The following is a 104,590-nucleotide window of genomic DNA, read 5'->3' as shown; positions in this document are numbered from 1 at the left end:
AGTTTCACATATTGCAAGAATTACCAAAATAGGACAGAGACAGAAAGTGAGCAAATGTTTCTGGGGAGAAGGCACCAAGAGACTTGTTTGACACAGAGTTGCCACCAACTTTCAATTTGCTCAAAAAAAAAAAATGCAGTAACTATGTAGCAAAATAGAATGAAGCACGCCTGTGTTACTCCCAGCAGGGGCAGGAGCCAGAGTGCCTGCATTTACACCAGTTCCTAAGCCCCGATTCTCAGAGAATGATGTGATAAGGACAAGTACCACCTGCACACACAATGCATGTGTCACAGGAGAGGATTCCTCAGCTTAAGAAATCAGATCTTGTCACTGGGGATAAGCCTGGCTGAACTTTGCCCGAAAAGAATACATTTATTATACTGCTGCTGCTAAGTCACTTCAGTCGTGTCCAACTCTGTGCGACCCCATAGGTGGCAGCCCACCAGGCTCCCCTGTCCCTGGAACTCTCCAGGCAAGAACACTGGAGTGGGTTGCCATTTCCTTCTCCAATGCAGGAAAGTGAATGAAAGTGAAGTCGCTCAGTCGTGTCCGACCCTCAGCGACCCCATGGACTGCAGCCCACCAGGCTCCTCCATCCATGGGATTCTCCAGGCAGGAGTACTAGAGTGGGGTGCCATTGCCTACACTGGATGGTGAAAAATCTGCCCTTTGCTCTGGAAAGACACACTGTTTCTATCTTCCAGTGCTGTTCATTATAGAAACATCCTTGAAGAAATGGTCTAGAACAAAAGAAGTGAATGTCTCTGGTCACAAAATGTGCAGAAAAGCAATAAACACATGGAGAACTGTGTCTTACAAAGCATGTATTAATTTTATACTTGTGTTTTTTTTAATAAATGTATTTATTTATTTTTGACTGAACTGGGTCTTCGTTGCTGCACGGGGACTTTCTCTGGCTGTGGGGAGCTACTCCCTAGTTGCGAGGGCTTCTCATTGCCATGGCTTCTCTTGTTTCAGAGTCTGGGCTCCAGAGTGCAGGCATCAGTGGTTGTGGCAACAGGCTTAGTTGCCCCGAGGAAGGTGTGGAATCTTCCTGGACCAGGGATGGAACCCATGTTCTCTGCATTGGCAGGTGGATTTTTAACCGCTGGACTACCAGGGAAGTCTGTTTCCTTTATTTGTAGCCGGGAATGGGAGATGGAAACATTCATCAGTGACTATTCTTTCTAAGTATAGAATTATATTCTAATTTTCTCTAGTGTACTAGAAGCTTAAAAACAAAAAGACACTGACACAGGGAAAGAACCCTTCATCAAGTCAACTATTTTAGAAAGTCTGAGAGAATGAATGAACACAAGCTGAAAGGAAGTAGAGATGTGATTTTAATATTAACTAAAGCCTGCTTTAAGATGAAAAAGGATTAAAGAGGATAAAGATCTTTCAGTTCCTAACAGATACAATCTATGATGAATGTATAACATTCGTGAAGCTCCATGCCCTCCATAACCCAGCATCAAATCAAAAGGTAAAATCTATTAATATACAGAGAGAAAATAGTTGAAATGTTTATTACTTTACAGATCAATCAACATCCAAATATTGTAGAGAAAATAGTTAAAATGTTCACTACTTTACAAATCAATCAATATCCAAATATTATCATCTTCATATACACTTATGTGAATCCTGATTCACAGATACAGCTATGATGTAGAAGAAACCTGATTGAAGTCCATTCCACATAAAAAAGACCCCAAGGATCCAGCAGGATTCTCAAAGGTGGAAGGGTAAATCTGAGCTGGGTGTTCACGGGCAGAGCTGGTTTGACACAATGGAGTTGGGAGCCCCCATGCATGGAGCCACCATGGAGCAGAGTCAGAATTTTATGGAGGATAAAGTAAACTTGACCTCCAATAGCTGTGACCCGAGGCCAGAGGTGGACCCCAAAGGGATGTGAGCCACGAGCATCAATGCTGCAGCAAAACAGGCCTCCGGGAGATCAAACAAGATCAAGGTTCAGTAGCTACACTGGGTTCTAGCAACTCACACAATCATGGCCTTGGGTGGGTCCAACTTCTGGTTCTCTCTCTCCACCTGGCAGCAGAAAGCAAGACTGACTGATTCCTTTGAGTGAATTTCTGAGATGCTCTGACACCAAGAGAAAGGTACTGGACTTTCTGACAGTTTTATCAGGTGGGGTGGGACAGAAATAATGAAGAAATAAAGGAATGATGACCTTAATTTTTACTCCAAGTTCGGGCAATAGGTATGTAGGCTAACTGTGACACTAAAGAACACAAAGATCTCTACACCAGGAAGTGTACAGCTGTGTTATTTATAGCACAGAGACAGTTTAAGTTGTCCAGAGTCAAGGAATAAATAAATTGCATCCACGAGTGGATAAAATATTATACGACCATTAAAATCAAATTTCTAAGACTTTTACTGAGATGGGAAGAAGGAGGTGGAAAATGAGAACACAAATGAGAAAACTGCAGCCAACTTCTCTAAAGCTATATTTATGTGTAACACTGAAGTTATCTTGGAGCAGCAAATTTACAAGTTATTTTGATCTTCTTGGTGATTTTTTTAATGTTCCATGTAGGTATTACCAGTAAGTAACAAAAGTGATTTTTAAATGGGGAAAATTTCAAACTCCTTCTCAAGCAAGAATGTTCAAATTAAAAGTTAAGGCAAGGATTTCCCTGGTGATTTAGGGGTAAAGAACTTGCCTTCCAATGTGGGAGATACGGGTTCCATCCCTGGTTGGGGAACTAAGATGGTATATGCCTCTCAATGAAGACACAGCACAGCCAAAATAGATAAAAGTTTAGGCGACATTCATTCATCCTTTTTTTTTTTTTTCCCTTTCAGCTAGATCTTTGCCTTTGGTCTAAGAGCAGTGCCAGACACTAGGGAATAAAGTGAATAGCATGTGAATTTGGGTATGGACTGTCTCATAATATGTGGGAAATCCTTGTGGAGGGGAAGAATAAGCCAAAGAAAAAAACAGAGCTCGAGAATCAGAAGGGCTCGTGGAGGACGAGGTGGCATTTGACTTGGTTTGAAGGTTGTGGCAGAGGGTTGCTAGCCAGGGAGGAAAGCAAGGGACGTGGGTCCCGGCAGAAGGAAGAGCAAACGTTGATTTGGATTCCTAGTATCAAAAATTGCCCGGATGACCCCGCCCCCTGAGATCAGACAGCCAATCAGGATGCTCACAGGGGGTTTCCGTATTCTGCGCCGCTTCGCCTCTCCAAGCTCTGAACCAAAAGTCCACCTGAGCCTCTGAGTCTCACCTGAAATATTACTATCGACTTTAGTCCTCATATTTCTTTCACTCGGTTGTTTCTTTATCTGCGTCTCATAACTACTCTTGTGAGCGTTTTTGTGACCCAGTTTTTATGACTCACCATGACAGAGAGCGCATAAGATGATGGAGACCAGTGATTCGTCATCCTGACTGCACAGTAGAATCGCGAGATTTCTAAAATCTCAGTGTTGGGGCCCCACTTCCAGAGATTCTGATCTATTTGGTCTGTGCTGGGACCTGGACATCAGTGGGTGGGCCGTAACTTCCAGGTGACTTTAATGTTCAAAAATATGTGGAACCTGTATCTTTCTAAACATACCACTTAAAAAGAAAAATTGGATGTGGTTGTAAAATAATTCAAAAGTTAGTCATTAAAAAAAAAAAAAACACGTCTCTTTACTTGGTAGATGCAGCAGGGTTATAGATGAATTAGGTCCACAAATAAATAATGATTGTCTTCTACATGCCCCTCAGTTCAGTTCAGTCGCTCAGTCGTGTCCGACTCTTTGCGACCCCATGAATTGCAGCACGCCAGGCCTCCCTGTCCATCAACGTTTCCTTCCAGACTGCCCTTGGCAAAACGGCTCAACAGCTACTTAGTTACTAAGAAAATAAATCTGCATGGGGAGGAGGCTCAGTTTTGATTGTCTCCTGAGACAGAAAACATTTTCCTGCCAACCACTTTTCCAAGAGCCCTTTTCAAGTCTCTGTTCCTCAGGCTGTAGATGAAAGGATTCAGCATGGGGGTCACCACCGTGTACATCACAGTAGCTACAGTGTCCTTCTCCGACGAGTGGGAGGACAAAGGGTTGAAATACACAGCAATGATGGTGCCATAGAAGAGGGAAACCATAGCCAGGTGGGAGCCACAGGTAGAGAAGGCTTTCCATCTCCCCTTTGTGGATGGGATCCTCAGGACAGCACAGGTGATGCAGACATATGAAGCCAGGATGCAAACGAACGGGGTGATCATGATCAGGGCACCCTCAGTCAGAATCATCACCTCACTGAGGTGTGTGTCAGAGCAGGAGAGTTTGAGGAGGGGGGTCACATCACAGAAGAAGTGGGGGATGGCATTGTCTGCACAGAAGGAGAGTCGTGCCATCAGCAGGGTGTGCAACAGAGCATTCAAGCTGGCAGTGACCCACGATCCAGTGACCAGCAGGGCACAGAGCTGGGGGGTCATCTTCGCTGAATAGTGTAAGGGGTGGCATACAGCCACAAAGCGGTCATAGGCCATCACAGCCAGGAGGAAATTGTCCATGTCAGCAAACTCAAAGAGAAAATACATCTGCATGAGGCAGCCAGAGAAGGAAATGGTCTGTCTCCCGAGTATGTGGTTGGCCAGCACTTTGGGGACAGTGGTGGAGGAGAAGCAGATGTCCACAAAAGACAGGTTGCAGAGGAAGAAGTACATGGGGATGTGCAGGCGGGAGTCCACGCTGATGGCTAGGAGGATGAGCAGGTTTCCCAGAACGGTGGCCAGGTACATGGTGAGGAAGAGCAGGAAGAGGAGCTGCTGCTCCTGGGGCTGCCTGGAGAGCCCCAGGAGGAGGAACTCAGAGACACTCGACTGGTTTGCCCCTCTCCTAAGCTGCATCTAGGTGAATAGACAACAGCGAAATCAGAAACCCAGACAAGGAAGGTCAATAGCTGCGAAATCGGGCTCCAGGCAGGATCACATTTGCAAATCAGTTTATAGATTTGCTGCTCCCATTGTGCACCCCACCTACGCTCCTGATCTCCAACACTCAGTTCTGATGTTTTCCCTATTGGACTTACTGATTCTTATGTTATTAGAATCCCATGGACAGAGGAGCCTGTAGGGCTACAGTCTATGGGGTCGCAAAGTCAGAGACGACTGAGTGCCTAAAACTTTAACCCTTGTGTGGCTGCTTTGGGGAATGACAGTCTTTGCTGACTGGTCTGGAAGAGCCCTGAATAGAACAACCAACTGCTTGTTTAGTCTCGAGGCAGTGTCCAACTCTTTGTGATTCCATGGACTATCGCTCACCAGGCTCCTCCATCCATGGAATTCTCTAGGCAAGAATAATTAAGTGGGTTGCCATTTCTTTCTCCAGGGGATCTTTCCTGAACCAGGGATCCAACCTGCATTGGCAGGCATTGCCAGGCAGATTCTTTACCACTGAGGCACCAGGGAAGCTGATGAACAATCAGCTGATGGTGTATTATTATCTTGAAAATACCATTGCTTTCTCCCCTGTACTTTATTGAGGATTTATTGAGGCATAACTGACGAAATTTTTATTTAAAAAATCTGAAAAACAGGCAAGCTTCTACACAGCATGACTCTTTGACTATATGCTGCTTCTGCTGCTAAGTCACTTCAGTCGGGTCCGACTCTGTGTGACCCCATAGATGGCAGCCCACCAGGCTCCCCCGTCCCTGGGATTCTCCAGGCAAGAATACTGGAGTGGGTTGCCATTTCCTTCTCCAATGCATGAAGGTGAAAAGTGAAAGTGAAGTCGCTCAGTCATGTCTGACTCTTCGTGACCCCATGTACTGCAGCCTATCAGGCTCCTCTGTGCAAGGGGTTTTCCAGGCAAAAGTACTGGAGTGGGGTGCCATTGCATTCTCCCTTTGAGTATATAGTCTCTGCTTAAATACTCCAGTTCTTCCCCTACCCACCTAACTCATACATGGCTCTTAAAGAAACAAGAGGAACGGTTGATCATTACTGGGTTCATCTTGAGTGACACCTGATGGACTCACGACCTCCTGCTACTAACTTCCTGTATCTGGAAGACATGGCAGAGGAGGTTCCTTTAAAGATTTCCTGTCTTAATAGATATCAGTGTCTTCACTGCTGTATTCTTACCTGGGGGAGGTTGGTGCTTATTGCCATCAAGCGTTCTTCATGTCTGGATGAGTGGTCATCAGTGCTTCTATCCATTTCGAGGACCAGAATGTCTTAGAAACACAGACAGGTCCTGTGAGTGGGGAGCAGGGTTCATGGTCCTAGTCCCCTGTACAGGAATAATATTTGGGGCAATCACAGAGCAGGTGTTTGCAAGAACTTCACAACCATTGGGACCAAATTCCCTAAGAGCCTCATTAGAGAGAAGAACAAGGATTTCATAACTGAGTCTCTCCATCTATGGGCACAGGCCCAGATCAGCCAGGTCCCAGTTTGAGGTCTCAGGAAATTTTGTCTGGGATTTATCGCCATAGTGCTGTCTTCATTTCTTTTTTTTTTTTTTCCCCCAGAAAAAATATGGAACGCTTCACGAATTTGCGTGTCATCCTTGTGCAGGGGCCATGCTAATCTGTCTTCTTTCTAGTATCTTCAAGTTTTGACCCAAGAGTGACATCTAAACCTTAGACAATATTTTTTACCATCATCGTGTGGTACAAAGAGGCCAAAAAGTAGGCAGGACAATTATTTATGCAGTGGCATTGTCTTTAAAAAAATGAACATACCTTACTTTATTTTAAAAATAATGTTACATATGTATTAATTGTTGGCCCTGCTTGGTCTTTGTTGCTGTGTGGGCTTTCTTCTAGCCGCAGCAAGTGGGGGCCACTCTCTAGTTGTGGTGTGCAGCTCCTCACTGCGGCGGTTTCTCTCATTGCAGAGCATGAGCTCTAGAGCAGAGGCTCAGTAGTCGCGGTGCACAGGCTTAGTTGCTCCACAGAATGTGGGATCTTCCCAGACCAGGGATCACACTGTGTCTCCTTCATTGGCAGGCAGATTCTTTACCACTGAACCACCAGGGAAGCCCCATACCTTACTTTAAAAATACTTTTTTTTTTTGCCAAAAAAGTGCTAACCGTTATCTGAGTCTTGAGAGAGCCAGAATCTTTTGCAGTAGTAACATCGAAGATTACTGATTATATGTCACTATAAAACTATCATAATAATGAAAAAGTTTCACATATTGCAAGAATTACCAAAATAGGACAGAGACAGAAAGTGAGCAAATGTTTCTGGGGAGAAGGCACCAAGAGACTTGTTTGACACAGAGTTGCCACCAACTTTCAATTTGCTCAAAAAAAAAAAATGCAGTAACTATGTAGCAAAATAGAATGAAGCACGCCTGTGTTACTCCCAGCAGGGGCAGGAGCCAGAGTGCCTGCATTTACACCAGTTCCTAAGCCCCGATTCTCAGAGAATGATGTGATAAGGACAAGTACCACCTGCACACACAATGCATGTGTCACAGGAGAGGATTCCTCAGCTTAAGAAATCAGATCTTGTCACTGGGGATAAGCCTGGCTGAACTTTGCCCGAAAAGAATACATTTATTATACTGCTGCTGCTAAGTCACTTCAGTCGTGTCCAACTCTGTGCGACCCCATAGGTGGCAGCCCACCAGGCTCCCCTGTCCCTGGAACTCTCCAGGCAAGAACACTGGAGTGGGTTGCCATTTCCTTCTCCAATGCAGGAAAGTGAATGAAAGTGAAGTCGCTCAGTCGTGTCCGACCCTCAGCGACCCCATGGACTGCAGCCCAACAGGCTCCTCCATCCATGGGATTCTCCAGGCAGGAGTACTAGAGTGGGGTGCCATTGCCTACACTGGATGGTGAAAAATCTGCCCTTTGCTCTGGAAAGACACACTGTTTCTATCTTCCAGTGCTGTTCATTATAGAAACATCCTTGAAGAAATGGTCTAGAACAAAAGAAGTGAATGTCTCTGGTCACAAAATGTGCAGAAAAGCAATAAACACATGGAGAACTGTGTCTTACAAAGCACGCATTAATTTTATACTCGTGATTTTTTTTTTAATAAATGTATTTATTTATTTTTGACTGAACTGGGTCTTCGTTGCTGCACGGGGATTTTCTCTGGCTGTGGAGAGCAGGAGATACTCCCTAGTTTCGAGGGTTTCTCATTGCCATGGCTTCTCTTGTTTCAGAGTCTGGGCTCCAGAGTGCAGGCATCAGTGGTTGTGGCAACAGGCTTAGTTGCCCCGAGGAAGGTGTGGAATCTTCCTGGACCAGGGATGGAACCCATGTTCTCTGCATTGGCAGGTGGATTTTTAGCCGCTGGACTACCAGGGAAGTCTGTTTCCTTTATTTGTAGCCGGGAATGGGAGATGGAAACATTCATCAGTGACTATTCTTTCTAAGTATAGAATTATATTCTAATTTTCTCTAGTGTACTAGAAGCTTAAAAACAAAAAGACACTGACACAGGGAAAGAACCCTTCATCAAGTCAACTATTTTAGAAAGTCTGAGAGAATGAATGAACACAAGCTGAAAGGAAGTAGAGATGTGATTTTAATATTAACTAAAGCCTGCTTTAAGATGAAAAAGGATTAAAGAGGATAAAGATCTTTCAGTTCCTAACAGATACAATCTATGATGAATGTATAACATTCGTGAAGCTCCATGCCCTCCATAACCCAGCATCAAATCAAAAGGTAAAATCTATTAATATACAGAGAGAAAATAGTTGAAATGTTTATTACTTTACAGATCAATCAACATCCAAATATTGTAGAGAAAATAGTTAAAATGTTCACTACTTTACAAATCAATCAATATCCAAATATTATCATCTTCATATACACTTATGTGAATCCTGATTCACAGATACAGCTATGATGTAGAAGAAACCTGATTGAAGTCCATTACATATAAAAAAAGACCCCAAGGATCCAGCAGGAATCTCAAAGGTGGAAGGGTAAATCTGAGCTGAGTGTTCATGGGCAGAGCTGGTTTGACACAATGGAGTTGGGAGCCCCCATGCATGGAGCCACCATGGAGCAGAGTCAGAATTTTATGGAGGATAAAATAAACTTGACCTCCAATAGCTGTGACCCGAGGCCAGAGGTGGACCCCCAAAGGGATGTGAGCCACGAGCATCAATGCTGCAGCAAAACAGGCCTCCGGGAGATCAAACAAGATCAAGGTTCAGTAGCTACACTGGGTTCTAGCAACTCACACAATCATGGCCTTGGGTGGGTCCAACTTCTGGTTCTCTCTCTCCACCTGGCAGCAGAAAGCAAGACTGACTGACTCCTTTGAGTGAATTTCTGAGATGCTCTGACACCAAGAGAAAGGTACTGGACTTTCTGACAGTTTTATCAGGTGGGGTGGGACAGAAATAATGAAGAAATAAAGGAATGATGACCTTAATTTTTACTCCAAGTTCGGGCAATAGGTATGTAGGCTAACTGTGACACTAAGGAACACAAAGATGTCTACACCAGGAAGTGTACAGCTATGTTATTTATAGCACAGAGACACTTTAAGTTGTCCAGAGTCAAGGAATAAATAAATTGCATCCATGAGTGGATAAAATATTATATGGCCATTAAAATCAAATTTCTAAGACTTTTACTGAGATGGGAAGAAGGAGGTGGAAAATGAGAACACAAATGGGAAAAGTGCAGCCAACTTTTCTAAAGCTATGCTAACTCACTTCAGTCGTGTCTGACTCTGTGTGACCTCATGGACGGCAGCCCACCAGGCTTCTCCGTCCGTGGGATTCTCCAGGCAAGAACACTGGAGTGGGTTGCCATTTCCTTCTCCAATACATGAAAGTGGAAAGTGAAAGTGAACTTGCTCAGTCGTGTCTGACTCTTAGCGACCCCATGGACTGCAGCCTACCAGGCTCCTCCGTCCATGGGATTTTCCAAGCAACAGTACTGGAGTGGGGTGCCATTGCCTTCTCCCATGTGTAATACTGAAGTTATCTTGGAGCAGCAAATTTACAAGTTATTTTGATCTTCTTCTTAATGATTTTTTTAATGTTCCATAGTATGTAGGTATTACCTGTCAAGTAACAAGTGATTTTTAAATGAGGCAAATTTTAAACTCCTTCTCAAGCAAGAATGTTCAAATTAAAAGTTAAGGCGAGGATTTCCCTGGTGATATACTGGTAAAGAACTTGCCTTCCAATGTGGGAGATGCGGGTTCCATCCCTGGTTGGGGAACTAAGATGGTATATACCTCTGGGTAACACAGCCCCTTCACTGCAATGAAGACCCAGCACAGCCAAAATAGATAAAAGTTTAGGCGACATTCATTCATCCTTTTTTTTATTTTTCTTTCAGCTAGATCTGAGTATTGCCTTTGGTCTAAGAGCAGTGCCAGACACTAGGGAATAAAGTGAATAGCATGTGAATTTGGGTATGGACTGTCTCATAATATGTGGGAAATCCTTGTGGAGGGGAAGAATAAACCAAAGGAAAAAACAGAGCTCGAGAATCAGAAGGGCTCGTGGAGGACGAGGTGGCATTTGACTTGGTTTGAAGGTGTGGCGGAGGGTTGCTAGCCAGGGAGGAAAGCAAGGGGCAAATGTTGATTTGGATTCCTAGTACCAAAAATTGCCCGGATGACCCCGCCCCCTAAGATCAGACAGCCAATCAGGATGCTCACAGGGGGTTTCCGCATTCTGCGCCGCTTCGCCTCTCCAAGATCTGAACCGAAAGTCCACCTGAGCCCCTGAGTCTCACCTGAAATATTACTATCGACTTTAGTCCTCATATTTCACTCGGTTGTTTCTTTATCTGCGTCTCATAACCACTCTTGTGAGCGTTTTTGTGACCCAGTCTTTATGACTCACCATGACAGAGAGCACATAAGATGATGGAGACCAGTGATTCGTCATCCTGACTGCACAATAGAATCGCGAGATTCTAAAACCTCAGTGTTAAGGCCCCACATCCAGAGATTCTGATCTATTTGGTCTGTGCTGGGACCTGGACATCAGTGGGTGGGCCGTAACTTCCAGGTGACTTTAATATTCAAAAATACGTGGAACCTGTATCTTTCTAAACATACCACTTAAAAAATTGGATGTGGTTGTAAAATAATTCAAAAGTTAGTCATTAAAAAAAAAAAACACGTCTCTTTACTTGGTAGATGCAGCAGGGTTATAGATGAATTAGGTCCACAAATAAATAATGATTGTCTTCTACATGCCCCTCAGTTCAGTTCAGTCGCTCAGTCGTGTCCGACTCTTTGCAACCCCATGAATTGCAGCACGCCAGGCCTCCCTGTCCATCAACGTTTCCTTCCAGATTGCCCTTGGCAAAACGGCTCAACAGCTACTTAGTTACTAAGAAAATAAATCTGCATGGGGAGGATGCTCAGTTTTGATTCTCTCCTGAGACAGAAAACATTTTCCTGCCAACCACTTTTCCAAGAGCCCTTTTCAAGTTTCTGTTCCTCAGGCTGTAGATGAAAGGATTCAGCGTGGGGGTCACCACCGTGTACATCACAGTAGCTACAGTGTCCTTCTCCGACGAGTGGGAGGACAAAGGGTTGAAATACACAGCAATGATGGTGCCATAGAAGAGGGAAACCACAGCCAGGTGGGAGCCACAGGTGGAGAAGGCTTTCCATCTCCCCTTTGTGGATGGGATCCTCAGGACAGCACAGGTGATGCGGACATATGAAGCCAGGATGCAAACGAACGGGGTGATCATGATCAGGGCACCCTCAGTCAGAATCACCACCTCATTGAGGTGTGTGTCAGAGCAGGAGAGTTTGAGGAGGGGGGTCACATCACAGAAGAAGTGGGGGATGGCATTGTCTGCACAGAAGGAGAGTCGAGCCATCAGCAGGGTGTGCAACAGGACATTCAAGTTGGCAATGATCCACGACCCAGTGACCAGCAGGACACAGAGCTGGGGGGTCATCTTCGCTGAATAGTGTAAGGGGTGGCATACAGCCACAAAGCGGTCATAGGCCATCACAGCCAGGAGGAAATTGTCCATGTCCACGAACATGAAAACAAAGTACATCTGCGTGAGACACCCAGAGAAAGAGATGGTCTGTCTCCCGAGTATGTGGTTGGCCAGCACTTTGGGGACAGTGGTGGAGGAGAAGCAGATGTCCACGAAAGACAGGTTGCAGAGGAAGAAGTACATGGGGATGTGCAGGCGAGAGTCCATGCTGATGGCTAGGAGGATGAGCAGGTTTCCCAGGACTGTGGCCAGGTACATGGTGAGGAAGAGCAGGAAGAGGAGCTGCTGCTGCTGGGGCTGCCTGGAGAGCCCCAGGAGGAGGAACTCAGAGACTCTCGACTGGTTCGCCTCTCCCATGTGGCTGGGAGCCTAGACCCAAAAGCAGACAGCAGCAGGAAAAATTCAAAAGTCTGGAAATGATGGTCAAAATGGGGCAATTAAGAAGAATGCAAGGAAAAAAGCAGTGGTATTAAAACCTTGCTGAGGCATTAGCACTTTTCTCCAGGTATGTTTTGTGCCTCTTCTATTAGCAAAATTAGGGCTGTTTCCCTATGCTCGTGCTGTACCTCTAGAAGGACACCGAGAAAATGTGACAGTGGTTTTGTCCATAATTTTTGTGTATGTTTAAACTTTCTACCATAATCATGTATTTTTTAATGTAAGTATCAGAAACACTACAGATACAGGAATATTAATAGAGACTTTATTATTTATGATGAGTACTGGATAACACAAGTGTAAAAGGTTGACATAGAGACTGACATGTAGTAAGCATATACCCTGAAACAGAGTACTGATGTCATTGATATTAATATCATTAGTGATGTTGCCTTAGAGAATATTTTTTAGTTCCCTTACCTCTAATCTGTAGCTGTTACACATTCCTAGCACACCTGCTCTGAGGATGATATAATGATCAATCAAAAACTGCTACTAATGATAGTATCGCTGCTACTTCTTCCTGGGCTCAAATTTCTGGAGCAATTTACAGAGCTCTGAGTCAGCCTTTTTGGCTATGTGTGCTGAGCTCCCTAACTCAAATTCCTAAAATTAAAATGGAAACAACCCAGAGGATTGGCAGAAACTCAGTCCATTTGTTTTCCTCACAGTTCAGAGTCTCATAAACAGATAAAACATACTGGCTATGCCCGAGCAAGAACTGCAGATGAGCTCAGAACTGTTTCTACAAAGTCACTAAAGGAAGATGTAATGAGGAGTGCCCCCTTAAGGCTTTACACCTTGCTGCTGCTGCTGCTGCTAAGTCGCTTCAGTCTTGTCTGACTCTGTGTGACCCCATAGACAGCAGCCCACCAATAAATAAATTTACATAAATAAATAAATAAATGATTGATGAAGTCCCACCCATCTGACTCTTACCCAGGAAGAATGTAGTCTTCACGGTCCCCAGAATTCCCATGTTTGCTTCTCTTTTCTAGACCTGGCAAGAGATTTTTTTTCTGAAGGAGAGGGACTCATCTTTGGGTTTTTAGGCTGAGTCTGCATGAACAAGGGGATGGGGTGCACAGACACAGCCCTTTGTGCAAGAAGGATGTTTGGGTATCACATGGTCAGCTCTTTACAGGAGACTAGATGGCCACTAGGGCCATATGCCCTGAGGGCCTCATTAGAGACAAGCAGATAGTCACTGTCTCCTCTCCTCTGTGGGCTTTTTTTGGATCCAACACTGGTAATAAAGACCTGTCATCAGAGTTATATAATTGCTGCTTCAGGACTTGGCAACACTGGAAATGATGTAATCTTGGGGATCGTCAGCATCCGCAACCCTTCTGCTAGAGAAAACTCCCAATTCTATATTTTATCCCCCAACTAGCCTTGCTGGGAAATACACATGAAGCTGGATAAGGGTTAAACTTTGGATAACCTAGATCAGTACTGAATTCCAGACCCACATCATCGGTTGTATGACTTTGAGAAAGCTATCGATCTTTAGAGAATTACAAATTTTCACTCTCTGTAGAAAGGAGAAATAATAATCACCTTGTAGAATTGTGAGATTAAATGAGGTAATTTATGTTAAACACCCATGACCTCTAACTTCATCAATGCACTAGGCTAGGACCATGACCACTAGGTGAAGGTTAAAGGTATTTGTGATGTTTATACCCTTTGTTTTCTGCTTAATCACCTGTGTTTTGGATAAATAACATTCGGAAATAGTGTCACATATTTATCTTCATATGTCAATAGTTATTTTTACAATGGGTCAGTGGAAAAATCTTTCATTCTATATTTTAATTTGGGGGTAAATGAGGTAGAAATAGGAAACATTGCTGAGTTCATTTATAAATTGATAGAACATGGATGTTAATGAGGAACAGAGAATTCCTGAGTCCAATACATAGTGTTGTATTTGTGCTGAGGGCAAGATCTGGCTTTAAGATGCCCAATAAAGCCTTTAATCTTATGCATTGCAATTTACTTTCCTGAGTTCATAGTATTAAAGGGTTACTCATAAAAACCATACACCTGGGTCATAAGTGACTGTTGAATTCCTTTAAAAAAAGAAAAAAAAAAAAAAAAAAAGGTCCTTTAGACATCAGAGTGTTTCTGCTTCCCTGGTGGCTCAGAGGTAAAGTATCTGCCCGCAATGCTGGAGACCTGGGTTCAATCCCTGGGTCAGGAAAACCCCCTGGAGAAGGAAATGGCAAGCAACTCCGGTACTCTTGCCTGGAAAATCCCATGGACAGAGAAGCCTGGTAGGCTACAGTCCATGGGGTCGCAAAGAGTCGGACACGACTGAGCGACTTCACTTTCACTTTCTAGCTGGTCATCCACTACTTGGGTTATTGATCATCAATATATTTCCTATGCTAACTAGGGCATTTTAATAAACATCTTTAACCTGCTCCCAGTAACTCAAAGGGTTTCCCAGGTGACGCTAGTGGTAAAGAACGCACCTGCCAATATAGCAGACAAATGTGGGTTCAATCCATGGGTTGGGAGGATGCCCTGGAGGAGGCATGGCAACCCACTCCAGTATTCTTGCCTGGGGACTCCCATGGACAGAGGAGCCTGGCGGGCTGCTAACCATGTGGTTGCAAAGAGTCGGACATGGCTGAAGTGACCCAGCACGCATGCAGTAACTCAAAATAAGAATCTCAGGACTGTAATGAGCCTTCACATCTCCATCAGATACATGCTATGACATCAAGTTCTCTACATTCCATCTCCAAAAGTAGGCCAATGTCCCCACATACGAAATTAATTATCAAAGATCTGGGGAGGGGGAGGAGAATGGTGACTGGATTATCAGCTTAAGGAGAAATAGACTCTATTTGTTGATGTAACTTCAAAGCCCAAAGTTCTTCTTGCAAAGCCTGTGTGTTTCAGACAGGGCTAGATTCAGGGGCCCAAATAATGACATCAGGACCTGTATTTCTCTATCCTCTACTCTGTTTGCTTCTGTTTGTCTTCACTCTGCAGACTCTCTCCATGTGGCAAGAAGGTAGCCACCAGTACGTCCAAACTCACATCTTCCCAGACTAACCATAGAAGGGCGCTTCTATCAGTTTATTGGCACTGTTGTTAGGCAAGATTATGATCAATCCTTCTTGAATCATATGCCCAGATCAGAATTAACCATGCCTGGTGGGAAAGTGGGGTATTCTGGTCAACATGTGTCATAAACCCAGGCCATTCCATACGGGAATTCAGTGATGGAAATTTATCACCAGGACTAAATGGAGGAAAGGAGTAGTCTCACAAATATATCCAGAAGAAAAGAGAAAGGAAAGAAATGGGAAGGAATGCTATGGAACACACACATATATATATATATGTTCCATATATATGTACACAGAATACAAACATATATGTTTTATATATATATATAAACAAAATATATAAATATCAGTTACTATTGTCACACGAGTGTATGTTCCTCAGTTCTTTGTCTCATCACAACAAAGATTTGGAGCGACGGACATTAAAGCCCTTGGCGAGTCACAGCTCTTGGGTCTTGGACAAACCGTGTTATAGCTCTTAAGCAAATCAGTGTTACAGCTCTATTTTATTTAGAAGATAACAGGAGAATCCATCCTCGAAGCGTGAGGGCATGCCAACCCAAAGACTCAAAGAGAAGAGAGTGGAGGAGCGTGCAGGGGAGGGGGAGAGAGAGAAAGAGAGAGAGAGAGAGAGAAAGAGCGCAGCCCACAGGAGAGAAAGAGAGCAAACGCTTTGGCTCCTCCTTTTATCTGCTTTTTCCTCCACCTGGGCCTGCCCTATGTAAATTGGGCTTAGCCAGGAGTGCCGTTTGTTCTACCTGAAGTCTTCACTCTGGTCCTCGGACCTTCCTTTGACCTTCCTTTGTTCTATTTTCTCGGGCTTTTCCCTTCCTTGCCTTTTAGCCACCGCCAATTTGGACTCCTTTTCCCTATTCTACCTACGTAACACTATAATCCACTAGAGTCACTCCATCAACTGACCTGAGTTAAGCAAAGGATTGGAGAAGGAATATTCAAGACACAAGAATAAATTAGTAAGCGATTTTAAAAGTTAGAGTGAACTAAAAAAACCAAAAACCATAATTAATGACAATCCAGTAGCATTCAGCATACCTAGCACCCAGATCTTGGTTTCTAAATACCATTCTCTACTAAAAGGAAACAGGATTCCTTATAGAAAGGGCTGTTTCCAGGTGTGGGCAGAAAAAAAGTAAGGTGAGTGAGTCTAGAACATTATGTGTGTGCCAAAAAATAAGGAAAGGCTCAAAGTCCAATGTGGATGTATATGAACTGCAAATGACTTTCAAATGGATCACCGTATCCATATATGATGCTTAATGTACTATTTTATTTTGTCCTGCCGTGAGGCTTGTGGGGTCTTAATTCCCAGGCCAGAGATTCAACCCACACTCTGGGCAGTGAGAGCATGCAATCCTAAACCACTGGATTGCTGGGGAATTCCCTGTTCTATTCTTTCAACTTTCAATTTTCTTCAGGGTTGAAAATTTTCAAATTGAAGATTTGTGATAAACAGAGATTTTTGAAAATAAACAAAGATGCTAGTTTGAAAGGGCTCTCCCACTGGTTGAATCTGGAATAATTTAAGCATCAAAGAGAATAATAGGGAATTCCCTGGATGGCCAGTGTTTAGGACTCTGGGCTTTCACTGTGGAGGGGGCAGTTTTCCACCCCTGGTGTGAGAACTAAGATCCCACAAGCTGCATAGTGCAGCCAAACAAAACAAAACAAAAACCTATAAGTGATTATAAACTACTTCTTTTATTTATTTATATATCTCTGGCTGTGCTGGGTCTTTATTGCTGTGCAGGCTTTTCTCCAGTGTTGCCTGTGCAAGGGCCTCTCATTGTGATGGATTTAGAGCTCAGTAGCTGTGGTTCCCAGGCGTAGTTGCTCTTCTGCGTTTTGGATCCTCCCAGCCCAGTGATCAAACCCTTGTCTCCTGCATTGGCAGGCGTATTCTTTACCACAGAGTCCTACCAAGTGTTGGGGCCAGCGCAACAACGAACCGACCTGAGGGAGCATTTCCGCAGAAGAATAAGGAAAAATAAGACTCAGAAATAAGGTGGGGATCAGGAGGCTGATGCCGCTCGCAGGCAAAAGCCCAGATCCTAATCCTTGCATGCCTTTTATTGCTAACATCTACTTCCTTGTAGGAAGTCAAGAAACACCTGAAGTAACAGGCAAATTTGGCCTTGGAATACAGAATGAAGCAGGGCAAAGACTAATAGAGTTTTCCCAAGAAAATGCACTGGTCATAACAAACACCCTCTTCCAACAACACAAGAGAAGACTCTATACATGGACATCACCAGATGGTCAACACCGAAATCAGATTGATTATATTCTTTGCAGCCAACGATGGAGAAGCTCTATACAGTCAGCAAAAACAGACCAGGAGCTGACTGTGGCTCAGACCATGAACTCCTTATTGCCAAATTCAGACCTAAATTGAAGAAAGTAGGGGAAACCACTAGACTATTCAGGTATGACCTAAATCAAATCCCTTATGATTATACAGTGGAAGTGAGAAATAGATTTAAGGGCCTAGATCTGATAGATAGAGTGCCGGATGAACTATGGAATGAGGTTCGTGACATTGTACAGGAGATAGGGATCAAGACCATCCCCATGGAAAAGAAATGCAAAAAAGCAAAATGGCTGTCTGGGGAGGCCTTACAAATAGCTGTGAAAAGAAAAGAAGAGAAAAGCAAAGGAGAAAAGGAAAGATATGAACATCTGGATGCAGAGTTCCAAAGAATAGCAAGAAGAGATAAGAAAGCCTTCTTCAGGGATCAATGCAAAGAAATAGAGGAAAACAAGAGAATGGGAAAGACTAGAGATCTCTTCAAGAAAATTAGAGATATCAAGGGAACATTTCATGCAAAGATGGGCTCGATAAAGGACAGAAATGGTATGGACCTAACAGAAGCAGAAGATATTAAGAAGAGATGGCAAGAATACACAGAAGAACTGTACAAAAAAGATCTTCATGACCCAGATAATCACGATGGTGTGATCACTGACCTAGAGCCAGACATCCTGGAATGTGAAGTCAAGTGGGCCTTAGAAAGCATCACTACAAACAAAGCTAGTGGAGGTGATGGAATTCCAGTTGAGCTATTTCAAATCCTGAAAGATGATGCTGTGAAAGTGCTGCACTCAATATGCCAGCAAATGTGGAAAACTCAGCAGTGGCCACAGGACTGGAGAAGGTCAGTTTTCATTCCAATCCCAAAGAAAGGCAATGCCAAAGAATGCTCAAACTACCACACAATTGCGCTCATCTCACACACTAGTAAAGTAATGCTCAAAATTCTCCAAGCCAGGCTTCAGCAGTACTTGAACTGTGAACTTCCTGATGTTCAAGCCGGTTTTAGAAAAGGCAGAGGAACCAGAGATCAAATTGCCAACATCTGCTGGATCATGGAAAAAGCAAGAGAGTTCCAGAAAAACATTTATTTCTGCTTTATTGACTATGCCAAAGCCTTTGACTGTGTGGGTCACAATAAACTGTAGAAAATTCTGAAAGAGATGGGAATACCAGACCACCTGATCTGCCTCTTGAGAAATCTGTATGCAGGTCAGGAAGCAACAGTTAGAACTGGACATGGAACAACAGACTGGTTCCAAATAGGAAAAGGAGTACGTCAAGGCTGTATATTGTCACCTTGTTTATTTAACTTATATGCAGAGTACATCATGAGAAATGCTGGACTGGAAGAAACACAAGCTGGAATCAAGATTTCTGGGAGAAATATCAATAACCTCAGATATGCAGATGACACCACCCTTATGGCAGAAAGTGAAGAGGAACTCAAAAGCCTCTTGATGAAAGTGAAAGTGGAGAGTGAAAAAGTTGGCTTAAAGCTCAATATTCAGAAAACGAAGATCATGGCATCCGGTCCCATCACTTCATGGGAAATAGATGGGGAAACAGTGGAAACAGTGTCAGACTTTATTTTTCTGGGCTCCAAAATCACTGCAGATGGTGACTGCAGCCATGAAATTAAAAGATGCTTACTCCTTGGAAGGAAAGTTATGACCAACCTGGATAGCATATTCAAAAGCAGAGACATTACTTTGCCAACAAAGGTCCATCTAGTCAAGGCTATGGTTTTTCCTGTGGTCATGTATGGATATGAGAGTTGGACTGTGAAGAAGGCTGAGCACCGAAGAATTGATGCTTTTGAACTGTGGTGTTGGAGAAGACTCTTGAGAGTCCCTTGGACTGCAAGGAGATCCAACCAGTCCATTCTAAAGGAGATCAGCCCTGGGATTTCTTTGGAAGGAATGATGCAGCTGAAACTCCAGTACTTTGGCCACCTCATACGAAGAGCTGACTCATTGGAAAAGACTCTGATGCTGGGAGGGATTGGGGGCAGGAGGAGAAGGGGACGACAGAGGATGAGATGGCTGGATGGCATCACTGACTCGATGGACATGAGTCTGAGTGAACTCCGGGAGTTGGTGATGGACAGGGAGGCCTGGAGTGCTGTGATTCATGGGGTCGCAAAGAGTCGGACGTGACTGAGTGACTGATCTGATCTGACTTCCTTGTACGTGCTCTAGATATCTGTTTTTTTACAATCTCAGATCAGGGATAAAGAAATATAATGCACAGTCCTCAATGTCAAACCTTCAGGCCTTTCATGACTCTGTTTAGCCCCACAGCTAGTGACAACCTTTCTCAGCAACTCCTCAAGACTCTGGTTATGAGAACCTTCACTAATGGCATTCCATCAGTCATATCTGTACTTCAACATCTTGTTTTCAAGATGTTTGTCCATGATATACTTTTTACTGCTCCCAGCCCTTTGCCTGGGGGTGATGAGAAAGTCATTCTTATTTTTCAAAGAAGCCCTGTTAATTATAGTACAGGCCTGTGCATAGCATATTCCCTACACCAAGGAAGTCCTATAAGTGATTATAAAATATTAAATATGTCAAAATTTGTGAATCAGTATTAACGCTATTTTTAAAAGAGAAAATTTAAGGTAATGTGCCATAAACAAGTTTAAGTGTTAGTCGTTAAGGTCTGTCCGACTCTGTGCGACCCCAGGGACTGTAGCCCCCCAGACTCCTCTGTCCATAGGATTTTTCAGGCAAGAACACCGGAGTGGGTTGCCATGCCCTCCTTCAGGGGATCTTCCCCACCCAGGGATCAAACCGGATCTCCTGAATAACTGAAGGTGAAAATGAACAATTAAAGGAATGAACTTAGCATTTACTCTTTTTCTTCTTCCTTCTCCCTCTCCCTCTCCCCTCCCTCTTTCTCCGCTTCTTTAGGAGAGTCGGCGACAACGTCGTTGCTTCGGGGAAGGAAGTCGTCCAAGGGCTGTGGGTGAGGCAGGTCCGCTTCTTCTCCACCATCACAGGCTGCGGGCTGCGCAGGACGGCGCGCGCTCTGCGGATGGCGGCCGCGCGCAACTCCGGCGGCTGCGGTGGATGGCCCGGGCGGTCGTGGGGCTGGTGGTCCGCACGTATAAAGGGGCCTGCTTTCGCGGGCCGGAACTCCGCTCCATCACCACCTGACCCCTCTGCAGTCAGCAGCGGCTCCGCACTCGCAGTCTTGGGATGAATGAGCCCGTCTTAACTGAAGGCGTTGCGGGCCTTCGGCCTATTGGGTTCGGTGCTGAGTCTGCTTATTCCTCCTGACCTAGAGGCTGGAGGTTCCACACGCCCATCCCTTGCTTATGAGCCTACAGGGCGGCAGCTCCTCTCCTTGCGACGGACGGACACGGGAAAAAGCGAAAAGTTCGTTATATAGACTATGCCAGTTAAGAAGTACAGAAAACTGATGCTGATGGCAGGCAGGAAAATATACCACTTAAGACCTGCTTTTATGAAGTCTTCTGCTAGTAGTGAGGCTCTGATGTCACCATGAAGGGATTTAGTGCTTTTCTAGATATAAGGAGATGCAAGGATTGAGATCATAACGTGAAAGTGAAAGTCGCTCAGTCATATCCGACTCTTTGCGACCCCATCAACTATACAGTCCATGGAATTCTCTAGGCCAGGATACTGGAGTGGGTAGCCATTCCCTTCGCTTGGGCATCTTCCCAACCCAGGGATCAACCCAGATCTCCCACATTGCAGGCAGACGCTTTACCCTCCGAGCCACCAATGGCAATCCACTCCAGTACTCTTGCCTAGAAAATCCCACGGAGGGAGGAGCCTGGTATCCATGGGGTCGCAAAGAGTCGGACACGACTGAGCAACTTCACTTTCACTTTTACTTCACCTTTATGAAGTTACTACCACCAATCCTCTTTACCAGCAAAACAACAGTTACCAAGTTACCAGAAAACGTTAGTAATAACTCCAACTCCAGTGCAACACCATAGGATTTGTTGAAGCCTTTGCTTTCCAACTCCACCAGCAAGAAATCTGGCTCCTGCTAGTCTCAATATAGTAACGTATTTGTGAAGTCCTCTTGTTGTTGCTGTTGTTGTTCAGTCACTAGCTCTTTTTGGACTCTTTGCGACCCCATGGACTGCAGCACACCAGGCTTCCCTGTCCTTCACTATCTCCCAGAGTTTGCTCAAACTTATGTCCATTGAGTCGGTAATGCCATCTAACCATCTCATCCTCTGTTGTCCCCTTCTCCTGCCATCAATCTTTCTCAGCATCAAGGTCTTTTCCAATGAGTCAGCCACTTCAGGTGGCCAAAGTACTGGAGCTTCAGCTTCAGTATCTGTCCTTCCAATGAATATTCAGAGTTGATTTTCTTTAGGATTGACTGGTTTGATCTCCTTGTAGTAAAAGGGACTCTCCAGCACCACAGTTCAAAAACATCAATTCTTTGGCACTCAGCCTTCTTTATGGTCCAACTGTCACATCCAAACATGAGTACTGGAAGAACCATAGCTTTGACTGTACAGCAAAGTCCAGCAACTTTGCCTTGCCAACAAAGTCCCCTGTACACAGCCTATTTCCTGACCTTACCAGGCTGCCTTCTGAGTTGGCTGTCTCAGGATGAAATGACCCTGCCATCTGGCCCTTGTCAAGTTAGCCCTCCTGTCAGATTCCACATGTGAACTGTTTGTACCAATATGTATGCCCTTGGTTCTCTAGACAAATGACTCCAACCAGAAACAACTTTGCCTCCCAGAGGACTTTGGACAGTGTGTGGAGACATTGTTGGTTGTCACAAGGAGGCTACTGACATCTAGAGGCCAAGGATATTGCTAAACATTCTGCCATGCACAGGCAACCCCCCTTCCCCCCACCCCCAACAGAACCATCTGATTCAAAATTTCGAAAGTACTGAGGTTGAGACTATAATGCATCTCATTGATAATTTGTATATTATTATGTGGGAAATTATAATAACTTAGTTATGGCTCAGCAGGTAAAGAATCTGCCTGCAGTGCCGGAGACAAGCAGACATGGGTTCAGTCCCTCGGTGGGGAAGATCCCCTGGAGGAGGAAAATAGCAGCCCACTCCAGTTATTCTTGCCTGGAAAATCCCATGGACAGAGGAGCCTGGTGGGCTACAGTCCAAGGGGTCGCAAACAGCTGGACATGACTGGGCGACTAAGCACAAATAAGATAAAATATATTATTTTATTGACTTCATTTTTAAGAATTTAATGAGGCTACTAGAAAAAAAATTTTCTAAAATATTTATTTATTTGGCTGCACCAGGTCTAGTAGAGGCATTCGGTGTCTTTAGTTGAGGCATGTGGGATCTAGTGCCCAACTGGGCCCCTTGCATTGTGAGCATAGAGTCTTAGCCCCTGGACCATGAAAAGTGAAAGTGAAGTCGCTCAGTCGTGTCCGACTCCTAGCGACCCCATGGACTGCAGCCTACCAGGCTCCCCTGTCCCTGGGATTTTCCAGGCAAGAGGACTGGAGTGGGTTGCCATTGCCTTCTGCATGAGGGAAGCCCCTACTAGAAAATTGTTCGTTACAAATGTGACATTTGCTGCTTCCAGGATTCCCTCAGGAGGCATTATATCTGGCTGTCTTTTTTTATTCTGTTTTCTTTTTTGTAATTGTTTTCTTGGTTGCCCTTTTTAAAAATTGATATAGTACTATAGATACCATCTTTCTAAGTCTTGCTAAATTTAAGAACTTTCATTCAAAGACACCTTTTGGTATGTATTTAAGAGAATCCTGGCTTTCGTGCCTTCCCCTGCAAAAAGGAAAAAAAAAATCTGTACGCCCAACGTGGGGCTCGAACCCACGACCCTGAGATTAAGAGTCTCATGCTCTACCGACTGAGCTAGCCGGGCTCACGGGGAGTCTACACTCTTCAGGAGAAAGTGTGCACCTACTACCTGACAAGACCCTGAAGATGAGGTGGGACCACCACCAACAGCTGCTGCGGGAGGATAAGAGTCCGGTCGGAGCAGGGACTCCTTGGGCTGGGAGCCAGCGAAACCCACCGAACTGGGCTGCACCGCCTGGCGGGGAGCGTGCATTTTCCCATAAGCTCTGGACCCCAAACGTGTCCCAACATACCAGAGGTCACTCGCCTAATAGAGTCATCCATTCACTCAAGTGTTGATTGAACGCTTAATGTATGCCAAGCACTGAGGATACCGCAGTTGACAAATTAGATTTTTAAGAAAGAGGAAGAAAGGGGGCCAGACTCCAGATCAAAGGAAATTGCTGCTGTTCATTTTTGTTTCCTTCTTCACCAGACTCGACGCCTGCAGTTTTTTAACACAACAGGCAAGCAGGAAGTGCGGTAGGAGTCTTTTAAGGGGCGATTCTCTCTTCCCTGTTAGGAAACTTGCCCTGCCCTCTTCAGTTATTAAAAGAAGAAAGAAAGATAAAAGAAAATAGATGTTTCTGAGGACATGGGGCGCTTTCTCCTGGCCTGTGATTATAAAAAGTCACAAAAGTAGCTATACTGAAATAACAGAAGTCCAGGCAGAAAATCACCCACAGTCCTAACCCAGATCAAGTCAACGTTATCATTGCCCCCCTTACTTTCAATTCTCCCCTAAGTACCCCTTCAGTTCTTACACCCACATTTCAAAGGGGCAAGCTCTGCTGTCCACATTTTCTGTTTAGTTTTTGATCTGTGTATTTCTGCATTTTGCTAGAGCTTCTTTTTTTCTCCCCTTCCTTCCTGGGTCCTTCCACACCTGATTCCTTTCTGTACAGTCATGCAGGGACAGCTGCAGCTTAGGAGTTACTGTTTGTTATGTAAGAAATGCATCAAGCACGCCTTTCAGAGCAAGAACTTCCAAGTCGACTGGGATAGACTGAACATTCTTTTCTGAGGTTGAACAGTATTAATGAAGGAAAGTATATTCCATCTGTCTCCCACAGATGGCCATTCCCATCTCCCTTTTATTTATTATTTACCAAACTCTGCTGCAATAAAAACATCCTTGTACTTACATCAGTCATTTTATCTCTGAGACAGATTCAAAGAATTGGAATTAGAGGATCAAAGAATAGACTGCTTTGCAAAATTCGAACGAAACCACACATATTCCCACATTAAGATGTATGTGTAACCACATATTTTTTTCCCATTTAGATGTACGGGAACGCCGTCTTTGTCCTTCCTTGTTAGAGATTGTGGGGAATCTTTATATCTTAAGATCTATTATGATCTATTTATCTAATGATCCAAAATGCAACTCTCCATTTAAGGAAAGACAGGCCATCTTCCATACTACCCCAGGTGGGACTCGAACCCACAATCCCTGGCTTAGGAGGCCAGTGCCTTATCCATTAGGCCACTGGGGCTGCTGCCAAGACTGTTCCCAAGAACTTGGGAAGAAGGAATAACTAGTGGCCAGTAGTTAGAAAGTGATTCAGGAATTGGTTTGGGTGCTTATTAGAAACCTGGTTGAGTCCTTACAAGGTCCCAGTCTCTGTTCAAATCGCCAAGGAACAGAGTCCTGAGTAAAACAGACAATCGCGACTCGCGACAGAGCTCCTGTGCGCGCCGCGCCCTCGCCGCCCGCCGCGCCCTCCTCTCCCTGCATTCCCGCGGCTCCTCCAGCGCTCCCCGGAGTCCGGTTTGTCGGCTTCCTCCAGCGGGAGTCTCAGGCTCCGGAACGCCCTGGGTTGTCCTGCGGATGACAGATGCAGCGAGCAGTGAGGGTCCCTGGCTGCATCAGTCCGCGGCGCGTTGGGCAGGACCACCCTGCGGCGTGTGTGATAAACGTTCAGTCCTCCGGGGACGCGGCTGGACAGAAGACCCGGGTGAGCGCAGGGCTGGAAGAAGGCGTGCGGGGCCAACACCGCGAGCAGGGGAGGCGACCCCTCCGCGCCCGCAGAGGCTCAGCCGCAGGCGGCAGTCAGAATTTCCCCCAAAGCCTCCTGCGTTGGGCATCGTCACCCAGGGCTTGGCAACGTCCGGGAGACCGCCCGCCCGCAGAATACTCCCCGCCCGACCTCGCTTTTCCAGGCCAAACCACACCCTTGGAGCTGCCCAAAGCCGAAGTCCGCGGGATTGGGACACACCCCCTGCAATTTCCCTCGCCACCCACCTTTCTTTCTTCACTGAAGTTCATAATTAATCCGAAGGGTAAAAAGTCAGCAGAATCCAGAGCCGCTCAAGATCCGACCCCCACCCCCACCCTACCGCATCCCCTCAGGAGAGCTCCCGGGACCTCAGATTCTCCTCTCGTCACCCCCTATCCCGATTTCATCCTTTGTCACTCGAGCAACAAGATTATCCATACGCAGTCCAGATTCCAATCTCCTTCAATCTCCTCCAATAAGTCCTTTATGACTAAAAAAAAAAAAAAAACAAAAATCCAGGACAGAATCAGAGGACAAACTTTGATTCAGTTGCCGCGGCTTCTAATCTCCTTTGTCCTGTTGGTCCTGGCAGTCTGGCCACCCGCCGGGATGAAGCGGCGGGCTAGGAGTGGGGGGCGCTGGAGCCACCGGCCCGGGGACTGGGGAGAAACCAGCATGGGAACAACACGGCGGACGCTGAGAGGAAACAGGATGCTGTAGACGTGGGTCCCTTGTGCCTCGGGTGTACTTCGTCCCACGGGTGCGCGCGGTCTCCGCACAGGCTCGCCTTTTAAAGCGATTGTATTTTATTTAGTAAAAGGGGCCGGGCGGAGGAGACGCCGGGGAACACGCATTGCAGAAGCAGCTGGCGGCGTTGTGGCGGGACGAGTGTGTTCCTGTTCATACTCGTCTTTGGGGGTCACAGATTCCAGGGGGGACCCAGGAGCAGATCCTGGGCTCTGCCTCGGTCTCCCGGAGCCCAAGGCGGTCACGTTTGCCGAGATTGGCAGGTGTCCCTGGTCCCACGGCAACTTCGGGCCGCCATCGTCTCTCTGGTTTGCCACATCCGTTTAAATTGGGCCCGGAATTTCTTGACTTTTCCAAAAGCAAGCTCTTCACTGCTTTGAGGTTTGTTTGTTTTTTATATCCAACATTTTCAGTTGTTTTTAGAAAGAGGGTTGGTCCCCAAAACCCATTTGTGTTACTGGAAACCTCGACTCTGCCAGGGTGTTTTTCTTTATAACTTCTTTAAAACTGTTTATAGTTTTTTAACCAATAAGTTAAAGTGTTTTTGTTTGTTTTTTAACAAATTTGTAGAGAGATGGTTCCCCCACTCCCTCCAGGAAATCAAATCCAATAGTCGAATCAGCCTTGGAGTTCTGCAGCAGACTCTGGAAAAAGAGGAGATTTGGCCTGAGGGATGGCCCTGCTCTCAGTCAGTGGTGACCCAGACCTACAGGGTGACTGACCCTGGCATGTGGTTGCCCCTGGAAGTGGGGAGTCTTTGCGCTTTACTGAAAGCAGCTCTCCAGATTTGGAGCTCCTTAAGGGTCAAATTCAAACTCCACCTGGACCCCCAGCCGCCAAAAATGGGGCCCAACACAGCCTGAGGTTCAGAGCCGGGGACAGGACCCCTATCCTGACAGCATGGGCCCCAGGTCTCGATGCCCAACCCTGGCTCCCGGAACCCTTCCCTGACCTGGGGCTGTGAAGCCAGGGCAGACCTGGGAGTGCCCAGGTGAGGGGCGACAGTAGACAGAGAGAAGGAGGAAGAGAAGTGAATCAAGAAAGAGGAGGAAGGCCTTGGGTGCCGGAATCAGGCCCGATACATTACTGGACACTTAGCAGGAATGTTTGAGTCTCAGTGGAGTAATTAATTGCTGGACTCGAAGCCTGAAAGGTAGGTGATCTGGGGAGACTGTTTCAGGTTTTCTCCCCCGCCGGCCTTAACCTGACCGAAGCCCCGAAGAAATTGCTCCGCACGGTGATGTCCACACCCCTGAATCCCCAAGACTCCTACTAAAAGTTTAAAAGTATCTGGAAACAGCTTGAAGCTTTTAAATGTTTTCTCTAATTCTCTCGAAGTGTGGAGCTTTGAAGTACAAGATCTGGGGACTTGGAATCCCCAAGACTCCTACTAAAAGTTTAAATGTATCTGGAAACAGCTTGAAGCTTTTAAATGTTTTCTCTAATTCTCTCGAAGTGTGGAGCTTTTAAGTACAAGATCTGGGGACTTGGCGTAGTTCTCAAATCTCTAGAGAAGAGCTGTTTTCATGTAAAAACGGAAATAAACGGGCTCGTCCGGGATTTGAACCCGGGACCTCTCGCACCCTAAGCGAGAATCATACCCCTAGACCAACGAGCCACACAAATTGTACCCTCTGGGTCTCTTCTGTGACTCCGTGGCATCCCCGATATGGAATTCGGGAGACCAGTAAGGTGGGGCGGGGAGGAAACTCCAATTTCAGACCCATGGGAAAGTGTTGAGCTCATAGATTAGTGGGCAAGGGGAGGACGCTAGAGCTTCCTGTGCCAGCAAGTTGGGAAGCAGCCCCTGGACCCTACCCGCACCCCCGCCCCCAAGCAAGTCTAGTGGTCCCTGTGCTCAGATTACAATAAGCCCAACGCCGGGAAAGATGGGCTACACTAGCATCCCGGCTTGGCCTTTAGGTGACTTTGCTGACACTTCTTGCAGCCAGGAACATGCTTGAGGAGGAGCTGGGGTAAAAGCCAGCAAGGAGCTGTGGGTCCGGCTGGGCAGTTGAGTGCCCTTTGATGGCAGGTCACAGGATTGCCTTGCTTGGAAAAGGCGCTCCCCAAGGTGTAGTATCCTGGTATTCATCTGATGCTCACTGATGCTCACCTGCTGAGTTTCTCCGGACTCCAAAAGGTGCAAACGAAGAAAAGACAACGCCCAACGTGGGGCTCGAACCCACGACCCTGAGATTAAGAGTCTCATGCTCTACCGACTGAGCTAGCCGGGCAACCATGAGGAAACCCTACCCTTGCATATATTGATGGGGTAATGTGAAGGTGATGGGACCTAGGTGACGGGTACTGACTTAGACGTGGACACCAGGGTCGGGTGGTCAGTAGCCAAAGGTTCCAGGGCCTCACAGGGAGTTCCCGCTTCAAGCTCCACTCTCCATCTACGATCCCTTCTACGATAACAGTTCCTCTAGTCCAGGACTTCCCTCACCACCCCCTGGCTGGGGAACCCAGTCTGGCCCCTGTGCCCACCCAGCTCACCTGACGGTGGGCTTAGGGAGGAGGAGCTGGGGGAAGTCGCACAGAGAGAGCAGCACAAACCTAGGGCGAAATGCACAATTGACCCCTGGGGTGACATCTGGATTATTTCCAGTTTCTTGGCTGTTTTGAATAAAACAACTATAGACTTGTGTACAGATTTTTGTGTGAACAGAAAGAAGTCTTCATTTTTCTGAGATAAATACCCAAATTGCTGGGTTATATGGTGGTTATAAGTTTAGTTTTTAAAAGAAATGCCACAGTGTTTTCCAGCACGAGTGTACGATTTTACATTCCCACCAGCAATGTATGGGGTGACTCACTGTCTCCAATAAAATGTTCAACAGAAGTAGAGAGTGTCAGCATCCTTGTTGCATTTCTAACCTCAGATAGAATATTTTCAAGGTTTCACCACAAACTTGAAATTTGCTGCAGTATTTTGTAGATAATTTGGGCAATTATGGGTAGATAATTATGGGTACTAACAGCTTTCACAAAGTTATTTAGAATATACTTTTATTATCTTAATTTATCCAATAACTGTAAAGTCATTCTCTATATGTGTATCTTCTGTCATTATTTCTTAATCAGTTTTTGCAGAGTTCATCAATAGCATTAACTTTTTGTCATTAATCTCTATTGTATGCTTGTATGCTTGTTTTCAACATCATTATTATCTTTTTTTTTTTTTTTTTAGTTCAACCAGTTTATTGCTACTAACCATCTCCCTCCAGCCTCATGCATGCGTGCTCAGTCATATAACTCCATGGACTGCAGCCCGCCAGGCTCCTCTGTCCATGGACTTTTCCAGGCAAGAGTACTAGAGTGGGTTGCCATTTCCTTCTCCATCAACATCATTATTTTCAGCTCTTCATCGTTTCTCCCCTTGTTCTAATTTATCTGGGTTTATTTTTTGCTGTACTTTTTCTAATTTCTTGTCATTAGCTTTAAGCTTGTCTTCTTTATTATACACATCTAAGGCTATCAATTTTCCTCTAACTACTGCTTTAGCTGTGTCTTAAAGGTTTTGATATATAGTATTTTTCATCATCATTTACTTCAAAGTGTTTTAAATCCTACTGTAATTTCTTCCTTAACTCATATAACTTCTAGAAGTGTATTGCTTAATTTGTAATATTAGGATATTTTAGGTTTTTTGTTTATTGTATATTATTTATTTTGACGTATTTTTAGTTTACCATTTCTTTCATATTTCGAAACCATTGCATACATCTATTGAGATTTGTTTCACTTTTTGCGTATTTTTAAACAAATACAGTCCTGTTTCATTCTTCTAGAGCATTTTACATAGCTTCGGTTCTCAAATATATTTTCATTATTGTCTTTCATATCTTTATACATAGTAAGGATAGTTGTGTTATAATCTGTATCTATTAATCTTAGCATCTTTCCAACTTTATTTTCATGTCTGTTGTTCACTGGTTGTTGCTCATGATGCCTAGTTTCCTTGTTATTTTTCATTGTGGCGTCCCATGGCACTCTTTCCAGCATATGCTGAAGACATCCCGGCAAGCACCTGAGACCCCACAGGGGGGTGGGGGTCCCAGTGTCCACCTCTTGCACCTCAAAGGCGGCCTCCGCAGAACAGGGCAGAGGGGATTTGGCTCCTGTCAGGCGCTGGGGCCCAGGACCTTGGGTACCCAGCGGTGCCGGAAGTCCCTGGACTCCTGCTGACTTCCGGCAAGGAAGGAGGGAAGACGCATGAGTCAACGCCAGGTAAAGTGACTGGATTTAGAGTGATGCGAAGCCTGCAGCCCATCGCCTCTCCCCAAGTGGATGCCCTGCCCTCCTGACCAGGGACGGTGGGCCCAGGCTTGACAGTTCAGAGGCCTCCAACCGAGTAAGAACTGGCTCTTTATGTACGGAGGAAGGAAACACCTCTCCAGTCTTCCGTGCCTGGAGCTTGGACTAACAAAGTAGCTTGTGGCCAGATTCGTGGAGACACTTTCGCTCCTGGGCCTCAAAAAAAGTTTAAAAATGACAAGGGGAAGCACAGAGTGGCTCCTGAGACCCGCCGACTGGGGAGGAAAAACAGTACTCGTCCGGGATTTGAACCCGGGACCTCTCGCACCCTAAGCGAGAATCATACCCCTAGACCAACGAGCCACATGCTTGTGCATTTTGGATCTTTTCTTCCACGGGTGGGATCGCGGCTGGACCGGCCATGCCATGGAACTGACGCGGAATGGAGACTCCAATTTCAAGCCCACTGGGAAGTGTAGAATCCCAGGACTGATGGACCCAGAGAAAACTGAGCGCTCCCCCAATCCGGAGCCCCGCGTCGCCTCCCCTCCGCCCTAGGACGACAGAGAGCCCCGGACCAGGAAGGGCGGCCGGCCTCTGTCCCTGCGCCGCTCATCGGTCATCGGTCACTTCGCAGGCCTCCTCGCAGCCGCGAGCGCAGGGAACCTGCTGGACAAAGCCGGCGATGGACTCCGGGGTGCGCGGGAGAGCTCGAGAGCGGGCGGGGGCGCGGAGGGTCCCGGAGCCTCGATCTCTGGGACGCTCGCTTTGGGGGCGGCCGAACCCCCAAGACGTGGCCCCCGGTGATCGCTCAACAAACGCCGGCGGAGTGCACGGAGGGGACACCGCCTCGGCCTCGGCCTCCCGCGCTGCTCTCGCTTCGGGTCGGCTCCCAGCTCCCGCCCCCGCAGGTCAAAAGCCATAAAGCGCGTTTCGGACGCGGGGCCCCCAACCCACAAGGTTGACTGTGAGAATCGCTTTGTTCTACCGACTGATCCAGCAAAGGTCCCGGCCTCAGATGCCCTAGGATGGCCTGATCTGGGGGTGGTCCCCAGAGGGGGGCGGGTTAGCCCATCAACCGGACCGCGCACCAGGACGGGTCACGATGTCCCTCCCAGCCCAGCTGGGGGAGGAGGTGGGCCCTGCAGTCGGGCTGGGGAGGAGGAGGCCGCCCTCGGAGCAGCGAGAGCCCGCGTCCAGGAGTCGGGGGTCAGGTCGGGGCAGAGTCTGCAGTCGGTATGTTCTCCCTCGACATCCAGCCACTCCCCAGCCCCTCCGGATACTTAGCCCCATTTCTTCACCCTCTCATCAGGGAAAGCCCCGGGGACGAGACCCCGACACAAGAATGAAGTTGTGCCCAGGGAAGCCCGGGAGTCTCTTTCTCTCTTCCCGCCTCCCCGTCTCCCCGCCACTAAAATGCAACTTTAAGTTACAGTAGGGCTGATCGGGGGCTGGAGCAGTGATCCTCCGGAATCATCAGAGACCTGGAGCCCTAAGGCAACCTACGAGGCACTTTCCTTTACTCTGCAGGAGCGTTACCTCATGTCCCTCTCTCTGAGGACGCTGTCTAGTCTGCGTCTCCCCGACGCTTCCACAAGACCAAACCTCAGTCCTCCGCTTAAAGAAAAGGGACGGGCTCGTCCGGGATTTGAACCCGGGACCTCTCGCACCCAAAGCGAGAATCATACCCCTAGACCAACGAGCCACTACATCATCCCCTGTCCCGCCTCCAGTCTTTCTGCAGGTGACTCCAGTGAAGCTTACTGCCATAGCTCAGATGTCAGCGTACGCACCGGAGAATCCGGCTCTCGGGGATCGCCGGGTCGCGGGTTCGCAGCCGCAGTCCGGTTTCGGAGGGACGTTTCGATTATCTGCTCCTCCTGCGGCGGGAACTGGAGGAAGACACCCCACCCCCACCCCCACCCCCCGCTCCAGCTGCAGCTTTGCTCAGTTCTGCCTCAAATAGAGGCAGGAGATTCCCCGTCCAGAACACCTCGCCCGCAAGAGGCCTCTCCTAGGGACCGAAGGGTCCCTGGGCCTGAGGCAAAACAGACTCTGGAACTACTGAACAACCCTATATCCCTCTACTTAACCGACACCGGAACCAAATCTCTCCCCCAACAGAGCAGTCTCGGAGCGAGAGGAGGAGGAGGTTCCGCAGGACTGCTTATTGTCCAGGGGTAGGAGTCTCCATTAGGTGCAAGAGGGTCAAATTCCCAGAGCAGCCTAGGTCTTCACACCTTTTAATTTGGGGGACTTATCAGCCTTTAAGGGCACTGGTTCTTCCCTTGTCCTGAACTTACTCTCCTAGCCTTCCAGAAATGGGAGTCTAGAAGTTCCCATGTGAGGCCCAACCCTTACAAGAAGCAGACAAGGCGAGGGCAGGGCCCAGCGTGGCTTTCTATGGTGAGCAGGAATCTGTTTGTGTCTGCACCCTGTGCCTCCAACAGGGCATTTTTTAGTCGGGAATGGACAGCTGGGAGCAGAAAACCAGCACACGTGGCACTGGAATCCACAACAAGCAGCAAAAACTACGCCCAACGTGGGGCTCGAACCCACGACCCTGAGATTAAGAGTCTCATGCTCTACCGACTGAGCTAGCCGGGCGCCTGAGGGTATCCGACTATGGCCAGGTTTCCGAAGTTGACGGGCTGTGGACCGCCCCAAACGAAAGTATGGAGCAGGTACCAGGGTCAGTGGGTAAGTGGAGTGCCTGGATTCGAGGTGGGGGTGGGCTCCGGCTGCAAACGCCAGCAGCGCATCGCCTCTCCCCACGCCGATGCCTTGGCCTCTTGACCGAGAACCTTCGGGTCCAGGCTTGACGGTTCTGAGACCTGCCACCGCGAAGAACGGGCTCCCGATGCAGAGGAAGGGAACATCTCTGTCTTCCATTCCTCGTTCCTCCAGCACAGGCTGACACTGTAGCTTGTTAGGAGACTCACGGAGACACTTTGGCTACTGGGTCTCAATGAAAAATTTTAAAACGACAATGGAAGGGCTCAGAGTGGGCCCTGAGACCCGCAAGTGGGGAAGAAAAGCAGGGCTCGTCCGGGATTTGAACCCGGGACCTCTCGCACCCAAAGCGAGAATCATACCCCTAGACCAACGAGCCGCACACACCTGGCTCCCTCCCGCGGTCCTTCCGCAGGTGACTCCGGTGAAGCTCGCCGCCATAGTTCAGTGGTCGGTGTCCCCACCTGCGAACCCCAGGTCACAGGTTCGTAGCTGCAGTCCAGTTTCAGAGGGACGGTTGGATTATCTGCTCCTCGTCCGGCGGGAGCTGGAGGAGACCCCGCAGCTGCAGCTCTGCTCAGTTCTGGCCTCAAACGGAGGCAGGAGACTCCGCGCGCCCAGGGCACCTCGTCTGCAAGAGGCCTCACCTAGGGACCGAGTGAGGGAGGCCTGAGTGAGGGAGGCGGGCAAAACAGATTCTGGAAGAATCCTATATTCCTCTAGTTAATCGACACCTGAATCCAATTCTGCCCCAACGGAGCAGCGTGACTGAACTAGAGGAGGAGCGGGGGGCGGTTTCCAGCCATGGCTCCCTGGTCCAGGGGAAGGAGGAGGGGCTCAGGTTTTCACACTTTGTTTTTTTAAATTGGGACCAGTGTTCCCTGAGGAGGAAAACCCCTGTGAGCCTTAAATGGCGTTGATTCTTGCCTTGTCCTGATCGGCTTACTTTCTTGACCTTCCAGGAATAGGAGTCTACAAGCCCCCATGAGAGACCCAACCGGTACAAGGCGCTGACAAGGACGAGGGCAGGACCCAGCATGGCTTCCGCTGTTGTTCAGCCGCTCAGTCGTGTCCGACTCTATGTGACCCCATGGACGTCAGCACGCCAGGCCTCCCCGTCCATCATCAACTCCAGGAGTTTGCTCTAACTCACGATCATTGATTCAATGATGCCATCCAACCATCATCCTCTGCCACCCCCTTCTCCTCCTGCCTTCAGTTTTTCCCAACATCAGGGTCTTTTCCAATGAGTTGGCTCTTGGCATCAGGTGGCCAAAGGATTGGAGCTTCAGCATCAGTCCTTCCAATGAATATTCAGGGTTGATTTCCTTTAGGATGGACTGGTTTGATCTCCTCGTAGTGCAAGGGAGTCTTAAGGGTCTTCTCGAACAACACATTTCAAAAGCATCAATGGAGATCAGAAATTTGTGTGTGTCTGCACCCTGTGCCTCCAACAGGGCACCTTTTAGTCGGAAATGGACACCTGGGAGCAGAAGACCAACCCATGTGGGGCAGGAATCCAAATAGGCGGCAAAAACTACGCCCAACGTGGGGCTCGAACCCACGACCCTGAGATTAAGAGTCTCATGCTCTACCGACTGAGCTAGCCGGGCGGCCGCACAGAGCCACCTGCAGACAGGTGTCGGAATTTGACGGCTGTGCTGCTGCTGCTGCTAAGTCGCTTCAGTCGTGTCTGACTCTGTGCGACCCCAGAGACGGCAGCCCACCAGGCTCCCCCGTCCTTAGGATTCTCCAGGCAAGAACACTGGAATGGCTTTCCATTTCTTTTCCAATGCATGAAAGTGAAAAGTGAAAGTGAAGTCGCTTAGGTTGTCTACTTGAAAGTTATACAGTCGTGTCCGACTCCCAGCGACCTCATGGACCGCAGCCCACCAGGCTCCTCTGTCCATGGGATTTTCCAGGCAAGAGTACTGGAGTGGGCTGCCATTGCCTTCTCCCACGGCTGTGGACCGCCTCAAATGCAGGATGGAGTAAGTCCCGGGGTCAGCGGGGCCATGGGGTGACTGGATTTGAGGCGGGGCTGGGCTCCAGACGCAAATGCCAACAGCGCATCACCTCTGCACGCCGATATCCTGGCCTCCTGACCTGGGACTGTGGGGCCCAGGCTTGACGGTTCAGAGACCTGCAAGCGGCGAACCACCGGCTCTTGATGTAGAGGAAGGGAACCTCTCAATCTTCCGTGCCTGAAACTCGGACTGAAAATGTAGCTTGTAAAAACACTCGTGGAGACACTTTGGCTACTGGGCCTCAGTGAAAATTTTGAAACGACGACAAGGGGAGGCACAGAGTGGGCCCTGAGACCCGCAAGTGGGGAAGAAAAGCAGGGCTCGTCCGGGATTTGAACCCGGGACCTCTCGCACCCTAAGCGAGAATCATACCCCTAGACCAACGAGCCGCACACACTACGGGTTTTGGCTCCCCTCTCTGATGCCGTGGTGTCTGGGAGCTGGACCCGCGACGCCAGTGAAGTGGTGCAGAAGGGAGACCCCAATTTCAGACCCACCGGGAAGTGCGGGGTTCCAAGAATGATGCGCGCGGAGAAAATCCAGCGCTCCCGGGCCGGCAAAACGGACAGAAGCCCCTGCGCGCCGACAGTCCGGGGTCCGCGCCGCCTCTCCTCCGCCGTCGGACGACAGAGAGCCCCGGACGAGGAAGGGGGTTCGGCCTCTGTCCCCGCGCCGCTCATCGGTCACTTCGCAAGCCTCCTCGCAGCCGCGAGCGCAGGGGACCCGCTGGACAAAGCCGGCGAGGGACTCCGGGTCGCGCGTGCAGGTGGGGAGCGCTCGAGAGCGGGCGGGGGCGCGGAGGGTCCCGGAGCCTCGATCTCTGGGACGCTCGCTTTGCGGGCGGCAGAACCCCCAAGACGTGGCTCCCTGTGATCGCTCAACAAACGCTGGCAGAGTGCATCGAGGGGACACCGCTTCCGCCTCGGCCTCCCGTGCTGCTCGCGCTTCTCCCGGCTCAGCTCCCCGCTCCCGCCCCCGCAGGTCAAAACCAAGACAGCCCTCTTCGGACGTGGGGCCCCCAACCCCTGAGGCTGAATGTGAGAGTCGCTTTGTTCTACCGACTGATTCTGCCGGACAGCAGCGGTCCTGGCCTCAGATGCCCTAGGCGCGCCTTGCGTCTCCCCGAAGCTTCCACCAGGTCTGCCTTCAGTCCTCCTCTTAAAGAAAAAGGACGGGCTCGTCCGGGATTTGAACCCGGGACCTCTCGCACCCAAAGCGAGAATCATACCCCTAGACCAACGAGCCAACACACACCTCCCACCCCCTCCCCCCCGTCCCTCTGCAGGTGACTCCCGGGAAGCTCGCCGCTGTAGCTCAGTTGTCAGTGAGTGCACCTGTGAAACCCGCTCTGTGGGTTCTTGAGGTCGCGGGTTCGCAGCCGAACTCCGGTTGCAGACAGACGGTTAGATTATCTGCTCCTCTTGCGGCGGGAGCTGGAGAGAGACCCCGCAGCTGCAGCTCTGATCAGTTTTGGCCTCAAATGGAGGCAGGAGACTGGCCGCCCAGAACACCTCGCCTGCAGTCGTCCTCACACGGGGACCGATGGGGGGCGGGGGGAGGCGGTGCATGGGCCTCCTGAGGAAGTGAGGAAAACAGATTTTGGAAGAACCCTAGATTTCTGAATCCAATTCTGCCCCAACGGTGCAACGTGTCTGAGCGAGAGGAGGAGGGGGAGGCGGTTTCCGGCCATGGATCCCAGGTCCAGGGGAAGGAGGAGGGGCTCAGGTTTTTACACTTTTTTGTGTTTTGATTGGGACCAGTCCTGGTGGGCTGCTGTCTATGCGGTCGCACAGAGTCGGATACGACTGAAGTGACTTAGCAGCAGCAGCAGCAGTGTTCCCTGAGGAGGAAAACCCTTGTGACCCTTAAAGGGCGTTGGTTCTTGCTATGTCCTGACCTGCTTACTCCCTTGACCTTCCAGAAATGGGAGTCTAGTTATCCCGAATAGAGGCCCATCTGCTACAAAGAGCAGACAATTCCCAGGGCAAGATCGAGGCTGGCTTCCTAAGGTGAGCAGGAATCTGTATGTCTGCACCCTGTGCCTCCAACAGGGCAGTTTTAAATCGGAAATCTACAGCTGGGAGCAGAAGACCAACCCACGTGAGCCAAGAATCCAAATAGGTGGCAAAAACTACGCCCAACGTGGGGCTCGAACCCACGACCCTGAGATTAAGAGTCTCATGCTCTACCGACTGAGCTAGCCGGGCGGCTGCACAGAGCCGTCTGCAGACAAGTGTCGGAACTTGACGGCTGTGGACCGCCCCAAATGACAGGATGGAGTAAGTCCCGGGGTCAGCGGGGCCATGGGGTGACTGGATTTGAGGCGGGGCTGGGCTCCAGACGCAAACGCCAACAGCGCATCACCTCTCTGCACGCCGATATCCTGGCCTCCTGACCTGGGACTGTGGGGCCCAGGCTTGACGGTTCAGAGACCTGCAAGCGAAGAACCACCGGCTCTTGATGTAGAGGAAAGGAACCTCTCAATCTTCCGTGCCTGGAACTCGGACTGAAAAAGTAGCTTGTTAAGACACTCGTGGAGACACTTTGGCTACTGGGCCTCAATGAAAATTTTGAAACGACAACAAGGGGAGGCACAGAGTGGACCCTGAGACCCGCAAGTGGGGAAGAAAAGCAGGGCTCGTCCGGGATTTGAACCCGGGACCTCTCGCACCCTAAGCGAGAATCATACCCCTAGACCAACGAGCCGCACACACCAAGGTTTTTAGCTCCCCTCTCTGATGCCGTGGTGTCTGGGAGCTGGACCCGCGACGCCAGTGAAGTGGTGCGAAAGGGAGACCCCAATTTCAGACCCACTGGGAAGTGCGGGGTTCCAGGAATGACGCGCGCGGAGAAAACCCAGAGCTCCTGGGCAGGCAAAACGGACAGAAGCCCCTGCGCTCCGACAGTCCGGGGTCCGCGCCGCCTCCCCTCCGCCGTCGGGCGACAGAGAGCCCCGGACGAGGAAGGGGGTTCGGCCTCTGTCCCCGCGCCGCTCATCGGTCACTTCGCAAGCCTCCTCGCAGCCGCGAGCGCAGGGAACCCGCTGGACAAAGCCGGCGAGGGACTCCGGGTCGCGCGTGCAGGTGGGGAGCGCTCGAGAGCGGGCGGGGGCGCGGAGGGTCCCGGAGCCTCGATCTCTGGGACGCTCGCTTTGCGGGCGGCCGAACCCCCAAGACGTGGCCCCGGGTGATCGCTCAACAAATGCCGGCGGAGTGCATCGAGAGGACACCGCCTCCGCCTCGGCCTCCCGTGCTGCTCGCGCTTCTCCCGGCTCAGCTCCCCGCTCCCGCCCCCGCAGGTCAAAACCAAGACAGCCCTCTTCAGACGTGGGGCCCCCAACCCCCGAGGCTGAATGTGAGAGTCGCTTTGTTCTACCGACTGATCCGGCCGGACAGCAGCGGTCCTGGCCTCAGATGCCCTAGGCGCGCCTTGCGTCTCCCCGAAGCTTCCACCAGGTCTGCCTTCAGTCCTCTTAAAGAAAAAGAACGGGCTCGTCCGGGATTTGAACCCGGGACCTCTCGCACCCAAAGCGAGAATCATACCCCTAGACCAACGAGCCAACACACACCTCCCACCCCCTCCCCCCCGTCCCTCTGCAGGTGACTCCCGGGAAGCTCGCCGCTGTAGCTCAGTTGTCAGTGTGTGCACCTGCGAAACCCGCTCTGTGGGTTCTTGAGGTCGCGGGTTCGCAGCCGAACTCCGGTTGCAGACAGACGGTTAGATTATCTGCTCCTCTTGCGGCGGGAGCTGGAGGGAGACCCCGCAGCTGCAGCTCTGATCAGTTTTGGCCTCAAATGGAGGCAGGAGACTGGCCGCCCAGAACACCTCGCCTGCAGTCGTCCTCACACGGGGACCGATGGGGGGTGGGGGGTGGGGCGGTGCCTGGGCCTCCTGAGGAAGTGAGGAAAACAGATTCTGGAAGAACCCTAGATTTCTGAATCCAATTCTGCCCCAACGGTGCAACGTTTTTGAGCGAGAGGAGGAGGGGGAGGCGGTTTCCGGCCATGGATCCCAGGTCCAGGGGAAGGAGGAGGGGCTCAGGTTTTTACACTCTTTTGTATTTTGATTAGAACCAGTCCTGGTGGTGGAGAAGGCAATGGCACCCCACTTCAGTACTCTTGCCTGGAGAATCCCATGGACAGAGGAGCCTGGTAGGCTGCAGTCCATGGGGTCGCTGAGTCGGACACGACTGAGCGACTTCACTTTGACTTTTCACTTTCATGCATTGGAGGAGGAAATGGCAACCCACTCCTGTGTTCTTCCCTGGAGAATCCCTTGGACAGAGGAGCCTGGTGGGCTGCCGTCTATGCTGTCGCACAGAGTCGGACACAACTGAAGCGACTTAGCAGCAGCAGCAGCAGCAGTGTTCCCTGAGGAGGAAAACCCTTGTGACTCTTAAAGGGCGTTGGTTCTTGCTTTGTCCTGACCTGCTTACTCCCTTGCTGCTAAGTCACTTCAGTCGTGTCCGACTCTGTGCGACCCCATAGACGGCTTACTCCCTTGACCTTCCATAAATGGGAGTCTAGCTATCCCGAATAGAGGCCCATCTGCTACAAAGAGCAGACAACTCTGAGGGCAGGACCCAGGCTGGCTTCCTAAGGTGAGCAGGAATCTGTATGTCTGCACCCTGTGCCTCCAACAGGGCAGTTTTAAATCGGAAATCTACAGCTGGGAGCAGAAGACCAACCCACGTGAGCCAAGAATCCAAATAGGTGGCAAAAACTACGCCCAACGTGGGGCTCGAACCCACGACCCTGAGATTAAGAGTCTCATGCTCTACCGACTGAGCTAGCCGGGCGGCTGCACAGAGCCGTCTGCAGACAAGTGTCGGAACTTGACGGCTGTGGACCGCCCCAAATGACAGGATGGAGTAAGTCCCGGGGTCAGCGAGGACGTGGAGGGCCTGGATTTGAGGCGGGGCTGGGCTCCAGACGCAAACGCCAACAGCGCATCACCTCTCTGCACGCCGATATCCTGGCCTCCTGACCTGGGACTGTGGGGCCCAGGCTTGACGGTTCAGAGACCTGCAAGCGAAGAACCACCGGCTCTTGATGTAGAGGAAAGGAACCTCTCAATCTTCCGTGCCTGGAACTCGGACTGAAAAAGTAGCTTGTTAAGACACTCGTGGAGACACTTTGGCTACTGGGCCTCAATGAAAATTTTGAAACGACAACAAGGGGAGGCACAGAGTGGACCCTGAGACCCGCAAGTGGGGAAGAAAAGCAGGGCTCGTCCGGGATTTGAACCCGGGACCTCTCGCACCCTAAGCGAGAATCATACCCCTAGACCAACGAGCCGCACACACTACGGGTTTCGGCTCCCCTCTCTGATGCCGTGGTGTCTGGGAGCTGGACCCGCGACGCCAGTGAAGTGGTGCCGAAGGGAGACCCCAATTTCAGACCCACCGGGAAGTGCGGGGTTCCAGGAATGACGCGCGCGGAGAAAACCCAGCGCTCCCGGGCCGGCAAAACGGACAGAAGCCCCTGCGCTCCGACAGTCCGGGGTCCGCGCCGCCTCCCTTCCGCTGTCGGGCGACAGAGAGCCCCGGACCAGGAAGGGCGGTCGGCCTCTGTCCCCGCGCCGCTCATCGGTCATTTCGCAAGCCTCCTCGCAGCCGCGAGCGCAGGGGACCCGCTGGACAAAGCCGGCGAGGGACTCCGGGTCGCGCGTGCAGGTGGGGAGCGCTCGAGAGCGGGCGGGGGCGCGGAGGGTCCCGGAGCCTCGATCTCTGGGACGCTCGCTTTGCGGGCGGCCGAACCCCCAAGACGTGGCCCCGGGTGATCGCTCAATAAATGCCGGCGGAGTGCATCGAGAGGACACCGCCTCCGCCTCGGCCTCCCGTGCTGCTAGCGCTTCTCCCGGCTCAGCTCCCCGCTCCCGCCCCCGCAGGTCAAAACCAAGACAGCCCTCTTCGGACGTGGGGCCCCCAACCCCCGAGGCTGAATGTGAGAGTCGCTTTGTTCTACCGACTGATCCGGCCGGACAGCAGCGGTCCTGGCCTCAGATGCCCTAGGCGCGCCTTGCGTCTCCCCGACGCTCCATCAGGTCGACCTGCAGTTCTCCTTTTAAAGAAAAGGAACGGGCTCGTCCGGGATTTGAACCCGGGACCTCTCGCACCCAAAGCGAGAATCATACCCCTAGACCAACGAGCCGACACACACAACAACCCCTCCCCCCTTCCCTCTGCAGGTGACTCCGGGGAAGCTCGCCGTTGTAGCTCAGTTGTCAGTGTGTGCACCTGCAAAACCCGCTCTGTGGGTTCTTGAGGTCGCGGGTTCGCAGCCGAACTCCGGCCTCAGACAGATGGTTAGCTCATTGGCTCCTCCTGCTGTGGGAGATGGAGGGAGACTGGGAAGCTGCAGCTCTCCGTTCTTGGTAGGTCCCTGAAGCCACCCACCCACCTGGCCTCAAGTGGCTGCCGTTGACTCCAGCCCTGCACCTCGCCCGCAGGCGGCTCTCTCCAGGACCTATCGGGGGTGCCTGGACCTGAGGCAAAGCAGACTCTGCAACTACCGGAACAACCTTTTATCCCTCTATTTAATTGACATCTGAACCAAATTCTCCTCCAAACAGAGCACTATCTCAGCAAGAGGAGGAGAAGGCGGAGGTTCCCAGGGAAGGCTCACTGGTTCAGGCGTGAGTGAAAGTCGCTCAGTCGTGTCCGACTCTTTGTGACCCAATGGACTATACAGTCCGTGGAATTCTTCAGGCCAGAATACTGGATCCATAAGCCATTCCCTTTTCCAAGGGATCTTCCCAACCCAGGGAGACGAACCCAAGTCTCCTGCATAGCAGGCGGATTCTTTACCAGCTGAGCCACTAGGAGTCTCCATTAGGAGCAAAAGGGTCGAATTCCCCGGGCAGCCTAGGTCTTCACACTTTTTAATTGGGGGGCTTGTCAGCCTTAACGGGCATTAGTTCTGGCCTTGTCCTGAACTCCTTACTCCCCTCGCCTTCCAAAAATGGGAGTCTACAAGCCCCCACGAGAGGCCCAAACGCTCAAAGGAGAGGACGACAGCGAGGGCAGGACCCAGCATAGACGCCTATGGTGATCAGGAATTTATGTGTTTCCACTCACTGAGCCTTTAACAGGGCAGTTTTTAGTCGGGAGTGGACAGCTGGGAGTAGAAAACTAGCTCACATGGGACAGGAATCCACAATACACAGAGAAAAAAAAAAAAAAGGCAGCGAAAAAGTCGCCCAAAGTGGGGCTCAAACCCACGACGACCCTGAGATTAAGCTAGCCGGGCAGCTGCGCTTTGCAACGTGCTCCGAATTTCCGAAGGTGACTGGCTATAGACCACTCCAAATGACAGGAGAGGGCATGATCGGGGTCAGAGGGGACATGGAATCCTCTCCGGGCATTCTGAGTGTCTAGACTGCCTAGAATCTGTGGTGTCCTCAGGCAGAGGAGGAGCTGTGCGGGGCTGCAGTGGGGCTCCGCACTGACGGATGGACGGCGGTTGGCTGGTGGCTCAGCGGCGGCCAGAAGCCCTGCAGCACGGACAGAACTCAGGGCAGACCCAAGGGGGATGATCTCACAACGTGTAGACGGACACTCGGCCCCAAATGAAGATGGGCCCACCTACTTGCTGTTGCCAAATATCTGTTAAAGCCACGTCTGGGCTCAGGATGATGCCAGGGTCTGCTTCAGATTATGGGTATTTTCAGCTGCACAGGTGGCCCTCAACCCAAACCACCAAAGTCAGACGCAGCCTGAGATCCCGGATGTTGCCTGGTACTGAGTTGAATTCGGTCTTTCTCTGGGCTTTGACACAGCCTGAGGCCCACATGTTGACTCCAGTCCCCACCATGAGGCCAGGGGATGTGGGTGTGTCAGCTTGAGGAGGCGCCAGGAATATGAGGACACAGCTCCTGCCTCAGGGTGGTGGAAAGCAGGCCTGAGCCGTGGGTTCCTTCTGCCAAAATATTTTGCTGAGCCCCAACTGACTCTGAGTCTGGTCGGATCACTGATGGGAACCCTCAGGATCCAGAGCTAGAAGCTGCCATCTGGGACAAGACTCTTCAGGTTTCTGCCCAAAGTGGGGTGGAAGAGTGTGAGGTGTGGAAGAGTGTGGGACAAGAGTGGGCCCAGGGAGCTGGGAGGGGGCCTCAGAGAGAAAACCAGTGCTTCCAGCAGCCCAGAGTTGCCTGGCTCAGGGAGGTGGCCTGTGGTGGGCAGACAGGATGGAAGCTCAAGCAAGAATTAGTTTTGCAGTCTTGAGACACTGTTCTAAATGATTTACCAAAAAAAAAATTAACTTAATATCCCAAGCAAATCTTTGAGGCATGAGCTGCTATTATCCCCACTCTACAGATGGGGCCCTTGAGAGGCCCTTGAGAGCCCAGGCTTGGTGGGTCCAGATCTGTGAAGTCCAGATGGGGAATAGAGGAGCCTGGTCCTGTAGCCCTCCCCCAACCCTAAAAGAACTGCCCAGGATTTGCATCCTGGACCACTCACACCTAGAGGGAGGCTCAAAACCCCAGGCCACCAGCCACTTGGGTGTGGAGATTTCCTAGATCTCCACAAGGTTACTAGAGTGCTCCTGAAACTGAGGTTCAGGGACAGAGTCTGTGCAGGGAAGTATGGATGTGTGGGTCAGGGACATAGATCAGTCCACAGTGTCCCAAAGTGATACCCAGGGCAAGGGGGGGAGAGCAGGGCTTGGACCCCAGGACTCCCTGTCACTACCTACTCCCTCCTGTCTCAACCCCTTTGCTCTCCATCATAAAGTAAAAGCACCTGGAATCAGAGTCTGTCATTCCAGGCACACCACAAAAATGTCCTGAGGGCAAGGGAAGGGCTTGTCCAGCATTTGAATCTGCCCACAGAGAGGGATCAGAGAAGGCAATGGCACCCCACTCCAGTACTCTTGCCTGGAAAATCCCATGGATGGAGGAGCCTGGTAGGCTGCAGTCCATGGGGTCGCTAAGACAGCGACTTCACTTTCACTTTTCACTTTCATGCATTGGAGAAGGAAATAGCAACCCACTCCAGTGTTCTTGCCTGGAGAATCTCAGAGGTGGGGGAGTCTGGTGGGCTGATGTCTATGGGGTCGCACAGAGTCCAACATGACTGAAGTGACTTAGCAACAGCAGAGAGGGGTAGGATGTGAGTCTCACTTGGTGTGAGGGCACCAGGGGCCCTATGGAACCATCCAAAGCCATCTGAAGAGTATAACTGAGGCACGGAGACCCCAGTCAGTCAGGGAGCAGAACCTACACCACAGCAATAGGGCAGGGACCCCTCCAGGCCTGGCTTTGTCTTTTCTTGTTTAAGACACACCCTCCCTGCTCCCTCTGCCCCGAATGTCTCCTGAGGGGAAAATCACACCCCAAATCGGTGTCCTTTCTTCCTCCTCATAGGATAAGGTGACTAAGACTTTGTGTTTGTTTTCTCAGAAAAGTGAAAGTCGCTTAGTCCTGTCTGACTCTTTGCCACCCTCCATGGACTATACAGTCCTTGGAATTCTCCGGCAAGAAAACTGGAGCCATCAACTGTTCCCTTCTCCAGGGGATCTTCCCAACCCAGGGATGGAACTCAGGTCTACCCACATTACAGGTGGATTCTTTACCAGCTGTGCCACCAGGGAAGCCGTTTCTCAGGAAGATTTCTCCAAATCGGATTCGGAGTTATTGAAAAGCCCATGCAAAGCCTATGCAAATGACAGGGGTTCCCAAAATAGGAAACCCCGCCCAACGTGGGGCTCGAACCCACGACCCTGAGATTAAGAGTCTCATGCTCTACCGACTGAGCTAGCCGGGCCTTGCTAGAACAGGTCAAGCCCAGGTGACTGGCTGGCTACTCCTACATCGCCTTTTCTTCCCATCTTCTTCCTCCTGCCAGAGGTTACAGGCACTGAATCGCGGAGCTGCTGTCTTCCACTCTTGACCCAAGTTCTAGGTCCGCAGAGGAAAGTCGGGTCCCCAGTCCCTCGCTCCAGCGAGTACTCGCTGGAGCCTCCACAGCGAGTCCCCTTTGCTCCGGTAGGGGCAATTTGTGGTCTGGGGTCGCAGAGTCCTCAGCCTGGACGCCCGGAGTGCGAGAAGCTGCGACCTCCTCCCTTCCTTAGCATCATCCCGGATCGGGTCCCGGATTCGAGCCCCAAGGGCGTCGTCGTGGGACAAGGTGCCGCGCGCTGCTCGGAGGACGAGTGCGGAGGTTCTGAACTCCATCTCCTTCCCCAACTCGGTCCTTGCCCACAGGTCCCATCCGGGTCCCGTGGTCCCCCTGAGTCTCCAGGTAAGACGAGCAGAGGGTGAGGGACACTTCTTCCAGCAGGAAAAGTCTGTAGCCACCGCCTTCCCTGTGCTGGGCACTAAAAAGGGGGGAGAGGTGATGGATCCCCTCCTCCTGGAGCTTTCCCGGCTTGCCCCTCCTGAAAGCGACAGTGTCTGGAAACTCGGGGATGCCCAAGACTGTCGTGAAGGGCCAGTCGCCCCCAAGGCCAGCACCGTACCCTTAAACCAAAGAGCCAGAACGAAGATGACGCATTCTGGTCCTTGGTCGCCCTGACACCGCCCTTCCTCCCCTCTCCCCCGCCCCCCGCCCCGCAACTAGGGCAGAGGCGGGATTCTCTGCTCCGAGAGAGGGAACCTGGGGGAAGTTTCGGTGCCGATACCCTGAAGGGGATGGTGAGGTTATGCTTGGTGTTCTAGGGTCCGGGGTTCGGTGATACACACTCAGGGTGGCTTCCACCACCACCCCCACCTCCACCCCGACTCCCTCCTCCATCCCCATCAGGCGCGGGGGGACTTGGGCAACCCTGGGACCCTAGGGTACCGGGCACAAGGGTGCATATATCCCAAGCCCGTGCTTGTCCCTAAACAAAGGAAGCAGCGCAGCAAAATACTGGAACAGAAGTCTCGCGCTCTAAGTGTAGAAGGGGCGGGTCCTGGACAGGAAGCGAGCGCCTGAAGAGCACGCCCCGGTGGCCTAATGGAGAAGGCACTGGCCTCCTAAGCCAGGGATTGTGGGTTCGAGTCCCACCCGGGGTAATCGGTCACATTTTGGCATCTGTATGTTGGGGTGGCTTCTGTCAGCAAAAACTGTTGTCAACCTCATCCCTGAGAGCTGCACCTTCTAGGACCCCCAAAGTTGGAGGACGGGTGTTTCTTTAGGTGTCTCCAGTGAAAGTGAGGAAGGAAGGGAGCTGGCTAGGGGATAAGGGACATGTCACAGAGGAGCAAAATCTTTAAAGTTCTGATATGTCCTTAAACTATTTAGAATGTTTACATTTAAAAATCAATGTACTTTTTATAGACTGAAAAAGACCATATGATCATCTCAATACATGCAGTAAAGGCACTTGATAAGTCCAACCTCCATTCCTGATTTTAAAAACTCTTAGCAAACTAGTGTTTGAGGGGTAGATGGAAGAGATAACAAAGCCATGAGAAAAATGTTGAGGATGATGAATTTGTTCATTATTTTGACTCTGGTGATGGTTTGGGAGTACACAAAGGTCAAAATGTATGAAATTGTGTACTTTAAATGTGTTACACTCTATTATATAAAAATTTTAAAAAATTGAAGTATAAATGATGTACAATATTTTATGTTACAGGTGTACAATATAGTGATTCACAATTTTAAAGATTATACTTCATTCATAATTACTAGAAAAATTGACTTTATTCCCTGTGTTGTACAGTATATCATTGTAGCTTATTTTGTACATAGTAGTTTCTACCTATTAATCCCTTATCCCATATGCCCCTTTCCCTGTTCCATCTCCTCACTGGTAGCCATTGGCTTTTTCTCTAAATATCTGTGAGTCTGAATAAAGCTTTTTTTTTTCTTTTTTAATGACCACAAGTTATTTGACACTCTTTGCAGTGAGGAGTGGGGGGTCTTTGGACTGACCCCACTTGAACCTCAGTGAACTGTGGCTGTGACTTCTTCATATAATAATGTAGGGCTGAAGTGACACTGTAGGACCTTCAAGGTTGGATTCTAAGCGGCTGCAGCTTCCATCTTGTCCAGTAGAACACATACGTGGGGTTCCAAGTTGCCAGGTAAGAAATTCAATGAGCTAAACTAAAAGTTGGCAAATATTTTTTTTTCTTTATTTTTTGATTGGAGGATAATTGCTTAACAATGTTGTGTTGGTTTCTGCTCTACAACAATGTAAATAAGTCATATATATATATATATATATATATATATATATATATATATGAAGGAAATGGCAACCCACTCCAGTACTCTTGCCTGGAAAATTCCACGGATTGAGGAGCCTGGTAGGCTCTGGTCCATGGGGTCGCAAAGAGTCGGAAGCGACTGAGTGACTTCACTTTCTTTCTTTCTATAGTTCCTTTTGGAGAAGGAAATGGCAACCCACTTCAGTGTTCTTGCCTGGAGAATCCCATGGACGGAGGGGCCTGGTGGGCTACAGTATATGGGCTTGCAAAGAGTCAGACACCACCAAGCAACTAACACACACACACACACACACACACACACACACATACACATGTATAAGCCTCCCTTCCAATGGCGAATGTATGTAGTGGAAGAATTTTGAATTCTGGAACAAAAGAAGAATGCCTTCAATCAAATTTCTATTTAACATCTTATTAGATGTCAGATCTTAACTACTCTATTGGGGATCAACCCGAGACTCCAGCAATGAAAACGGCGAATCTTGATTAACCACTGGACCACCAGGGAATTCCCACAGATTTTTAAAATAGTAACAAAAAGGTGAAATTAAGTGCAGTATATTTTAACTAAACCAATATATATCTAAAGTGTCATTTCAACAAGTTATCAGATCTCTTACTTTATTTGGATCGAGTTTTCAAAAGCCAATGTGTATTTTTACACCTTTACCAACGCATCTCGGACCAGCCGGAAGAAACCCGTGTCCAGTTTCGGGAAAAAGCTGCGTGCGGGGAAGGAAGAACCGAGCAGAGCTGTGCGCTGGAGCAGGGACCGTGAGTTCAGGTTCCCGGGCTCGGGAGAGGTAGGTTTGCTCTCGGTTCTCCCGGCTCTAAAACTATGGGTAACCCGGAAAGGGTAACCTGGGCTCGTCCGGGATTTGAACCCGGGACCTCTCGCACCCGAAGCGAGAATCATACCCCTAGACCAACGAGCCACCCCTGCAAAGTCGCTCTCAACTCTTCGTTTACAACTATTCCCATCCTTGCTCGAGTCAGGTTTATTCCGAAGTAGACTGGCAGAGGGGCCCTTGAATTGGGGCGGGGAGACCCAGGAAACCCAGGCCAGCAGGGGCAGAAAGAGAGGCCCGCTAAGCCAGGATCAGGAAGGGTTGATTCCTGGACCACAGGGGGATTGATCCCCGCCCTAGGGGAGTGAGCAGCAGAAACATGGGGGCGGGGGGCGGGGGGCGTGGGACCAGAGGCTTGGATGAGCGGGAGGGCATCTTACAGGACGAGCACCGGCAGTCCAGGGGACCCCGAGCCTCAGGCTGACAGCGTGGGGCTGTGGATTGTGGCTACGGAGCAGGCAGGCACAGGGGACTGGCATCAAGCAGGCGCCGATCCCCTAAGGTGGGGCCTGTGCCCTAGAACCTCCAGAGGAGGAGGATCAGGGGAAGGAGGTGACCGCTCCGCCTTATGCGCCTGGCCCCAGGACTGCCAGCCTGTGCGCAGGAGAAGAGTGGCGGATCCCCCTTCTGATCCCCAAAGCCCCACACGGTGGGAGAGGACCACCTTGGGAGCCTCCTGCGGTTCTGGGCAAATCCCTTCCATGGGAAAAGTAAGGCAGGGTGGAGTCAACAGGGGCTGGCTCATTTGAACAGTTCAGTGGGTTTTAGGGTGTGGGGGCTGGGTGATCAAGCCCTGGGTGATTCGGGCCAGGGGAAATATTGGCTTGGTGTGTGAAAGTTAGATAAAGACATGACTCAGTGTGTGGACTGAATTTGTTGGTTTGCAAACTGTTTACTTCCTCTAGGAATTAGCTAGCCCTGGGGTTGGGAGTCTGTCACCAGCCAGCAGGCACCTCCAAAAGATCAAACCATCAAGAAATGAAGATCTTCCCTGTCTCCTTCTTTATGAAAGTTCCATGCTTTCTCCGTGACCCTAGGTCGTCGTTGTTGCTTAGCTGCTCAGTCTTGTGGGACTCTTTCTGACTCTGGACTGTAGCGGACCAGGCGCCTCCGGCCATGGGTTTCCTAGGTAAGAATACCGAAGTGAGTTGCCGTTTTCTTTTCCTAGGTCGAGGTCTTGAAATTTGGTCCCCGGGATTTGTGATTGGTGTGGCTAGGACTCTGTGAATGTTTGCTTGCCGCATAAGACTCTGAACTCCCCTAACGCAGCTTAACAAAAGCTACGCCCAACGTGGGGCTCGAACCCACGACCCTGAGATTAAGAGTCTCATGCTCTACCGACTGAGCTAGCCGGGCGGCTCTTTGATCTTTTTTTCTTTGAAGGAACCACCCCTGTCCATAGGTCCCTGCTGTGCACAGCTTGGCCCCTTCCAGTTTACTTGAGAAACAGCCAAGAAGCCTCAGGTTTGAAGACTGCGAGGGGGCAGGACGGCCTCGACTGAAATGCAGAGACTTGCCTAGGGTGCCCAGGGAAGGGGGGAAAGGGGAGGCTGACCCAGACGGACAGATGGAGGCCAGGTGGGAGCGTGCAGCGCTGGGAGGTCAGTGCCTGGGCCCCTGAAGCCCCATGCACGGTCCCAGGACCCCGCACGCAGGAGGCAGCCCCATGAAACTGCCTTCTTGCTTCCCAGATATGGGATCAGAACCCAAGTTTCCCCCGACCATCCCTCCTCCCGTGGGGTGGGAAGATCAGGACCCTCTTGCAGACGGAGGACGGAGTCCTGAAGATTAGGCTCACTAGAAATGGGTAGCACAAGGCGTTCTTATCTACGGTGGTCTTGGGGTGAGTCCCCAGGGCCTGCAAGAGCTCTTGAGGACGAATCTGGGCCCCGTGGCCCCCGCCCCCAATACACACTACCCACCCCACCCCAACCTACACCCTGATTTAGGGCGGACCGTGTGGCCTGAACCGGAATGACCCAGGAGACCCGCTGCAAGCCTGGAGGGGGAACCCGGTACCCAGGGGGTGTGAAGCAGTGTCCAGCCAGGGCCAACTTCTTCCTTCCCAGTCAGTTTCTGGAATAAGGAAGGGAACTGTGAGGCACCTAGAGCTACACGGGGACTTTGGGAGCCCAGCCCAGGAGCCCCAGGGTCTGCCCTGGACCCTGGTCCCCCTTCCTGTAGGGTGAGACTTGGCTTTGATCCAAGGTCAGTGGCTGGGGCTGGCCAGTTGGTCTTGAGTTTGGGTTTCAAGGGGAGCCCTCATGCGGTCCCTGCGACTGGGCCTGGGCCAGAGGGAGGGCCCAGGGGCAGTGGATGGGTGGAGAGGCGATCCCCTGGCCCCTGGGGCCCAGAGTGTCGATCTCATTTCTCTCTGGAGAGTAAGGCAGATCCTCCAGCCACAAGCTCTGCTTCCTTCCAGGGAGGGAGGATCTGGGGACCACCCAAACTGAGTGAGGGAGAGGACAGAGGAGGACGTGGATGACACCAAGGAAAAATAGGAGCCCATATGCTGTGGCTTGTTCGTGTAGGGGTGTGATTCTTGCTTTGGGAGTGGGAGGTCCTGGGTTCAAATCCAAAATGAACCCCTATGGTTAGCTGGTTTGGGGGGGTTTTTTGTTTGTTTTGTTTTAGGAAAATCTGTCAGTGGTTCAGCACCACAGACACTGGCATTCCAGACCACAGAGATGAGGATATACATCAGACTGAGAGAGAGCAGATGCCAAGGACCACCAGCCAGGGGGACTTTTCTGTTCTGAGGGTGCTTTTCTTGCTTTAGATGTGAGAGGTCCCGAATTCAACCCCAAGAGTTCTCTTCAGAACCAAGCAGGCAGGGCCTGGCTGTACTGTCTGTGTAGACCAACAGCCCTCGGTGTTGGAGCCAGCTAGGAGTGTGGGGCTGCTGGCTCAGGGTGTCACTCAGGCAGACAGGGCCCCCTGGGGCAGGGGGAAAGACTGGGCTCAAAGGGCAGCCCCTTCCATAGCAATCACCCCCACACCCAGCCCAAGGGGCCACCTGCAGGAGCTCTTTCTGATGGCCTCTTCTGTTCCTAAACCACATGACTCCTGTACTCAGGGCAACACTTTTGGCCTAGTTCTGCAGTCCCCAAACTGTGTGTGAAGGCACCTTTATAGCATTTTAAATTTTCCAGGGATGTTTTGAAGTTTTGAGAGAAAGAGCAATAGTCAACATCCATTAGACACCATTCTATGTGAACCACTGGTTCGAGGCCGTTCAGTTTCAAGTTTTATGATTATATATATATATATATATATTTTTTTTTTTTTGGCAAAGTTAAGTTTTCTGTGGCTTCTGTGGAAAAAGCAAGCACTGCTGGAAAATCAATGTGAGTGGGAACTTAGAGTGGCGGTGTTCAATCTGATTCTGGGGTTGGAGAAGCTGTACAGGGCCCATCAAGTGCACACACTCCATTAGAAAATAATGATGATTATTCAAAAGGAATATAAAAATAGTATTAACAGTATTCTTCTCAAAAAGGCACTGTGCTGGGTTGAATGGTGTCCTAATGCTCACGGTCATCCAGAATCTCAGAAGGTAGGGTGCCTGAACAGTAGTATATTTATTAGATGCTATATATATATATCTCCAGAATCAAACATATATAGAGCATCATAAAACTTGAAACTGAACTGCCTTAAACAAGTGGATTTGTCCAGGATTTGAACCCAGGACTTCATGCACCCAAAGGAGGAATCATACCCCTACACCAACAAGCTATCATAACCTTACTGACTGTCCTTGGTGTCATCCACGTCCTCCTCTCTCCTCTCCCTCATTCAGTTTAGGCGGTCCCCCAGATCCTCCCTCCCCGGAGGGAAGGGGGGCTTGTGGCTGGAGGATCTGCCTTACTCTCCAGAGAGAAATGAGATCGACACTGTGGGCCCCAGCGGCTGGGGAGGTCGCCTCTCCACCCATCCACTGCCCCTGGGCCCTCCCTCTGGCCCAGGCCCAGTCGCAGGGACCGCATGAGGGCTCCCCTTGAAACCCAAACTGGAGACCAACTGACCAGCCCCAGCCACTGACCTTGGATCAAAGCCAAGTCTCACCCTACAGGAAGGGGGACTAGGGTCCAGGGCAGACCCTGGGGCTCCTGGGCTGGGCTCCCAAAGTCCCCGTGTAGCTCTAGGTGCCTCACAGTTCCCTTCCTTATTCCAGAAACTGACTGGGAAGGAAGAAGTTGGCCCTGGCTGGACACTGCGTCACACCCCCTGCGTACCGGGTTCCCTGTCCCAGGGTTGCAGCGGGTCTCCTGGGTCATTCTGGATAATTCAGGCGGGCCGCCTAAAGCGGGGCGGGGTAGGGCGTGGCGTGGCAAGTGAGTGGTGAGTATTCGGGGCAGGGGTCAGGGGGACCAAGGTTTGGCCCTAGGAGCTCTCGCAGGCCCTGGGGACTCACCCCCAGACCACTGTAGAAAAGAACGCCTTGTGCCACCTATCTTGGTGACCTTGCCCTCCCGTCTGCAAGAGGGTCCTGATTTCCCTCCGGCCCTCACGGGAGGGAGGGACGGTTGGGGGAAGCTTGGGTTCTGATCCCATATCTGGGAAGCAAGAAGACAATTTCGTGGGGCCGCCTCCTGCGTGCGGGGTCCCGTGACGTGCATGGGATTCAGGGGCCCAGGCACCGGTGTCTCAGCGCGGCGCGCTCCGGGGCCTCCATATGCCTGTCCGTCTGGGTCAGCTTCCGCCCCCCACCTCGCCCCTCCCCGCCCCGCTAAGCAAGTCTCTAAATTACGGTCAAGGCTGTCCCGCGCCCTCGCAGCCTTCAAACCTGAGGCTTCCTGGCAGTTTTTCGAAAAAACTGGGAGAAGCCAAGCTGTGCACAGCAGGGACCTACGGACAGGGATCGATCTTCCAAAGGAGAGACAGGGTAAACAAGCAGCCCGGCTAGCTCAGTCGGTAGAGCATGAGACTCTTAATCTCAGGGTCGTGGGTTCGAGCCCCACGTTGGGCGCAGCTTTTGTTAAGCTGGTAAGGGAGTTCAGATTCTTCCATGTGGAGCAAGCATTCACAGAATCCTAGCCACACATATCTGCAGATGGGGCTACTGGTAAAGCAGCCACCTGCCAATGTAGGAGACAGAGAGACGCAGTTTCGATCCACGTGTCAGGAGGATCCTCTGAATGGCAACCCACTCCAGTATTCTTGCCGGGAGAATCCCACGGACAAAGGAGCCTGGCGAGCTACAGCCCATCGGGTCGTGAAGAGTCAGACACGACTGAGACGACTTAGCACGCACACACACAAGTTGCCCAGATTGTGGTAATTTGTTAGGGCAACCACAGCTAACACTGGTCCTGAAGGTAAGACTTTTCCACCCCCCTCCCATAAAGCTAATAAGGTATACGGACCTAACTATTCTGTACCCCAGACCGTTCTTTCTTTTCACCTAAGAACACCAGGAAATATTCCTGAGACTAAGTGTGCCTTAGTCTGGCCGGAGTAGCAGCCTGGGTCCTGGGACCTGGAGTTCCAAGGGTCCGGGGGAGAGGCAGGGGCAGCCTCGCTGATGGCACTCTAAGAGAAGTCTGGGTTCCTACCAAAAAATAAAGCAAACCTGCTCCCGTCAAACACCCAGCCTGCCCTTTTAGAAGGCTAGACCCTTGAGAGAAAACAAGAAAATCCGCTGATGGAAACTGTATCCCGTCATCCTCGCTTTCCCCCAAATCGGGAGGCGAAACGCCCTGTGTCCATGTCCTTTTTACTGGGGAGAGTGGAGCAAAGTTGAGAGCCCCCCCCCCAAATAAGAGACCACCGATTGCCGGGCCCGGGGGTGAGGGGCGGGTTGGGGAGGGAAGTTCTGAGCAGCCCCTCCTCAGGCACGCGGGGAGCCCTGCTTCGGAGGAGCCTCCTGATGGCGCTCCCCAAACCTCGGTGCCTGGAACTGGCCGGGGCGCTCCGGGCTCGGAGAGTCGCCCTCCATCCCCGCCCTGCCCACCCCCGCCGCCGGCACCTACACCCCGGGCGGCGGGCACCCTGGGGCTCCCGGAGTCCGGGGTTCTATGAGCTCCTAGTCAAGTGCAGTGGCGCCGGTCGCTCGGGGTTTACTAAATCTAAGATCCAGGGGCTGGGCGTCTTCTCGGGCCAGGTATTCAAAAGCTGGCTGGCGGGCCAAAGGTCTGAACCGCTTCGCTCAAGGTGGAGACGGAAGTCTGCGGCTGAAATGTGTGAGGATCCAGGGAACCGATTAGGTTGCTGGCAACGTAGGTCCCCTGGCTGCCTGTATCGGTAAAAACCTCTGGAAACGGTTCTTAGTATTTTCCTTCTGGTGGTGTGCCGCCCCTGTGGCCTCTTCATCATCCAAAAAGCACACGCCCAACGTGGGGCTCGAACCCACGACCCTGAGATTAAGAGTCTCATGCTCTACCGACTGAGCTAGCCGGGCTTAGACGAGGGGCGTTTTTGACTCCCCGCAGCTGAGTCCCAAAGGCGGGTCCTGCAAAAAAAAAAAAAAGAAGAAGAAGAAGAAAAAAATCGGCACAGGTGCGGGCGTCCTGGAGCCCGCCCTCTGGGCATTCAGGCTGTTGGCACAGTCCCTGGACGTCCAGCCGGGCATCGTCCCCCTCCGCCTCCCCGCGCCCTCCGCCGCCTCTCCCCGGACCCCCATTCTCATGCAGTTGTCGGCAGGCAGGGATTCTTTCTCTTACTGTTAAAGTGGAACTTTTGGCCTGGGGCCATTAGCCACAGCCCTGGGTCAGGGTCTCTCAGGGTGGTCCTCGGGGGTTGAGGGTGGGGGCAAGGAACAGCCCCTCTCCTGGGTCCGAGTATGGCTCAGAGGAGCCCGGATCATGGCTCCCTCTGCCTATGTAATCCGGAATCTAACTCATGATTGAGCTCCCATCTATTTATGGCTTCAGTTGTTTAAAATGACCTTAAGAATCAGCCCCTTGCGCTCCTCTTCTGACCTATGCGCAGCACCACAGAGTCCCAGAGGGGAGGGCTCGTGGGCTACTCCTTTGCTCCTGTGTAGGGTCCTCGCATCCGCGACTCCAGGGAGCCACTGCTCTGCCCACGACCACCTGTGTCTTGGGACTATCTTGGAAGAGTCAGAAACTGATCCTGGGCCCTTCCCAGGATGCTTCGTCTGTTCAGAAGGTCTCTGGGACGGGGGTGGGGGGATGGGGGGATGGGGGGTGGGGGGGGGCGGGGGGGGGCACATTGTTTACCATTCCTGCTGAGCTTGGAAAACCCATCCTGGGTAGGATTCTGTTCCTGACCTCTCTCCTCTTACCCACAAAGTTCCAGAGTCTAGAAAAGCTGCCGCTACTGAAAAGTCAGAAGGACTAGACTGGGACATTCCAGGGACCCCTTCCCTGCCTCCCTCCCCCGCCCCCCCGCCCCCCCCCCCCCCACAGTACCAAGTGACAGCTCTAGCTTTGAAGGTCCATTGGAGGAGATCAGAAATGCTAATACCCAAAGCTGAAGCTCCATTTGCCCCAAACCCGGGCAATAGAAACCTTCTCCAAGACCCAACACACTGTTCCTGCTCCGGGTGGAGCCCGGGCCCACGATCCCTGGCTTAAAAGGCCAAGAGACCCAGCAGGCCCTGGGCCTTCCCCCACAACAAGGCTAAGTCTTCCCTTCCTTCCACCCGTGGACCCTGCATCAGCCCCTCTTCCAACACCCACTCCAGTCAACCCCACTGCCTCTGCTCTGTCCCACATCTCCCCCTCTTCTCTCTGCCCCAGGTCAGCACTTGAACCAGCCTTCCTGGCCTTCCAGGTGTGTGTGTGTGTCTGCTCAAAGGTCACAGCCTCCCCCACTGGGGCTGGTGCCCTTAGAGCTGGTCCCTGCAGAGTTCTCAGCACAGGGCCTGGTACATGGAATGTGTGGGATGAGTCAGAATGCACAGTGGGGAGGAGGGTCACTGAAGTCGCAGGGGCAACAGGGACATGCAAGGGTGGTATCTCAGGTCTGACAAGTCCCGGCAGAATCTAGGTGTGAGCTCTTCTGAACGTTTTAGGGCCTGGGCTTGGGTGTACAGGGAAGAGCGGGCCCTCTGCCGAGCTCTGAAAAGGGCAGAGCCTCCGGGGCAGGGGCCCGGGGATGGTGGTGGTGGTGGGTGGCCTGTGGACAAGGTCACCAGCTCAGGGATGGAGGCTCCCGCGGGAGGGCCCTGGGAAAGGCCCAGGCCACATTAGTTGCTCCTCTGGGGTGACCAGTGCACGTGGCCCCTAAGCCTCAGGAGACCCACATTTCTCTGAATATAATTCTCTTCCATGGAGAAGACTGACAGCTGTGTAGCTCGTGGCCTTGTCGGGAGCAGAGGAATCCAGGCACCGCGGCTCCAGCTCTGTCCCCAGTCCCCAGCCTTTGGTTGTAGAGAGAGGAAAGGACCCTCAAGTTCCTCTGCGGTGGAGGCCTCAGTGATGGTGGCCTGGCGTCGCCAGTCGAGCCAGGACTAGGGGAGGCAGAACGGAGTACCAGATGCCCAGAGGATCAGGCTCCCGGACCTGGTGCGCACAGGGGCGGCGACACTGCACTCTCCTCTTCTAGACGGCAGAGAACTGAACTTACCGGAGCCCTTTGTGAAGCACCTCGGAAGCGGGGAGCCGTGGCCCTGAGGCTGGACAGGGAAGTGATGTGACGATAATATGGAATGGGCAAAGAAAGTGTTACTGTGGCTCGTTGGTCTAGGGGTATGATTCTCGCTTAGGGTGCGAGAGGTCCCGGGTTCAAATCCCGGACGAGCCCATCTTTTTATCCCCAGAACTCCCAGTGTACCTATTCCAGGGCCTCTTGTGGACACCAAGTGTGGTCTGATGTACCATCACCCGCCCGCCCCATCCACTCAGCCCGCTAGCCTGAGCGGAAGGGCTAGAGGTCCAGAATCTGAGTCCTGAATTTGGGCTCCACATTAAATAGCTTAGCGGGTGGGAATTATGAAGAGAGAGCCCAGGCACAGCGGGCGACCACAGCTCCCGCCTGGGACGCCGAACCCTGCCCGCGTCCCTGTGCCGCGCGGCACAGGCAGGTGGTTTTCCCCGCCTGGCCGCCAGGGGGCGCGCCGCGCCAACGCTGCCGCGCGATGAAGAGCAGCGCTTCCTCCCTGCCCGGGTCTGGGAAGGCTCCCGGGTCCGTTCCGGCCGGGGGAACATCTGGCCGCCCGGCTTTGCTGCTGCTGTTCTTAATGACCCGTGCGGGGTCGGGCGGAGAAGGCAATGGCACCCCACTCCAGTACTCTTGCCTGGAAAATCCCATGGACGGAGGAGCCTGGTTGGCTGCGGTCCATGGGGTCGCTAAGAGTCGAACACGACTGAGCGACTTCACTTTCCCTTTTCACTTTCATGCATTGGAAAGGAAAATGGCAACCCACTCCTCTTGCCTGGAGAATCCCAGGGACGCGGGAGCCTGGTGGGCTGCCGTCTATGGGGTCGCACAGAGTCGGACACGACTGAAGCGACTTAGCGCAGCAGCAGCGGGGTCGGAAAGCTCCCCTGGACCACCACCCCTCTTCCCACGGGGTGAAAGGAGATAGTAGGGAGCCCGTGCAGGACTGCTCCGAGCATCCACCTGAGGAAATGGACCCCTTAACTTCGGCCGAAGTGTCTCCTCACCTCCCTTTTCCCCTCCTGGGACCTGAAACGTCGGGGCCGTTGGCCCAGCACCTAGTAGCAGCGTCCCCTCCTCCCCCGCCCTGCTTTAATCCGGCTTCTAATGATGGACATTAACGTTCCCCCCAACCTTCTCTTTGTTCACTCGGGGAGCAGTAGGAGGCGCCCCTCCTGCCTCCTGCCAGGGGCCGTCGGCGGAAGCCTAGTGGACAGTATGAACTCTCACTTCCAGCCCAGCAGTGTGGGACCCAGCAGTGTGGGACCCAGCAGGTCCCATCCTGTGGGAATTGCCCTCAGCAGACAGCAACAGGGTGACCCCCTCTTTCCCTACCGGGGGGTGCCTGCTCAGAGAAGGCTGCTAACCCGGAAGATTTAAATGAGATCTAGAGTCTCATAATGCCGAAACTGTCCAAGATGCAATTGAAAACCACTGATGAAACTGAGAACTAGAAAAATGTCAATTTGAAGGATAAATGACAATCAAGAGAAGCTGACTCAGGTATTGGAACCATCGGCCAAGGAAGGCAAACGTGGTTAAGCAGCCATGTAAAAATGCTTCAGAGAGCAATTACAAGCCACTTAAAACAAATTTAAAAATGAAAGTCTCAAATAAATAAAATAAAGAATAACCAACTGAGACGCTTAGAACAGAAACATACAATAATCAAAATAAAAAACTTAATTGACAGGCAATGGCAGGATCAACAGGACAGACGAATCAGTTGAAGATATAACAATAGATATTACCCAATCTGAAGAACAGAGAAAATAAACTTAAAAAAATAAACCAAGTAACAGAGCCTCAAGGCTTTGTGGGGCTTTAACAAAATATATAATATTGGAGTCTTGAAGACCTAAGAGAAGAGAAAGATGGGGCTAAACAGTGTTAGAAGAAATAGTAACTAAAAAAAGAAAAAGAGAAATGAAATCGCTGAAAGTTTCTGGTGGATTAAAAAAATAAATAAAATTTAGAAGAGGATGTACTTGCACCTCTCCATTCTTTGATCAAAGAATAAAGTTTTCAAAATAAACCTTACTTTTAAAAGTTTTGAAAAAAAAAAATGAAGCAGAATCACATAACCCCTCATCCCCCACCCCCACACCAGAGCCTCCTCTGTCTCTGTGTATATTTGAAACCTGTGTACAACATTGTTTCACCCATAAAAGTTTTTTGCCTTAACTCTACAAATAAAGTCCTCCGTTTTGAAATAATCTAATGCCATGTGCACATCCAACAGCATTAAGGATGGCCCCACAGTATTCTATGGTGCTCAGTGCCTGCAGGCTCCTGCTGCCTCCTAACCTCCCTTTGCATTCGGCTGGCTGGTTTCAGGATGCAGGCCAGCTCTGCACATGGGGACTGGTGGAGTCTGAAATCTCAAGGGATCCTCAGAAAATTCTCTGAAGCACCCTGTCTCCAGAATTTGGGGTAGCGGGGATGGGGGGGAGCAGATAACCTCTGCCCTCACTCCCAGTCCACTGTATATCTGAAGTGGCTTTCTGCTCTAGAGAGGCAAGCTGGGAGGGGGATGTGGCAGGGTAGCCTCATCCTCAGCCTACCCAGGTCTCACAAGTGCGGGGCAAGCATCTGCTTTCTTCCTCCAGGGCCACCTCACTTCTGATTCTGAATCCTGGGAGACTGGCCGAAACAGGAGTGAGCAGGGTAGGTGTCCTGGTGGGTGCCCCGGGGTCTCCAACCCCTTCCAGCAATCCACCACCAGGTCCTTGGTTCCAACAATTCAAGATCACCCAAAGGACAGACCGAGAAGGGTTGGGCAAAATAAAACTTTAAATAAAAAAAAAGTTTATTTTAGATAATGCGCAGGAAGCATGGATGGTGTCATGTGAACATAGAATCCAGTAGAATCCAGCATGTCTAACAATTCTTGTCAGTTCTCGGGTTTGTTTGTGCAAATACAGTGGTGGGTCCCTTGCCATTGCCCGATTTCAGTTGGTCTCCTCATCCAGGAGTATCCCGATCAGCTTGGGCAGGTCCACCCTCAGTTCTGTGCCAGTTGCAGGGCTCCTGGCAGCTGCTGAACAGCTGTCTGTCTGTCCCTCTGTCAGTGTGGCATCTCACCCCACATGTCCCTTACTCTATCCCAGTCCCCCTACTTCCCTCGACTCCCCCCACTTTCCCTGACTCCCCCATTTTCCCTCACTCACCCACCCCTCCCACTTCCCCCCACTCCCCTGCCCCTGCAAGGCTGCTTTCCTGCTGGGGATTCGGGGAATTCTGGGCAGTCTAAACACACAGAAGGCCCTGAGAGGACTCCACATCCCTGCTAACCCAGGGAGGTACCCCACCCAGTCATTTGGGGTGATCCACAGCCAGTCAAGTTCCGAAGCTTGGCTGGAGTCTACCAGTCACATGTGCCCGGCTAGCTCAGTCGGTAGAGCATGAGACTCTTAATCTCAGGGTCGTGGGTTCGAGCCCCACGTTGGGTGTCCTTTTGACAGGCTCTCTAAGCAATTCCTGCCTTTCTGTTTAGGAACAAAATGCACCAAAGGTGAAGTCACGCAGCCTGTGACTTTGCACCGCGCTACCCTGCCCAAGCTCTCATAAGCCCAAAATGTCCACTCCTTACAGTGGATCTGCTAACTCACCAGATTTCTCAACTTCTTTAACCAAAGGAACCCTAGAAATAGATACATTAACGATTTGAACCTGGATTCTAGACCAAACCCACACACCAGTTTTTCCTTTGGTTTATTTAGGGGAGCGAGCGAGCCAGCTACTATTATCTCTGCATCTGCAGGACAACATGTCCACGGTCATAAAAAGCTCAGCTTACACTAGGATGCTCCTTTGGGAGTCAGGGGAGAACCGAGTTCCATGTTCTCTCTACCAGGAGTGGCCCTGTAGATCTGAGCAACCCAGACCACTGCTCGGAAGGATGAGGATGACAGCTGAGGTGGGAATATCCATATCCGGTGAACGTAACAACAGTGTGTTCCCGGGACACAGCCTTTTATTAAAAGCAGGGCTCGTCCGGGATTTGAACCCGGGACCTCTCGCACCCTAAGCGAGAATCATACCCCTAGACCAACGAGCCACACAATGGTAGTCTCCTCCCCTCCTGATGAGCTCAACGTGGCTCTGTCCTCCCTGGTCCGGGACTGTCCCTGATTCCTCAGTCCATGGATGGTTCCCTTTTCCCCGTGAGTGTCATGAATGGAAGGATTTGATTCCGTGGACAGGGGTGGGAGAAGGGGTGGGAGGGGGCGGACATGGGACTTTCCTCATTGTCCCACGCTGAGGCTCCAAGTTGGCGAGTTCCAATGGAGGTTTTGGAGGGTTCGGCTCCTCCCCTCTCCTTCTCTGTACAAGGAACACTGAGGCGATCAGCTCAGCAGAGCACCCCCATTTCGCCTCTGTCACCGGACTGAGGCCTGGGCTGCAGAATGAAGCTGGAAGTAGAGTTCGGATCCCGTCCTCGACGTCGCGGGCTCCTAGACGCCTCCGGGACCACCTGGCTCCGCGAGCACCCACTGAAAACACCTGCCGAGGGGTTGCCAGTCTCACAGCTGGTCCAGCCTGGAGAACCGCCTCCAGAGTCCCAGACTCGAATCCCAGTGCAGACCGTAGCCAGGAAGGGGCCCCAGCGATGGGTGGGGGTTTAAGTAGGGAGTAAAAGGACAAGGGAGGAAGTTGCTCAGAAAAGATGCCCCAAGGTGCTGTCGCCGCTGATGTGACCTGGGTCACGGTGACTTCCTGTCCACTGAACACACACGGACCCCTGACCTCAGTGACCCTGTTCTGGCCACTCGCATCCAGCGGGTCTGGGTCCACCACCCACTGTGCCTGCCCCATGATCCATTCTCACAGGGCCAGGACCCACACCCGCTCTGCCAGGAGTTCTGTTTCAGCCCTAAAGTGACCAGAAAAAGCAAATGGGGCTCCTTGGGGATTTGATGCCAAATTTGATGCCAAAAAGCTCCACAGGGAGCTTCCTCTGCAGTGCTCACTTCCCGTTCCCTGGACAGATGACAGTCAGACCCCAGCTGCAGGCAGAACCTAGACTCAGGGCCTGCCGTAGAGGACAGCAGACCTTGGGTGCCCAAGTAGGGAGGGGGTTGAGGCAGCTCGGAGGGAGGGGCACCCCTGACACAAAGATGAGTGGACCTGCTGCTGGAGGCAGTGGTGGTTTCCCTTCAAGGAATGCGAGTCTTAAAAGGTTCTGTCTGTAGGGGAAGAAAGTGCTGGCCAGGGAGCCTGGTTACCCTGGTTGATGCCCACTAGGCCTCAAAGGCCAAAGAGGCCTCCCTGGACATCCAAATGGGACCCGGGGTTCTGTTCAGGAAACGCACTCAGTAGGGGACTTGAGAGTCAGGAGGCATGAAAGGGGCACCGAGCATGCAAGACTCCAGGCTTAACCAGAGAAACTGGGGCGATTAGATCAGAGAAGAGGGTCACCAGCCCCCTGCCCCCTCTGCATGTGCTGGGCAGCTCTGGCCCTGTGGCAGCTCGCCTGGCAGGGGCTCTGTGCCTTAATACCCTGGGGAGGCCCGACTCTGGGCCTGGGATCAGAAAGCCGCCTAGACTGGGGGCCCTCAGATTCCAACCAAAGTCTCAGTCCCTTCCTGTATCAGCCACGTCTTTTCTGTATTCTGTTGTTTAGACGTCTGGAACCTTGCTGACTCTGGAGCAAAGGCCTCTCCCAAGGTTGGGCAATTCTTTTTTTTTTTTTTTTAACATTAAAAACATTTATTTTTGAATTTTTAATTGGAAGATAATTGCTTTACAGTATTGTGTTGGTTTCTGCCATTCATCAACGTGAATCATGCATAAGTTATATGTCCCCTCCCTCTTGAACCTTCCTCCCTGGTCAATTGTGCTCAGTTTTTCAGTCGTGTTGGACTCTTTGCGACCCCATGGCTTGTAGCCCACCAGGCTCCTCCGTCCATGGAAAATTTCCAGGCCAGAATATTGGAGTGGGTTCCCATTTCCTACTCCAGGGGATCTTCCAGGCCCACCGACCTGGTCAGTTCTTCGAGATAGCAAACAATTCCTCCGTCAGCAGGCATTTTTCAAAGGTAAACCAACCAATCCAGGGTCCACAGCCCACGACCACCTGTTTTATCAAACTCTCACCCTCTGGGCCACAATCCACCTGCAGAGTCACCTCAAGGCCAGGAAACAGACAACCAGGGACAGCACCTGTGCCCCCGATCCCACCAAACTTATTTCAGCCAGCCATTTAAACCTGTCTTCCCTGCCTGACCTGTTTCACCCTCCCTGAAGCCACAAGAAAGTCTCCTGCCCACATTTTCTTCTTCCTTCCGACACTGGTGCGTCCCCGTCCCCCCTCCCCCCACGGAGACGTGCCACCTCCTCTTGGAAACTGTAATAAGCCATCTTCTCAGTAGCTGGATCTGTTGGCCTCAGAAAATAATAATAAAACCTATGAAAACACCGCGGTTCTTCTAGCGGGAGAGGAGACCCCGTGTCCGAAGCACCGCCCCCTGGACCCCGGTGGGGACTGGTGGTCCATTTTGCGGCCCCATGCTCAGTCTCCTCTGCGGTTTCCTTCCTTGCCTGGGTCGTGGAAGACCCTTTGGGCAGCCCCCGTGGGCTTGTCCTTTACTTGGGTCATAAAATTTGAGTTTATTACCCAAAGTATAAACACACGCCCCAAGTCACATCATCACCCAGTCCAGTGACCGTCTGGCACACGGAGCTGGTCTCCCGAGAGCCGAGACTGACTCATCTCGGTCTCCTCCCCCAGCGCCAGGCCCAGAGCGACCCCAGCGCAGTGATGGCCACTTGGCAGAACAGAACCGAGCGCGGACGATCGGATCGTGGCCGGCGGGAACCACGATTCGGTCCCTCAGGACTCCGCAGAGTTACGAAGTCTTCAAACCGAAAGCTAGCTGGTGTCTGGGGAAAGGGAAAAAGAAAAAACGCTGGGCTCGTCCGGGATTTGAACCCGGGACCTCTCGCACCCAAAGCGAGAATCATACCCCTAGACCAACGAGCCGGTGTTACAGTGGCTCCTGGTGCCTGTCCTTGGAGGCCTGAGACCGCGGCTCCGCCCTCGGATCCCGGGCTGAGAATCCGCAGCCAGATCCTGTGGATGGTTTTGGTTTCGATTCGAGAAGGAGAGGAGGAGGCGCAGCGCGGCCGGAATCTCCGGGTGAGGGGGCTCCCGCGCGCTCTGGCCCCCGGGCCGCGGAGCCAGATCCCCGCCCCGCCCCCATCCCCCCACCCCCACCCCCGGCCACGAGGGCCACCCAGTCCGCAGCAGCTAGAGGAGGGGGAGGGACCGTGCTGCTGGGCGAATGTGGTCTCCCATGGTGGACCCCAGGACAGAAATTTCACCCAACATGCGACACGAGGAGAATGAGACTCGGCCACCTCCCATCCGGCCGGTCCGGGGTGACCCTCGAGCTTCTCCTGGTCCCTCCTGGTCTGGGCTCGGCCGCAGGAAACCCTCACGGATCTGGAACCTGATGTAGGGGTCAGAACTGGGGGTAGTGCTCACTTCTCCCCGAAGGGCAGCTGCTCCAAATTTTTGTACGAGCAAGGGGTCCACATCCCCCTACTCCACCCCCACCCTCCGGGGAAGGAAGGTCTCCCGGCTTGTCCCGGAGGCGAGGCCATCAACCCTTCCCGATCGGCTTAATGCTGCTGCTGCTGCTGCTGCTGCTGCTAAGTCGCTTCACTCGTGTCCGACTCTGTGCGACCCCATAAACGGCAGCCCACCCCCGTCCCTGGGATCCTTCAGGCAAGAATACTGGAATGAATTGCCATGCTACCTCTCCAGAAAGGGGCTGAGAGTTTGAAAATGAGAAATCGCCGGTGATTGGAACCCGGCACCTGCCACACCCTAACGGAGGGAGGAGATGTGCGCGGGATTCAGAGTGCGTCTCTACTAGTTTTAGGTTCAGCGAAGTTCAGGAGAACTGTAGCTCCCCCTTCCGCAACAGCCCGGCTAGCTCAGTCGGTAGAGCATGAGACTCTTAATCTCAGGGTCGTGGGTTCGAGCCCCACGTTGGGCGCAGCTTTTGCCCCTAGGGCTTTTCAGCTAAACCAAAGTGATTTTAGAGAGCGACAAGGTCCATATAAACTAATCCTCTTCCCACGGGGCTTCTTTCTGAGTTCGAAGTTGCTAGACCAGGGAGACTGGCACACTGAGTCTCAGCAGAGCATCTTGTTTCATCTTTGTTTCATTATATGTGTTTTGGAATTTAAAAGCTGAAACTGTAAGTTTCAGCACACGGAGAAATCCTTTTCTAGGAACTTAAAAAAATTTTTTTTTTTTAATTTGGCTGCAGTAGGTCTTAGTTACCGCACGCGGGATCTTCCCCTAGGAATTTTCTTGCAATTCCTGAGATCCCGGCAAGGCCAAGAATTGTCCCCAAAACTAGGACTGGAACCCACTTTCTTATGAGATCAGTCTCAGTTCTACATACTGAACGACAGCAACAAGAGGAGACTAGGAGATGGATTTTCAGCTAACTCTGGCCCTGCGCCGGGACCTACACGGTGCTCCGTCTGTATCCAGGGGCGATCCCCAGCCAAGAGCCTCGCCTCCTCGCACCCTGTGTGTCCCCACCGGCATCCGCTGCGCTTTCCTCCCTCCTGGGGGAGACGAGCAGGGAAGGGAGCCCCTCATCTCCTTTCTAAAGTAGAAAGCTGGAAGTCGTGGGACACCTCAGATAGAGGTGAGGTCCTCCGCTCCCCAAGAAGCAGCAGTGAGGATGTGACTTCCTTTCTGAGAGTGAGACAGGGGAGCTGGAAAGCTTAGCGATGCCACTCCTGAGGCTCTCAGGATGTTGGGTCATCTGGGGATCTAGGTTCCAAGGTGGGGGTAAGAGAAGGGCAGGAGAGGGCTTGGGGAGGTGCCTGCCAGGTCATGTCTCTCTTGGTGGCTGGATTGGGGACCCTACTCACCCAAAAGAGAGGGACCCGACTGTACTCATCAGAGTTCTGTTATAGTCTGTCTTTCTGGGGGAAGTTAGGGAGAGATTATGATTGATTGTAAAGAACTGGCTCCCACAATGAAGCCGGAGAGATAAATTTAAAAACTAGCCCATTTGTCTATCCTGTGTCCTCCTCTCCCTTACAGATGCCTCCTCAGAATGTCCCCTTCACTAACCGATTACACAAAAATCCCTGTCTCAGCTTTTCTAGGAAATACGTCCTAAAATAGTTGTGTCCTAAAATATGTCCTAAAACAGTCTAAGAATGAATTGTTATGGAACCAAACTTGAGTCGGCTCAGCCTCGTGCAGTAAAGCCAATCTACTGGTGCTGAGTCGTGGTGAAGGAGTTTATTACAGACTCCAAGCAAGAAGTCCAGGCAGCTAGTGCTCAGAAGGCTCAAACTCCAGAGAGGGTTTTCAGGGAAAGGTTTTAAAGACAAGGTGAGGGATGGGAGTCGTGGGGTGGGTGTTCAGCTCATGAACATTGTGGGGAACTAAGATCCCAGGTACGGAGCCGGACACCCATCACTTCACAAAATTACCTTTTGTGTATGTGTGTGTGTGTTGAGAACACTTAAGGTCTACATTTAACAATTTCAGGTATACAATAAGGTATTATTAACTATAGTTGCCATGCTGTACATCAGATCTCCACAACTTATTCATCTTATAATTAAAACTTTGTATCTTTGTAACAACCTCTTCCCATTACTCCCACCCTCCCCCCACCAACAAATGGGTTTATTGACTGCTGCCTGGACCCTGGTTTGGTAATGAATTTGGACTTGAGCTCCTTGCCAGTGGAAAATGGGATACTGGTAATGCCTGACATGCAGCAGCACCGTGATTAAGCCGCCTATCACGTGGTTGATTATGATGAAGTGCCAACAGAAGCAGGTGCCCTGGGGGACCACGTGGCTGCTGCACTTGACTCTTGCAGCAGTAGAGGTGACCACAAGGACTGTGATGTGGGAAGGACTCCCCTGGGGGCGCCTGTTTGTTTGAAGAAAGAAAATGACAAGATCAGGCCTTTAAACTTTCAGCCTAAGTCACGCCCAGAGATCCAGGGATATTTTCTGTCAGCCATAGAATAATCGTATAGCTGCAGGGCTGACATTGCTGAAAATCAAACACATAACTGAATGATGTATATTGCGGAATGACACTGTAAGTTGAGTTCACAGCCTCGAGAGATCTTTTCTGTGAAAGGAAGGGCGTTGATTACGAAGGAGTGGAGCCAAAGCCTGGGGAAGTTTAGGTGGTCTTGGACTAAGTTGAGCTCTTGAACCCCTGAGTCACTTGGAGTCTCCCTTGCCAGTGAAAACAGACTGTTCTGGTATCTGGGGAAAGTAGCTTTCCTCTGTTTGAATATACCACAATAATCTCACCTGGAGTGGTTGTCTTGCAAGGGGAGGAGAGTTCTCCTCAAAGCCCACACCAGCCAGCCTTGTTACCCTCTAACGCTGGTTGTCCCATAACTACAGTTAGATCAGCACGCTGCAGGAGCAAGTACAAAGGCTCGCCTGGGAGGAACTCATTCATATGCCCAAAGAATGATGCTGGCAGAAAACTAGGGAATGTGTGTGGGAATGGATCTGAGGATGTTAGGATAAAGAGGACGGGATGTGATTTTTGGATATAGTGAAGTTATTGTTCTGGGCGTACATCCCAGCAAGCCTGTGTTTATTTCTTAATTTTTTTTTAGCAGACAGATCTTTTATTAAATGACAGAGGATAATACACTCCTGAAACATGAGAGCAGGTTGACTGCAAAGGAGTGGCTAAAGCCTGTGTTTAAATGTTATTCATGCAGCTGAATGTTTCTTGGTTGGTTGGCTAAGGACTGAACACAGTGGTGGCCTGTGTTTAAGGGGATTAGAATTCAAGAATGTCCCTGGCATCATGTAAAGAAAGGAACTCAGACTCTGCAAGATAGAAATGCTTCAATGAGTCTGTCATATTTGATGAGCACACCCACCACCCCACTGAGAGGGCCCTGAGGACACTCCCTTCCATAAGTCAGGGAGAGACGTCAGTGAGGGAAACACTGGCAGCTTGGATAGCTCTGTGGTCACTGTTCTCTGCAGGCCACATATGATGGTGGGAGATGCTGCATTGAGATGAAGTTCCTGATTTGAGAAGGGATGACAGGACCCCAGGTGCCTGGGAAAGTAGAAGAAGTAAGCCCAGAGCTGGAGGATCAGAAGAATCTCGTTCATGGTCTTTAAAAGGAAAAGAAAACTATGTGCATATATACTATATATATATAGTCGCTTCAGTTATATACGACTCCTTGTGACCCTATGGACTTTGCTTTTACTTTATTTTTTTAAATTTTTATCAAATATATTATCATATAATTTCTTTTTTTGTTTCATATATGATATTATACATGTTTCAATGCCATTCTCCCAAATCATCCCACCCTCTCCCTCTCCCACAGAGTCCAAAAGACTGTTCTATACATCTGTGTCTCTTTTGCTGTCTCGCATACAGGGTTATCGTTACCATCTTTCTAAATTCCATATATATGCATTAGTATACTGTATTGGTGTTTTTCTTTCTGTCTTACTTCACTCTGTATAATAGGCTCCAGTTTCATCCACCTCATTAGAACTGATTCAAATGTATTCTTTTTAATGGCTGAGTAATACTCCATTGTGTATATGTACCACAGCTTTCTTATCCATTCATCTGCTGATGGACATCTGGGTTGCTTCCATGTCCTAGCTATTATAAACAGTGCTGCAATGAACACTGGGGTACACGTGTCTCTTTCAATTCTGGTTTCCTCAGTGTGTATGCCCAACAGTGGGATTGCTGGGTCATAAGGCAATGGCACCCCACTCCACTACTCTTGCCTGGAAAATCCTATGGATTGAGAAGCCTGGTGGGCTACAGTCCATGGGGTCGCTAAGGGTCACACACGACTGAGCGACTTTACTTTCACTTTTCACTTTCATGCATTGGAGAAAGAAATGGCAACCTACTCCAGTGTTCTTGCCTGGAGAATCCCAGGGATGGGGGAGCCTGGTGGGCTGCCGTCTATGGGGTCGCACAGAGTCGGACACAACTGAAGCGACTTAGCAGCAGCAGCAGCAGCAAGGCAGTTCTATTTACAGTTTTTTAAGGAATCTCCACACTGCTCTCCACAGTGGCTGTACTAGTTTGCATTCCCACCAACAGAGTTAGAGGGTTCCCTTTTCTCCACACCCTCTCCAGCATTTATTGTCTGTAGACTTTTGGATAGCAGCCATTCTGACCGGCGTGAGATGGTACATCATTGGGGTTTTGATTTGCATTTGTCTGATAATAAGTGATGTTGAGCATCTTTTCATGTGTTTGTTAGCCATCTGTATGTCTTCTTTGGAGAAATGTCTGTTTAGTTCTTTGGCCCATTTTTTGATTGGGTCGTTTATTTTTCTGGAATTGAGCTGCAGGAGTTGCTTGTATATTTTTGAGATTAGTTCTTTGTCAGTTGCTTCATTTGCTATTATTTTCTCCCATTCTGAAGGCTGTCTTTTCACCTTGCTTAGAGTTTCCTTTGTTGTACAGAAGCCTTTAATTTTAATTAGGTCCCATTTGTTTATTTTTGCTTTTATTTCCAGTATTCTGGGAGGTGGGTCTGACCTCCCTATGGACTTTGTGATGCTCTGGACCACCATGGGAAGACTACTGGAGTGGGTTGCCATTCCTGTCTCCAGGGGGTCTTCCCAACCCAGGGATCAAACCCATATTTCCTGCAGCTTCTGCATTGCAGGAGGATTCTTTACCACTGAGTCACTGGGGAAGCCCATGAGATATAGCAATTCAGTTCAGCCGCTCAGTCATGTCCAACACTTTGCGACCCCATGGACTGCAGCACACCAGGCTTCCCTATTCATCATCATCTCCCGGAGCTTGCTCAAACTCATGTCCATCAAGTTGGTGATGCCATCCAACCATCTCATCCTCTGTCGTCCCCTTCTCCTCCTGCCTTCACTCTTTCCCAGCATCAGGGTCTTTTCCAGTGAGTTAGTTCTTTGTATCAGGTGGCCAAAGTATTGCAGCTTCAGCTTCAGCATCAGTCCTTCCAATGAATATTCAGGACTGATTTCCTTTCAGATGGACTGGTTTGATCTCCTTGCAGTCCAAGGGACTCTCAAGAGTCTTCTCCAACACCACAGTTCAAAAGCATCAATTCTCCAGTGCTCAGCTTTCTTCATGGTCCAACACTCACATCCATAAATGACTACTGGAAAAAACACAGCTTTGACTATACGGACCTTTGATGGCAAAGTAATATCTTTGCATCTATATATATGACAAAGCCTCAGCGATCATCTCCTCTGTGGGTATGTAGTAGAGGAGGTTTCTAATTTTACTCTCCACCATGCCCTGAAATTTGGGAGATTTTTACCTTGAGGATGAAGGCATATATTGCATGGATTTAAAAGAGAGAAAACTTCATCATGGACTATTTCAAGCAAGAACTAAAGCAGAGAAAAATAGTATAATGTGTTCAGTTAAGACATTATCACCTCATAGAAAAACTTGTTTTGTGTATACCTCGATCCAGTCCATTATCTTTTTTTCCAGCTTTACTGAGATATAACTGACAAATAAAAATGATGTATATTGAAGGTGTACAATGACGGTTTGATATATACATTTACATCGTAAAATATTTACAACAGTGAAGTTAATTAACACATCCATCACCTCACATATTACCTGATGTGTGTGATGAAAACGCTTAAGATCTCTCTTTGCAAATTTCATGTATACAGTACAATACTATTAACTGTAGTCACTACCCAGCCCACTATTTTAAAGCACATTGGCTGTCACATAATTTAATCTCTAAATAACGGGCTGTGTTTATAAAAAATAGACTTTTTTAAAATATAAGTAACCACAATACAATTAATACATCTAGAAAAATGAATAATTATTTCTATATCAAGTAGAAGGGACGGTTGTTAAAATAACGTAAAGAATGCAAGCACTCTTCTGACATCTGAAAACGTGCATGTTTTTATGGGAGACTCGTTCAGGGTGGCGGCTGGCTGAGTAACCCCCTGGGGGGCCTTAATTTCCCACTCGGGTAGTAGACAGCCGGCTTCATTTAACTTTTATCCCCCCTGCTCTAGAAGGTTTAAAATACAACTTTTTTTTTTTTTTTCTTCCCTTTTACCCCGGGTGGGACTCGAACCCACAATCCCTGGCTTAGGAGGCCAATGCCTTATCCATTAGGCCACCGGGGCTGATGAAAAACCTTCTTCGACAGTCTTAGACCAGCCTCTCTCTCACCTTCCCGCGGTTCTGTACAGCGTCCCGGCTCCAGCTTGGCTTGATTTTGGTCCTCCTGACAACCATATGCGACCGGTGCATTCGCTCAGATCCCGCCCGCCCCCGAGCATGCCGGGACCCCAGGGAGACTGCGCATGCGCGAAGGAAACGGCTCAAAGACCCAAGGTAGCAGTTAGCTCCACTGTCTTGACCGGGATACTATCCTCGCTTAGGGTACACAAGGTCTGGGCATCAAATCCCGGACGAGCTCTTTCCCCCTTCTTTTAGGAGAATCTACGTCCCGTGAGAACTAGCATCAAGAAGGAGTTCACTAGGCAAAATGTGGGCGCGAAGGGGAGAGAGGGCACAGCCCGGAGCTTGGGGAAAGCGTCGGTCACGACCTTCATTCTCCTCTCCTCGTTGCTTCTTAGACCAAGAGTGTTTCCTAGTCCCAAATCTACGCGGTTTTTAGCAGAGCCCAGTGGTCTTAGGTCTTTGTCCTAAGGACCCTCCGTGATGGCTCTGTATATGCCCACCTAGCTCAGTGTGTAGAGTGTGGAACTGTAATATCAGAGAGCCCGGCGTTTACTCTCCTATCAGAAGATGGGTATTCTTTCCCCTCTCGAAGATATTTGTCATTGTGGTTCCCAGAAGTGGGGTCGGGGGAGGCGCGAGCGGAATTAGATGAAGGCAGTCAAAAGGTACAAACTTCCAGCTGTAAGGAAGTACTGAGGTACAGTGTACAACATAATAAAGATAATTAACACTGCTGTGTTAGAAGAGCTCATCTTTAGAGTTAAGAGAGTAAACCCCGAGTTTTCATCACAAGGATGATGGATGGTCACTAAACCATGATTGTAATAATGATTGTGATGTATGTGAATTGAATCATTATGTTGTACACCTTAAACTTATACAGTGCTGTATGTCAATTACATCTCAGTAAAAGTGGGGGAAATAATTAAAATGTTTATCTTAGTGAAATTTCTCTTCTTTTTATTTATGAGTCCTTAGCAAACCACTGAAACATCACGAAACTGATAAAGGAGACAGTGACACTCCCCATGACCTCAAGATTACTTGCGCCCTCCATTGGGGTACAGGCTCAGCTGCCATTCCCCCACCGTCCTCCCTGGGGGGAGAAGGTCCCATCGCCTTGGTCATTCCACTTAGCCAGAAATTCCTTAGCCAGAACTTGGTTCCTCAGGGACAGTCATTTTTTCTGGGTAAAATGATGGCTCAATCCTGGGCATATTCTTTACATTAAAAATTTAAATATACATTCACACTAATCGACTCTTGAGAGTCCCTTGGACTGCAAGGAGATCCAACCAGTCCATTCTAAAGGAGCTCAGCCTTGGGTGTTCTTTGGAAGGAATGATCCTAAAGCTGAAATTCCAGTACTTTGGCCACCTCATGCAAAGAGTTGACTCATTGGAAAAAACTCTGATGCTGGGAGGGATTGAGGGAAGGAGAAGAAGGGAACGACAGAGGATGAGATGGCTGGATGGCATGACTGACTCGATGGACGTGAGTCTGAGTGAACTCCGGGAGTTGGTGATGGACAGGGAGGCCTGGCGTGCTGCAATTCATGGGGTCGCAAAGAGTCGGACACGACTGAGCGATTGAACTGAACTGAACTGAACCATTTAAGGGTATATTCACTGCAAGAAATCGAAATTACCTATTATAATTAAAAAAAAAATTTTAGTGTTTAAATATGTGCGTAACATTTTATTTGCCATTTTGACCATTTTTAGTGTACATTTTAGTGGCATCAGTTACATTTACCGTATTGCGCAACCACCATCACTTCTATCTATTTCCAAAACTTTTTCATCACAATAATCTTTTATATTTTTAAATGCCCCCGACCCCTTGAGGGTGGGCCACCCCGCAAAAGTCCAACCCCTCATCTGTCGCAGTTCTAGTCATCTGAACTGTATTCATGCAGCCAGTCGCCCCTGGGCTCCTGGGACTCATGGCCGGGGTTCCAGGGTCAGCAGTCCGCCCGGGTTTGATCAGCGTGGGTCTCCCCACAGCGCCCAAGGGTTCACCTTGGGGTTCCAAGTCTCTTAGCAGCAGGGATGCATCTGAGGGGCAGGAGGGAGTGTGGCTGACAGCCCGAGGGTCCTAGGCTTGCGTAAGGAGCAGTTGGGAGGCACGGAAAATTTTAAATCTAAGGAGGAAAACTGAACGCTGCAACGACCACGAAGGGACTCGAACCCTCAATCTTCTGATCCGGAATCAGACGCCTTATCCATTAGGCCACGCGGCCTTGCGAAGGATGGTCTCTCAGCTTTTCTCATAAACCTTTTGCAAGCGCCTGCGTAGTGCCGCCCCTAAGTGCGCGTGCGCACACTGGCCCGGCGCCTCGCCCCCGGGGCTCCTGGTGAGCCCGGCTCTGAGCCCGCAGCTGGGCGGCGCGACTGAGCACCGCTGAGGTGGCCGTGCAACTCAGAGTTCGAGCCCGCGTGACGCTGCCCAAGCCCCTCCTGTCCCCAGGGTTCCTGATCTCTTCTCCCACAGCCCCAGGCCCACGCTGAGGCGGGGCTGCCCACTGCTCCCGCAGCCCCTTTGCTTCCCCTATCGCAGCACCACTAAACCTGCCGTCCAACCCCGTCCGCGGCCCCAGCGTGCGGTGCAGGTGGGGTGGGGGTGCTGGGAGGGTGCTGTGGACCCTGGACTTCCCCTTCCCAGGACATCCAGCGCCGCCCAGCCCACGTGGGGCTTTCTTAGCCCCGTCTTCCCCCGGTGGGCCCAGCCTCCGAAGTGCCCGGCGCTTCATACATCATCTCGCTTATTGTCCTAGTTCCCTGCGTGCGGGCGCTATTCACGTGTCCAGCGATCACCACGTTTATTCCATGCCAGCCGAGCCTCCTGTGTTATCGCGCCGTTTTTAGGAGAGGAAACCGAGGGGTGGACGGGGTCACTGGCGGTGCTGGTGTGCGGCCCCCCACTGTCAGCACTCCTGGGTGGCCGCAGGCGCGGTCAGACCTGCAGGCAGAGCCGGCGCCTCAGGGAGCTGCGGATCTCCAGACAGGCCTTGCGGCGGTCATCACAGTCGGGACCCAGCACGTCCAGCTCACACACCTGCCGATTGACCTGTGTGGACCACACTCAGCCTGTGTCCAGGACGGCCAGGTTCCCCACGCCCGCGCCCAGCCTGGCACTCAGTGTATTGTGAGGCCTGGAGTTTCAAGTGCTGCCTTGACATCTTTGGGGCTCACAGGCCCCCTCGGTTTCCCTGCTCTTGTTAGATGTGCCCCCCACCCAGCAGGGAAGGCCCCTCTCGCGGCTAGTTCCCCCACCAACCAGATCAGATGCCCTCCACCCCCTCTCTCATCCTGAAGGGCTTCAGTTCCCTGCCAACCTGTGAAATTAGTCCAACAAGTACCCCACATCCTGCATGTACAGGGCCTGTGTCTGCAGCCCCTGCTGGTTCTCTCTGCTCCCCAGGGCAACCCCGAATGGCCTGTGGGGCCCAAGGTGGCCTTGTCCCCCAGCTGTGAGCACATGTGGCTAATAACTGCTGGCCGTGGCTCTGTCCAGTGCCCAGTGTTGTGTGTTCAACTATCTCATGTTTCTGAGGGCAAAGGACTTCCTCCCTCAGCAAAAGGATGACTAGGAGGTGAGCAGAACACCGGAGCTGAGAAGAAGGCTGAGTCCAGTCCCTCTCCCCAGGCCACCCCCACTACCCCCCAACTCACCTCAGTCATCAGCTCCAGGAGGTCTGCCTTGGGGTCAGCTCTGAGGACCTCCACCAGCGTCTGGATAAAGTCTGAGCCCTTCTCATCCCGATAGGCCACACAGCCTAGGCCAGGGGTCCAGGACCAGAAGGTCACAATTGGTCCCCTCCCAGTTGCCTTCCAGTCCCCAGGGGCCTTTTGTTAGTGGAAGAGGGGGCAAGCACACAGGACCCCAGGGTTTGGGGTAGGGAGCAGCGCCTTCTTGCTTCTGGATTAAGTTGTTGCTCAAGGTTTGTGGAGTGAGTATACCATGGACTCGATGTCTAAGAAACATTTACTGTGAACCCACTACGTGGACCTCATGGACCTTACAACCTAGACGAGAGGAGTCAAGTCAAGTGCTTAGCAGAGCCAGCCCTCAGTTTGAGCTCTCCATGTTACTATTGTCACAAAAAATAAATATGGAAGAAAGATGGCTTAACTGCAATGGGGCTGCACCCCAACAGCCAAGCCCCAGATGTCCCTAACGCCACTTCAGATCTCTGGCCAGGAGGTTGGGCTCTGTGTAACTGGGTTTCATGATGACCTTACCTTCAGCGGCTGCATAGACCATCAGCACATCTGCTTGGTTAGGGCTCCCTGGAGTGGGGCCCCTGGAGGACCTGCCTGCAAGAGGGACCGACACCTTTTACCCAGCATCCCAGGACTCCACCTTCCCCGAGGGCCCCCTCAGGTCCAGCTCAAGGGCACACAAAGCAGTAGAAAGAGTGCAGGGCAGGAAAGACAGATCCGGTTTCAAATCTCAGCCTTGCCACTTACCAGCTGTGTGACCTGAGAAGAGCTATTTTCCCTTCCTGTCTCCAGGGCTGTTTCGGGCTCAAGCAGGGGGAAAAACTCTCGATTTTCAAAGGTCCTTACCCTTTAGGAAGGTTTCCCTTCCTGTCCTCTTGGCAAAGAGAGGAGAGAGGTGGCAGCAGGATCCCAGCTCAAAGCCCCAGAAATGCCCTCTGGCAGCTTCCCCACCAGCCCTACCCAAGCCCTCCGGTAGGCAGACCCACCTTGCACATCAGTACAGACGTGGAGGACATCGGCCTGGGAGGGGGTGGCTGGTGGTGCCCGCAGCCAGCGTCTGAACCAGGGGAGAGCTGCAGGTCCCACGCCCGCATCTCTGTGCCCTGGGGATGGAGGGGACAGTCAGGTCCTTTCACTCAGAAGACACCCCAGGGTGCTTCCAGGGTTCTAGCCCCCAACCCCCAGAGCTTCTGGGCCAGCCTGCCAGGCCGGAAACACTCAGAACACTAAATGACACGTGCTGAGGGTGAAGGCTCAGGTTCATGGACATGACCTCTAGGAGAGGCTGGGAGGCGGGCAGGAGAAGGGGAGTGCTCAGGCTTTCTGGAGGAGGTGAACAACAAGTCCTGAGAGGCTGAGCGCAGGATGAGGAGAGGAAGGGCAGCAGGAGGCAGGCCTCCAGGGCGGGCCCGGGGCCTGCTCACCCCCACGGCAAGCCTGAAGCAGGAAGATCTTGGGGCGGCCCCGCAGCGCCCCGCAGTGGCTCAGCTCCTGCACAAGCACCTCCAGCTGCCTCTCTTGCCCGTCAGCCCCCAGGAGCTGCCCCTGAGGCCCCCCGTGGGCCATGAGGGCCACAAGGGCACAGCTCACGGGGCCCCTGTGGGCGTCCAGCCGCTTCCGGAACTGGGCCATCTCCTCCTGGAAAGTCTGGGAGTGGGGCATGAGATCGGGCCTGGGCCAGTGTCATGGCCTCCCTAGTACCTGGTGTCCCCTTCCTGGGTGGTTTCTGTAGCCCTCAGCCCACACTACCTCCCACCTCCTGCCAGCCTCAGGCCCAGGGAGAGTAAGACCTTTTTTTAACCAACCCCCCTGCTGCAAAGCCTGGCATGGCCTCATTGGAGGTGATGTGGATCCAGCTTCCTGCAGCTGGTTCTCCGATCACCACGGAGAAATTGCACCAAAAAGTTAAGGGCCATGAGGGGAGAGCAATGAGCTGACAGCTGTCTGGGAAGGAACGAGAGACCCTCCCAGGAAAAGCCTGAGGGTCCATCTAGAGCCTTGAGCAGGGGCCGGCGTGAGAGGTGGCAGCAGCCCGGGAGACTGGACTTGCAGGAGCAGGGAAGTGGGTTCGCATAGATGCATGCATGCAACAGGGAGGCTGGGGGTGCATTTCTGCCCACAATTGGTAAGAGGCCCCGGACAGAGTCCCCAGGGTCTGGGTGGGGGGTACCCTTCCTTCAGAGGACCTTCAGAGGTTCTGGGCTTCCCCTCACCTGGGCTGTAGGGTCTGTCCTCAGGGTGGTCTCGAAGCCCAGGGCCTGGCACAAGCCCCCCAGCGCCTCCACATCGTGCTGGGCCCCCAGCCGGCCCTGGGTCACAGCCAGGAGGAGGGCGGCCCTGGCCCCGGACAGGTCATACTGAGCGCTGGGGCCGGGCTCTGGCTACAGACAGGGCTAAGTGGGTTCAATGCAGTCGGAGGACCTCCCGGCTCCTTGCCCCAGCCCAGGTCTCCCCGTGCCTCCATCCCATTCAGAACTGCTGCCATGTGGTTGGACCCCTGCCCTGCCTCCTCACCTCGGGCCCCCAGGGCTCCACGTTCCCTAGGCATAGTGCCCCCCGCAAGGAGCTCCGAAGCACTGGGCAGTAGGCAGCCCCTGCGGACTCTTCAGCTGTCCTGGAGAAGACCTAGGGGCAGAGGACTCTTCAGGCGGCCACTCTGTGGGAGTGCAGTTATGGGGGTGCCCTGGCTCCAGGGAACAGCTTGGCCAGGCTCTTTGGGATCCCCTGCCAGAATGGAGGGAGGAGACAGGAAAGAAAGGGAAGGCCCGAGGGAGGTCCTAGTCAAGCTCAGGGTCACAGAATTCCAAGACATGGATGGCCGCAGGGAGACAGTGGCCGAGCCATTAGGCACGCTGCTCCCTGGCCCAGCACCGAGGTGGGGTGCTCCCAGAGTGGGTCAGGGCCCACCCGGGAAGGCCCGTGGGGTGGGCGCCACCTAAGGAGAACTGTGGAGCAGAGCTGGGGCCCACCCTCACCTCTGGGGTCAGCCAATGACCACCCACTGCCCAGTGAGAACTTTGGGCCTCAAGACCAGACCTGATTCCCAGGGACCCACAGGTCTGATGGGACCGTCATGGCTGGGTGAGCGTGAACAGGGGTGGATGGGAATTCAAGCACCCACCCTTGGGTGATGAGGGGCACAGCTGATGCCTGGAGGGTCTGTGCCAGGCTGGGATGACAGGGGGGGGGGCAGGACTCCAAGCAGAGGAGCAGCCTGGGCAAAGGCACAGAGCTGAGCAGATGCTGGAAAACCTGGGGTGCCCTCAGTGGGTTGAGGACAGGCATGGGAGGGGATGGGAAGTGAGGCTTAGAGGCTGACGCCCATGTGTAGACAAGCCTTATTGTGGCATGAGTGGGGGTAATGGATTCAGGTGGGGATGAGATCGGGCCTCAGCCAGGGTCACAGCCTCCCCAGTACCTGGAGGCCCTCCCTCTGGGTGGTTTCTCTGGCCCCCTAGAGAACACATTGGCGCCGTCGTACCCCTCCCGGGACGCCCCTCCTGGGCCTTCACCTCCGTTAGCAGCTGCAGCAGTGACCAGTGAGGACGGCGGCCGCAGAGCTCGCCCAGGCTGGCGAGGAAGGCCCCAGGCTCGGGGACAGCTGGGTGGAGAAGCAGCAGCACACGGGCCTGGAGGGAGGGTCTCGGCCCTCCTGCCCACCCCACCCCCACTCTGTTCGGCCCCCCACCCAGGGGCTCGGCCGGCCCACTCACCCCCGGGAGCGCTGGAGAGCAGCAGGAAGACCTTGGGGCGGCCCCACAGGGCCTTGCAGCGGCTCAGCTCCCGGACCAGCTGCTGCGACTGCCTCAGCTGCCAGGGGCGGGCCACCAAGGCCACGAAAGCACAGCCCACCGAGCCCCCATGGGCATCCAGCTGCTCCCGGAACCTCGTCAGCTCCCCACGGAAGCCCTGGGGCAGAAGCGAGTGCCAGCCTGAGTGCAGGGAGGCCCCAGGCGGGGCTGAGGGCAGAGGTTGGGGGAGTGGGGGCAGGTGAGGGCTCACCTGGACGGAGGCCTCCTGCCTCCGGCAGCTCTCAAAGCCCAGGGTCTGGAACACACCCTCCAGGAGAGCGGCTGTAGAGGCTGACACCTCAGGGCTGCAGAGGGCCAGGGCCACCCTTGGGTCTTTCACGCTGTACTTACCCTGGGGAGGCAAGGCCAGAGCTGGGCCGGGGTGGGGCTCAACCCGGAGGCAGCGAGGGGCTAGGCCAGACAGCACCTACCTTTCTTCCCAGGCTCTCCTGAGCATCGGCCACCTGTGAGGCCACCTGCAGGGTCCCAGCCACCAAGAAAGCCATGGGGATGATGTCGGGGCTTCCTTCGAACAGCTTCAGTGCCAATGCTCTGGGTCCCAGGGCCTGGCCTCTCTCCGAGTCTTATTCCATCAGCTCTGTTTATGAGAAGAGTTGGACTCTGCCCCCTGCCCTGGAACCCTGGGTCCTGGACACCCCTAGGCCCTGGTCTGTTCCCTGGCTCCCATTGGCTACTTCCTGCCTGGCACTAACACACCCCCACCTGCGCCAGGAGCCTGTGCCCAGTCTATTCTTAGCTTCTGGCCCACCTGCTATCTGATCTCGTTACACTCCAGTGTCTCCCTTCTGAGCCGCCACCAGCACCGAAAAAATTCATGCCCTGCCCCCGCCACCCACCACCCCTACTCACTCATTCAGGGCACGTATAGGAGCCTGCCCACACAGCAACTGCCAGCCTGGGGGCATGGGGAGCAGCGAAGGCACCGCCCCAGAGGCAGGAAACCCTGGCTGGACTCTGCTCTCCAGGGAGAGCCCCGCAGCTTCACTGGGGAAATGGGGTCCGTCCAGCAACCTTGGGATGAAGCCTGGGTTACGTGGGGGCCAGAGAGGCTGGCGCACAGACTGGGGGACAACACATCTTGTCTCGGCTCACCCCCACTGTCTTGTAGGTGGCCCCAAGGCCACCACCTGCTGAACTGGAAAGGACCTGGCAAGGGAGAAGGTGATCTCAGCACACACCCACCAGCTCCGCAGGGGCCCAGGCCCGGGCCAGGCAGGGGAGGGTCAGATGTGAAAGTCTGCTTGGTGTCCATTTCATCTCAGCAGTACTCCCTCCCTAGGGTCCAGCACAGGGTCCAGGCAAGAGCACGAGCCCCTGCCCTGGCCAGTCACGGGCTCCAAGTTGTCTCATTTCAAGGGACAGAGCGCGGGCCCCAGTGAAAACCCCGGCCCCCAGTTAGCCGCCCACTCTCCTGCGGGGTAGGGAGGGGTGTGTCGGCTGTCCCACCGTGAGCTGTCCTCAGGCCGGGGCAGGCACTGGCTGACACGGGGACGCCCCCGAGGCTCACGGCAGCCCCTGGAGCCCAGGCCACCCAGAAGCTGAGACGGTGGCCCCACCCAATGACGGTCCAGCACCAGATGCTACAGAACCACCAGGTCAGGAGGCCCAGGATGAATTCCAGGCCCCTCCACCCCCCACTCCCAGCAGCCACCAAAAGAACAGGAGAAGCTTGGAGAAAGTTTCCATGTTTATTCTCATCTTTCTGCTGCCCTTCTAAGGCCAGCTGGGCCAGCTCGTTGGGAGGGCCTGTGGTCAGTCCCTGTGAATGCCCTTCTGCAGGGACTGCAATGCCTCAGGAGTCAGCAACAGCGTGCCGACAGAGCACTAGCATGAAGTACCGTAAACCCCGAGATTCGAGGGGGTGGGGGGCAGCAGAGGCAGCCAGCCTCGGCCGGCCCTGTTCTTCGTCTGCACAGTTGGCCTCTGTCCCTGGAGCCCACGCCGCCCTCCCCAGCTGGTGGAGGGTGACTCTCGGGAACTCAGCTGGGGGCAGGTTGGCTGAGAGCAGAGGCGGGCAGCTTCTGGGCTGCTGGGACAGGCCAGAGAGGCCAGTGCCTGGACATGGAAAGGGGTGGAGGCCAGCAAGCCTCTGAACCCAGGATCCACTTCTTCACAGGTGTGGGCTGACCCCTCCCCCGACCCCCGACCCCAGCAGCACCCTGAGGCTTAGCCTCCCTCCCACAGGAAGTCACAGGATGGCAGGACAGAAGGCCTGGCCCATGGACCCAGCCCAGAGGCTGGGAGCAAAGAGCCACGGGGCCAAGCAGGGCTGAAGAGGGCTCTGGGATGGGGACTCCAGGCCCTGCCCGAGTCCTGACTTCCCTGTGTGCCAGCCTCTCCCCCGTGCTCAGGCCACCCGCCTGCAACGTGCTGGGGCTCCAGGAAACGAGGGGCAAGAAAAACCTTGGAGCATTAGAAGTCTGGCAGTGAGGTCACGGAGGACTCCATGCCCCGAGGCGTCAGCCAGGGTCCCAGGAGGGCAGGGCCGCCGGTTCCGTGAGCGGGAAGCCACACTGAGATGGTGGATTCGGGTGGGTAGGTCCCGCTCCCGTCCTCAGCCCACAGGCTGGGCCATCTTGGCGTGCAGGCTCTGGTGGGCGATGAGGTGGGCGCGCTGCTTGAAGCTCTTGTCGCACTCACCGCAGCCGAAGGGCCGCTCGCCCGTGTGCACGCGCCGGTGGTCCAGCAGGTAGGAGCGCAGTGAAAAGCTCTTGCCGCAGTCGCTGCAGCCAAAGGGCTTCTCGCCCGTGTGGATGCGCTGGTGGTCAGCCAGGTAGGCGCTGCGGCTGAAGCTCTTGCCGCACTGGGTGCAGGAGAAGGGCTTCTGGCCCGTGTGCACGCCCTGGTGGCGCACCAGATCCGAGGAGCTGCGGAAACTCTTGTCGCACTCCTGGCACTTGTGCGGCTTCTCGCCCGTGTGCGTGCGCTGGTGGCGCGCCAGGTCGGAGCCCCAGCGGAAGCGCTTGCCGCACTGGCCGCAGCTGTGCGGCTTCTCGGCCGCCAGGTCCCGGAGCTGCCGCCGGTGCGTGGGCGGCCGGCCCCGCCGCGCCCCCACCACCCGCCCCCGGGGCGCCCCCGGCCGGGCCCCACCCTCCCAGGCCTCGGCCTCCTCCGGCCTCCAGGATGCGGTCTCGTTGCCAGCAGCCTGGTCCGGGAGCGCCGTCACCACCTCCTCCAGCCGGGACTTCTCACTGTGGCTCCTGTGCCCCAAACCTGCAAGGGGTAGTAGGCAGCCTCCTAAGTGCCATGCGGTTCCGGGGCCACAGAGGAGAGGAGCGGGAACGGGGCTCCGGGCTAGCGCCTGGGCGCTCAGTCTGACAGCCCTGCGCTCCAGAAGACCAGCCTCCATGCAACGGGGACATGAGAACGACGGCAGAGAAACCGTTTGGAGCACCCAAGGGGTTTGCCAGGGTTCCGGAACAGAGGTATTTACTAACTACAGACCTAACCGATCTACCGCACCTTCCACTTACTAACTACAGGCTTAAACAATCTATGCCTGGGATCCCACCCAGAGCCCCGGCTGTGCCCAATGCTTACCCAGGGCAACATTCCGAGAGTTCTCCCTTTTTATGTCCCAGAAGAGATCCCTCTGGGCAGGGTCCAGGGACCCCCATTCTTCCCGGGAGAAATAAAAGGGAATGTCTCCAAATGTCACAGGTCCCTAGAATGAGGTGAGGAAGCCCAGCTCAGAGTTGCCTTGCTCAGGACTCCCCAGGCAGGTATGGGTGGAGATAGGAAGGGCGCTGGGATGGGAACAGGATGGGTCCTGGCAGGAAAAGGATGGATGGAGGAGGCCTTGTGAGAAGGAGAGATCCATTTCAGGGACTCATCAGGGTCAGAGGGGACAAAGGGATGGGTAACTCACCCCAGAGGCAAAGCAGGTATCTGTCGTCTCTCTGGTGCTCCCCTGTTTAAGAGCTGGAAGCTGGGCTGTGGGGAAGAATGGAGCCTCAGAGAGCCTGGCCCAGGCCGGCAGCAAGGGCTCTCACATGCTGTCTTTCTCACACATACACACACACACCACATGCCTTACACACACAGACACCCATGCCACACACACACACACACACCCCCCCCACATACACACACCATGCACACACCACACACAGACACACACACACATAGACATACGCCATGCACACACCACACACACACCATACACCACACACACGCCTTATACACACATGCCACACATAGACACATACCACAGAGACATACACACACCACACACACATGCCTTGCACACACAAAGACACACCATACACACATGCCTTGTACACACACACACCACATGCCTTGCACACACACCCACATACACACACCCTGCCTTGCTGGAACAGAAATACCCTACCTGCTCCCCTTAGGGTAACACCTGAGAAGGACTCAGGCCCCTGACCAGCCACTCTGCCACCTTCAAGCTTACTCACCACCACGGCTGTGCGGCTCCCAGGGTACAGGTGGCCGGCTTCGTGTCCCCGCCCTCCAGGGAGGCCCCTGGGCCTGGGACCCCTGGACTGCAGCCTCAGGTTCCGCCCGCTCTGAGGGCACATCCTGTGCAGGAACCACAACACGCTCATCAGCATCGAGACCAGACCGGGGAGACAGAGTTTAATCCCTGGGAAGGAGACACAGGACACATTCCTCAGGAGGCTGGGGGTGGGCAAGGTGGTCAGCACGGAGCCCCCAGGGAGACCAGAAGACACTGGGCAGTGTTATCTCCCCGACCAAGCATGAGGCAAGGACCAGCCTCCAAAGGCCAGAATCAGAAAGCCACTTAGCAAGGGGCCGTGGTGGGAGACCTTCCTGTCAAGGGCAAGACCCCACTCCCAGGCAACACATCAGCATCTCCCCAGATGCCTCCCAAGAACACAAATAAACGTTTGCAGATCCTGTGGAGCCAAAAGCTGCTTTCTCGGAACATGCCTCCTCTGGTCCTGCTGCTGCCCTCCAAAGTCACCAAAAAGAAACCAGATTCATTTGGATGGTATCTTTCAGAAAGGCCACACATTATGACAAGCTCCCGTGGACGCTCCCTCGGCTCTCCGTGTCCTCTCCAACCCCCGCCTCTGACCTATGGAGGACTCATCTCTAGGGAGACAGCCAGCTCTCCTCAGTTCACATGCCATCCAGGTGCCCCCAAGGTGGGGGAGGGGCCCCTCACCTGTGACCAAGCTTTCACTGGCTGCTTCTGCAGGTCTTCCACCAAGGCGACAGCCTCCTCGCCACTGCCTGGACACCGCTGGCACACCCAGTCCTGGACGCCCAGGGGCAGCACGCTCAAGAACTGCTCCAGCACCAGCAGCTCCAGGATCTGCTCCTTGGTGCGCAGCTCAGGCCGTAGCCAGCGGCAGCAGAGCTCCCAGAGCTGGCTGAAGGCCTCGTGGGGCCCGCCTGCATCCCCGTAGCAGAACTGCCGAAAGCGCTGGCGGCACACCTCTGGGTCCCCGTGGTCCTCTGGCTGGGCAGGGTCCTGCTCCCAGGAGGAATCTTCTACCTTCACGATCAGAAGCCCTTCTCCCTCCTCAGGGGCTTGGTCCTGAGGCTCTGGGGGGGCTGCCATCGCCCTGGCCTAGGGCTCAGGGCCAGTCAGCCTCAGCCTGGGTCTTCAGTCTCCCAGAGGGTTCCCCAGTGGCAGCGGGGCTGGCATCTGGACAGGCACTCCTGGGGAAAGAGCAAAAGAGTGGGGCGGGGGGCGTGGTATATGAGCAAGCACCGGCCTGGAAGGACGTCCAGGGACTCTAGCTCCAATTCCTCCTGACCCTAGGGCCTTTATAGGCGCTCCTCTGATGTTTAGCTCATGCTTCTCTCTCTCTCTCCTCCCAGTACAGGTGCAAGGCCCCTTATCCTCAGTTCCCAAATCCCAAACTCCCAGGTTTTCACCACCTGGTCTACTGACGTGAGATGAGCATATTTATAATTTCCTTTTATCCCAGGTAATGTAAATGTTCATATGTTGTATGGCAGAAATATTAATGTATTTGTTCAGTTCATAAAAATTCATCAAGCTGAATTCTTTTTTTTTTAGTTCCACCAGTTTATTGCTACCAACCCATCTCCCACAACCCTCATGCACACGTGCTCAGTCACATAACCCCATGGACTGCAGCCCGCCAGGCTCCTCTGTCCATGGACCTTTCCAGGCAAGAATATTGGAGTGGGTTGCCATTTCCTTCTCCCAGGCTGAACTTCTGATGTATTTTCTGTATATGATTCTTCAATTAAAAAAAAAAAAATTCTTTTAACTGGGAATTTTGTGGTTGGTTCAGTGGTTAGGACTTGATGCTTTCACTGCTAGGGACTTGAGTTCAATCGCTGGTTGAGGAACTAAGATTCTGCAAACTTTGTGGTGCTTCCAAAAAAAAAATTTTTTTTTAAACTAATGTTTTGATTACTGAGTGTTGTCCCAGATTCTCCTGGTAGTGTTATTGTTATACAATATATGTGCTGTATTATCTTTCTCAATCTGAAAACTTAATTCCAAAAGAGACACCACCTGGAGCCATCCATTATCCATAGATACACATGAACATGACACATACTTATACCTTATTGCAACTCTACACCACAGTGAAACGTGTGTATTTTGGGTTTCTACAATTGCTTTTTTTAAAAGTAATTTTTTTACTTTTGGCTGCACCGGCTTTTCTCTAGTCGTGGAGACTGGTGGGGCTACTTTCTAGTTGCCCTGCGCAGGCTTCTCATTGAACTAGCTTTTCTTGTTGCCCAGCACAGACTCTAGGGCACAGGGGCGACATTGGTTGTGGCACTTGGGCTCAGGAGTTGTGGCTCCGCGGCCTGTGGGGTCTTCCTGGATCGGGGATCCAACCCATGTCTCCTGCACTGGCAGTCGAAGACTCTTGGCCACTGAGCCACCAGGGAAGCCCTTTAATTGCTTTTTTTGTTTCAAAAAAAAAAGTGATTATGAACCATTGTAATAAAAGGAGGGATTTAAACAATACAGTAATACATCAAAGAGAAATTCTTCCTTCCACATTGCAGCTGCTCCCCCATCAACAGTCTGACAGCTGACCTCCCAAATCTTTCCCGGAGCAATTACTGGAAATGTATCCACAGAAATGGGGGGAGGGGGAGGGAGGGGAGTGCTTTGTGCGTGTTTTTACATAAATGAGTTCTTACTGCAACACGGTTTAGTAATCTGCCTTTCTACCTAATAATGCTTCTTCAGCAGCCACTCTAGGAGATCCTGCAGTACGGATATACTCGTTTCTTAATGAGTACCCATCCCAGCTGAGCGAGGCACTCAGATCGTTTCCAATTCTTTTCTACTATACGCGAAGCACGTCCTTTACTTTATTCTCCTACTCCTTACAAAACCCCTGAAAGGTACGCTCTCCACGCTCATCCGCCAGTGACCGAGGAGGAGGCTCCGCTCGGAGAGAGCCAGGGACTCACCAGAGTCGCTCAGCAGGACTCGGCAGTCGGGAGCGCGGACCCGGCCGGAGCCCCGCCAGGGTCCCAGGAGCCTTGCCTGCCCGGAGATGAGAGGCGGAGGGGCGGGCGGCTGAAGCGACGCCCCAGGCTTTCCCCTCCGCACCTCCAAGCGGTGCGCGGCCCCTTCGGCCTAAGCCTCCGGGGGCCGGGCCGGGCCGGGCCGCCCAGAGACCGGTACTAAAACTAAGGAGCCTGGCGGGCCGCGCCGCCGGTCCCGCCCCTCTCTAGACACACACCGCCCACAACAGCCCAGGCGATCCCAGTTTCCGCCGCCTGCTCTGGGTGCCGGAAGTTCGCGCGGGGCCCGCTGGGAAGCGACATAGCGCACGCGTCGAGGCACGCACTAAGCACTACACTCCCCAGGAGGCCGTTCTCCCACTATACCCGCCTTCTTTCTGACGGATGACCAATGAATGGGCAGAATTCCCAAGGATGGCCAATCAGAAGGCAGTGACCCATGCGCAGCCGCACCCATTCCCCCAGTCTGAGGAGACTCGCACTGTTTTCATCTCTCTTGGTTTTTCAGTTTTTTGGGTGCTCCTCTGGCCCCTGAAGGGCGTAAAGGGGAAGCCAAGACTGGCCTGGTGGGCAGATACATGGCTTATCCGAGCTACGAGTGGGACGCCAGCTCCGCCGGAAGGGATGCTCAGGCGCGGACTCTTCCGTCAGTCCTTGGCATTTCCCGCTCCAGAGTGGGTCGAGTACTGGGGGGACCGTGGTCCAGGAGCTGGAGCTCGGCGCTGGGAGACTCCTTTATAGCTTATAGGGTCCCGCCCAAGCCTTCATCTGCTCTTAGTGGATGCTTGCTGTGAAAGTAGTTCAGTGAGGGGCGGGGGACCTCCGGCGGCGATTCTTTGTCCCTGAGAGTCGACCAGGGTCTCTCAGCCGGACGCGGCCGTCGGCGACGCTCACCCCGAAGGACCCCCGCCCTCTGCCACCGATAGATTTGACTGAAGGACAGCGGGGCTCTCCGGGCTGGGGACAATCTGAAGCATGGGGGCCGCATCGGAAAAGCTTTGTACATCTGTCCGTGCTTCCACCCTCTTACTCGTTTTGGAGATCTGAGGCTCCAAAATCTTTTTCTGAAGTGGAAAATCCTTTCGTGTCTGGTTGTTGTTTGATTTTGCAAGAATTGCATCCTTAGTGTAGGCAAGAAAATAAACTTGTCAAGGTATCCATATCCACAAAGCTAGCTTCCTCAGTCAGCTCACGTGGCACTCCATCAAAGTGGTTTTTCCTAACCCTATGTAAACAGCTCCTGCCCCCTACCTCCCCCCGCTGTTATGCCTCTGCCTGCCTTATTTTTCTTCCTAACCTTTATCACTACCTGATGTATCTGTATAATATTTAAATCCATTACTCGACTATAATTTTCACAAGATCAGACTTTTCACTGCTCTACTTCCATCACCTAAAATATTGTGCTCGGCACAGTATTTGTTGAATAACTAAAGATAAAAATAACTGAAAGGATATCTAGTAAGGTCATTCATAAATAAGCACTATTAATATTTCAGTGTTCTAAAAAATATTTCTAGTATATATCTGGAATCGTTCTATTTAAGTTATGTTTCGTTGGCTCAAAAGTCTATCGAAGGTATGTTTCCAAAGCAGCATTTATAAATAAAATCCATCTTGCAAGCTGCACAGTATTCCAGAGCAGGAAGGTTCCATATTCCAGTTAAAGTCTCTTACTCGTGGACACTTTGGTTGTTTCCATTTTCCCGTATTTGTAGATCTTTACTGCATACACCTTTCTGTATTTGTTCGAACAACTTACTGGACGGGATGAGCCCAGTCTGTTCAATTGAGACTGATGACGTGGATGTTATTGGGTCCCTCGCCGCCCCCTACTGGCCCCAGTGGAGAACGGCACAGGAGGTTTTTTTGCATTGTGGCCTTAGTGTTCTTCCAACGCCCTCTACTGACAAAGACTAACATCTAATTGGCTGGCGAAGGAGAAACGTCTAAGAATCTGGCTCCATTATCACAAAGAAGGACCAAAGGGGTTTACTGGGGGGGGTCTGAGAGACAATAAATTAATAGCCGGCACACCGACCAAATACTCTATTGGGCATTCCTGGTAGTTGGTAAATTATTCGTATGTAGTTATATTGAAGTTGACCATCTTATTGCATTTTCTTTTCCTTCTGATAGTTTTATTTTTCTAGCTAGAAAATATAAATATATATTGTAAAGAGTAAAATTTTTCTTTCCATAAAAGTTATATTCATTTCTAGAATTTGTACTTATTATTTTTCTTTGTCGTATAGCATTGTCCAGAACTCCCAAAGTGTTAAAAATCAGGACAGGGACTTCCCTCTGGTTAGGTAAAACTCTGGACTTCCAATGAAGTCAGCCGATGTTCGAGATCCCTGGTCAGGGAACTAGATCCCACATGACACAACTAAGATCCTGGTGCAGCTAAAAATAATAAATGAATGAATAAAAAGAAATAAATATTGAAAAAACTCAGGACAGCAGGCATCATTGGCTTGGGTAATGAAAATACATTTTGTTTGTCTCTGATATATATTTCCATGCTTGTATTATGGAGCATCTATTCTCATTTGAAGAAGAACTAGTGGTTCCTCAGTATCAGTTTTCTCTTTCAATAGTAAGTTTTCAGTGGGCATGTGGCCCTTAAAAATAAAGAATATGTATTTCCCAGTCTACTGCATTGAAGTATGGCCATGTATTTGTACTGAAGACAATGATACATGAGCAGATGTGCTGTATGTATCTTACTAGAAAGGGGTTCTATCTTCCTATTCTCTTTTCCCCAACTGCTAGCAGGAATTTGGACATGGGGGCATGGACCATGCAGATGACACTAACCCTATGGGTGTCAAAGCAAGAAGGTGGAAGTGCCTGGATTCCTGATAATTGTGGGTGGATTTATGCCCAGATGATGGTGTAAGAGAGAAACAGATACTGAGATTAAGCCACTCTTATTTTGGATCTCTATTTTAACCAGAATGTAAACCCTAACTAGCATTACTGCCTACTAAGAGTTTATCCTTGCCTGGGAGATTGCATGCACAGAGGAGCCTGGCAGGCTACAGTCCATGGGATCTCAAAGAGCCGGACACAACTGAGTACACGCATGCACACACAGAGTGCACTTTATGCAGGGTAGCTGATTTCCCCACCTAAAGTCTTTTCCCATCTCAAGCAAATAATGTTCAAATCCTTTGACCTGAGTCTCTCTTCTCACCCAGCCTACTGGAAAATTGACAGTGGTCCTAGTGCCTTTCCTGTCAAACCTAAACCCAAGCTAAAATCAGGTTTTCTTCCAGTCTTTAAAGAAAAATGGTAAAAATACATATTTTTTATTTTTATAATTTCCCTAGGGGATACTGGATATTCAGAATTTCTATGTGATCTTGACTAAATCTTGATATTATGATTTTTCTAGGAAATCATCCCTTTCATCAACAATTTCAGATTTATTAACATGAAGTTGTACATAATATTCCCATTTGGTTAAAATTTTAAAAATCGGCACATATGGTTAAGTCCCACTGCTTGTTTGGGGTCAGTGAGGTGAGATTTTAACGGTGGTGGGGCAGCAGGCTTGGAGGAGTCTAGGTATCTACTGACTTTGTGGATTAGGGCTGCCATGCCAGTCCTGCCATAAGCTACCTCCAGCCCACCTACAGGTGTTGTCTTAAGAAATTCACTTCTGTCTTGTTTAAGATCATCTTTACTTTGGGTCTCTATTATTTGCAGTTGAACTGAATCCTGATTCATTACCTCATAGGGTTGTTATAAAGATTAAATAAATGAGAGAATACACATAGACTACTTAGCCTAATACTAACTTTTAACACAAGGAAACACTCAATAAAGAATGGTTATTCTCAGGGAATTATGCATCACCAGGAGCCTGTCAAACGGTCATGCCACAGGAAAGAGGACTCACGCACGAAAGACAGCAGGAGTTAGGACCTCCCAGGCATCTTTTCCACTTTCCCTGGAAGATTTGAGCCCAGCTTGTTCTGGTCAGTGGCCTGTTGGATCTTAATCATTAGGGCTCAACTGGCGCTTTGTTAGTTGAGAACAGAAAAACTGGCATTAGTTCCAGGAGGTGACAGGCACAAGCCACAGAGTCCTGCCTCTGCAACCCAGGCAGGAAGCCTGCCTGATCACACATCTCTGGATGGCCGAGGAGCATGAGAATGCGGACGCCACGGTAGGACCATCTTCAAGAACGCCCGTTCTCCACCCTTCACACAAGACACCAGGGAGAAATCGCAGGCCACAGCCTCTCTCAAGTCTCACCTTTCTAACCAACCCCCACCCCTCCCTTCCACTACTGGTGTCATTTCAACTCCTGGAACACCAATCTCTTTCTCAGGGCAGGGCTTTTATCCGTTCTGTTTCCTTAGCTTGGAAGGTCCTACCCCCAAAGCCTGAACGTTCCTTCCTGGGAGGGGCCGTCTCCGACAACCAGTACCTAACATCCTCCCTTACTTCACCCGGTTCCTTTCTTTCTGGCATCTGTCACTACTTGAAAGTAATGTATATGTCATTTATACGTTTACACTGCTTGTTAGTCTCCCTTACTAGAGCGGAACCCCTTGAGGGCACGGATCTTGTCTGGCTTTTGCATCGCTTATTCTTCGATATTTAGCAAAGGACCTGGAAGGCACGTTTTCATCTCGTATTTGAAAAATGAAGGAGTGAATGCAGCAAAGCCCGTATTTAACGTTTCTTCGCCCTTTACCATCCACCCCTGCGCGCCACTCATCACCACGTACCCCTCCAGTATGGACTGCCTCATTTTACCCGGGTCCCAGCAAAAGAATCAAGGTCTTCTTCAGGCCGTTTCCACACCCGACTCTTCCAGGCAGCCCAGTTAGGCCCTGCTCTAAGGCTCAGCAGGTGTTAGTGTGCCGGCAGGAGGCGTCTGGGCTCTCGCTGAGCTCCTGTACCGGGGCCACGACTCACCGGCTACCGTGCACAGGCCAGCCATTTCCAGGGCCTCATGTGGTCTCTGGGCTCGGGCTCCCGGGGTCTCTGGGCAGCAAATCTCAGCTCTCCGCAAGAAGCTAAGCTGGAAGCGGCTGTGGCCCGAGCCCTCGCCTTCTGTCCGCCCCCTCTCTAGGACGGCAGGAGGTTTGGAGTCTCGGTGGTAGGCCAGGGGCCTGAGCTGAGCGGAAAAGACAAAGTTCCAAAGCCCAAAGCGTCGACCAGTTGCCAGGCAACCGTGCGGCGTGGGGACGTGAGGGGGAGCGGATGCCTAGAGAACAAACATCGGTCGTGATTGGTCACTTTTGCTGGAGCCCACCCCTACTCCGCCTCGACACTTGACTGGCAAAGGCCAACGTGGGAGGGGCGGGACCTTATGGAACCCGTCCTCCTGGATATAAGGCGACACCCAGACCGCCAACTCTGCGAGGTCACACGAGTTTGGGAGGAGTTTCTCAGGCTATTGCAGTGCTGAATCAGCCGACGTCCCCGACCCGACCCGGCCCGGCCCGGCCCGGCCCGGCCCGGGGACGGCATTATGCCTTTAGCAAGGACTTGGGCCGGGGAATTCCCTGGCGGTCCAGTGGTTAAGAACTCGAAGTTTTCATTTAATTTCATCAAGGCCAAGGGTAAAACAGGCAGGTAGGCTCAGGCAGGGCAAATTACAAAGGACTATAATGAAAGCTGAGCGCCGAAGAATTGATGCTTTTGAACTGTGGTGTTGGAGAAGACTCTTGAGAGTCCCTTGGACTGCAAGGAGATTAAACCAGTCCATCCTAAAGGAAATCAGTCCTCAATATTCATTGGAAGGAATGATGCTGAAACTCCAATACTCTGGCCACCTGATGTGAAGAACCAACTCATCTGAAAAGACCCTGATGCTGGGAAAGATTGAAAGCGGGAGAAGGGGATGACAGAGAATGAGATGGTTGGATGGCATCACTGACTTGATGGACATGAGTTTGAGTAAACTCCAGGAGTTGGTGAAGGACAGGGAAGCCAGGCATGCTGCAGTCCATGGGGTTGCAAAGAGTCAGACACAACTGAGAGACTGAACTGAACTGTGCAAAGAGGCCAAGGAGGTGAGAAGTAGGAGCAGGAGATGGCATCAGCTTCAGAAAGGACCAGGAGAAGTAGGGGGTCCCTGGTAAGTGAGAAATCCTCACTGGATTGAAGCTGGGACCCCAGGGATGCAGGTGAAAATGTGCAGCCACAAAATGCAGGCCCTAGTGCCTGAGACAGGAGACAAAGTAGGCAGAAGACACTGAGCATGAATTCCCATGCTGACTCTGCCCTGCTCCCGACTCCCTAGGAAAAGAGGCATGGCAGGGTCCAGGGCTCAGCAGGAATACCTAATGACAACAGCAGCAGAAGTGGCTGGTTGGCTTCAGGTTGGAAACCTCTAGATTCTGGAATGGGTTCCAAGCCAGGTAAAGGCTGGGGAGGAAGGTGCCTTCTCAGAGGACTGAGTGAGAATGCATAGTTGCCCCGGAAGGCTCCACTTTCCCCAAGAGTCCAGGATCAGCTTCCAGGGCCCCATGAAAGGAAGCTATAGGCTGTCGCTTGAATTCCAAGGCCTTTAATTTGCGGCGAGCATGCCTGGTCCTCATCTGAGCTCCTCCTGTGTTCCCACCCCCATGCCAGCACCTCCCCGCCTCCCTTCCTGGGTCTCCCAGGTCACACTCCCACACCAGATGCCCCGGCCCCTCCCTCCAAGCCTCCTAGGTAGGGGCAGGCGGGGGTGCTGCCAGAGTCCCGGCCGCCCCCAGCATCAGCATGGCCAGGGCCTTGGGCCCCGCCGTGTGGATCTTCTCGTGCCGATGCAGGTTGGAACGCCGGCTAAAGCTCTTGCCGCACAGCGGGCAGGAGTAGGGCCGGACGCCTCGGTGGGTGCGCTGGTGGGCGGTGAGGTGCGAGCTGTGGCTGAAGCTCTTGCCGCAGTCGAGGCAGTGGTAGGGCTTCTCGCCGGTGTGTGTGCGGTTGTGCGCAATGAGGTTGGATCGCTGGCTGAAGCACTTACCGCACTCGGGACACGGGTAGGGCTTGACCCCGGTGTGGGTGCGCTGGTGGGTGACCAGGGCCGAGCTCTGCGTGAAGCACTTGCCACAGATGGGGCACTTGTGCGGCTTGGCGCCCGTGTGGGTGCCCTGGTGGGTGACCAGGTCCGAGCGGCGGGTGAAGCGCTTGGCACAGCGGTCGCACACATAGGGCTTCTCGCCCGTGTGGATGCGCTGGTGCTGGATCAGCGTCGAGTGGTGGCTGAAGCTCTTCCAGCAGGATGGGCAGGTGTAGGGCTTCTCGCCCGTGTGGATGATCTGGTGCTGGATGAGGTGCGAGCTGCGGCCGAAGCGCTTGCCGCAGTCCGTGCAGGCGTAGGGCTTCTCGCCCGTGTGCGTGCGCCGGTGCGTCACCAGGTGCGAGTGCCAGCTGAAGGCCTTGCCGCACTGCTCGCACTTGTAGGTCTTCTTGCCCGCCTCGCTGTCCAGCGCCAGGCCCTCCTCGCTGCTCTCAGGGGCGGCCGTCCCCCCTTCTCTGGGTTGCTCCGTGAAGTGGCCCTCCTGGGTTTTCGGGAGGTCGGTGTCAGGCGGGGCTGATTCCAGCTGTGCCTCCTCCACGGGACAGGGCTGCACATCGTCCTTGGCTGGCCCTGAGTTCTGGCCGCTGGCTGCTCGCTGCCCGCACCGCGGGGCCTCCCCCTGGGCTCTTCCCATTCTGCTTTTGAAGGACTTTGCATCGCCAAGGGCTCCCAGGGATGCAGCCAGCTCCTCCTTGTCCACCTCCACCACTCCTGGATAAACAGGGTTTCCAGCAAGAGAGAGGCTTTCATGAGGGCCCCAGGGGAGTTCTGGAGATGGACATGAGGGCAAGCACCTGCGGGGCACCCTGGAAGCAAGAGCCACCTCCACACAGGAGCGGGGGTGGGTGGCCCGGCCCCAGGAGGGGCTTTGTGTCTGCACCCCACAAGAAACAGCCCGTGCTGACCTGGGGCATCAAAGAGTGACAACCAAGACCCCACTACCCCGCCCACCTGTCCCCTCTGCACGCACCTCTTTTCTCCTCCTCCTCATGTCCCAACTGCCTGCTGGAGCCCGGGGCCTCACCCTTGCCCTGCACTTGAGAGGCCCAGAAAGGTCTGCTGAAGGGAAACCCTGCTTGGAAAGAGATGCTGCGCTCAGTCAGGGCCCTTCGGGCTGCACAGTGGGAGATACCAGCACCCACCCCCTGGAGAGGTGATGGAGCGAAAGAGGGGGTGCAGCTCTGCAAACACAGGGCAAATCCAGATGGCCACACCCTCTCAGGACACAGTTTCCCAGGCATCGTCCGGACACTCTTCTCAGGGCTGGCCACCCCTGTGTCACACAGCCCCCAGCAGTGGCCCCCTCAGTCAGAATCCAGATGCATCTTCCTCTCCTGCACCTGCACCTTCCCAGGACCACAAAGAGGGCTCCTGGGACAGGGGCAGTGGGCAGAGAGAGGCCAGCGGGAGGGCCTGGCTGAGAGGGCCAGGGACACCGACCACCCGTAAGTCAGGGACCAGGCCCATTTGCCAAGTCCCCCAGGTTTGAGGGCCTAGGAATTCTGGTCAAGCCAGGAAGACAGCAGAGGGGGCCCGGGCTTCATGACCTGATCCAAGCCCCATGGGAGGGAAGGAATGTGTGGACCAATGGGTGGTTTAGGGCATTCATGAGGCCCACCATGGGGCTGCGAGTGGAGGTTGGTTCTATCTGATCTCCCTGGACCTGCTGGCTGAGGCCCCAGAGAGTCCCAACACTGGGTGCCGAGCAAACCTGAGATGATTACAGGCGTGAGCAGAGCCACTGCTGTGATCCTGAGGCCCACCACCAAAGTCAGAAGGTGGAATCACCCAGTCTGTGGCTCCACCGGGACTAGGCGGTGTATAATAGACACGCAGACAGACTGACCAAGTGAACGCTCTGATTTTTCCATAAACCCTCACAAAATTCTGTCATGAAAACTAGAGCCTAAAACTGAGGAGTCAAAGCCCTGGGACTTAAATACTCACCATGAGAAAAACCAAGGGAACCAAGGCCCCTCTGAGAAGAGGACATGGCCCTGGGAGGGGGATGTAACAGCTCAGAGCCAAAGGCCCGGAGGGACCAGCTGGCACCGTTACCTGTCCCCTGGGCCTGCAGCCTGGCCCGGAGCCAAGCTTTCTGCTCAGACACCTCTGAAGCTGGGCTTGGAGGGGAGAAGAAGGGGAGCTACTGGAAGGAGCTAGGGAAGAACTAGAGCACAGTCTCCAGATGGGCATTGTCCAGCATGGCACTGCTGGCCATGCGTGGCTACTTCAAGTCAAATCTGAGCTGATTAAAATGAGATAAAAGAGCTCAGTGGCTCCAGCTGCATTTCAAGGACTCACTAGCTACATCTGGCTTGTGGCTACCACATCAGCACAGAAAGAACACGTCTACCACTAGGAAGGTTCTATAGGACAGCGGGGTCCAGATGAACTGCAAGAGGGGATTCAAGCCCTGGAAATGGGAGAGGAGGTGGCAGCGGACAGGCCCCGCTCTGATTCCCCAGCCCTTACCCAAGGAGAGCCCGCTCCTCTTCTGCAGGACCTCCCTGTAGAAGCTCTGCTGGGTGTGGTCCAGCCGCCCCCATTCCTCCCGGGAGAGGTACAGAGCCATGTCCTCAAAGGTCACCGGCATCTGAAATAACACAGAAGGCCCCCTCTCCAGGACATGCCCCGTCTCCAGGATTCATCAGGACATGGTGGAGGCGCTCAGTGGTGCCAGGACGAGGACAGACCTGGACCCCCATCCTGCCGACTTGGGTGAGGCCCGCCCTGGGTCTGCTGGTGAAGCAGGGCAGCTGCCTAAGGAAGACTTTTGGGGGCAAGAACCATGCGACTGTGGACAGCACAGGAGAAAAGCAAGACTCCCTTTCGGCACCACTTCCAAAGCTCAGGGTCTCTGGCCCCCACCCTCAGGTCCAGCGCTAGGATCCGGAGCACAGCTCTGTCACAGATGCTGTCCCTCCATGTCCTTTGGCTCTGCCTCCAGCCCTGGATGTGGACACTCACCTGGGACCAGGCGGTGAGGAGCGCCGCGGCCATCTGCCGGTCTCTGGTCCTCCCCTCGCGGGAGAGCACAGGGATCTGGGGGGCTGGGAGGGCTGAGAGAGGAGAGAGGTCCTCAGGCGGCCACCTCGCCCTGCTTGGCCCTCCTGCTCCCGGGAGTGAATGAATGCCAGGCCCACCAGGGACCCCCCGCTGCCTCCAACTCCACCCCCCAACCTGACCCGAGAGGAGGGTCAGTGGGCTCTGAGGGTGAGTCGGGCAGCTTCTGCAGGGAAGGTGGGGCAGACACCTGGGTCTTCCTACCTGGGCTGGGAGCAGGGAAAGGGCCCCTCTCCCTGTTCCCTTTCTCACCTCCTCCAGGCAGGAAACACACTTTCTCCTTAGTGCCCTGGCTTAGGGGCACCCAGCCCCGCGCTCCTTCAGCTCTGGTCTCCTGTGACACCCCTTCAGGGTGCGGCTCCTCTGGCTCCATCTTGATGTGGGGTGACTCCCGGGCCTCTCCTAGAGGCACTGTCCCCTCTGACTCAGAGAGCATTTCTTGACAAGAATGCCCATGACCTGGAGTCTAGGAATGACGGCTGCATCAGCACTGGGACAGAGGATGGGAGGCACAGAGGCAGACCCCGCGGGTGGTGGAGCGTACACCCAAGTGCAAGACTGCCCTGCTCCCCTCGCCGTCCCCAAGACCCGCACACCCTGGTTCATGCCCACCAGCAAGCAGGATCATGGGGGAAGGAAGGGAGGCTGGACATGGCCCTGCAGGTGCCCATGGGGCAGACACCTCTTCCCAACGTGAGCCTCACACCTCCCATAGCAGTGTGGATTGTTAGTCTCTAAAAAAAAGCAAGAGCATTCCAGAAAAACATCTATTTGTGCTTTATTGACTATGCCAAAGCCTTTGACTGTGTGGATCACAATAAACTGTGGAAAATTCTGAAAGAGATGGGAATACCAGACCACCTGACCTGCCTCCTGAGAAATGTGTATGCAGGTCAGGAAGCAATGGTTAGAACTGGACATGGAACAACAGACTTGTTCCAAATAGGAAAAGGAGTATGTCAAGGCTGTATATTGTCACCCTGCTTATTTAACTTATATGCAGAGTACATCATAAGAAACGCTGGACTGGAGGAAGCACAGGCTGGAATCAAGATTGCTGGGAGAAATACCAATAACCTCAGATATGCAGATGACACCACCCTTATGGCAGAAAGTGAAGAAGAACTAAAGAGCCTCCTGATGAAAGTGAAAAAGTTGGCTTAAAGCTCAACATTCAGAAAACCAAGATCATGGCATTTGGTCCCATCACTTCATGGCAAATAGATGGGGACACAGTGGCTGACTATTTTTCTGGGCTCCAAAATCACTGCAGATGGTAACTGCAGCCATGAAATTAAAAGACGCTTACTCCGTGGAAGGAAATTTATGACCAACCTAGACAGCATATTAAAAAGCAGAGACATTACTTTGCCAACAAAGGTCCGTCTAGTCAAGTCTATGGTTTTTCCAGTGGTCATGTATGGATGTGAGAATTGGACTATAAAGAAAGCTGAGCACAGAAGAATTGATACTTTTGAACTGTGGTGTTGGAGAAGACTCTTGAGAGTCCCTTGGACTGCAAGGAGATCAACCAGTCCACCCTAAAGGAGATCAGTCCTGGGTGTTCATTGGAAGGACTAATGTTGAAGCTGAAACTCCAATACTTTGGCCACCTCATGCGAAGAGCTGACTCACTGGAAAAGACCCTGATGCTGGGAAAGATTGAGGGCAGGAGGAGAAGGGGATGACAGAGGATGAGATGGCTGGACGGCATCAATGACTCAATGGACATGGGTTTGGGTGGACTCCGGGAGTTGGTGATGGACAGGGAGGCCTGGCGTGCTGTGGTTCAGGGGGTTGCAAAGAGTCAGACACAACCGAGCGACTGAACTGAACTGAATACATGAGGGAACAGTGTAGTTGGGTCGGGTGAATAGTGTTCCTCCAAAATTCATGTCTACTTGGAACCTTATTTGGATTAAAGGTCTTTCAGATGTAATGGAGTCTAAGGTCCATAGAGTCGCAAAGAGTCGGACACAACTGAAGCAACTCAGCACAGATGTAATGAGTTAAGGATCTTGAAATCATCCTGGAATCAGTTGGGCCCTAAATCCAGTGACTGGTGTCTGTATACAAGGAGAGGACACAAGGATTTCCCAGTGGTCCAGTGGTTAGGACTCCAAGCTTTCACTGCCAAGGGCCAGGGTTTCATCTCTGATCGTGGAACTAGGACCCCACAAGTCAAAACAAAACAACAAAATAGAGGGCAGAGAAACAGAGGCAAAGCCACGTGAAGTTGTTAGTAGAGATCAGAGCGATGCTGTCAGAAGCCCAGGGACGCCTGGAGCCGCCAGAAGCTGACAGGCAGGAAGGATCCTCCCCCAGAGCCTTCGGAGGGGGCCCTGCCAACACGTTGATTTTGGGGTTCTGGCCTTCAAATGTGTGAGAGAATAAATTCTGGTTGTTTTAAGCCACCCATTTTGTGGTCCTTTGTTACAGCAAGCACAGGAACCTAACACACCCAGGCTCTGAGATCAGACAATGGCCCAAGGTCACAGAGCTGGGAGTGACTTGACCAAGACTGGAACTCAAGTGGAGCTGACCTGCAAGTCACCTCCAGGGCCACCACTTCTTGAAAGTGACAGGAAGGCCTGTGGCCTTGGGCCATTTCAGGCCTTACTCAATTGGTCAAAGAAGCTGGAGTTTCTGATTTGGAAAAAGTCTAAGAGTACCTCTAAATGTGTTGAGTCCCTGCATCCATCTAGGTCTGATGGAAAGAAAACTCCCAGGCTCGTCTCCTTCAGCACTGCCTCCCACGGTGGGACTTCCAGGGCCCTCCCTGCCCGCTTCACAGCAGCCTCAGGGCCCAGCCCTCTGGGAGGCTGAGGGGCAGGCTTTGGAGTCAGGCTGCCGGGGCTGAAATCCATAACCTCTGGTCACTAGCCTTTCAGCCCAAAGCAGAGCAGAGCATTGCGGAAAGTCACTTCCCTTGCACTGGGAGGTCCTGTGAGGCCTCATCTCACCCACAGCACTGGGTACCAGCCAGCCTCCTGCTGGGAACTCAAGTCTATCCCTCCACCTCCCAACCACCTGGGTACAGGTTAGGGTCTGGACAAGAAACACCTCAAGCTGGGAATCAGAGTGCCTGGGAGCCACATGGGCCTGGTGGCCTCTGAGACCCAGCTGCTCTACCTCCGCACTGGTGACATGCGAGAGCTACCCTCTCCAGAAAGTTCTAGATGAACAAAGAGCGGTGCTGGTAATTATTATTATCACTCTCCTGTGGGAGCTGACAGAATCCAACATCAGCAGAGAATGCTATGGGCCTGTGAGGCCCATTGGGTGTTACAAAGGCATGATGGAAGGGAAACTGAGCAGCGGTAAAAATTCTTTGTGCTTCTATGATATGAACACAGAAAACAAACACTTGATTTGTCTTTGCACTTGCAGCCACTGGAATCCTAGTTGAGGAGTTCCAGGTTGCTCTGACCCAGGATCTAGTTGCTATGGGTGGTGCTGGTTTACAAGCTGCAGTAATGAGCTCCTAGGGGCTGACAAGCTGCACAGAGACGACTCCCCTGCCTATTATCTTCTCCCAGCCTCCCCACCACCTGGCGAGACAGGTGGGCATGGCAGGCACATGATCCGCATTTTACAGATGACACGCCTGGTTCCCAGAGGCCAGGGGCCCTGCACAAGGTCGCACACTCAGCTGCAGCTGACTCAGGTTCCCCCACGGCTGGTGACCCTGGTCCTCCCTCAGGTTGTTAATTACACACACACAGGTACAGGAAGGACTAAGTGCTCAGGCCCAGAGTGAGAGGAGCTGGGGACCCAGGCAGAGGGGTGAGGCTTGCCATGTGCCCATTTGCCCAGAGCAAATCCCACCTGTAGGACCCCCCATGTAACCCCCTTACCATATTATGTAGCTTTTGGTCTGCTGACTATGAATTCACCAGGCAAAGGAAAACAGTCCCATAGAAGTCAATTCCCTGGTGGAAGGTATTTCCCATCATACCTTCTCTTCAACACCCCTAAACTCATTTACCAGCCTTGCTCCCTCAGAGAGTCTAACTCTGATCAAATGCCCTGTCCTGAAAATCCCCTCCCACTCCAATCCTTCCAGTGCATGCCTCCCCTTCCCAACACCCCATTCATACCTCTCGGGCTCTCTCCTTGTCCTGGGCAGCCCGGATGCCTCCGTCGTCTGCAGACATTTTTTTTTATCTCAGAGCCAGAAAGCACCGTTGAGTCGTTTTGTGCTTGTGTTGGCCAAGCCCCCTCCAGCTTCTGGCCAGGAGCCTGGAGGAGCAGAAGGAAATCAGCCAGCGTCCCCTGGACACCCCCTGAAAGCCCCGAAATCCCCACGCGGGACCAGACCCATCCTTGGCCCCAATCGGACGTAAAGCCTCCCGGACGCCCTCCAACGGCCTCCCTCTCTAAACTGTTTTTGGTTCCTCGCTCTGACTGAATGCTGTTTTCTGTGATCCCCTTTATCGCTGAAGCAACAACTCCGAATCTCAGAGCAGCTGGGTTAGGGAAAGCTGGGGGAATTTGGAATCTGTATCTCCCGTCACGAAGAGCGTAAAGATCTGCAGAGATGCTACCAAACAGGTGCTGAGTGGGGCCCCGCCCGCCGCAGCCAGCTCGGCGGAGGAATCGAGGCTCCGGAGTCTCCCGGCCCCGGACACACACACACACACACCCTGCCCTCGACCTGACTCGGTCCCACCTGGGATCCCGAAATTGAGCCGCCCGCTGTCAGCAGCCCTCCCTGCGGCTGCAACCACCCGCCCGGGCCGGGCGTCCATGCTGCTCACGGTCCCGCACGAATGATGTCCTTCCTCTCTCCGAACCCGGTCCAGGCCTCCTCCTCTCCCCGCCAGCCCGTAGCCTTCCACCTTTGACCCCGGCCCTTCCTGCCAGCCGGCCACCCTCGCGGCTCTCGGGATCCAGGCGCCCTCCCAGCCCCGCTCTCACCGACGTGGAGGCGGAGGGGGCGCTACGGGCGGCGGAGCCCCCGCCCCTGGGGAAGGGAGTCTCCACAGCCTGCACCGGGCGCAAGGAGCCGGGTGGAGACCGGGATTAGGGACGACAGGAAGTCCCTCCCAGATCCCGTTCCCCGCGCAGCTGCAGCCCTACAGGGTTCCCAGCCTGGAGGGTTCCGGGTCTGGGGTCCCGAGGCCGGCTGCACCTGCTCTCGGCCGGTCAGGAGATGACTCCCCAGATCCTCCTTGCTGGCTCACGACCGCTTTACCCGGCCTGTACTCGTGAAACCAGCCAAGCAGGGGCGCCAAAGCGGGAACATAGATTTTGTCGAAGGATTTTGATATTTGAAAACGTTTCAGATTTGCAGCTGTCCTTACAGGACGGACACTGCCCAGTGGAGGAACACGGTGCTCCTTTTCAGTACACAGTTTCTGAAGGTCTTATCGGTGTCTCCGTGGAGACATCCTTGGATTTCATTTAAGGCTCCCAGAGTGGTCAGCAGGTCCTCTGAGTTCACCTTAAGGCTGGCATGGAGGTCTCGCTGCCTAAGAGCAATCCTAGGAAACAGAGAGACCTTGGAACAACTCTCTACCCACAACTACCCCACATGCCTCACACCTTGGAAAGATGTGGGATTAATCTGATTTTTTTCCAGACACCTTCCCCCCACCCCCAGCTCCCTCTCAAGGCTAGGGATAAAAGTGACATAGGGGCCTGACCCAGCCACCCCTGACCCAGCATGAGGTCCCAAACCCTCAGACAGCCCTCCCTGCGGCTGCAACCACCCGCCCGAGCCGGGCGTCCATGCTGCTCACGGTCCCGCAGGAATGATGTCCTTCCTCTCTCCGAAACCGGTACAGGCTTCCTCCTCTCCGCACAGGAGAGGGTTCATAGTCCACCTCTGGTGGGTTCATAGTCCACCTCTCTGCCTCTGTCTTTCCTTCGGACCCTGAGAACTAAGTTTCCCAAAATAGGAGAGCAGAAACTATGCTTCTCTTCCTGGGGCAAGGCACCCATTCCTCCTTAACAGGGCACAGGAGACCGGGTGTCAGGAAAGGGGTGAGGGTCAGCCCTGTAGTCAGATACCAGGAAGATTCCTCCTGCAAACGTTCCCAGGCCCCCTGCCTTCTGCCCATCAGAGTCCTCCGAGATGCATCCACGTCACCCAGGAAGACAGACACCACTGGCCCCTGTACCACCCCCTTGGTGTGCTTGCTATGTGCACTCAACAAGGGTTTAATTAAAAAAAACAAAAACAAAAACTTAGATCCCAAAACAAAACTTAGGAGAGTCCCCATGAGATTGACTGTCTTGAGAAAGAAGAACAACCAGAGCAATCCTGAACCCGTATTTCTCCCATTAGGGAATCTGCTCTCAGTTTACCACCTTTGGTTCCCCACTTGGCCCTTGCAGCATTTTGGGGGTTTGCAGCAAATTGGGTTTGCAATTCTGCTTGTGGAGTTCAACTTGTTTTAGGAGTCCTAGAATTCTGAGGGATTCTACTACTCTGTCAGAAATGAAAAAATGAAAAGAAAGAAAGAAAGAAAAATTACCCCTGGAGTTTGATTCTGGTCAATAAATAGTGTTTTCAAGCCAGAGAGGGTTATAAACTGAGGGAAAAGGCACAAGGGGCCTTGGAAAAGATGAACTGTGCAGTCTGGGAGTGTTTCTTCATCAAGTCGGTGTCCAGAGTAAAGGAATTCACCCTGAGGTGGACCATCTCACACATGGCAGACCCAGGAATATACCAAGGGCAGAGAGAGTGTGTGTGTCCTGATTCCTGGGCAAATGTTTCTCTATCAGACAAAAGGGGCTACTTCAGGGATACTGAGAAAGCCCACAGGTTTGGATGCCAATATGGGATCACCTAAATTAGACCAAATAAAGTCTCAGCATTTATTTAACTGTTCAGAAAATATTTATTGAGTACCTACTATATGGCAGACATTAACTCTTTGGAAATGAGAGGAAACCGTCTAGGAGGAAGGATTATCAATATTTGCTGTGTGAGAATTGCAGTCCCTGAAAGACTTCAGAAAGGTGCCAGGGCAGAGTGAGTCAATAAGTAAAGCGGTCAAAAACATAAATGATTTCAGTAACCAGGTAGTACTGAAGATCCCCTGGAGAAGGGAAAGGCTACCCACTCCAGTATTCTGGCCTGGAGAATTCCACGGACTGCATAGTCCACAGGGTCACAAAGAGTCAGACACGACTGAGCGACTTTCACTTCACAACCAGGTAGTACAATAAACGATCCGTGCTCGGGGTGTAACACTGGAGTGAGAGGGCCTTCAAGGTTCTCAAGAAACCACACTTTGTTTAAAGGGGATGGTTGGGGGTTCGATATAGCCAAAAACTTGAGGATTTTTCAAGAGAAGCCACAAAAGAATTCAATTTTTATGTGAAATATCCTGATGTTTTGGATGTTCATGACCAAAACCAACAAGCAGTTTAAGAACTGTATACAATTCCAGCAGAAGACATCTGCTGTCTCGTTCACAGGCCACCAGGTTAGGGGTGTACTTACCTCAGGAGCCTGTTTATAAAAGAATTGTCACGGATGAAGGGGCTTTTTGGAACTTCAGGCACGGGAAATGCTCAACAAATGCCAACTCTGGTATCCTGTGACTTCAGTGAGCTGGAGTAAGAAAATGCCATCTTTAGTAAATACTGGGTTGGACAAAATGGATTTTTGGTCAACCCAATAACTCTGTGAATTACCCCTAGACTGGCCTGCAAGCTGATTCAGGTCTTAAAGAGGACCTTACAAAAACAGCCAGGATAATAAAAACGAGGGGAAAAAATCATTTGCTATAAGAAAAACAAAAACAAGTATGTACTAATTAAGATGGTTAAACCAGGCTGGAGACAGGGCACTGCAGAGATTTATTTAGCCTTAGGAAAGAGAGAGGATAAGGCAAATAAAGGAATGTGAGAGAAGTCAAGAAAAACAGGAATAATCGAGTAATATCAGATCAAATGTTAACCACTGAAAAAGAAGAAAAAGAAGACGCTTGCTCTTTGGAAGAAAAGCTATAACCAACCTAGACAGCATATTAAAAAGCAGAGACATTACTTTGCCAACAAAGGTCTATCTAGTCAAAGCTATGGTTTTTCCAGTAGTCATGTATGGATGTGAGGGCTGGACTATGAAGAACTCTGAGCGCCGACGAATCGATACTTTTGAACTGTGGTGTTGGAGAAGACTCTTGAGAGTCCCTTGGACTGCAAGGAGATCAAACCAGTCCATTCTAAAGAAAATTAGTTCTGAATATTCATTGGAAGGACTAATGTTTAAGCTGAAACTCCAATACTTTGGCCACCAG

At 52.0% G+C, this 104,590-nt stretch overlaps 5 protein-coding genes and 31 non-coding genes across 48 annotated transcripts; 5 read left to right on the top strand and 31 right to left on the bottom strand.

Moving 5' to 3' along the window:
- Nucleotides 1-3,767: 3,767 nt before the first annotated feature.
- Nucleotides 3,768-4,874, bottom strand: LOC109578076 (olfactory receptor 1F1-like). Its single transcript, XM_019987064.2, has one exon. The coding sequence runs from the start codon at nucleotides 4,872-4,874 to the stop codon at nucleotides 3,909-3,911; it is 966 nt and encodes a 321-aa protein (XP_019842623.2). The 3' UTR covers nucleotides 3,768-3,908.
- A 1,629-nt stretch (nucleotides 4,875-6,503) lies between these two features.
- Nucleotides 6,504-6,611, bottom strand: LOC139179843 (U6 spliceosomal RNA). Its single transcript, XR_011564196.1, has one exon. It is a non-coding gene; the product is annotated as a U6 spliceosomal RNA (small nuclear RNA).
- A 4,619-nt stretch (nucleotides 6,612-11,230) lies between these two features.
- Nucleotides 11,231-12,315, bottom strand: LOC109578074 (olfactory receptor 1F1-like). Its single transcript, XM_019987063.2, has one exon. The coding sequence runs from the start codon at nucleotides 12,291-12,293 to the stop codon at nucleotides 11,337-11,339; it is 957 nt and encodes a 318-aa protein (XP_019842622.2). The 5' UTR covers nucleotides 12,294-12,315; the 3' UTR covers nucleotides 11,231-11,336.
- An 11,270-nt stretch (nucleotides 12,316-23,585) lies between these two features.
- TRNAK-CUU (transfer RNA lysine (anticodon CUU)) lies at nucleotides 23,586-23,658 on the bottom strand. Its single transcript has one exon. It is a non-coding gene; the product is annotated as a tRNA-Lys (tRNA).
- Nucleotides 23,659-25,059: 1,401 nt separating this feature from the next.
- TRNAR-CCU (transfer RNA arginine (anticodon CCU)) lies at nucleotides 25,060-25,132 on the bottom strand. The gene has a single exon. It is a non-coding gene; the product is annotated as a tRNA-Arg (tRNA).
- A 2,797-nt stretch (nucleotides 25,133-27,929) lies between these two features.
- TRNAP-AGG (transfer RNA proline (anticodon AGG)) lies at nucleotides 27,930-28,001 on the bottom strand. Its single transcript has one exon. It is a non-coding gene; the product is annotated as a tRNA-Pro (tRNA).
- A 546-nt stretch (nucleotides 28,002-28,547) lies between these two features.
- TRNAK-CUU (transfer RNA lysine (anticodon CUU)) lies at nucleotides 28,548-28,620 on the bottom strand. The gene has a single exon. It is a non-coding gene; the product is annotated as a tRNA-Lys (tRNA).
- Nucleotides 28,621-30,936: 2,316 nt separating this feature from the next.
- Nucleotides 30,937-31,009, bottom strand: TRNAP-AGG (transfer RNA proline (anticodon AGG)). Its single transcript has one exon. It is a non-coding gene; the product is annotated as a tRNA-Pro (tRNA).
- A 1,270-nt stretch (nucleotides 31,010-32,279) lies between these two features.
- Nucleotides 32,280-32,351, bottom strand: TRNAP-UGG (transfer RNA proline (anticodon UGG)). The gene has a single exon. It is a non-coding gene; the product is annotated as a tRNA-Pro (tRNA).
- Nucleotides 32,352-33,180: 829 nt separating this feature from the next.
- Nucleotides 33,181-33,253, bottom strand: TRNAK-CUU (transfer RNA lysine (anticodon CUU)). Its single transcript has one exon. It is a non-coding gene; the product is annotated as a tRNA-Lys (tRNA).
- A 433-nt stretch (nucleotides 33,254-33,686) lies between these two features.
- Nucleotides 33,687-33,758, bottom strand: TRNAP-UGG (transfer RNA proline (anticodon UGG)). The gene has a single exon. It is a non-coding gene; the product is annotated as a tRNA-Pro (tRNA).
- A 1,161-nt stretch (nucleotides 33,759-34,919) lies between these two features.
- Nucleotides 34,920-34,992, bottom strand: TRNAK-CUU (transfer RNA lysine (anticodon CUU)). Its single transcript has one exon. It is a non-coding gene; the product is annotated as a tRNA-Lys (tRNA).
- Nucleotides 34,993-35,723: 731 nt separating this feature from the next.
- Nucleotides 35,724-35,795, bottom strand: TRNAP-AGG (transfer RNA proline (anticodon AGG)). The gene has a single exon. It is a non-coding gene; the product is annotated as a tRNA-Pro (tRNA).
- A 784-nt stretch (nucleotides 35,796-36,579) lies between these two features.
- On the bottom strand, nucleotides 36,580-36,651 carry TRNAP-UGG (transfer RNA proline (anticodon UGG)). The gene has a single exon. It is a non-coding gene; the product is annotated as a tRNA-Pro (tRNA).
- Nucleotides 36,652-37,540: 889 nt separating this feature from the next.
- On the bottom strand, nucleotides 37,541-37,613 carry TRNAK-CUU (transfer RNA lysine (anticodon CUU)). The gene has a single exon. It is a non-coding gene; the product is annotated as a tRNA-Lys (tRNA).
- Nucleotides 37,614-38,040: 427 nt separating this feature from the next.
- TRNAP-AGG (transfer RNA proline (anticodon AGG)) lies at nucleotides 38,041-38,112 on the bottom strand. The gene has a single exon. It is a non-coding gene; the product is annotated as a tRNA-Pro (tRNA).
- A 781-nt stretch (nucleotides 38,113-38,893) lies between these two features.
- Nucleotides 38,894-38,965, bottom strand: TRNAP-UGG (transfer RNA proline (anticodon UGG)). The gene has a single exon. It is a non-coding gene; the product is annotated as a tRNA-Pro (tRNA).
- A 1,166-nt stretch (nucleotides 38,966-40,131) lies between these two features.
- On the bottom strand, nucleotides 40,132-40,204 carry TRNAK-CUU (transfer RNA lysine (anticodon CUU)). Its single transcript has one exon. It is a non-coding gene; the product is annotated as a tRNA-Lys (tRNA).
- Nucleotides 40,205-40,631: 427 nt separating this feature from the next.
- TRNAP-AGG (transfer RNA proline (anticodon AGG)) lies at nucleotides 40,632-40,703 on the bottom strand. The gene has a single exon. It is a non-coding gene; the product is annotated as a tRNA-Pro (tRNA).
- Nucleotides 40,704-41,486: 783 nt separating this feature from the next.
- On the bottom strand, nucleotides 41,487-41,558 carry TRNAP-UGG (transfer RNA proline (anticodon UGG)). Its single transcript has one exon. It is a non-coding gene; the product is annotated as a tRNA-Pro (tRNA).
- A 3,541-nt stretch (nucleotides 41,559-45,099) lies between these two features.
- On the bottom strand, nucleotides 45,100-45,172 carry TRNAK-CUU (transfer RNA lysine (anticodon CUU)). The gene has a single exon. It is a non-coding gene; the product is annotated as a tRNA-Lys (tRNA).
- Nucleotides 45,173-46,331: 1,159 nt separating this feature from the next.
- TRNAR-CCU (transfer RNA arginine (anticodon CCU)) lies at nucleotides 46,332-46,404 on the top strand. Its single transcript has one exon. It is a non-coding gene; the product is annotated as a tRNA-Arg (tRNA).
- A 2,030-nt stretch (nucleotides 46,405-48,434) lies between these two features.
- Nucleotides 48,435-48,506, bottom strand: TRNAP-CGG (transfer RNA proline (anticodon CGG)). Its single transcript has one exon. It is a non-coding gene; the product is annotated as a tRNA-Pro (tRNA).
- A 1,196-nt stretch (nucleotides 48,507-49,702) lies between these two features.
- On the bottom strand, nucleotides 49,703-49,775 carry TRNAK-CUU (transfer RNA lysine (anticodon CUU)). Its single transcript has one exon. It is a non-coding gene; the product is annotated as a tRNA-Lys (tRNA).
- A 3,543-nt stretch (nucleotides 49,776-53,318) lies between these two features.
- TRNAK-CUU (transfer RNA lysine (anticodon CUU)) lies at nucleotides 53,319-53,391 on the top strand. Its single transcript has one exon. It is a non-coding gene; the product is annotated as a tRNA-Lys (tRNA).
- Nucleotides 53,392-54,749: 1,358 nt separating this feature from the next.
- On the bottom strand, nucleotides 54,750-54,822 carry TRNAK-CUU (transfer RNA lysine (anticodon CUU)). The gene has a single exon. It is a non-coding gene; the product is annotated as a tRNA-Lys (tRNA).
- Nucleotides 54,823-57,059: 2,237 nt separating this feature from the next.
- On the top strand, nucleotides 57,060-57,131 carry TRNAP-AGG (transfer RNA proline (anticodon AGG)). Its single transcript has one exon. It is a non-coding gene; the product is annotated as a tRNA-Pro (tRNA).
- Nucleotides 57,132-60,366: 3,235 nt separating this feature from the next.
- On the top strand, nucleotides 60,367-60,439 carry TRNAK-CUU (transfer RNA lysine (anticodon CUU)). The gene has a single exon. It is a non-coding gene; the product is annotated as a tRNA-Lys (tRNA).
- A 536-nt stretch (nucleotides 60,440-60,975) lies between these two features.
- On the bottom strand, nucleotides 60,976-61,047 carry TRNAP-AGG (transfer RNA proline (anticodon AGG)). The gene has a single exon. It is a non-coding gene; the product is annotated as a tRNA-Pro (tRNA).
- A 2,853-nt stretch (nucleotides 61,048-63,900) lies between these two features.
- TRNAP-UGG (transfer RNA proline (anticodon UGG)) lies at nucleotides 63,901-63,972 on the bottom strand. The gene has a single exon. It is a non-coding gene; the product is annotated as a tRNA-Pro (tRNA).
- Nucleotides 63,973-64,920: 948 nt separating this feature from the next.
- TRNAK-CUU (transfer RNA lysine (anticodon CUU)) lies at nucleotides 64,921-64,993 on the top strand. The gene has a single exon. It is a non-coding gene; the product is annotated as a tRNA-Lys (tRNA).
- Nucleotides 64,994-71,092: 6,099 nt separating this feature from the next.
- TRNAR-CCU (transfer RNA arginine (anticodon CCU)) lies at nucleotides 71,093-71,165 on the bottom strand. Its single transcript has one exon. It is a non-coding gene; the product is annotated as a tRNA-Arg (tRNA).
- Nucleotides 71,166-73,395: 2,230 nt separating this feature from the next.
- TRNAR-CCG (transfer RNA arginine (anticodon CCG)) lies at nucleotides 73,396-73,468 on the bottom strand. The gene has a single exon. It is a non-coding gene; the product is annotated as a tRNA-Arg (tRNA).
- A 562-nt stretch (nucleotides 73,469-74,030) lies between these two features.
- LOC109578325 (caspase-14-like) lies at nucleotides 74,031-80,324 on the bottom strand. Of its 7 annotated transcripts, none has more exons than XM_070779529.1 (11): nucleotides 79,613-80,324; nucleotides 79,174-79,340; nucleotides 78,665-79,094; nucleotides 78,464-78,552; nucleotides 77,466-77,576; nucleotides 77,165-77,332; nucleotides 76,376-76,598; nucleotides 75,938-76,054; nucleotides 75,471-75,545; nucleotides 74,901-75,004; nucleotides 74,031-74,295 (listed from the first exon to the last, which is right to left on the bottom strand). In XM_070779529.1, the coding sequence occupies exons 2-11, from the start codon at nucleotides 79,246-79,248 to the stop codon at nucleotides 74,182-74,184; spliced, it is 1,506 nt and encodes a 501-aa protein (XP_070635630.1). In that variant the 5' UTR covers nucleotides 79,249-79,340; nucleotides 79,613-80,324; the 3' UTR covers nucleotides 74,031-74,181. The 7 variants fall into 7 exon arrangements, with proteins under 7 accessions (XP_070635630.1, XP_019842955.2, XP_019842956.2 ...); XM_019987396.2 differs by lacking the exon at nucleotides 79,613-80,324 and having other exon boundaries at nucleotides 78,665-78,860; nucleotides 78,954-79,094; nucleotides 79,174-79,525; XM_019987397.2 differs by lacking the exon at nucleotides 79,613-80,324 and having other exon boundaries at nucleotides 74,031-74,187; nucleotides 79,174-79,539.
- A 113-nt stretch (nucleotides 80,325-80,437) lies between these two features.
- On the bottom strand, nucleotides 80,438-91,165 carry ZNF213 (zinc finger protein 213). 2 transcript variants are annotated; one of them, XM_019987401.2, is made up of 6 exons: nucleotides 90,982-91,165; nucleotides 83,928-84,427; nucleotides 83,194-83,317; nucleotides 82,632-82,696; nucleotides 82,304-82,427; nucleotides 80,438-81,976 (listed from the first exon to the last, which is right to left on the bottom strand). In XM_019987401.2, the coding sequence occupies exons 2-6, from the start codon at nucleotides 84,324-84,326 to the stop codon at nucleotides 81,318-81,320; spliced, it is 1,371 nt and encodes a 456-aa protein (XP_019842960.2). In that variant the 5' UTR covers nucleotides 84,327-84,427; nucleotides 90,982-91,165; the 3' UTR covers nucleotides 80,438-81,317. The 2 variants fall into 2 exon arrangements, with proteins under 2 accessions (XP_019842960.2, XP_070635631.1); XM_070779530.1 differs by lacking the exon at nucleotides 90,982-91,165 and adding an exon at nucleotides 86,180-86,488.
- Nucleotides 91,166-92,755: 1,590 nt separating this feature from the next.
- On the bottom strand, nucleotides 92,756-101,379 carry ZNF205 (zinc finger protein 205). 6 transcript variants are annotated; one of them, XM_019987386.2, is made up of 7 exons: nucleotides 101,096-101,379; nucleotides 100,436-100,577; nucleotides 96,588-96,801; nucleotides 96,240-96,331; nucleotides 95,745-95,865; nucleotides 94,240-94,344; nucleotides 92,756-93,980 (listed from the first exon to the last, which is right to left on the bottom strand). In XM_019987386.2, the coding sequence occupies exons 2-7, from the start codon at nucleotides 100,490-100,492 to the stop codon at nucleotides 92,914-92,916; spliced, it is 1,656 nt and encodes a 551-aa protein (XP_019842945.2). In that variant the 5' UTR covers nucleotides 100,493-100,577; nucleotides 101,096-101,379; the 3' UTR covers nucleotides 92,756-92,913. The 6 variants fall into 6 exon arrangements, with proteins under 6 accessions (XP_019842945.2, XP_019842944.2, XP_019842947.2 ...); XM_019987385.2 differs by having other exon boundaries at nucleotides 101,008-101,378; XM_019987388.2 differs by having other exon boundaries at nucleotides 94,240-94,341; nucleotides 101,008-101,377.
- Nucleotides 101,380-104,590: the final 3,211 nt, after the last annotated feature.

The sequence above is a fragment of the Bos indicus genome, chromosome 25, assembly GCF_029378745.1.
Source record: "Bos indicus isolate NIAB-ARS_2022 breed Sahiwal x Tharparkar chromosome 25, NIAB-ARS_B.indTharparkar_mat_pri_1.0, whole genome shotgun sequence".
In the NCBI taxonomy this organism is placed as follows: Eukaryota; Metazoa; Chordata; class Mammalia; order Artiodactyla; family Bovidae; genus Bos; species Bos indicus.
Note: the sequence above shows the minus strand (reverse complement) of the source record. Positions and strands in the feature narration are given on the sequence as shown.

Bases quoted from the DNA above. Each gene is read 5' to 3' on its own strand.
- LOC109578076 (XM_019987064.2), bottom strand. From the start codon at position 4,874: ATGCAGCTTAGGAGAGGGGCAAACCAGTCGAGTGTCTCTGAGTTCCTC.
- LOC109578074 (XM_019987063.2), bottom strand. From the start codon at position 12,293: ATGGGAGAGGCGAACCAGTCGAGAGTCTCTGAGTTCCTCCTCCTGGGG.
- LOC109578325 (XM_070779529.1), bottom strand. From the start codon at position 79,248: ATGGCTTTCTTGGTGGCTGGGACCCTGCAGGTGGCCTCACAGGTGGCC. The intron at 78,553-78,664 runs GTGAGTGGGCCG...TTCTCCACCCAG, and splicing joins GCTCTCCAGCGCTCCCGGGG to CTGTCCCCGAGCCTGGGGCC. The intron at 76,599-77,164 runs GTGAGGGGAAGC...CCCCACTCCCAG, and splicing joins GGACAGACCCTACAGCCCAG to ACTTTCCAGGAGGAGATGGC.
- ZNF213 (XM_019987401.2), bottom strand. From the start codon at position 84,326: ATGGCAGCCCCCCCAGAGCCTCAGGACCAAGCCCCTGAGGAGGGAGAA. The intron at 82,428-82,631 runs GTGAGTTACCCA...ACCTCATTCTAG, and splicing joins ATACCTGCTTTGCCTCTGGG to GGACCTGTGACATTTGGAGA. The intron at 81,977-82,303 runs GTAAGCATTGGG...TACCCCTTGCAG, and splicing joins CTCTCGGAATGTTGCCCTGG to GTTTGGGGCACAGGAGCCAC.
- ZNF205 (XM_019987386.2), bottom strand. From the start codon at position 100,492: ATGTCTGCAGACGACGGAGGCATCCGGGCTGCCCAGGACAAGGAGAGA. The intron at 96,332-96,587 runs GTGAGAAAGGGA...CTCCTCTCTCAG, and splicing joins GTGTTTCCTGCCTGGAGGAG to CCCTCCCAGCCCCCCAGATC. The intron at 94,345-95,744 runs GTAAGGGCTGGG...TCTCTTTCCAAG, and splicing joins GAGGAGCGGGCTCTCCTTGG to CAGGGTTTCCCTTCAGCAGA.